The sequence below is a fragment of the Strongylocentrotus purpuratus genome, unplaced genomic scaffold (assembly GCF_000002235.5).
Source record: "Strongylocentrotus purpuratus isolate Spur 01 unplaced genomic scaffold, Spur_5.0 spur5_scaffold_21, whole genome shotgun sequence".
In the NCBI taxonomy this organism is placed as follows: domain Eukaryota; kingdom Metazoa; phylum Echinodermata; class Echinoidea; order Camarodonta; family Strongylocentrotidae; genus Strongylocentrotus; species Strongylocentrotus purpuratus.
In genome coordinates this window covers 36,679,818-36,797,527 of record NW_022145607.1, presented here as the reverse complement: position 1 = coordinate 36,797,527, position 117,710 = coordinate 36,679,818, and the positions used below count along the sequence as shown (strand labels likewise).

Sequence of the window (117,710 nt, the reverse complement as noted above, 5' to 3'; positions counted from 1 at the left end):
TTATAAAGACCTCCATTGATAAATACCGTATAGGTGGCATGCGCAATGTTTATGAAATTTAATTCCTGTGAACTTTCCTTTTTTTTGAATGGAATTGTATATGTGATTTAATTTAGGTTTTTATTATTGTTATGTTCTTTTGGGTTAAAAATACAAACTATGTTTACTACTTTACTGCTTTTTTTTTCGAGGGGGGGGGGGGGGCTTTTTTTTGTGGGGGGGGGGGCAACTGCCCCCTGCCCACCCCCCCCCCCCCACTTCCGGCGCCTATGATGGTCATTGTGAAAGAAACGCTATGAAATCGATCAGAAAAGGTTGATCATGTATTGGTGTGTACTGCAAGGTTCTGGAATCATCAAAATGATAAGAAATTCGGCCCAGTCTCGGTTAAGTTACAAGCACCGTACACAGAAAGATGTATATGGGACTACGTGACACATGAACGACACGTGCGCGATATCTATCAGGTCCAAATAGATATAATATCTTACCAAATATATCAATTAGTAGGCGGTTTCTCGGCAAAATTTGTATCATTAGTCAAAACATATTCTTTCACATTATTGGTAATAAGAGCTTCCATTTCATTTTTGAGAGGGGGGGGGGGGCGTTTCCAAAACTAAACTTTACCTTTAAGAAATTATAAAGATCAGTTGTATTCCACTCTACCTGATCGTAAATACTTCAGCCTTCCCATTTTGATAAACGTTCCGCGGGACATGTGTATAATACATTGCATAAAACACTGATCTTTATGATGTCTTTAACGTGACATATAGCTTCTTCTGCCCTTGCAAACGAGAAAGAAAACAAGATCATTAAAAGGGACTAAGCGACAAATAATGATTCAAATTGATGCAAATATTTTTCGTTTTAATTCGCACTGCTATTCACCAGAATCTTCTTTGTTAAAACAACTTTTACAAATCTCAGCCATGCTTACTGAGTTGAGACGTTCCATTCAATTAAAGTACTCATTAAAGAATACACTTCTCTTAATCTGAAAGTGATCTTACAGCAACAGCACAGTGGCAGAATTGCATGGCTGAGATTTGTAAAAGTCGTTTTTACAAAGAAGATTCTAGTAAAAAGCATTGCTTATTCCAAAAAAAAAATCTTTGCATCAATTTGAATCACAATGATTATTTTGTCGCAAAATCTGTTCATTAAATAACCTTGTTTTCTTTTTCGTTTGCAGGGGTAGAAGAAGCTATGTCACGTTAGGATAAACACCAGTTATGGTCATCAGGCGCGCCGGAAGCAGTTCGGAACGGGGGGGGGGGGGGGGCAGAACGAAAAAAAATCTGCATCACCACCAGTCTTGCACATTACATGCAGGTCCCGAGGAACGTTTTTCAAAGTGGAGTATTAACGATCAGGTAGAACGTAAATTGGCGTGGGGTCCAGGGCATGAGCCCCCGGAAGCTCTGGGGTTTTAAGTATTTAATAACGGTTAGATGAGCATCCAGTGGCCCTCTTTAAGGTCATTGACGTGTTTCGGAGGGAGGAGGGGGGGGGAAGCCCCCAGAAGCTCAGAGATTTTAATACCTAACTACGGTCAGATGAGCATCCAGGGGCCGCCTTAGGGCCCCTGGTTGGGTCCTAATCATCCAGGGGGCGGGAGGCCCCCGGAAGCTCAGGGGTTTTTTTAGGTATTTAATAGCGGTCAGATGAGCATCCAGGGGGCAGAGCCCTCGGAAGCTCAGGGGTTTTGGGTATTTAATTACGGTCAGATGAGCATCCAGGGGGCAGAGCCCCTCGGAAGCTCAGGGGTTTTACGTATTTAATTACGGTCAGATGAGCATCCAGGGGGCAGAGCCCCCGGAAGCTCAGGGGTTTTAGGTATTTAATTACGGTCAGATGAGCATCCAGGGGACCGCCTTAGGGCCCTTGGTTGGGCTTGGGGGCGGAGCCCCCATAAGCTCTGTGGTTTTAGGCATTTAATTACGGTCAGATGAGCATTTTTATACCTTATTTGTGACATTGGCAGGTCACTTATTTTTTTCTCTCCGTCTTTCTTTCTTTTTCTCTTTAACATACTTTTTCAAAAAGTGAGGGGGGGGGGGGCACGAGCCAAGCCACCTTGCAGACCATGACATAAAGGCTTCTAAATAAGCGTATTTTCCGCCCGACTGTAATTTGGGAATTTCTTATTTTCCAACAAACGCATGAAAAGGTATGACTTCCAAAAAAATGGAGACAAAATACCGGAAAATCATGTCATAACAGCAACATTTGTAAATCACTGGTATCGAATAAAAAATACACCCCCATCAGTACGCCAGCCAGCGTTCAGGGGCTCATGTCTTCTCACCCCTATAACAAAAAAAAAAAAAACAAAAAAAAAAACAGACACGCCTTCCCATTCTCGCAGAATGTCCACAAAAAAGCGTATATTTATTATAAAGACCTCCATTTCCTCCAATTCCGTGTGAACTTTTCTTTTCTTTGAATGGAATTGTATATGTGATTTAATGCAGGTTTTTATTATTGTTATGTTCTTTTGGGTTAAAAATACAAACTATGTTTACTACTTTACTGCTTTTTTTTCGAGGGGGGGGGGGGGGGGGGCGGGGGGCAAAATTGCGTTTTGCCCCCCCCCCCCCACTTTTTCGGGTTTTTTTTTTGGGGGGGGGGGGGGGGGGGGGGGGGGGCAACTGCCCCCCTGCCCCCCCCCCCCCCCCCCCCACACTTCCGGCGCCTATGATGGTCATTGTGAAAGAAACGCTATGAAATCGATCAGAAAAGGTTGATCATGTATTGGTGTGTACTGCAAGGTTCTAGAATCATCAAAATGATAAGAAATTCGGCCCAGTCTCGGTAATAAGCACCGTACACAGAAAGATGTATTTGGGACTACGTGACACATGAACGACACATGCGCGATATCTATCAGGTCCAAATAGATATAATATCTTACCAAATATATCAATTAGTAGGCGGTTTCTCGGCAAAATTTGTATCATTAGTCAAAACATATTCTTTCACATTATTGGTAATAAGAGCTTCCATTTCATTTTTTGAGAGGGGGGGGGGGCGTTTTCAAAACTAAACTTTACCTTTAAGAAATTATAAAGATCAGTTGTATTATGCGTAAATACATATGAATACAGAGCAAAATGTTGATTATCAGAATGTCATTTTGGAATACCTCTATAAGAATACCCTATCTTACTTTGCTGATACTACATTGTCTTTAGCTCGTATCAGTATTAGTATGAGCCAATATAAAGTTATTATTCTTTATTCAGTTCAGTATAATGCTTTTCCTCAAAAATAGTTTCGCTATTTATAGGGTTGAGAAGCTAAAAAATGGTTTCAAATGTACATTTCACAAACCCTGAACCATTGCATAATGATGGTGGCTCTCTCTCTCTCTCTATTTATTTTAATCATGCATTATCAACTATAGAAAGCAGCAACAGAAAACTTAGGGTTATCTGTGATAGGTGGCAGTGAGAGTTAAAAAGAAAGTCATGTAAAAATGACGCTTCACCTCCCCCCCAACAAAAAAATAAAATAAAAATAGTGGTCCTCCTCTCCAACCCCCCCCCCCCCCGCTTATTCACCGTTCGCCGCTAATTATTTTCTCAAGGTTTGGGCCCCCCTCTTAATTGCCGCCGGCTGGATCCGCCCCTGCTACACCACCATTACGTACTTTAGTAGATTTACGCCCACCCGTGCCTTTTATTGTCTTAGTCACGGTATCCTGTTCTTTGATTCTACATGTGACTCGGAATATGGATAATAACATATTTCTGCACGCGGAATCTGTATTGAGTTTCATTTCCGCGGCAATTGTGTTCTGAGTACTGCGTGTTTCGACAAAGTGCCAATACCAGATTCGCCAATACATGGGCACCAACTCTCCTGTTTCTGATTGTGCGACATACCGGCGACATAAAAGTATTTCTTAATGACACGTTCAAGAGCAATGTTTTCAAGTGAGTTGTAATCTGTTACTTTGGCTGAATTTGAACAAGATACATGTGATTCCTTGGTATCTGGGATGCATTTAGTTAACACAGTCAACACTGCTGACGAGGGGAAAGACTGAAGGCCTCATGCGTTTCGTCGTGTGTTTTGGACATAGCACATAATTATACAAACGGTAAGTTTCCACTTGACATTTCTCACGAGAATATCAAACATAACGATAACTCTTTAAAAAAATCAGTACACCGCAAAAACTGGTTTAATTTTTTTTTTAAATTAAAATGTACTGATAAGATACTTTGTAAAATTCACTCAAAAAATCCTGTAAAGATAAGCACTGTTGGTACTGCAATTATCAGACGAGAAGTAGCGAAAAGTAATTATCATTTCAAAAGCATATTTCCCTTTGAAAGTGGCCCGTTAGTTTGCAGCTTGGCAGGAATCTTTTGTCTACGTATCTGCAAGGAAGATCCAGTTAAGCACATGCCTGACATAGTTTCGGCTTCGAAGATGGTACAAAGGAATGAGCTAGATATGACTCCATCTCTTAAAACTTCTTGATTATGCGCTGCAGCTAGCATGCAGCTAGCATACTGCTTACGATCGCTTAGCGAGCGCACTGCGCCACACATACGTCACAATACATTTTGACCAATGAGCGATGCGTAATTTATCTCTTTTTTTTCTGAGCGTTCCGAGTCGTCGTTTTTAAAGCTAGATTCCAGAATTATTGATGATTTCTAAGAAAAATCATTGCCATATTCGGAATCTCCGTCAATTTATCTTCTACATGTTATTTTCAACTTTAAGCCCGTTTTGATTAGAGGGCACCTTTAACTCGATTAGCCTTTGTGAAATCTACACGCGGTTAATTTTCATTGTTTTCCTCTTTTTTCAAGCTGATACTTATACGTGCCCATCAAACAGCTGTGGATGAAATTCCACATTCCTAAATATTGTCTTCAAGTCCCTGGAAGATGCATGATTAAAATATTGAAAGAACATCCCTTGTCTTTAATATTTATAAATGTAATGCTTCCTGGGAGAAATTTCAATTATTAAACATATTTGTGGCTTACACCCAGTAAATAAGTTCGATTGATCTTTTTCACCTTGAATAACTTAAAAAAGTCTGATACACTTTTAGCTTATATATATCATACTAATTTCATTTTATTTGTGAGCCTGGTTTGGTTGTAAAATCTATTCGAAGTTTTACACAACTAAACGGTTGTGTTTAAAGTAAGGTTCTAAATCTTGCTCTAAAGATGTGTAAGCCACAAATATGTTAAATCCTTTGTCTTGTTACACATGGTTGTAGTCTAACATAAATTCATATAAATTCAACTTTATCGCACTAACCACCTTTTGGTTTATAAAAGTGAGGACAAAAATACATCATTTTATTGTTATGTAGGTCCAGTAATCTCTAGTGAGAAAATATCTATGATCTCGATTTTCACCATTATATTTGAAGAAAAAATCTTTCCTCTGCAAAACAAAGATTAGCAAGTATATGGCGATATCAGACTTCCAACATTCATAACCCAATCAGGCGTTACGTAATATTGGCCTAATTTTGATTCATGTTTGCACTTTTAATGTTTTTCTGTGCTTCTGTACCAATGATCTTATTAAATGGGTAGGATTGCCCATTAAAACTCTTTTTTTTACCTTGAATAACTTAAACAGTTTGATACACATTTTGCCCAGAGTCCCAGGTTCACCCAGCCAATATATTATTATAATTTTATTTGTTTTTGGTGAGCCTGATTCGGTTGTGAAATCTATTCGAAGTTTTATAAAAGTTAACAGTTGTGTTTAAAATTAGGTTCAACATTTTGCTCCAAAAGATCCTTCTGTGCATAAGGGATCGAGTGATTTCTATGTGGATGAATAAGTAAACAAGTGAATAATTCAGGAGTATACAAACAGGGAAACCATGGAATTTGGGTTACTGCGCCCAGTGAGCGTTCATTGAGGAGGATACAAAAGCATATGCATTCGCGCTGGCTTTGTTTCAAGGTTCAATGAGCTCGATTTCAAAAATATTGACTTTGGTTTGCTAGTGTTTGCCCTAAAAAGAGACAATTTTCGAAAATGACATCGTTCCGCTAACAGAAGCGTAGAAGCAAAACTACTCAACCCGAATCAATGAGTTGATGTCATTTTTTCTCCTTTTAAGGGGGGGGGGGGGGGGGGGGGGGGGGGGGGGGGGAGGGGGGGGGGGTGATGTATACCATTTCTACGTGAAACATGATGTACTGCATGTCTGCATTACAGAATCTACGGTATATATTTTGTTCTTAATCCAAGCTCCCCAGGTTTCGGAATGAACAATAATCTTTACCCATTCGCGTGAACAATATTTTAGCACTTTTTAATGAAGGTATGTTTCCATTCTTTGTAAATAAGTAATTCCTTTTCAAATATAGACGTTTGTGATTCCACTTAACCAGTGGTATAGAATATCGTATTCGTGAATGGCAATGGGCATGTTAGAAGGGCGTACAAATCTCATCATTGATTTTTTTTCTCAAAAGTACTGTACAGTTATGATATCCGTGATAAGGCACAGGGACGTAAGGGATAATTTGTGTTAAGAACATTTCGTGGGTGAATAAATAACAATCTTTCTGATAAAATGAATCTCCAATCTCAAAACTTAACTATTTCAGAGATAGTATGACGTATCTCATCAATTTATTCACAAAAGCATTTGTATCTCGAAATACGTATCAATTTGTCAAACAATGTTCAGCAGTTATTTGGCAAATAGGGCGCATCTTGTTAAATCGTATACATACGCCATTTTTTTCCGAATTCGACAAATTTAGTATCACGCCCTTTTGCCTAACCTACAAATGCTTTTCTGAAGAAAATAAAATGTGTTGTTTCAAAAACTTTTGTTTGTTCATGGGTCATCGTGGTTGAAATTTAACCTAGATCTTTTATGGTGGTGAAAGTATATTGCAGGACATTTTTGAGCAGGAAAGGAATTTTGAACAAATAGTATGAATTATTTTTAACAAAATTAGAGAATACGTCTTTGGAACTATCCGATGTGCTCTCCGGCTGAACGGTGGTATTTTGACAAAAGGGCGTATCTGTAGTTACACCCAGAAGGAAACATATTTGATAATAATGTGAGAAATTAGCTGATTATTTTGTCTGAAGGATAATGTTGTCCATGTAACAATTATCGTTTACGATGAGTGTCAAAGCATATCCGGTTATTTAAAAATAAAATAAAACAACCATAGAAATATAAACATATGCTCTCAAACAGGATAAGGTTCCCTTAAAGAAACATTAAAATACAACACGCATGCATACAAAAGCACTGAAGAACAAAATGACAAACAATCGTGGAAGTAAGAAATGCGAAGAGATATTATATTATTATATCCCCCTGAAATATTTCATTACAGTATTAATAAATTCGAGGATACATTGCATTTAATTTTACAATGTTGAATAATAACTAACAGAATAATCAAAACATGACAATTTACCCAGTGTGGCTACGCTCCATGACTGATGTTGAAGTTTTTAAGAGAGCACTGAAAACTCACCCTTTTGATGAATGCTTCGAGTAATTATTATGTAAACGTACATTGAACATTGTAAAGCGCTTTGAGAGGGCCTTCGGTCCTGAAATACGCTATAAAAGAACAAACTATTATTATTATTATTATTCAATATTCGAATGTACCTTCGAATTATATAATTAGAATATAATTTCAAACCAATTTCGTGTCAGGTAACAACAAGGAAACTTTTTATTGGTAACACGAAGTTATTTAAATCAATAAAATATAGATTGTCAGTTCAATAAGAGCTTTACATTTTGCGTTTTAACTATACCGTGTAGTGCAACTGTAATTTATCAAAATTCATTCAAGGATGATACATGTATTCGTTCATACATGAACTATGAAATATTAAAAAGTAGGTTGACATTAATGGGGAATAATTGTTACATGGAGAATGGGACAATGCAGTATAAGAGTGACCAGGAAAATACAGCATGTCATGTCAGCCATGATAGCTAGTAGTTTTATATGGACCAGCAACATCAATGATTCTTTCTTTCCTATTCACATTTACAAAATTGAATGCACGTTGAAATAAAAATAAAAAATTGGTATACACAGGATACCTATAATGACTCACGAGGCATACCCACATTCACGCACAAACGCATTGTGATCTCAAAATTAATAAACACGCGCAAACAAACTTTGTCTACAAGTTGAAACGACGGCCAAATTTGATCGAAAAACAGTGTCAGAAAACCTACAAGGGTAGTTTTTAACCCACGCTCCACATATCTTTACCACTGATCATACTTATTTACTTGTTATTACGTAAAAAGTCAAAAGAACCAAATATCATTTACTTTGGAATTTCTTTCTAGATTTGGACAATGACTTTGTTTGGAAAGATGTATTTTATTTAAATTAAAGCAAATTCGTAATAATAAAGTTAAACAGTTTAATTTCAAGATGATTCATAGGTTTATTGCCTCAAAAGAAAACTTATATAAATGGCAAATGTTAATAATAATTTATGCAACTCTTGTGGACAAGTTGACTCAACTTTTCATTTTATGTTATATTGCAAGGATGTGACTTTGTTTTGGAAAATAATATGTAATTTGATATTTAATCTAAAAATATTCACTTCTGAATATTATTTTAAATTATGCGCAATATGCAATTTATAAATGTTACGTTAAGAAGATTGTTAATGGTTCTGTTTACTACCCACATACTTTGTTTTTTGAATTTAAGTCGTTGCTAAGATCATTTTTAAGATATGAATGTGTTAGCAAAGAAAATAATACTAAGCTGGAAGAATTGTTGAATGTACTTTAATCTTTAGCCTATGTTAGGTTACACCCAATCATTGAGTTATTAATGTACAAATGTATTATTATTATGGAAATAAAAACCTCGCTTGAGGATAAGAGAAAAAAAAAAATACTTATTTACTTTGAGTCCTAAATCTAACCTAAATTGCTCCGCGCAGGCGCGTACTTAGGATTTGAGGGGACACTTTTTTTTTTTTTTTGATCTCGATATTTGAAAATTTGACATTTTGCTTCGTTGGGGGGGGGGGGGGGGGGGGGGGGGGGGAGTAAGGTCAACTTTTTTAGGTCAGCCATGGGAATTTTTTTTTTTTTTTTTTAATAAATAAAAAAAAATAAAAATAAAAATAAAAAAATCCAAAGGGGGGGGGGGGGGGTTTAACCCCCCAAAAACTCCCCCCTGTGTACGCGCCTGCATGGCTCCGCGACAATTGCTCCGACGACATTTGCTCCGCCGACAGTTGCTCCGCCGACAATTGCTCCGCCGACACTTTGCTCCGCCGACATTTGCTCCGCCGACATTTGCTCCGTACCCAAAGTACCCCGTTGAAGACAAATGCTCCGCCGACGTAGCAGGAGTGCCCCGTAAAAGACAAATGCTCCCACAAAACAGAATATAGGAAGATTTAATTTTCATATTCTTGCATTGGCCTAAAACTTTGTGTCGGGACGGTGTCGGTAAATCCTGCCGGCGCGGCGTCGCGACACGTCGGGGAAAACGAGAAATTATATGTATGAAATATAGGCCTACATTGTCGTGAAATAATCATTGATTAATAAAAGGGGTGGTAGGCAGGCAGAAAAAGGGAATAAAATAATATTACCTTAAATTATATTGTGCCGAAGAAAAAAAAAATCACTATTTGTTGAAAGGAGGTCGACTCAAGGTTAAGAAAAGTTTATCTATTATCTAAAAGCTTCTGCACCTGCTCCCCCCCCCCCAAAAAAAAAAATCCATCATAATATGATTCTACATCAATGGGTATCATGTCACCTCATGCACCGCATCACCGGCGCGTCACGCTCCAAGTGAACAAACACATAATAAAATAAACAAATCGAATTTAAGAATCATGTCTGTGATGTCCAATGTATTACAAAAGTAAATACGTGTCGAACATTGACACCGTAAAGTAAAGCAAGACAACATCAATACATTAAAAACGTATTGAAACACATACAATTCAGGTCTATCAACCTCCACTATATTGACAGAACTGAACTATAACCTCCTCTTAACTCACCCATCACTATGACCCCGTTCTCACTCACTTCGTTGGGGCGCTCTGGAGCGCTCTAACTAAGAGGCTGTTCACACCGCAATGAGATAGCGCGGTCTATCGTAGCACCCCCTTTTTTCTAGCGCGCGCTAGCCCGCGCTATCTCTCGTGGACCACCCCCAAGAGGTGCTCCAGTGTTGGCTCGCCGTGGCTCGCTGTTGGGCGGACCGAAACGACGTTGTACCTTCCAAACCGCGGAGATAGCGCGGTCTGGCGCGCGCTATCTCTGCCGGTGTGGAAGGTACAACGTCTTTTCGGTCCGCCCAACAGCGAGCCACGGCGAGCGAAAACGGCGTGCCACTGGAGCACCTCTTGGGCGTGGTCCACGAGAGATAGCGCGGGCTAGCACGCGCTAGAAAAAAGGGGGTGCTACGATAGACCGCGCTATCTCATTGCGGTGTGAACAGCCTCTAAGACCCGCTCCTCAGGAGCGGTTCTTAGGTGAGTGAGAACGCTCAAAGTGGTCCAGGAAGCGACTTTTGGACCGCTCCAGAAGTCCACCTTCTGAGGTGGTCTTGAGGAGCGGGTCTTACCCAGGACCAAAATCCAGTTGAAACCAATTGGAGCAAAACCAATTGAAACCAGTTGCCAACTGGTTTCAATAGGGAAATTGGAACAACTGGTTCCAATTGAAACCAGTTGCCAACTGGTTCCAATTGAAACCAGTTGAAACCAATTGCCAACTGGTTCCAATTGAAACCAGTTGAAACCAATTGCCAACTGGATCCAGTTGCCTAATTGGTTTCAACTGGAACCAGTTGTTCCAATTTCCCTATTGAAACCAGTTGGCTTCAACTGGTTTCAACTGGTTTCAATTGGTTTCAATTGGATCCAATCGAAACTTACAGTAATTGGCATAAACTTAATTAGTTATAAGTTAATTAGCTCTTGCACTAATTATCGCTCATGTCAACACAGAAACATTGTTATATGTGTCTACATTAAGTACAATGTAAAGGGCATTATAATATGCAGACCATATAATATACTTAACAAGGAAGGCATTGCCATTATATATGTTTGTAATTGATGTATTTTGTACATGGTTAGTGTTTTACTCATCAACTTTTAATCTGTGTAATTACAAAAATATGTTACTAATGAACATGCTTATCATTGCTAATTAATCTTTATATTTATCTAAAACAAATGCATTACTTGCAAATGAAAATTAATTAATAAGTACATTGTAAATCAAAATAAATTACATAAAACATTGATCTGCACACAAGCATATAATATGCAAATTAACTGGTTTCAATTGGATCCAGTTGGGTAACTGGAAATATTTCCAATTGGAACCAATTGGGTAACTGGAAATGAATTCTAACTGGAACCAGTTGGGTAACTGGAAATTATTTCTAACTGGAAATGAATGCTAACTGGAACCAGTGGGAAACTGGAAATGAATTCTAACTGGAACCAGTTGGGTAACTGGAAATGACTTCTAACTGGAAATTAATGCTAACTGGAACCAGTTGGGTAACTGGAAATGATTTCTAACTGGAACCAGTTGGGTAACTGGAAATAAATTCTAACTGGAACCAGTTGGGTAACTGAAAATGACTTCTAACTGGAACCAGTTGGGTAACTGGAAATGACTTCTAACTGGAAATGAATGCTAACTGGAACCAGTTGGGTTACTGGAAATGAATTCTAACTGGAACCAGTTGGGTAATTGGAAATGAATTCTAACTGGAACCAGTTGGGTAACTGGAAATGAATGTTAACTGGAACCAGTTGGGTAACTGGAAATGAATTCTAATGGAACCAATTGAGTAACAGGAAAATCATCTTACTGTTTCCAGTTGAACTTCTAACTGGAACCAGTTGGGTAACTGGAAATGACTTCTAACTGGAACCAATTGAGTAACTGGAAAAATTACCTTACTGGTTCCAGTTGCACTTCTTATTGGTTTGAACTGGAAATGAGTACCCATAACAATATTTTCCAGTTCGGCAATTGGTTTCAACTGGAAATTTTCTATTCCAATTGAAACCAATTGAAACCAATTGAAACCAGTTGAAACCAATTGAAACCAGTTGGAGATTTCAACTGGTTTCAATTGGATTTTGGTCCTGGGTATTAAGAGCGCTCCAGAGCGCTCTAACGTGCAATGTGAACGGAAAGCGTACTTTGAACGGAAGTGAGCTAGTGACCTTCGGTGCGAAACATGTAGTACGGTACATACGGTTTGGATTCCGCGCGCGAAAAAATTGACCCGCCTACCTGAGCTGCCATAGCAACAAGACCACCTTGACTCGTGGAGCGGTTTGAGCCATAAAAACTGCTCGGAGTGTGAACGCTCGCAAACCGTTCCTCAAGACCCGTTCCTCTGGAGCGGTCTGGAGCGGTCTAACTAAGACCACTTTCAAAGTGAGTGAGAACGGGGTCTTAGTTATAAAATTATTTATTTGGTTAGTTTTTAAACGGCGTCTAGCTCGCTCATCGTCGAATAAGGTCAATGGCGTCTCACGCCACATATTCAACGTGTAAAACTCCTGTGAGCGCTCAGGCATGAGCGCCTCCTCATTAACATCACACTATGAATATGACAGACAAAGACAGCGGACAAAATATACAGTTCCTCGGGCAGACAAAGGAACATCCCTTCACTGCTATTTGGTAAAAAGGTGTAGAACAGGTGTCACATGCATATTCACCTTTTTACATAATAGCAGTGAATGGATGTTCCTTTGTCTACCTGAGGAACTGTATATTTTGTCCGCTTTCTTTGTCTGTCATATTCATAGTGTCAATTCCAACCCACTTTAGGCACCAAAAGGAAATTGTATTGTCCCTGGGTTAGAGGTGACATTATCGAACTAATGACAAGACGTGATTCATACTATAGACAAGCTATAAGAAGTGGTAGTAATTCTATGTGGAACAAATATAAATATAAAGTCAAAATATTATTACTAAAAACATACGATTGGCAAGGTTTGAGCATTTAAATAGATTATTGCAAAATAAATTTGGAAATACAAATGAACTTTGGAGCACCTTAAAGGTCATTATCAAAGGAAGGTCGAGAAATTAAATCAGTCTAGAAATTGATGGTGACACTGTTTCAAACTGTAAGCAAACTGCTTGAATGATTATTTCATTGAATTCATCACAAATTTGACAACTATATAATGATGTAAATGGTACAGAAGGCATTGGAGAAGTAAGAAGAAACTAGAAATGCAATCGTGTCACAACGATATGCGTGCAATGACGCCATGTTTCCAGGCGCGGATCCAGGATTTCTTAGGGGAGGGGGCCCAACTTTTTTTTTTTTTGCTCCCGAAAATTTGAAAATCGCGCTGGCCAAAAATTCGCTCAGTGGGGTGGGGGGGGGGGGGGGGGGGGGGGGGTAGTGAGAACATTTTTTTTTTGATCCTCAAAAAAATTCAATTTGCACCCCCCCCCCCTTGAGCGCCAGGGGGGGGGGGGGGGCCAACCCCCCAAAAAGGTAAAAATCACGTGATTTTACATGATTTTTTTTTCTCAAGGGGGGGGGGGGCCTGGCCCCCCCCCCCCCTGGATCCGCCACTGCATGTTTCTACGTGTCAAACGAAGGAGCTTCTCTCGGAAAATCCAGAGCAATGTGTAAGAAGTATGTAGCTTCTGTGATAGTGAAGATAAGCAGGGCGAAAGAAAGGTCACCAAAACGGGCCGAAACGGACAAAATGGGGCCTGGACGGTCACGCATGCGGGTTTCCGGAGGACGAACAAATTAGTGACCTTGAAGGAACGCTAGAGACTACGCCTGCTAGGCGTTGTGGCGTGCGCCTGTAATCCAGCCAATCTCAGCAATGCAATCCTGCCACTGTGCTGTAAGATCACTTTCAGATTCGGAGAAGTGTATTCTCTATAATGGAACGTCTCAACTCAGCAAGCAAGGCTGAGATTAGTAAAAATTGTTTTTACAAAGAAGATTCTGGTGAATAGCAGTGCTAGCTTATTCAAACAAAAATAATATTTGCACAATTTGAATCACAATCATTATCTGTCGCTTAATCCTTTTTAATGACCTTGTTTTCTTTCTCGTTTGCAAGGGGATAAGTAGCTATGTCACGTTCATGACAACATAAAGATAAGTGTTTTATGTGTACATATTATAAACACAGGCCCTGCGGAACGTTTATCAAAGTCGCCGCTAAAGTATTTACGATCAGGTAGAGGGTAGCGAGCGAAGCGTAAATCAGTGTGAGGGGGGGGGGGGGGGGGGGGGGTTCAGGGGGCAGAGCCATTGAGAAACAGCATGGCATTAGTCTTTCATGCTAATGTACGTGGCTCTGTGACAATGACAATGACAATGACAATGATTCTGGGGCATGGAAGAAATACAGTTGAATAGTACATATATAATGCTCAACAATGATATCCATATAGAAAATATTTTTTTAAAACACACACAGAAAATCTTTAAAAACAAGAAAATCTTTGGCAGCGAACAACAAACAAATGAAGGCAAGCTTAAGGGTAAAGGTCTACTTAAAAAAATAAAAAATAATAATACATGAAACCCTACATCTCAACTGACAGTACTAACACTACTATATACATGTATGTACACTATGCTACTAAAAACGGCAACAACCAATTAAACAACAACTCTAAGATATTAAAAAGGACAAAACAAATTATCCAAAATCAGACATAATGATCTGTGATAACTGTTTCATTCCATTGAAACTTGGTAGAACCAGGGAGTTCCACTGATCCTATAACTCCCTGATAAAACTATAATCATCGGTGTTTCAGTCATTGTTATGTGGATTAATGCCAACTTCTTATTGACTACGACTTGAAAGCGTAGTCAGCTAATCGTCTGTATAAACTCCATGTAATATTTATTTCTAAGAAAGTGTGAGGCCCCTCCAAAATAGAGCACCCTTACACATTTTGGTATCTACTGTATCTACTACACATTTTCAGTGCATTACTTTAACCCCTCAAGTGTGAATACATCACACCCCCAATTATAATGTATCAACCCAAAATCCCCCGAGCTCAGTGGTACACCAATACTTACAATACATGCTAACTGTTTCTGATCCTTTCCACACCGTTTCTTTCACAATGCAATCGCATTACCAGTACTAAAATTTATCTTTAAGCTACGGTCACAAAGGTTCGTACGAACGATTATTTCGTACGAATCACCTTGTTTTCCAAGGTCTTCCCGAATTTCCATTGTCTGAAAATCGTTCGTACGGCGTTCATAGCAGTTCGTAATGGCATTTGCGACCGAGGCTTTAGGTTGTCGTCCTCATCGTTGCTGATGCCCATACACATTGACTGACCTTTGTTCTCTCTCTTTTCATTTCAATTTACAGGTAAGAAAAGATACATTTTATCATTATGATGATTGTTACTGTTGTAAGCTTATATGCTATTGATATGATTGTAATATTCTGGAGAAGATTGGAATGTGGTATCTTCTCATATTGATGAGCTTGTTTTATGATAATTATGTCTTCATAAACTTGTTGACATCTGCATATATAGGAACATGTGTATAGTCATAGCCAGTGTTTTAATGTATATAAACCCCGGCCCCCCCACTCAGGTTTCAAAATGACCGCATGCGTGTTGCCAAAATGTCCTTTTCGTAACAAAAGAAAAAGGTCGAGCCGTATTGACTTTACACACCGGACTTTTGCTGAAAAGGGGGGGATGCTGAAAAAGGCTCGTATACAAAAGAAAAAGGTCGAGCCGTATTGACTTTACACACCGGACTTTTGCTGAAAAGGGGGGGTCGGTTGGAACACGCATATGCGTACCCTAAATAACACTGAGTGGGGGGGCCGGGATATAAACACACTCGTGTTGCAGTTTGGCTGGTTGTTATCTATTACGTAAGAGTCGTGAACTCTCCAGGCTTATTGCCATGACCGCTGGAACTTCTGTTTGCTTTAGGATTAACTAGGAGGCAGTAGTAGATGAAGGGTTAAGATATAGCATGCTTGAAGAAAGTGTTATCAGTAATAGGACACAGTGGTTAGTGACTGTGAGAGTGAAAGGGTTAAATTGGAAAGGACCAAGAGACCAGCTCAGAAATGGCAATGAGGTGCATACAGGGATTCTGTGGGATGTTAGTTATGGCTGAAATGTTAAATCTGCATAGAAGTTTCCATAGGATTGAGGGATCATCTCAACAGTTTAAACTCAAGACTGTAGGATCTCTTCTTAGTATTTTGGCTATGTTTCTATATTACAGTTTAGATTATAGGTTAATGAGGAACAAACAGTTATATATTGATTATGAGTAGAGTTTAGAATTATTGAAGACTTTTGCTGAAGATAGATGATTTAAAGGTACTATGTCCCTTTTGCAGCCAACCTCAAATGCTGTAGAACTTTGCAGGAATTATGAATATGTCATGTATGTCCTATCTGTGAAATTTAAACGTTAGCAGTGTCCTCATATTCAAATTATGCAAGTAAACCCGTTTACTTGCTAGACTTCACTGTCAGACACTATTGAGTGACTGACTGGCTTTTTTTCTTCTTTGGTAATAATATACATGAAAAGAGTTGTAAAGGGAGCATTTGTCTACATCAATAACCCACTTCTTGTGATGGCCAAGATTAAACTGATTGAATATTTGCGCAGCATAAAACATATGACCATTCGGTACAATTGTCTGAAAATCAAGACTATTAATGTTGGGCTCTATAGCCCTAAAGTCGATTTGACAACTAATAGTCGTTATTTTCCCACTTGAAGACATTTTCAAGCCCCATCTTTTTTAGGGAAGTTCTAAATTAGTGTTATCCTTCAAATGCAGTTGGAATTTAACTTTTTCATTTTTTGGCCTGCAAATGGGACATAGTACCTTTAAGCCTGTTAGTATATTGACGTTATTTTAGTAGTTAGTTACATATACATGTATTATATTATTGTAAACATACATGTATGTATGTATAGACCTATGTTGTATAAATGCATGTACTTGTAACGAAGTATATATATATATGTATACGTATATATATATATATATATATATATATGTATATATGCAGTCTAATATTTCAGCACTACACTCTTCACCTATATCTTGCCATTATGTTGTTTATGCATGTCATACACTCCATTGATACTATGTTGCAGTCCTCTTCTTTTCCTCTCTTTTTTTCTCTTTCTCCAAGCTCTCTATCCTCCTCTCCTCTTTGCCTATCCCTTTCTTCCTTTCTCCCATTTATAATGGATAATAATTGTATTTATGTATTCGGGCTACAAGCTATGCTCTTCGGGTTTCGCGCCTTCTTCCTTGTTACAAGTTCTTTAATTATACTTATGTTCCTACTTATAAATTGTATTGTTTGGAAGAAAATAAATGTTCGTTTGAATTGAATTGAATTGAATTTCTTTAGTTACAGAGTGTGTTAAAAGGACAAGTTAAAATGAGTTAGAATAGTCATAAGTCGACTATGAGAGGATGAAGTCCATCCATGATTATGTAAATAGTAATTGTAACTTGACGTATTGCCTTGAAACAAACTCTTAATAAATTATCATTCTTGCTGATGCCCATACACATTGACTGACCATTGTTCTCTCTCTTTTCATTTCAATTTACAGTTTTAACGCCCTCCCATCGAGGGGGCGGTAACAAAAGTGTACAACAAATATACTGTGCTGCATATTCTGTTTCGACGTCCATCGTGACTATATTCGAAACGGACGTCGTTAAGCTTTTAGTGGACGATGTTGGATTTAAAAGGTTTCTTTTCGCTGTGGCGGGTGGCGTTCGCATTTCACGTCTGCCTTGCATTCGGCCGTGGTATACTACTGTCCTTGCCGGTGATCATCGACGATATCACAGAAGACCTTCAAACGACCACGGCTGCAGTCGGGATGATATTTGCAACATTTCTAGTTTCTTATGGTATTTCAGGTACTCCTTTTAACATTTTATTTAGATAAATTACATCATTAGTTCATTTCATTTTATTACAGTTAAATACCCTTCCTTTTACCCAAGTAAATTATTAATCAAATAATAGATTGGGGGCGGTGAATCTTGACTACCACTAGCACTAGTTGGCTGTAGACCAAACCAGAGTCTGTATCCACAGACTTGTCAGAGTGAATCTAGGTATAGATTATTTATTTTAGTATTGTCAGTGCCTGGGTTTTTGGAAGCATTGGCAAAGTTTATCGTGTCTTTATTATTGCATGCAGTGGCGTACGCATGATTTTTTCAAGGGAGGGGGTTTAACATTTTGAAATCGGGCCAAAAAAATCGCTACGACTCAGTCAGCCGCTGAATAAGCAGGGGGGGGGGGGGGGGGTAAGAGGACATATACTTTTTTTGGTCTCGAAATTTGAAAATTTGACCGATCGACATTACGTTCTGTTGGGGGGGGGGGGGGGGGGTTCTCAAAAAACATACACATAAAAAAAACTGCATACGCGACTGATTGCATGATATCTATAATAGCAAGGATTATTTCTGATAATTCTTATATGGAAGATATCCCCAAACCAAAAACGAAACCAGAAGGAAGCCTAAAATGTATATGTCATTGTTGTTATCCTCTCTCGATAGGTCCTTTGGTATCATACGCTCTCAACGTTGTAGGTTGTCGTACGGTGATCATGATAGCTGGTGTTCTCATATCTTCAGGGATATTCCTCACGGCGTTCGCACGACATATTGCCTTCGTTTGGGTTGGATACAGTTTGCTTGGAGGTAAAAACTAATTTTGCTGAATTACACTTTTTTTTTCATCAACCGAAAAGGACAATGAGAGGAGAAAGAGAAAGAGAGAGAAATAGAGAGAGAGAGAGAGAGAGAGAGAGAGACTGAGAAGGGTGAGAGGGGAAAGATGGAGAAAGAGAGAGAGAGAGAGAGAGAGAAACGAAAACTTAGTGGACTGGTAAGCTTCTCTACGTTTTAGTTGTATCATGTAGACCCTATTTTATTAGGCCCGGGCTTATTTTTTCGTTATGATACTCGTTGCACACGAAGCGTCAATTCGATGCGTCAATGTTACTTACGCAAATAAAGGTTATCATGAGGAGATTAGCACATGCGCCAATACTTTCCAGGCAATGTTTGCATTGTTCACTTTTGCCTTTTCTCGCATGGTGGCCCGGTCAAATACCACGAAATATAATCACATTTTCACTCATTGAAGATAAGTATCTTAAGTTGTCATTTTTACCTGGCGCAATAATGACCCCACCAATAGCTGACGCAGTAGCTACGTCTATAAAATGACGTTTCGTGTATAATGGCCTGATTTCGAATGTATATGTACCAACGCAAATTAACTGATTAAGAAAATAAGCGCATGTTCCAATTCCACTCAAAGCTTGCATCGTTTATTTTGCATTCACTATTGTTTCATTTTTACACGATGCGTCAATAATCACACCAGTTGCTGACGGCCTGACACAGTCTTGTGCCAGTAGCACGAGCAACGTGTGTTACTCTCTTTGGAATCATAAAGAAGATTATGTGTTTATCAACTCTTTAATTTTATGTTTACACGATGTTTAGGGATCGGATCGAGTGCCATCTACACAGCATCTACAGCTACCATTCGACAGCACTACTCTGACCACCACTACGCCCTAGCTAATGGAGCTGCAACAACTGGCCTCTCGTTCTCGGTGTTGATCTTATCTCCAGTACTCCGAGCCCTTGCTTTTGCCTACGGATGGAGAGGGGCTTTGGTCATTGGCTCGGGCATAACGCTCAACAGTGTCGTCATTGGCGCACTCATGAAACCCGAGGTCGTCAGAAAGCGAAGGACCTTGGTCGGTGATGAGGGCGAAATAGGCAACGTCAATGACCACGACGGCGATAAAGGTGATGTTGACAACGGGACTAATGAGGTTCTGCTTCGACCATCTCCGTCTGACCATCAAACTACTGCTACCGTTCTGGAGTCTTCAGAATCACATGACCAAGAAAGTTCTGCAGGAGTTTGCAAAGACTGTAGTGGATCGCTGAAGAATCAAAGTTGTTATCCGAGAGCACCTATGGGCATTACAGTCCCATGTGATGATCAAGAGCAACATGGTGATTCGGATGAAGATATCGACGGGAATAAGAATGAGATTCAAAGTCTTGCGGATTTTGATACAGATGGCGACATCCATTCTGGAGTCTCTATCACGGATGACAAAGGAGGTCCTCAAACCACATTCCTCGGAATAGACCATGGTTCTAACTGTAGTCCATCTAGTGTGAATGATATGCGAAAGGGTGACAAATATCGTAGCCTTGAGAGTGCAAGAGTTGTTAAATCTACATTTAGAATATCCAATCTTTTCAAGTTTAGCGCCAAACCCCTGACGAGGACAACCAAAATTTGTCATGTGGCACTCCTTGTCGCTATATTTTTTCTGGCAGCAACTTACGTGACTGTTAACATTTTCCTCGCCTCGGCTGGGACTCATGTAGGACTCTCTTCCATGCAAGCAGCCACACTTCTCTCCGTCTTCGGGGGTTCTCAGGCTGTTGGTCGTTTTTCCAATGGGTTTCTTGTGACGAAGGGTTACGTGAAAGCCGTGCATCTCTACATAGGCGCGCAGATACTGATGGCATCAGCCTTTTTGGTCCTCGGACTTCTGATGAGGGTTTACGTGGTCGCCATCTTGGCATCATTAGCGTTCGGAGTGTCCGCTGGGGCTATCCTCTCACTCAACATCGTCATGCAGAGGGTGATCGATGACAGTGCGACGTCGATCTCGTTAGGATGGCTACTATTCGTCGATGTTTTCGGTGGTCTCTTCGGCAGCTTAGCATTAGGTAAATCCTTTCTCCGATTGACAGTACTTTCGAGTCTTATTCTCGTAGATTTTTTGATAAAGTTGTAGTGATCAACGTTGTTTACACATGTATTTTAACCCTCGCGTAGATCTTTATAGTTTTCTAAAGATGGATTTGGTAACACTATGATGAGAAGCAATAGCGTAGCATGGGTTTAGCCATTCAGTGGCTCTGGTGTCACGGTATAGTGACATTCGGTCTTAAGACTTGTACAAAAATCGTGAGAACCGTTGAGGCCATCGGTGATAGGGGAGGGTGTTCGAGTTGGTTATTGTCATCTTTTTACAGTGCTATCCCCATCTTATTTGCTTTCCCTCCACCCCTCCCCCCTCTCTCTCTCGCTCTCCCTCTCTTTCTCTCCCTCTTTCCTTCTCTCTTTCTCTTGCCATTCGCTTTAAGGAACATGTACCTCCGTCTCTACTCTTGCTACACCACTGAATAGAAGCTATTGAAATACAAAAAAAGTTGAGAATCTTCTAAATAAAACAAAACACAATTCTCGTGATTCTTACAGACTGCGCGTAATCCAAGTATTGTTGATTCGTCCTGTAATTCCTTTAAAAACTTTTGTTTCTCTGTAGGTTTCCTGAAAGACTTGACTGGTAGCTTTGTGCTTATGTTCGTTCTGGCTGCAGTTTTCACATCACTGTCTGTTGCCCTCAGCGTTATCATCCTTATACTCAAGAAGCGGGAAACGATGTCCTTGAAAAGGAACATAAAATCCAACGAAGCAATCTAGACTTCCTGGCTGATTCCGCCTTTAAAGAAAATGAACCTAACTATTTTGCAGCGTATTACGCCTATCAGATGACACAACCTATTAACAATGTTAGAACAATTAAAAGTGGAACTTAAGCTTAACCCCGGGCTAACACTACCCCCCCCCCCTTAGCCCCACCTATAGTCCGGGGCTAAGCAAAATTTTACCAGTGTGAAAACGGTGTACCAACTCTAGAAGTAAGACTAATGTAGCACAGACTCATGATGTACTATAAAATTATCAACAATTATTTAGTAAATCTCTGTAAAAGAATTACGCCAGCAAATAGAATATGCAGAAATTACCATTAAATAAGAAGATGTTTCTACCTTTTGCAAAAGGTTGACTACAAGAACTCATTTTATGTAACAATATGCTCCCTTGCGATGTAATAAATAACCCAACTCTCTCAGCTTACAAAACCTCACTAAAGATCTATCTTCATAATTTTATAAGGATTTATATACCTCTCTTTAGAAATCTAGCCATCTGATTTGTCGAAAGTGCAGTCGTGATTTTGGATATTCCCGCAAAGAGACGAACACATAGTCAATAGTTCATGAGTGATATCCGTTGCCCCGGGTATCAGGCCGCAATGTGCTCAGATCCCCATTGGTTTACGTGTTAACATTTACTTTGTGCGAGCGTGGACACCATACAGTGCTTTTTGTCTGCGATTCCCAAATGATTGAAACTTTCAGTCATTTTTCTATCAAAGATAACTGAACAGACAGTTTTTTTTTATAGATTTTCCGTGATGTTTAACCAATCTTTACTCAATAAAAGGATAAGGTAAGAATTCTTGGTAGATTTTTGTTTCGATTTGGCATATAATGACCGGGGTAATAATATATCTGTAAAGCGCTTAGGCACATCGTTGGATCGGTGTATTGAGCGCTATATAAAAAAACGGATTATTACTATTATTATTAGTAAAAGAGATATCGACTGCTTTTATATTCGAGGCCTGGCTGTTTTATATGCTCTCGGGAACTTGCACATCTTGCACCCAGATGCGCGCATGTTCCCATGAGCATATAAAACAGCCAGGCCTCTCAAAACAGTCGATATTTGTATTCATATAAGTTATTACATAATTCCTTTTCTTTATTAAATAATACTATTATTCTTTCTCTCATATTTTATGTACAGTTTATATAGTCAATTATCCATTTATCTACTACCTGGGCCCTGTTGTATAAAACTTACCATTGATAGTAACTTTGTCATCAATGGCAACTACCATGGTAACAGGGCTCAACAGCCAATCAAAATCAAGGTTTCCATGGTACTTACCATTGATGGCAAAGTTACTATCAATGGTAAGTTTTGTGCAACGGGGCCCTCATAATAATACCTTTATGGTTATGCAATGTAATACTCTGTTGTCAACATTTCAAAGTTTACATGCTACAAATTTGATTGTGTGTTTTTATTCTTATTTACCTCCTCAATTGTTTTACCGATATATTACTTTGTTTCCTATATTGTTTTAATGATCATGTATCTTGTTATATTTGTTTACTGACATCATTTTTACCGGGGATACATCCTTGTACGGGGGGGGGGGGGGGGGGGGGTCAAGCCTTTGGCTGCATCCCAGGACGTGACTGTTTGGTTATCACTGAATGTCTGAATAAATAGAATATAATACCATAGTGACAGTGCCCCCCTCAAGGGCTGGACTCAAGTTACATAATGCATGGCCTTACAGAGGATTTTTTTTATGTTGGGGACCAGGGTAAAATGCAATGAATTATTGATAATTTATTGCATTTTCCGTTGTTTTTTTCATTTGTGGGAACTGCTCTCTACCCTAGCCCCTAGTCTGTAAGCACAAACCCTGGTCAGTCGTAAAAGTGAGTCTGCACTATAAGACTACCATAGACCATGTACTGTAGCTGCTCCTGACATATATTGACACAACCAGTAGGTAGCTGGGCTAGACTTCTCTCAAGGCACAATGATTTTTTGATTAAGTGTCAAATTAGGGTCTGTGCCTGCAGACTACCTAGCCCCCGCTGCGTACAGTCATGGTTCAGTAGCAAAGCAATGGCCTCGTAACTGTGAGGCCCCAGGATCAAAACCGTGTCGATGTGCTATATTAGTGCCCTTTTGTGGGGCAGTAATCCTCATTTCTGTCATTTATGACTTAAGGGTGTAGGTCCCCTAGTTGATAAGCTTATTAGCATACACATGCTTTAGCAGTCACGCAAAACAAACACTGGCAAATTATTATTCAGTAATATCTGAGAATGTATACTATTATCTAGATCTATTAGGAATAAATCATTGTCAAAATAATTCCATAAATTTGGGTAAAAAAAAAATATTCCAACTTTATGAGCAACAGTGTATTATTATTATTATCAACATAAAAGTCGTATTTTGATATGCGCTCCAAACGCAAGCACTCGCACACACTTGTACATTATTATTATACATAAATGAGAACATAAATAACACGTTTTACAAAAGACAAACCTTGACCTAATATACACATTTAAAATTAACATCTCTCTCTCTCTCTCTCTCTCTCTCTCTCTCTCTCACTCTATAACATTCTCTTCTGCTGAACAGTATTGTGAACATGCATGGAGAGACTTGCATATTTCAAAAGACACGCTTGATTGGTACATGAAAGATACTTTGTGAACGAATGCACGGTCGAATGATTTAATTTAATATCAAATTGAAAGAGATTTCATATTTATTTCCTCCTATCGTTGCAATACGTTCCAGGGTCCCTTTCAACTGAGAAACTACCGGGACTCATTGGGACTTTTTTCTTCCTCACAATTAAGGCTGCTAGCCTTTCATGCTAGCGTACGTGGCTCTGTGTAAAGTGTTTCATTCCCTTGATAGAACCAGGGAGTTCCACTGATCCCAACTCCCTGATATAATCATCGTTGTTTCATTCATTGTTAGTGGATTCAGGGGCGGGTCCACGTAGCGATTATTCTGGCCCGGCCCCCCCCCCTAGCCCCCCAAAACGAAAAAAAATAGGATAATAACGTCAAGTTAACCTTTATAAAACAAAAAACAAAAGCGCCCCCCGCTTATTCGCCGGCCGGCTGAGCCGGCACTAAATGTTGTATTAAGATTTGGCTACCCCCCCCCCTTGACGCCGTCTGGATCCTCTGCAGGCGCGGATCTACGGGGGGGGGGGGGATGGGCTGACGGGTCAACAACAAAAAAATTCTCACGAATTAGGTGAAAAAAAAACAAAAATAGTGGTCTCACCCCCTCCCCCCCCCCCCGCATATTCACCGGCTGACTGAGTCGGCGCAAAATATTTCCTGAAAAATTGGACCCCCCCAAAAAAGTGCCTCCTAACTCCTACGTTTTGTACGATGGGGATGAGAGAGCGAGAGAGTTGAACATTGATTCAAATGCAAGGTCTTCATCAGGTAATACATATTAAAGATCATGATTTTTGACATTCTTTCATTTTTTGAAAGCAAAAAATGCGCGTTGCATCCACCCGTATCTTATTCCTTAGTATTTTTGCAAGAATGTTGTAAAGACTGCCATGCAGTGAATCTTAACTGTACTACTACTACTACTACTACTACTACTACGTCTACTACTAACTGACTGTAGACCAAATGGCAATAAACCAGAGTCTGCATCCACAGACTAGTCAGAGTGAATCTATAGGTATTGATTAATTATTTAAGTATTGTCAGTGCCTGGGTTTTTGGAAGCATTGACAAAGTTTTATCGTGTCTTTGTTATTACATGATATCTAAATATCTTATCAATTCCACCAGAAAACATAATATCCTGGTGATAATCTAAATGTTACGACATGCTCAAATTGGGTCTTTATGTTTCCTGGAGAATTGTGTTCATTGTTGATTTGCAATTCAGTCCAACGACATGGAGGAAGCAAATATTCGTTCCATGCAAGCACGGACTAATGATAATAATACATACTTATCAAAGGGAAATCAGTTTGTCGATCTACGAATTACAGCATTATGAAAGTAGAGCGGTTCCAACTGCATTGTACGACTTCAATGTGCTCGATCTGCTCAGAGCCGGGCTCAGGTTGACATGGTTCAACAGACATTGTTTTAACGGTGTTTGTTCGTTGAGTTTAGACATGATGAAGGCACAGGCAACAATATTTCATTATTCTAAAGCCATTTACTGGTTTGTTTCGGTTGTTATTGTAAGTTACGCCATATTGCATTCTGTCGTGCATTCAGGGGCGTCGCTAGACCTTTTTCAGTGAGGGGGGGGGGGGGAGGGGGGGGGGGAGGAGTGTAGAGGCCAACGATTACCGACAAAACTAGCCACCAATTACCGACAAAATTAAATGTCCAATATCTACAAATTCAACCCTATAAACCTGGGGCCGAAGGCTAAAATGTTTTGGGTAGTGACCAAGAGAATCACTGAAAAGTGCGTTCATCAGGGGGGGGGGGGGGGGTGTGATGGGCCTCCAGCGCGAGGCGCGGAAGCTTAGACGTTTCCTTAAATTATTAGGAAAAGAAGACGATTAATTGTACCGTTTTCGACTGTTAATCCTCGGCTGAATGAAGTTCCCCCCTCCCGTGCAAAGCGCGAAAGCTATGACGTTTCAATAAATTATTATCAAAAAGAAGACGATTTGCTGTACCGTTCTCGACTGTTTATCCTTGTATGAATTCATTTTTTCCTCCCTCCCTCGCAAAGCGCGGAAGCTTTGACGTTTCCTTAAATTATTAAAGACAGAAGACGATTCGTTGTACCGTTTTCGACTTTAAATAAGCTCTATTAATAATGTCTGAATTCAGTTATTCCCTCTCGCGCGAAGCGCGGAAGCTCTGACGTTTCCTTAAATTATTAGAGAAAGAAGATGATTCGTTGTACCGTTCTCGACTCGTCTAAATGAAGTTTTCCCTTTCCGCGCGAAGCGCGGAATTTTTGGCGTTTCATTACAATATAGAGATAGGAAGACGATTCATCGTACCGTTTTCGACTCTTATTAAAGGTAATACAAAGTTTTGGGAAATTAGAAAATTGGATGAATAGTGATTCTTTACAATTTTAATATATTTGCATGCCCCTGTGGATGTATTATAAGCACTAGAAAATTTAGCCCCTAAAACACTTCTGTGTTCGAGAATAATTGAATATAAAAATTTACCGGTGCTCCCGGTAAATTTTGATGAATTTTGATGAATTTCAAATAGCGCCTACGGCAGTAAAATGGTAGCTGCGACCATGAAATTCTTAGACTAGTTTGACTTTTTAGTCACGAAACATTGTTTTATAGTTTAATTAATATCTTGACCTTTAGAGGGAGCTAAACAACATAAATAGTTTAAAATTAAAAATTTCATAACTTTAGACTCCATTTTAACCGAGACAAAGATCACTGAATATTATAGGATCGCATATGCTTCCAATATATGCTCATTTAAACCAAATTCATGACCCTTTACCAAAAATTTGTAATACCTTTAAGCCCTATATTCATCTGAATTCAGTTTCCCCCCTCTCGCGCGAAGCGCGAAAGCTTTGACGTTTGCTCAAATTATTAGAAAAAGAACACGATTCTTTGTACCGTTTTCGACTTTAAATAAGCCCTATTAATTTTGTCTGAATTCAGTTTCCCCCTCTCGCGCGAAGCGCAGAAGCTTTGACGTTTCCTTAAATTATTAGAGAAAGAAGACGATTCGTTGTACCGTTCTCGACTCGTCTAAATGAAGTTTTCCTCTTACGCGCAAAGCGCGGAATTTTTGGCGTTTCATCACAATATAAAGAAAGGATGACGATTCGTCGTACCGTTTTTGACTCTTAAACCTTGTTTGAATTTAGTTTCCCCGAAAATTTGAAACGTCTGATTTCTTTAGCTGATATTATAGGAAAGTGAAACTTCGAGAAAATACAAGTATTGTAGTTGTAGTCACTCTCGAAGTCGTCACAACGGATAAGAAGTCACAGTTCGTAGGGAAAAAAACTTGTCGGCCGACCGACAATATACATCTCACCGACTTCAAACTTCTGCATTGATATAGTACACGAGGATCGAGCAAGAATACCGACACAGCTGACCCGACACAGCAACATATTTACCCGTGTCTTTCTTGCTCAATCGACGAGACGACTCCACCCAACAACCTCCTTCTCTCTTTTACTCCCACTCCTCCTCTATCAGACTCTTACCTCCCCTCTCTCTCCTCTCTCTCCTCTCTTTCACCCCCGTTTCTTTTGTTTCCCTTTCATTCTTTTTTCTTTTCTTTCCCTTTCATTCTTTTTTCTTTTCTTTCTTTTCTTTCTTTTCCTTTCTTCCCCCTCCTCCCTCTTTTTCATTTTTCTCTTTCTTTCTTCTCTTTTCTTTCCTTTCTTTTCCTTTCTTTCCTTTTTTTTTTTTTCCTTTTCTTTTCTTTTCTCTTTCCCTCTCTTTTTTTCCCTCTTTTTTTTCCCTCTCTTTTTTCCCTCTCTTTTTTTTTCCTCTCTTGTTTTCCCTCTCTTTTTTCCCTCTCTTTTTCCCCTCCCCCTTTTCTCTTTTTCCCGACGGCAGCGCAATTTTACCGACAATATCCTGACAAGTGTGGGGGGGGGGGGGGGTGTCGCACCCCCACACCCCCTCCCTTTGGCGACGCCCCTACGTGCATTGTTTTATTGTTCATGCTGTTGGACACGACCTCCAAACGCGATGCCAATGAAAGAGGCACTATCTGGAAGAAGGGGGTACTTACAAGGGGAAACCTTAAAGCGAAAATATGCAATTTTTAGACTACAATGTGATTACATTATCAGGGATGGTTTTACTATTTGTGTCTCCCTTTAAATGGTCCAAGGTACTCCTTAAAGCTAAAGTTGAGTTCTGGTCATGCGATTGCATTGTGAAAGAAACGGTGTGGAATCGATCAGAAAAGGTTGATCATCTAGCATAATGTAGGTATTGATGTGTACTGCAAGGTTGTGGAATAATCAAAATGATAAGAAATTTGGCCCAGTCTTGGTTAAGTTACAAGCATGTACTGTACACAGAAAGATGTACATGGGACTAGACGAACATGTGGCATAAAAATCTGTCCCGATTTTTACGCTATTACATGACATAAAGAGGAAAAATTAATCGTGATGAGCTGCAATCTCGCCGCGAAAGACTGAAAAGGTCCTTAGTAAGTTACATGACTATATCAATTATTCTAGGGGGGGGGGGGGGGAGGGGGGGGGGGGGGGTTAAATAAAAAGTTGCTCTTAGTCGCTTTGAATAAGGGGCAGGTGTAATAGAGAAAGAAAAAGAGGGTCTTTATCAAACGGGAAAAGGACGCTTATTAGGAAAAAGGAGTACGTGTCCAAGTAAAAAGGACATTATCAGAAGGAAAAAAAGAAGGTACTTATTGGAAATAAAAATGGGGGGACGGGGGGGGGGGGGGTTGTGTGCCAATTTTCAAATTTTCGTTGCCAAAAAAAAAAAAATGTGGTCACTACCCCCCATTTTTGCCCCCAAAAACGCCCCCCCCCTCCAAAAAAATAAAAATAAAACAGTAAAGGAGTAAACATGGTTTGTATTTTTAATCCAAAAGAACGTAACAATAATAAAAACCTGAATTAAATCACACATACAATTCCATTCAAAGAAAAAGGAAGTTCACAGGAATTAAATTTCATCAACATTGCGCATGCCACCTATAAGGTATTTTAAAAGGAGGTCTCTATAATAGCGATACGCGCATATCGTGGACATATTGTGCGAGAATGGGAAAGCGTGTCCGTTTTTTTTGTTTTAGGGGTAAGAAGACATGAGCCCCTGAACGCTGGCGTACTGATGGGGGGGGGGGGGGTAAGGTATTTCTTATTCGAAACGAGTGATTTACAAATGTTGATGTTGTGACGTGATTTTCCGGCATTTTTTCTCCATTTTTTTTGTAAGTCATACTTTTTTATGCGTTTGTTGGAAAATACAGTCAGGCGAAATACGCTTATTTAGAAGCCTTTATGTCATGGTCTGCAAAGTGGCTGGGCTCAAGCCCCTCCCCCCTCCTTTTAAAAAAATGTATGTTAAAGAGAAAAAAGAAAGAAAGACGGAGAAAAAATAAGTGACCTGCCAATGTCACAAATAAGGTATAAAAAATACTCATCTGACCGTAATTAAATGCTTAAAACCCCAGAGCTTACGGGGGCTCTGCCCCCTGGACCCCAACAAGGGCTCAAAGGCGGGCCCCTGGATGCTCATCTGACCGTAATTAAATACCTAAAACCCTGAGCTTCCGGAAGCTCTGCCCCCTGGAACCCCACCAAGGGCCCTAATGCGGGCCTCTAGATGCTCATCTGACCGTTATTAAATACCTCAAACCCCTGAGCTTCCGGGGCTGTGCCCCCTGGACCCCACCGAGGGCCCTAAGGCGGCCCCTGGATGCTTATCTGACCTTAATTTAATACCTAAAACCCCTGAGCTTCCGGGGGCTCTGCCCCCTGGACCCCACCGAGGGCCCTAAGGCGGGCCCCTGGATGCTCATCTGACCGTAATTAAATACCTAAAATCCCTGAGCTTCCGGGGGCTCTGCCCCCAGGACCCCACCAAGGGCCCTAAGGCGGGCCCCTGAATGCTCATCTGACCGTAATTTAATACCTAAAACCCCTGAGCTTCCGGAAGCTCTGCCCCCTGGAACCCCACCAAGGGCCCTGGATGCTCATCTGACCGTAATTAAATACCTAAAACCCCTGAGCTTCCGGGGGCTCTGCCCCTGGATGCTCATTCTGACCGTAATTAAATACCTAAAACCCCTGAGCTTCCGGGGGCTCTGCCCCCTAGACCACACCAAGGGCCCTAAGACGGCCCCTGGATGCTCATCTGACCGTAGTTCAATATTAAAACATCTGAGCTTCTGGGGGCTCTCCCCCCCCTTGGAACACGCAATTGCCTTACAGAGGGCCCCTGGATGCTCATCTAACCGTAAATAAATACCTAAAACACCTGCATGTAACGTGTAAGACTGGTGGTGATGCAGATTTTTCGTCTGCCCCTCCCCCCCCTTTCCGAACTTTTTTTCTCATTACGTCACTGCCCCTGGAAAGTGAGCCCCCTGGAATGTTTGCCCCCCCCCCATCCCAAACTGCTTCCGGCGCGCCTGACTATGATGTAACATGATGTTGTGACTAGGCTGTGCGAACGTGAATTTTAACGAAGAAGACAGTGACACGATTGATTAGCAGCATATGCATGTGCGGATATTTCGGTTACATGTAGTAGAAAATGGACATTCAGAAGGTTTGTTATGGGATTCATGATATCGAAGAAGAAAAAAAAGTGGTAATTAAAGAAAACAACATTTAATTAGAAGTTGAAAGGCACATCGAGGGAAAATAACCGAATAGCCAGTTGTCCCAGAAGACTAGAAAGAGAGAAAAAGAGAGAAAAAATGAGGAGAGCAAGAGAACAAAATCTAAAGGGAGAAAGAAAGGAAAAAGAGGAGGTGGTGGGGTGAGAGGCTGGCGCTCGTAGCGGTATATGGACGGATTGAAATACCAATACCCTCCCTCGCCCCGTCCAGTCTCACGCATAACGGTCAGACACTTTATTCTTGAAGATCATTACTCCATATCTCCAACTCTGATTTGTACTACACTGTATTCAAAAGGTATATACTAATTGTTATCCAAATATTTCCCATTTCACTGATTTCTGGATTTTCTTTAAATCTGTCGTACAGCATCTGGATGTCACCATGCCTGTGTCCCTCGGTGAGTGGCGTGTCAGGATTGGCACGTTTATACGTCGGCGGAAGAAAGAATATGACTACAACTACTTTTGGAGGAAACTTTTCAATTTGATCAAAACAGCCAAGAATGTTCAGTCTCCCGAAGAAAACAACTCGGAATGTAACACTTCGCCTCGCACTCCTCAGACTCGGTCACAATGTGACGGCCCTAAGTGTGATGCTGTCAATGACAGTGGATCCTCAGAAAATGTAAAGAGCCCCAGACCTAACGAGGTCTCCCCCTCCGAGTCTTCGTGGGCTGAAAACAGTGGTTCTCCAACGGCAAATGAGACCAACCCTGTCCGTGATACCGCTGACGTCCAGAACCCAGATCCCCGACCATGCACGGAAGACACCGTGGAGGATGGACACGTAGCCATTAATATCATGTCGCCTGAATACCCCCTTAAATCCGCTCAAATAAGTAAAACAGACCAACCTGAAGTTGGTAAATCAGAGTCGTACTCACATGTACCTGCAGCCGTTCCTGGTGAGCCAGAACGTATCAAACTACACAAGGAGGAGACATCATTCTCTGCGCGGTCAGAGGACCAATCGTTGGGCTTATCACCTATACCCAGGCAAGAAACAACGAGAAACACCAAGCGACCAACACAGTCTATCAAGGTATGATTGATATTTTGATGTATTTCTTAGAACCACCCCTTACACATAACGCAGCAAATAAACGGACAAAACAGACAAACAGACAGATAACAGTGCGTCTTAATAAAAAAATTAAATTGGTTATTTTGAACAAGCTTTGAGTTGTATAAGTATACTTCCTTGCTATTCATAAATTATAAAGTAATATGTTTCAAATAATACACCGATCCCATTATTCTATACAGGCATACGGGGGAACAATGTTTTGAAAATAGCAACAAATATTAATTTTTGCCGGATTTTTGTAAACCGTGGGAACGTTAATATCGCATGCGAACATTACTTAACTTAAATGTAATTGTGAAAAGATGATTATCCTACGTTTCCATTGCGGGGTAATGTGCAAGAAATAGCCAAGGCAGAGCCGTAGAACCTTACACATTTCCCCCAAAATAATAGATAGCCCTGAAAGCAAATCTTGAGCTCCACTCTCCACCCAGGTGTTAAATGGGCCCAAGTAATACAGACATTTTGATTAAAGTTGATCAACAAACATTTTATGACCATAAATTGCCAGTTTTGTTGTCAATACGTTTTCCTTACCAGTTCTCTGATTTAGCTTCAATGCAGTTTGCTCAGCATTTTGAACATCTGTAATTATTATTGAGTTATGGTACGGGAATCGTATTGTAAGAGAAAATTGCTATGATTTATTCTGGATTTGTTATCCTGCTGTAGATTGGTTGTTTGAACCATGTGGAAAAAACCCGCACACACACTTAAAATACTAGACATTATATTTGATAAAAACCACGACTCCCATTACAGTGACCTGTGTTAAGCTCTTGGTGTCGGGCCTACTTACCCGGATTTCCTCATCTTTCTATGCTCATTACTCAGCCCCTATAACATTTTCTACCGAAATTGTTTGGCACATGTCAAATATTTTGGATCTTGAACATTCAGTGTAAATTTCGTTGGATTCCGTGAAATAGTTTATTTTCTACATTTTCCAGACCTCAAGTTAGTCTTTAAGCAATGAAAAGTTCCCCTTTTGTGATTGAAAACGGTGTCCGTCCTGAGACATATGACATATTGTGATCCATTTAGGTACTAAATATACCCTTCTTACCCTCACCATCGTCATTATGTCCACCATCCTTTATTTTGTAATGATTACATAACTATTGCCCTCATTATCAATAGAAGCATGTTAAATCAATCCTCGTATTAGATTTCGAAGTTATTAAAAATTCTTTTAGGTCATAGTCGGTCATGTTGGCGTAGGATCCTACAACGTTTACACGGTTTTTAGCAAATTTTGCCTTTCTTGGATTTTGAATTTCAATTTTTAAAACGCTCTTGCTCAGTGAAGCGTGTATTTGTAACATGGGCCCTTGAACAGGGACATGAAATTAGAGGAAAAAACATGAGCTATTTGAAATGAGAACAGGTTCTAGAGAATGATCTGATCATTTAAATTTCTGTGGAAATTATAGCTTTGAAATTCATTACATTGCAATCAATAGTAAAAATGCCTATTACCTTTATTCATTCATTCATGATTTTACTTGTTTTTTGACAAATAATTTCTGATCATCGTTTTCAAAAGGGTCTTATGTCTATACTTGTCCTCCAGAAAGAAGTGGAATATCATGGATCACCCACCTATTCGGTCCTCGGATCAGGGACAACCAGCGGTGAAGCAGATGCAATCAAAGGGAATGACTGTCCAGACATGACGACAACACTCCTATTGAGATCCGGCGACGTAGAACGGAACCCTGGTCCGAACGATAAGTAAGCAGCATTACAGAGCAACATATACGAATTAAAATCCATATTCAACTAAACCCGACTCTGGATCTAACATTACGTTTACTGAAAGATAATTCGATAATTTCCTCTATTAATCCCGGTTCTAAACAAAGCTTAAGCCCAGCGTCGGGTTTAAATGTACGTGGAATAACAGCCATTGACTTTGCTGGTAAATATTAGTCAGTGGAATTGATGAATAAAATCAAAATGTGTTGATGTTTTGTGCATATTTCTCAATATGTTTGACAAATACACATACTTTATCATATTTTCCAGTGTTATATGAAGTTAATAATTCTTCTTTGCCTATAATTATTAAGCCCTGGAAGTCTGACCGAGCTCGAACTCTATCTCCTTGCTGATAGTATGGATCCTTCAGATTTCAGGAAGGTCGGACTAACTTTAGGATTCACTGAGGCTCAACTAAGTCGGTTTGAGAAAGACAAGCTGGGCAACTCCATGCAAGCTACCTATCAGATGCTTTACGAATGGCGGAAGACAGTACAAGAAAGCAAGGCGAGAGAGATACTAGTCGCCAAGTTAGAAAGCATTAAGCTGGTCCAACTTGCTGATAGTGTACGGAAAGGTACAATATTTCACACATCATACCTACCCATCCCCATCAAACACACATACGGCCTAAAATATATTTGCAGTATCCAACAAAATTGAGCACACCCCAACAACAATAACGTTGATTATTCAACTCTAGCTTGACAAAGTTCTAATTTAAAAAGGCGAGCCATTTTTTCTTTAAAAAAGTAGATTAGTATAACGTGTTAAATTTATATAAAAATTAAGTATTCCATTTAAACAGAGCAACAAATGAAGAAGTAGCCTTTAATCACGGCAGCTATGGTGCTCTGGCAAGTCGATCCCGAAATGCGCGGATTAGACTGATTGCACGGAGGTCGACACATGCGTGCATATTTTCCAAAATATGGAAGGTTTTATTTATTTCGGAATCACGATCTCTCGCTTCCATTACCTGATGCAAGCCGAGGATGGCGTTATCCATGAATCTGTATGTATCGATGGTTCGCCGGGCGTAGAAATTCGGGGATCCGGACATCTTCGGCCGGTGCAGTTACATTTAAAGTAGCCCTTCAACCAAAATAAAAGTATATATCAATGGAAAGCTTTTGACCTCGGGAATTAAAATGATATATATTTCAATTTTTTAAACACTTAATTATAAAGTCGTAACAACAAGTTTGTTTTTTTCATCATTCATTTCCTCTCCCAAAAGTCAATCCTTTACTCAATGTGAGAGACCCTATCAAGGAAATAAATGTTTTTTCCGCCCCTGACCCGCACGAAAATATAATTAAGATTTAGGAAGCGATGTGCATTGATATTGTTGTTGCTGCTGCTGTTACCATTGTTGTTGTTTGATACTAAAATACAGGTCATATTTTGCTATTAATTTTAGAGAATTTTTTTTCTCACTACCTCATCACAGGTCAAGTTGGTGATCACATACCGTCCATGACAGAGGAGGAAATCCAACGGGTTGCTGAAGAGGTCAAACAATACTTGGCAATTAATCTATGTCAGATTCAGGCCGATCCACTGAACAGCGAACTTGTACTTGAATTTAAACGTATCTTCACCAATCTAACGTTGATGGAAGAAGACAAAGGTACAAAACTCAAGACACCGCTCCTATACGACAACCTCCTCAGGACCAAAGTCAATGGAATCTATCCCAAACGATTGTTGGTTGAAGGTGAAGGTGGTGTAGGGAAGACCACTCTTTGCGCCAAGATCGCTTGGGATTGGATCCACGGAAAAGGCTACCAAGATTTCAAACTTGTTCTTGTCATCCTCTTTCGCAAGGCAGAGGACAAGACTGTTGGAGAGATCATCAAGTCGTATCTTTCTGACAACAATCCGGTCACAGCAAAGCAGCTAGACAAGTACATCCTCTCAAATCCAGATGACGTCTTTCTTGTCCTGGACGGCCTGGATGAGTTTGCTGTTGATCTCAACAGCAATCAGCAAATAGCCTTGATCACTCTTAATAAGCTGTTCAAGTCAGGGAAAGTACTAATCACATCGCGACAATGGAGATCAGATGAGATTAGGAAAAATGCCGATCTAAGAAAGGTGTTTGCTTTCATTGCTGTAGAAGGTTTTTCTGATGAAAACCTTTCATGTTACATCACCAAGTTCTTTCATCCAGACACAGCTTCCTCTGAAGATCTGAACCGATTCATATCAAACAACGATGTGATCAGAGAGAACATGGCCCCCTACCCCATCTACACAGCCATGCTGTGCATCATGTGGAAAGAATTTGATGGCGATCGCCGAGAGGCAATGTCGAAGCTGCAAACATTTTCTCAGCTCTTTAATGAGATGATTGACTTTTTGGTTGATCATTACCTATCGAAGCACATTCCATCAGGTATTGTTGAAGGCAAATTGAGTGAGAATCGTTCAAATATTCGTCATCACCTGCTTCAGATTGGTCACATCGCCTTCCAGGGACTTCTTGAGAGACGGTTAGTATTCACAGAAGATGAATTTCAGAGTTATCCAGAGTCCATCGATGTAGGTTGTAAAGTTGATGTACTCACCGCAGAGCAGAAAATTCTTCCGAGGCGAGACAGAAGAAATAATCCGAATTCAGTAGTTAGATCGGTGCGGTTTCCCCATAAGCTCTTCCAGGAATATCTATCTGGAATGTATCTCGCATCTCTTTACAACTCAAACCGTAATGAGTATGACAGGTTGATAGCGAATATCATAACGAAAACGGGGGAATACCGGTACCTACTGTACTTCACCTCGGCCCAGCAGAAGGAGGTCGGCTTGGATATCGTATCTCATCTCATAACAGAGCGTAGACATCGCTGTCTTGATGATGACTTCATCGTAGATGTAGCATACGAGAGCCAATACCAAGCAGTGGCCAAATCTGTGGCAGATCATCTCTGCGGCAAAGAACTGGAGATCACCAATAAGATGCAGGCACACACAGTATCAGGACATACTTTCATCATGAATCTTCGTGAAGTGGTAAGGAAAGTAACGTAGAATTGTAGCAACGTATACATTTTATCTGTGTATGATCTATTGGAGTGATAAGTTTCTATTTGATTTAAGTTTCGATCTCTCAGACTTAGAATGACGTCGTTTAATTTGAACACTTAACTGTTTACATATGCCGCGTATACGAACGATGCTTTCAACTCCGTCATGCGCTAATAAGCCCACGCATTCTGCATAAACTTCTTTTCAACCAAATGTTGAAAAGAAGCTTGATATCAATGGTCTTTAATTATGGAGCATGTTTAAAACCACTTCTCAATGGATCTAGCATGGATACAACTTTAATTACAATTTTTAATCTAAAAACTGCAATGTAGTACATGAATATTTTTTACAAGTTGTGATTTATTGTTATTGCAGTAAAAACCCGTCTTGCGTGTATTTGCAATGATGAAAAAAAGTTTATATTAAAGACTGTTGATATCACAAATCCCAATAAAATTTGGACGTACATACTGTTCAAACAAGTATGATAAAACGCTAACTTGAATTATTATGAGATAACGTACATATTTGGTGGATCAGAATAATTCTTTTGAAATGATTATTTGATGTTCATATTTACAAATAGATTATGTAAACAGAATAAGAAACAAACGGAAAATGAAGAAAAAAAACAACAAAACGGTATCAATTAAGGTAATTAATCAGGATAATCCGGTATTATTTTCTTGCGTTTATGCTTCTAGCTTTACAATGTTATTTGTGTACATGTACCTTGTAGGATAAACTGATTATCAAGAAGCCGTGTGGACGGACGGCTTCAGAGGACCTGGCTGAATTCATGTGCTCCTCACGATCACTGCGATATGTTGAGATCGATAGTGCTATGCATGATGTTTTCTACTCGGTGCTTGCGAACAAAGCAGTCGATTCCAAGGTGAGTGTAAATCTGTGTACTATCATCATTCTTTTAAAATAAATGAATGCCAAATTCAGTCAGATTAATAGCTTTCCTGGTTTTCAGTAGGCTGAATTGAATTAGGAGAAATACTGGAACACCCAGATTTGTGTTGAGACAAATAAATTTAAATTTCAAACGTCTTGAATTTATTTTTTTGTACAAAAAAAAGAAGAGAAATATTTCATTAAACTCTTTATATAATACTTATGTTTGCTGTTATGCTTCGTGATTTAGGCTAGTGGGCTTAAATCATGTGGGTTTCCAAATAAATAATTTTCTTTATCTTTGACCGCTCAAATCGTAATTACCCTATGCTTCCCGAGTTGCATAGAAATCCAACTTTAATGAATGGAAAAGGAGGAATAAAACAAGATATCAATGTTCAGAATGATTTTTGTTTCTCCCCGATCGGCAAATAAAAGAGAGAGCCAGATTACCGAATCTTTATTAGACCAACCCGTGTTAATTCAAGGTCAGCAACAAATATTGATAATATTTATACGAACGTCTTTTGTAGCTCCATTATTTCCGGTATTTTTGTAACAGACATAACAGACCACTTTCCTATTTTCTATATTTCACACTTTTTAGACAGGGTAAATAACAGTAAATCAAAGTCATTCTCATTTAGAAAAGTCACTATTGAAAATTGTAATAGGCTGAGTGTTGATCTTGCAAATGCTGATTGGTCTGAAGTATACCAGGAGAATGATACTGAAAGGGCCTATGATGTATTTTATGAAAAGTTTATTGGCTATTATAATGAACATTTTCCTGTACAAACTAAACATATTAAAAAACGCAAACGAAATAGAAAACCGTGGGTATCTCTTGATATGTTAAAACTTATTAAAACGAAAAATAAATTGTATAAGAATTACTTGAAAAGATCGATTCAAGCAAACTATGATAAATACAAAAAGCTCCGTAATATGGTCACAACTCGTTTACGCAGAGCAAAAAGGGATTATTATTTAAAAAAGTTTGACTCTGTAAAAAATAACTCTAAAAAAACATGGACACTTATTAATGAAATTTTAGGAAAGCAAAAGAGTGCTGTGGAAGAAGGAAAATCTTTTTGCCACAATGGTTCTTACATTAGTAATCCGGATGACATTGCGGAAAACTTTAATGAATATTTTGTGAACATTGGATCAAATATTGCTAATTGTATTGCGGAGGATGAAAATGCAATTGATACATTTAATGTTTATATGGGCCAACCATCGCCACATATATTATTTTTTAAACCAGTTACAAAAGAAGAAATAATAGATATTGTAAAGTCAAATCTTAAATCTGGTAAAAGTTGTGGTTTTGATGAAATTGATTCAATAGTTGTGAAACATATACTACCTTTTATTGTTGAACCACTACTTTATATTTGTAATTCATCATTACGCACAGGTTGTGTTCCTTCTAAGATGAAGATATCTAAGGTTGTGCCAATTTTTAAAAAGGATGACCCGAGTCTTTTTACAAATTATCGACCAATTTCAATTTTACCTTGTTTTTCTAAAATTTTGGAAAAGTTAGTTTTTAATAGATTATATGACTATTTATTGCAGCATAACTTTTTATATGATAGTCAGTATGGCTTCCGACAAAATTACTCAACAGACATGGCAGTTATTGAAATTCATGATAGAATAGTTAAAGAACTTAATGAAGGTAAAAGTGTTATTGGCGTATTCATGGACCTATCCAAGGCCTTTGACTCCCTTTCACACGATATTTTATTACAAAAAATGCAGCATTATGGCATTAAAGGTCTTTCCTTAAAATGGTTTCAATCTTATTTATTACATCGACAACAATTTACAGTTTATAACTCACATAATTCGTCTTTCGGTAATATAAACACAGGTGTCCCTCAAGGGTCAATTCTTGGACCATTACTATTTTTAATTTATATTAATGATATTGTGAATTCTTGCCATGAATGTGACTGTATTTTGTATGCGGATGACACCTCACTCCTTGCCTCTCATAATGATATTGAAGCTTTAGTTGAATCTTTGAATACAAGTCTTGCCCACATATCAGCATGGTTTAAATGTAATAAGCTCTCTTTAAATACTAGTAAAACCCAATGTGTTCTGTTTAAAAAGGGTGGTGTGCAATTTAATGTCGATGATATATTGTTGAAAATAGATGCAGTTCCTTTGAAATTCTATGATTCTGTTAAGTTTTTAGGTGTAGTATTAAATAGTAGTTTGTCTTGGAAGGATCACATTGATTTAGTACGCTTGAAGATTTCACGATCCATAGGGATTTTAAGTCGATTGAAGTATGAATTGCCTAGTAACATATTATTTCTTCTTTATAATGCTTATGTTTTGTCACACTTGTCGTATTGTAACTCAATATGGGGTAACACATATTCGAGCCATTTACATAAACTAATAATGTTACAAAAGAAAGCCATACGAGTATGTACGAAGTCCGAGTATACTGCTTCTACTTCCACATTATTTAAATTATTATATACTCTCAAATTACAAGATATAAATAAGATCCAAATTGCTTCGTTTATGCAACGTTTTCACTCTCAAACACTCTCCCCATATTTAATGAATATGTTTGTAAAAAATAGAAATATCCATAATTATAATACAAGATCTTGCAATCATTTTCACCGTTGGACGTATTTAAATAATAAATCAAAATACTCATTACGTCACACAGGCCCAATCCTTTGGAATAGTCTAAATTTAAGTAACTTTAATATTCAATTTAATAACTCATTTAAAAGGCAATATAAAAAATATTTGATTGGAAATTATTGATTTTTTTGTTGTTGTTGTTTTTGTTGATTTTTTATTTTGTGTTTTGGTATATGATGATACAGTATTGTTGGTACTTGTTATTTTTTTGCAATATATATTCATACATTATTTAAATTGTAGGGTCGTACACTCTTACAAGCCTACCCTTGGCTTTTTACGTACGCCTCCTTTTCCATTCATTTTTACAATATTATTATGAAACTTATGTATTTATTTTTTGTACCATTTTTACTAAATGTTGTATATAATGCTATTGTGTTTTATATTTGATGTTGTTGTATTTTTATGAATTGGAATAAAGATTGAAATGAAATCAAACAGATCCACTGCTCTCTGATAATCCTGGATCATCCGACAATACATTACAATGTCGTTGTGAAGTATCACATTAATGATGGTTAATGTATGAATACACGAAAAGGTTTTCAGGCTCTCCCCGTAAATTTCACCTGTTTATCTTCAACGGCAACTGCTTCACTCATCTATAATAATAATATAATAATAATATTTAATTTTCATATAGCGCTTAATACAAATGTCTCTAAGCGCTTTACAAATATACTATTACCCCGGTCATTGGATTCAGTGCTTGCCCGCACACATTGTGTGCACAATCTCCACTCCCTGGGGAACATTCCAGCCAGGCGTTACTTGACGCTCAAACAATGACGGTCGCATCTATACCCACTTCTCAAACAGTCAACCGTTCATTTGATCTAGATCGAGATGTCTCATTTGAGGTTCTAGGACAATAATCCCCTGAACAATCACCCCCGGCCAATTACCAAAGGAAAAATTACCCCCAATGACAATGACCACCCCGGAAAACTACCATTTAGGACAACCACCCCATGGACAAGTACCTCCCTAGGACAATAACCACCCCGAGGACAATTACCCCCTGAAAATTACTCCCTTAGACAATAACCTTCCTTGAAAATCACCCCAAGAACGAATACACCCCAGAAAAAAGAAGGGGGGGGGGGTATTCGTCTTCGGGGCTAATTTTCAGGGGTGGACGGTAATTGTTCATGGGGGTTAATTGTCTTTGGGGGTAATTTTCAGGGGGTAATTGTTCTCGGGAGGCAATTGTCCTCGTGGGGGAAGGGGGAGGGGAGGTGTCCTTGGGGGTTATTTTTCGGGGTGTAAATTTCCTGGGGTTATTGTCCTTGCAGGGTAGTTTTCCGGAGGGTAATTGTCCTGATACGGAGAATTGGGTTTACATGAGTAAAGCAGTTGCTTCATGATCTAAAGGCCTAACGGTCATTACCGTTGAAGATAAACAGATGATATTTACGGAAGAGCCTGAAGACCCTGTTGTGTTATCGTACATTAAACACCATTCAACGTAATTCTGCACAACGACATTGTAATCATCATAGCAGGGGTGATCCAGGGTTGTCAGAGGTTGTCAGCGGGGGATCCTTTTCACGGGGATTAAGATTCGGTAATCACACTGACTCTCTCATATTTGCCGACGGGGAGAAGAGAAATAAGCGAACATTGATATATCGCTTGCTTCTATTCTATTCACTAAAGTTAGAGTTCTATTGAACTAGAGACAAATTGGGTCAAACGATTAGAGCGATCGTTCGTTCGTGTCTCCTTAGATCAGGATTAAATCTTGATCTTCGGAGTAGTTCCTACAAAGATGAAGATGACTTCAACTTAACATCTTCGTCGATGTCATATGCAAAAGTATAGATTGATCATATATTTTAGGACTTTAAGCAAATCATTTCGCGTTTTGTTATACTGGATTTATCAAAAATAACGTATATTTTTTTTAAAAAGAATGATGATGGGAACTGTAATAATGATGAGACTCTTGACATCAGGTATTCGGACCCCCTGACTCAGTCTGTCGTGCAAATGCGGGAGAGTTAACGAGATTAACGAATCATTTTTCGGGGAAAAGCCCTCCTTTCTTACAATCGTTGAGGCGCCACTATACCATGTCGTCGATTATATTATCAGGGTGTTCAGGTTCTTTCCCGAATAAAAGAACACGCTCTCCGTCAAGAGTAGTGTCATTCAGGAAGGGTTTGCGACCGTTCTGCCTTCTTTTTTAATTCTATTTTGGTCTGAAACACTTTAAATCACGAACCGACTGGATCATTCGTGAATAAAACTTCTGCTCCCACAATCAACAGGTCAGAATGATCTAGAAAAATTTCATTGTATCTCCCATCCGTTTATAATAACTGAATTCCAATTACTCTCATCATTAATTCCATGATGTCACATCGTACTTCTCACATACACGTATTCTACTACCCCCATTCCCATCTTCTTAGTCAAGTCAATATATCGATTCTTCACTTTAAATAAAACAATATATTTCCCCTTATATTTTTACGTGTTTTTCTTGAAGAGTAGCATGTTTAAGTACTAGTTTGCTACCGTCGTGCCTACCTGTTTTATTTTCTTTTGTTCTGTGAAACTTTAGATCTTGAGCAAACTCTTTCATTCATCTTTCCCCACTGCTTCTAGAAGCCAATATGTCAATAGGATCCAGAAGATATTCATGATGGCTCACTTTTATCCGTAATGTCGCATAATAATTTCTTAACGTATTCTACTTTCCGTGTGCTAGGCGTGTCACAGTCATTAGGGACTTTTAGATTTACACGTCGACAGCGTTGACTGCAACGTGCGACGTCATTTTAAGGCACTGCACATGCGTCACTTCGTCTCAGTCGGCGATCGCGAATGCGTCAACCTTGATTTTCCTAAATCTAGTACGGTACTAGTATGCTGCGTGCGCATAAAATATACAGTTCCTCAGGTAGACAAAGGAACATCCCTTCCCTGCTATTATATAAAAATATGTAAAACAGGTGTCAAATTCATATTCACCTGTTCTACTATGTTTACATAATAGCAGTGAAGGGGTGTTCTTTTGTCTACCATGCACAGCAATTGTTTAGGGTAGAATGAGGAACTGTATATGTTGTCCTCTTTCTTTGTCTTTAATGTTCATAGTGTTACTTCCTGCATGCATGTATATCGTCGAATGCAATCTAAAAGATTTCTAATTGTAGTCAACATGGGCAGTTGAGTACGTTGACACGCATGATCAGTCGGCGTTCGTCGTGTTCTCGTCCACTCAATCTAAAAGTCCCTAGTATTGGATCAGTCAAAACATATTGTTCCCCCGATTATTACGTAACAAAATTGTATAAATACCAATATATCAGTATCAAACAAAATACAAGAACTGTTTACATCAGTGCTAATTGCAGGTGTCACAATTGTACTTCATGATAAAATGCATTTGGATGGGTTATCATTTGCTTTTGTGGCAATGAAAAGGACTGTTGAATATTGAATATAGTTTTAGTTCCTTTGTAGTAATCATTCTTTCCTCACAATGTTAGTAACATTGTAATAATACTATCATAACAGATTGAGACTCTTTACATCAATTCGGCGGATCTCAGTGAACGCCCCTATGCATCATATGATCTCGCTCAGTTTATCTGTAAGATGCCTCATTTAAAGAACCTGTCACTCGGCGGTCAGTTTCACGATGACTTCTACTCAACATCATCGTCGATGGCAATATCTGCAAAGGTATTAATTTGATCACATATTTCAGGACTCTAAACAAATGCAAACATGACTTGTTATACTTGAAGTGTACACATTTCCATATAGTCAAAGGAAAGAGGACGATTTTATTATTCCAATAGGTACACCGTTAAGAGGAAGCAGGTAGGAAAAGTTAAACGTTTCAGGAAAGTGGATGCGAAAAGTGAACTCTCTATCACAATACAAAAACAGACTGCAGATTATCATATTGATAGCGAATAATATATATCATATTTGTCATTCCATATGACGATTAGGAGTGCTAAGGAATGGCTCATGAAAAGACGGCTATTTCAATTGTACATGCTGATGAGATTAAATATTTTAATTTCAAAACCTACACAAAAGAAATTCGAATCTCTTCGTCCCTATTTGAATTATTGCTGTATCTCTTGGACAACTGCGAAGTCTTCCATGCACATTTGTTTTCACAGTTCTATATTATGTAAAATAAGATTTCAAAGCTGCACTATTTCAATCAAATGTCAGCGTAACGTAAATACAATAGGATGATATCTGTTTCATGGTAGAATGTTTAAACTATTTAAAAGTAGTTAAATATCAGCCATTGTATATCCACAACAATGTTATTATTTTAAAAGATGACATGACATCTAGTAACTGGATTCCCCCAACCCCCTCATTTATTCCGGCCTGCAAATGCAGGTGGGTCAGTTAGATTACCGAATCATTCGACCTGGGGAAAACAACCCCCACTTTCCCTTTTTGACATTCGTGGTTCCACCACAATATATCGTCAATCATATAATCAGGATGTTCAGATTTTCTCCCCTAATAAATGACAGGTTATCTGACGAGTAATGTGATTGAGAACTGGTTTGCGACCGTTCTGCTTTCTTGTTTAATTATTTTTTGTGACAACGATATTAATGTAATATAAAAAGACTGTTAAATCTTTAATATAGTTTTTGTTAGTTTGTAGTAATCATTCTTTCATCGCAATGTTACTATCATAACAGATTGAGACTCTTCACGTCAATTCTGCGGATCTCAGTGGACGCCCCTATGCATCACATGATCTTGCTCAGTTCATATGTAAGATGCCTCTTTTGAAGAACCTGTCACTCGACGGTCAGTTTCACGATGACTTCTACTCAACATCATCGTCGATGGCATCATCAGCCAAGGTATTGATTTGATCATATATTTTAGGACTCTAAACAAATGCGTACTTGATTTGTGTTACTTGAAGTTTACTCCTTGCTATATTGTTAAACGAAAGTGGATGATTTTATTATCCAAATTGGTACACCGTTAAGAGGAAGCAGGTAGTAAAAGTTAAACGTTTCAGGAAAGTGGATGCGAAAAGTGAACTTTCTTTCACAATACAAAAACAGACTGAAGATTATCAGATTGATAGAGAATAATATAAACCATATTTTTCATTATGACAATTCGGAGTGCTAATGAAGGGCTGACGGTGAGACGGTTATTTATATTGTTAATGCTGATGAGACTAAATATATTAATCTGAAAACCTACACAAAACCAAAATCGAACCTTGAATATAGTTTGAGTGGATTGGTGGTAATTGTTCATTCCACATAATCTTACTATCATAACAGATTGAGATTCTTAAAAACGCCTCTGGTGGTCTCAGTAAACGCCCCTCTGCATCACGTGATCTCGCTCAGTTCATCTGTAAGATGCCTGATTTGAATAACCTGAAACTCCGCGGTCAGTATCACGATGACTTCTACTCAACATCATCGTCGATGGCATCATCCGCAAAGGTATTGCCTTTACTGTCCGAATTAGCACACCATTCATAATAAGATAGGAAATGATTAACTCTCATCGTTCATTCCATGATGTCACATCATACATCTCAACTAACATGTATTCTACAACCCACCTTTCTTGTTAGTCAAGTCAATATATTTATTCCTCGCTCAAAACCTGAGAAACAATATGTTCCCCCTTACATGTTTACTTAACGTACATCTTTACGTAATATACATCTTACAACGTATAAACAGTCCCAAAAGAACAAAGTTACTATCAAAATATGGTATGGTATCTGAAACAACGTAGGTGATGAATTGTATATCATTACAAAATAATTATGAGGTGTTCAGATTTTGGAGTATTATATATTCTATTTGTATCATTGTTATAATTAAAGACGATTCAAACCTATGCTATTCTCATTCCATCATGCCCCCTTTTTAAACAATACGCAAAGAACTTTAATGCATAACAAATCTAAATCATATAGCTAAGCTCTGCGAATCTAAAATTCTGAGATTTCCGGGACGTATTATCATGATTGTATTGTACCTTTTACAAATTGCAAGTAATACATCTATTTGTAATACTATTATAATACCCAACCAGACAATCCAAACATTTCTACATAACCATAACTAGTACTCTTTCTGAGGTACGGTCCACAATACAGGGACTCACTTAGCAACGAAATGATAAAATCCCAAAGTCTAAACAGTTACAAAAGCAAGTTGAATGCAAGTTGAAACTAAATTGCAATTAAACGAAAATGACCCTCCCCCTCTTTCTCTGCCTCTGTCACACATCGAAACGCTCATTTTACTCTCCTTGTTTAAATCAATGTTAGGTTTTCATTAAAAATGCGTGCTTAAGAAATGCCTGATAATACATAAGACATTTGAAAAAAATAAACATAACAAAATAGAATGAAGAATGTCCAATATACATCAGCAGGTGATTAGTAAAAAAGACTGATAATTTTTCCTTGGGAAAATGGGTGAATTTTTTGTTGTTGTTGTATATATCATGGTAATATATTATGTGAAAACGTTCAAATGAAGTTTAAATGAGGCAAGAGATTGTTCCATGCACAAGATTGTAATAATTCAAAATTAACAATTACATACATTTTCTGCTGGAAAAAGGTTTTGGTACGTTTCTACAATAAAAATGTTTAAGCTGACCATTTTCTAATTATTCTACTCCTGTATATACTTGTTCACTTACCTTCATAGCTATGTAATTTCCATGTGCATACTTTATGCAAATTAACATAATATGTTAATTTGCATATTATGCATGTTTCAATATCATAATATTTATAAGAATATCTTTACTTCTTATAATAGAAGATATTTCTCCAATATTGTACAGTTTTCAAGATTCAAGACATGTCTAATTACAAAAAGTAGAAAGTCTCCTGAAAAATACGTTGAATTGGCAATTCTGTAACATAAATTAACGCTATACTTATATTTTTTTAAATGCATATAAGGACAAATATACAATCTTGCTCCTAACGGAAAAAGGGAGAGATATGCAATTGTCGCTTTGATCAGACATTACACTGCCGAAATGAAGGGAGAGGGTTCCACTTTTAGTATACACATTTCTATAGTCAAACCAAATTTGGATAAATTAATGTATTAACTAGTACGCCGTGAAGAAGAAGCAATTATGAAAAGTTAAACGTTTTAGGAAGTGAAAGCTAAGACAAAAACGAGCTCTCTGTCATAAAAATGATCAAGAAAAAACAGATTAAAGATTGTAACACTTATAACAGAAGTATATATTTTAAATTATATATTCAATGGGGCAATACGGTGGGCTATAGAAGTGCTGATGAGACAAATAATAAATATATCAATTAAAAACCTACAAAATATAAAATCAAATCTCTTCGTTCCCGTTTGTGTCATTTTGAATCCCATAGAAACTGCCAAATTTTCTTTGTCTATTTGTTCACCCATTTGAGTTAAGTTCTTATGAAAGAAGACTTTAAAGTGATATATCAACAAAATATAAGAAAAACGTGTTGTTTTTGTAAGTGAATGAGGATGGCGACTGTATCATCGTGTAATATATGATATCATTTAGAATAGTAATTTCAGGAATTGTTTATCCAACACAATTATAACAGATTAAGACTCTGGATATCAACTCTCATCCCGATGAACGTTCCTCTGCATCACATGATCTCGCTCAATTTATCTGTAAGATGCCATATCTGAAGAACCTGACACTCGACGGTCAGTATCACGATGACTTCTACTCAACATCATCGTCGATGGCATCATCAGCAAAGGTATTAATTTGATCAGATATTTTAAGACTCTAACCAAAATATGCCTACATAATTTGTTATACTTGAAGTATACTCCTTTCTATAAAGTCAAAGGCAAGTGGATGATTTTACACACCCAATCAGTACACCGTTAAGTGGAAGCGTATTGCTTTTGTAATACATTGGAAACTTGATGTTAACAGTACTGTTTCAATCAAACGAATGACGATTACAACTGTACTATCATTATTGTTTTTAAAATATTGAATAGCCAAACACCCGAATATCTCGATCGTTTGATAGTAATAAGGCCAATAATATATACCACCAGGTATGCAATGAATAATAAATTAGTTGCTCCCCAGTATTTACCGAATATCGATAACGCAGTTTTACATATCAAGGTCCATATCTATTCAGCAAACTCCCTTTAAATATTCAATCAATTATTGCCTGTATTTAAAATATGTTGCCGATCTTTATCCCACGCTCTTTAGAAGTCCAAACATGTAGAATTTTGAAAAGTTTTAGCTGCCTTATTTTACTCTCTTTTGTTTCGTTATACTTTATATCTTGAGTCAAGTCCTACAGTCAACGGGTCAATATAATCTTGACAAATTTCTCACTTTTTATCCGTCATTCCCCTGGTCCCGAATGGATCAGTCAAAAAGTTTTAATCACTTCTGTTGTAACCTATTATTAATGAATAAACATCATTATACCGGTCTCAAAAAGAATCTAGGAACTATTGAAATTAATGCTTATTTCAGGTGTCAATATTTGTTCCTCATCACACAATAAATGTGATCGTGTAATAGTTGTTTTGTATTGTGGTAAAGATTTTAGCATTAACTTAAAAAGATTGTTGAATATTTAAAATTTGTTTAATGGTTTTGTTTGTATTATTCATTAAACGAAATCTTACTATCATAACAGATTGAGACTCTGGACATCAAGGCTTATCTCAATGAACGTCCCTCTGCATCACGTTATCTCGCACAGTTCATCTGTAAGATGCCTCGTTTGAATAACCTGACACTACGCGGTCAGTATCACGATGACTACTACTCAAAATCGTCATCGATGGCATCATCTGCAAAGGTATTGATTTGATCACGTATTTTAGGACTCTTAGCAAATCATTACTTGTTGTATTATACTACAGGTGTAGTCTTGCTCTATATCCTCTTTATTTTCTCTATTCGTACACCGTTAACAGGAAGCAGGTAGGAAAAGTCGAACGTCTCAGGAATTGAATGCGAAAAGGAATCTTTTTGTCTTCAGGTAAAACCAGACTGCAAATTATAAGATTGATAGTGTTTAGAATAAAGGTGCACTTCATACTAACACAAAAGGAACTTGTCAAACTAAAAATTGGGCACTTGTACTATGAAAAAAGGTGCATTTTAGGGAAATTAGAAAAAATGGTTGGGGGGGGGGGTGACTGTATCCACTGCTCCGACAGTCAACATGATCTAGAAGAGATTCACGGTAGTTCACTTTTATCCGTAATGCCGCACAATACTTCCTCAACGTATTCTACTATTCTCCATTTGCGGCTAGTCATGTCAGAGTCATAATTTGATCAGTCAAAACATGTTGTTCTCCTTTGTCGTTACGAAGCAATAATGTATAAACATCAATATATCAGTCTAAAGCAGGGCTCCCACTTAGCCGAGTTGTATTAGCGAGTTATGGCGAATTGTGGTGAGTTGCCTCAAAGAGGCACTCGCAATAACTCGCGAAAAATTCGGTATGGCTTAGCCTAACTCTTTACAACATTCCAAGACTCTCCTCGAAGTCGCGAGCAGTTCCAAAATTTTGAACATGTTCAAAATTTTCCCCCGATTCGTTGTAATTCGAGTTGAACTCGCCTACACTCGTAATATTCTCGCATTACTCGTAACAAGCTCGCGCTGCACTCTTCATAACTCTAGCTACAAGCCACCTGAAATATTTGAACATGTTCAAAATTTTCGCTGATTCGTTGTAGCTCAAGGTGAACTTGCTTAACACTCGTAATATACTCGTAGCAACTCGCCACCTTATGAAGAGTGCAGCGCGAGCTTGTTACAGGTAATGCGTGTATATTACGAGTGTAGGCGAGTTCACCTCGAATTGCAACGAATCGGGGAAATTTTTTGAACATGTTCAAAATTTTGAAACTGCTCGCGACTTCGAGGAGAGTCGTGGGATGTTGTAAGGAGTTACGCTAAGCCATACCGAATTATTCGCGAGTTATTGCGAGTGCCTCTTTGAGGCAACTCACCACATCTCGCCATAACTCGCTAATACAACTCGGCTAAGTGGGAGCCCTGCTTTATAAGATTACAGGAACTACTTAAATCAGTGCTAATTCCACGTGTCAAGACTTGTTCATCATCATAAATGCATGTCATGTGGATTTATATACGTATAGTTGAGATGTTTTTTTTTTCCAATGTAGCAACGATAATCTTGAATATCGTTTCATTGAGTTTGTAGTAATAATTCTGTTATCACAATGTTACTATCATGATAGATTGAGACTCTTGACATTAAGTCTGGGGATCTCGATGGACGCCCCTCTCCATCACGTGATATCGCTCGGTTTATCTGTAAGATGCCTCATCTGAAGAACCTGACACTCGACGGTCAGTTTCACGATGACTTCTACTCAACATCATCGTCGATGGCATCATCATCAAAGGTATTAATTTGATCATATATTTTAGGACTCTAAACAAATGCTTACATGATTAAAAAAAAAAACTTGAAGTGTACTCCTTTCTGTTTATTTTAGGAATCTTAACAAATCGTACATGATTTGCATTACTTTAAGTATACTCATAATACATTAATCCTCCGCGTCAACAGGATTTCTCTGATTGTTAATCGTGAATCGCCTTTTTTGACAGCTCTTGTCAAAAAGATCAGTACTTCGAATGACAATTAAGAATAGCAAACCCCGCACCAATTCTCCCGTCCACACCACTTATAATGCACTTCTATAAGTGAATTATTGTTTTGAAGATACGATGACATGGTCTACGATCGGTGGATCTCGTTATTCCTAAGTCATGATTGGATCAGTAAAAAAAACATATAGTTCCCCTCTGTCATTACGTAGCAGTAATGTATACACACGATTATATCAGTCTCAAAAGAATACAGGGACAACTGCAATTATTGCTCATTTCGGTTGTCAAGACTTGTACATCATTACACGATAAATATGATTGTGTTAAGCGTGTTCCATTGTGTCAGCGATATTGATGTCATTTAAAACATATTGCTGAATCTTAAATATAGTTTTAATAGATTGTTGGTACATGTAATTCCACATTCAACATAATTTTACTATCATAACAGATTGAGACTCTTCGTGTCGTCTCTGATCATCTTAGTAAACGTCTCTCTGCATCACGTGATCTCGCTCAGTTCATCTGTAAGATGCCTAATTTGAAGAACCTGAAGATCCGCGGTCAGTATCACGATGACTTCTACTCAACATCATCGTCGATGGCATCATCAGCCAAGGTATTCATTTGATCATATATTTTAGGACTCTTAATAGCATATCACTAAATATTTGTAATATATACTTGAAGCGTAATCCTTTCTATACTGTATGGTAAAACGCAAGTGCACGATTTTACTCTCACCATAAAGAGGAAGCAGTTATGAAAAGTACATTATTACACAATAACTATGATTGTGTTATGACTTGTACATTTGGGAATAAAATTAATATATTTTTAAATATATTGCTGACTCAGGCGCGTACGCAGGGGGGGGGGGGGGGAACGTTTGCTTGGATTGTCTCATAAAAGAAGTTGACCATAAACTAACTCCAATACAGTGTTACGTGCAGGGGTCACGGGCAACTGGCTTTATCGGGTAGGTAGTGCCCGTGCATCCGGAACTTCCTGGTCAAAAAGTCAAGTTAGACGCCGAAGGTTTTTTTTAGGTTTCCTTTATTCCGACAACAATAATCAACCAATACAAACGAGAAGAAAGCTAACGATAAGTATAGCCACTCACACCAAAGCCACCTGACCTCAAAACCACCTGACCTCAAAGCCACCTGACCACAATGGAACGAGTAAGGGCCTGCAAGAGCGGCCGAAGTGCAATTGAAACTTGCTATTTTGCTCTTCTCCAACGCAAAAAGAGACGAAATAGTGCTGGATTACTTTGTTTTTTTCCCGACAAAACTACAGAGAAAGTTTATATTATTTTATTATATTTTACTTTTTTAAAGTTTACCCAAGTGACCCCCGGGCACTCCAATGCTGGAATGAAACACATTTTTTAGACAATTTCATTTGGTCAGGCAAAAATGCTTATTTGCTCTATGCACGCGAGTCAGATTGAGCGGATGATACGTTTCCATACGGGAGCTCAATATTTCCCAATACGTCAAGGTTATCATTTATTTATGATAAATTAATAATCATTATTTCCTGATATTCGTTTGTAACATCGTTCTCCTCAGAATTTTTTTTTTTTTTGCTTTTTATGTTAAGCAATGTCATTTGGAAATAGTAAATAAATGAATCTGAATTAAAAAAATCAGATCAACATGTCTAAAACAAAAAGTTGAATCTTCAAGAAATAAGTAGTAAAATGTCAGTCATTTGTTTATCCAATTTAATGTTGTTAATTCACCAGATTGAGACTCTTGACATCTGGTCTGAGAGTCTCAGACAACGCCGCTTTGCATCACAAGATCTCGCTCAGTTCATCTGTAAGATGCCCCATCTGAAGAACCTGACACTCCGCGGTCAGTACCACGATGACTTCTACTCAACATCATCATCGATAGCATCAACTGCAAAGGTATTGATTTTGTTATGACTCTGAGCAAATCACTATACTGGAATCGTCCTCATGTGAATAGTCCAACTAAATTTGACGATTGTACTACAAAAAATGAGTACACCATTAAGAGGAAACATGAGAAAAAGTAGACATTGATTGAAATAGATCTTGCATGTCAAATGAAAGCTCATGATCTAAAGAAAGTGAAACGTGTCATATCTTTCTTTTTAAATACACATTTGACTACAATCAGACATTAAAAATTCAGGCTTGGCACCCCCACCCCCACCCCCACCCCCACCCCCACCCCCAATAAATGAAACTGAAATCATACAAACTGGGCGCTTCGATGAAGCCTTGCCACTTTCAGATTCACACAACGCCGTATCAACATACGCTAGACGATTGATTGCAGCCATATTACACTCGCACCTGACAGACAACATCACACATTAGTTGCCGTTTGATTGTGGATTTAATATGTTACCTATAATAATAATACTACTCATTTTTTATATAGTGCTTAGCTTATTACAATCACTAAATGCTTGCAAACTTGGAGATTATTACCCCGGCTTTAGCTGTGCTGCCATTACGGCGGTCTAGCATTTCAAAGAATTAATTCCTGCCAGGTACCCATTTACATCAACTGGGTTGAGTGTGTCAATCAATGTCTTGCCAAAGGACATTAGTGCCGCGGCGGGTCTCGAGCTGCATTATCATCGGCATAATATTGTAACTTTGACAACTGTGGTTTCAAATATGTACTTGTGCATGTTATGGAAAAAGTAAAGGTAGGCACTTATCAAAAGGGAAAAGGAGAGTTATTAGAAAAGAAAAGGTGCTGTGTCAACGTAAAAAGGGCAATTGTCAGAGCCTTCAGAGGTGAAAATGGCACTTGTTGCACCTGAAAAGTGAAGAGGAGTCTTTCGAAGAAGGTAAAAGTACACTTACTAAAATGGAAAAGGGGCACGAGTCAAAGTAAAAAAGGGCAAAAATATCAGAAGTTAAAAGGGGAATTTCTCGCACCTGAAAAGACGTATCCATCAGAGATGAAAAGAAAGAAAAAGGACAGTTATTAGAAAAGTAAAGGGGCACTTGTCCTGTGTAAAAGGGGGTACCTGAAAAGTGGGTGCCAAAGCCCCTCCCCCCACCGGGAGTGCCGCCTCTGGCATAATAAGCAAAATGAGAGAAAAAAAACCCAAAATAGGACAAATAATAATGTTAATAATAATAATAATAATAATAACTGATGATAAGTTCAATCATTATTCTTCCATGAAATTTGTGCAAAACATCGTTTTTATTAGAAATATATTTTGTTTTGTTATTTATGTTAAGCAATATTATTTGCAAATAGTAAATACATGAATCTGCTTCTGAATGGTAAGCATATCAACGTATTTATAAAAAAAGAACTGATGAATCTTCAATACAGAAGTAGTCAACTGAAATTAATTGTTCATCGGATGAAATGTCATTTCTATAACAGATTGAGACTCTTGTGATCTGGTCTGATAGACTCAGACATCGCCGCTCTGCATCACGTGATCTCGCTCAGTTCATCTGTAAGATGCCTCGTTTGAAGAACATGTCACTCGGCGGTCAGTATCACGATGACTTCTACTCAACATTATCATCGATGCCATCGTCTGCAAAGGTATTGATATTAGATTTATTGTACGAGCAAATCAAGTCATGTTTTGTTATATCGGAGATATAATACATAAAGGCCTATTTCTAAGCTGAAACAAAACGGATGGTTGTATCGTCAAAATATAGTTACCGTCACGAGGAATCAGGTTTGAATATTTAAACATTAAGGAAAGGAAATTAAAAAATTAATATACTTCAATAAAAACAACTAAACATTGATAGTAAAAACACTTTCTTTTTCATTCTTTGGATGCAGTACGGAAGGCTATTGAAGTCCAAATAGAGTGATTGCTACTTAATCAAGAAAAAATGAGTATTAATATTTAAATTTTTAAATTAACCTGTTTTTTGTTTCTGTATCCGTGAAGAATCCCCAAATATATCATGTTTATTTATTTTTCTCACTTTTTGTTGTCATATTATAATATAGGCTAACTATATTTGCGGTTAGAATTTTTCCAACAGTTTGCAAAATTTTAGCAATGGACGGCATTTAAAATGAACACGCACTGATCTCAGCCATCATTTCTTTCAATTAGGCATATACAACAAATTAAGGTACACAGACGGCTTCAGATGGGAAACGGTGTTCGTCTTTTTAAAAAATTGGGACTCCGAAGTAAACGTCAATGCAAAGTGCCTAAATGTTATATTTTAGGGACCCACCAAAAGTTTTATGTATTTCAGACCAAATGTTTCGGCTGGAAATGTTTGTTTGGTGTAGAAAACCCACTTTGAACAATACAGTGAAATGCGGTATAGGATAAGACCTGCAGAAGACCTCATGGGCCCTGGAGTCGCTCCAAAAGGGCCCAAAGTACCAGTAACTCAAGACAGTCCAGAGGAAATTTTGGTGTACTTGATGCACAGCTAGCATTCAGACGTATAAAACAAATAATTTCTTGTTTTATCACAAATTATGACGTATACTAAAGTATTCAATGATAATGCAGGTGGACACTGTATATCTCACTTTGTTCACATATGATTGCAAGACTTAGAATTAGGAAAGAACTGTTCCCTAAACTATTAAAAAAGTACTGGAAATGAATTATGTGGGCCTCGTGACTCACGATCCCTAACAACAGAGTTAGAGAAATATCTTTATTGAAGTTCATGACATCTGCGATTTGTAATCAATCTGCTTATCTAGGGAATGGCATTAAGAGGAGAAACTGAAATTAGCAGATGCGACCCATTTCAACAATTCCATTATAACAGATGTATTAAACTGATAAACCAAATACTACACTTTCGTTCAATATATATGGAAACAGTCTATTTAAAACATATTTCCTTAATAGGGCCGTACACATAATTTCTTTAAAAAAAACATCACCTAGTTCAATGATTGAATTACTTTCTATGACAGGTTGATGTCCCTTGTAAAGATGATGTGGATCTTAGGCCACAGTCATCATCATCATCATCATCAAGCAGACTGGGTCGTTTCATCAGCAAGATACCTGGTGTAAAGCGTTGGAAGAAATCTAGATCGAAGTCGCATCGACATAATGCAGAATCTTCAGGAGCATGTGCACAACAGGTACAGTGAATTATAGTAGTAGATGTAAACAATGGCGGAAATATCACACGCTGAACTCCTTTTATCACGTGTAAAAACTGTGCAAAACAATTCTGCAACAATTGTCTTTACTAGGTCAGCATTGTCAGATTTTCTTGTTTGTTTGTGCTATACATAATATCTGACCAGGGGATCGAGCAATGTCTGTATGGGAAAGGGTACTCCTTTTTAGTACTTTTCCCAGAAACGTTAACAAAAATATCTCCCTTACGCCATCCGGCCATCGTACGCCAGCTTACTCTCTAAAAAAAATCGAGTGATCACGGACGTCACTCCTCTGGAGAGTGAAAATGTTGTGAAAATAGAGTGAACATTCACTCTTTTCTTCTTAGAGAGCACTCTAAAATCAATCGATTTTCACTCCTAAACAAGTGATCACGGACGTCACTCCTCTGGAGAGTGAAAATGTAGTGAAAATAGAGTGAAAATTCACTCTCTTTTTTTTTTAAAGAGAGCTTAAGCATGACCTACGCAGGGACTACGCCGAATGTACATTAGTTCCATGAATACGCAGCCTAATTTCGGCGTAGTTTGTACGCCACACAACGAAAGTGTAGGCAGATCCGGTGTGAAAAGGTCTTAAGAGGCAAATTAAGCTGCCTTGTACGTCACATTTTAAAGTGTGCGAACATTACAAGAGGTATTTTGCATAATCCGGACATGATATATGTGGGATATACAATAAGGTATTAAAATTGCCCCGCCCGGGGTGGTTTTGAGGTCCCTCCTTGGAACCGGGAGAGGGGGGGGGGGGGGTAGATGCACCCCATTAGTTTGACTGAGTTACCACATGTAATCTGGACAATTTGGTCAAAGAAGTCTTTCGTATCCAATCGGTGTATTTTTTTTAATTATTGTTTATTTTCCATACTAAATACTTAAAAACGAGCGTAATCCATTTTAAAAATTGCGTCTACCGGCAATCATACCTCATTCTCTATCAGTCTGTACTGAAGGACGACCAGAGTGGTAACACGAGCCCCACCCTGACTGAGCTGACAGTGGGTGGCGACACACTAGAAGGATGGCAGGATTGTGGTTCGATGTTTGACAACGTAAGGAGGGTCACAATACAAGTACGGAGCACGATTAACTATGACGTTTTCCAGATGATCCTTATACCAGGAGCAACAGAACTCACCATTCAAACATATGAGTATGTACGCCGACCTGCTGATTTCCACGAGGATCCCACTTCCCTACCCAGTGCCCTCCTGAATATATCCCCTCAGCTTGTTAAGGTGACATTCAGCGATCTGGACATTGGCAACAATAAGATGGGACAAATCTTACTAGCTTTCAGATCACCTCACAACCTCAAAGATCTGAAGACCATAAGGTTAGAAATTATGCCTTTTTAATTAAAAGAGCCCTTTGACATTTTGTTATTTTTAATTTCCCCTTTTTTGATTTTCTTTCTCTATCACGGCCTTTTTCCCCTCTATATAATACATTTCTCTAAGTCATTATATTTGAGTATTTTGCTAACACGAAAAATGGAAAAATTTGTTTTCTTTTAATTGAATTGAATGGAGTATGTTCCTCTTTTCCTTTTACTCTATCTCCCAGTGTTTGAGTGGATTTGATTAGATTTTAACTTACAGATAGCAATATCGAATTATCTTCGTTTCTTTGATTATTTCTTGAGTCTCTCTCTCCATCTCTCAGAACTGTGCATAACTGGAATTAGAAATTGTAATATGTACCATGAAAAGCATATAAAATGTTAATATCATGCTTAATGTAGAACATCTACATAGCTACAACTAATTATCATGCTGGTAGGCTAACGTGTTCCAGGAAGATTAAAGGGCAACTCTAAAATAACTTACTTCCAATAGAAGCAGAAAAATCAGACAAACCAATCAAAAGAATTTGAGCACAATCGGATAACTAATGAGAAAGTTATATATTTGTAATGACATAAACAAAATTGAAAATCACAATACAACTCACTCGTGAGTCTGTGACGTCTAATTATTTTCTTTTTCCTTCGTGGTAGTTTTCCGGGGGGGGGGGGGTATTTTCCGAAGGGTAAGTGTCAAGGGGGGAATTGTCCAGATACGTAAAAAGTTAATGATGGGCCAATCAAGGGGTATAAATTATTTGTGTATTTTAATTTACATCATTATTACCAGATATATTCTCGAACATTGTTAATTCCGGTAACCTGCCCCGATCCCTTATCACTTACTATCAATAAAACTGTATTCCGTCTATCTTGTTACTGGTAGGTTCATAAGATGCGGGACAGATGAGAGCATGGATGATTTCACCAGTGCTTGCAATACAGATCCAGTCGTGGAGGTGGAGCATGGAAAACCACGTGGGTAAGTCCTTAAAACTTTAACTTCAAGACTTGCATCACCCTCAAAGTTAGTATATCCCTTTCGCAGCTAACATTAAACTATGTAGAACTATGCAGGAATTGTGAATATTTCACGTGTGTCCTATCTGTGAAATTTAAATTTTAGCAGTATCCTAAGATTCAAACTATGCACGGAAACACGTTTACTTGCTAGACTTTACATACATATGTGTTTATTTGCTTATTTCCATTTTCATCGAAAATGAAAGGAACTGACACTCAAGATCTCACATAAATCAATCTGTGCAAAATGCAACGAACAGTTGACGAAAGAAATGTATGTTAAATGATATTCCTTTTGGAAATTTCTAATGATGAATATTTTAGGGTGCTCAGTGGAAAATATAGGCTGTGTTACTGGATTATCAAAGTGATAAACTGAAGATTTTTATTCAGTTTTCTAACAACATAGTAGGCCTATTACATCATTCGCATTTCGTTGTATTATGACTTTTTCTATGTAATAATTAAGGGAACGGTAAAGATGGTTTTGTTTAACGTATAGCCGTTTAATATTCAAGCTCTTTTCTTTGTCCTCTGTTTACTGCTCTATGTGATCATTTTGATGCAGCGCTGTATTTTTGTTGATGTATTAATTTATATTCTCTCTCTGTCTGTCTGTCTGTCTCTCTCTCTTCTATCACATCAGTGAATCTTTGTTAACTAATATGGTAGATGACACCTCACTCGATCTGATCACTCAGACGGATTAGACGATCATTGCTCGCGAAGACGAAATACCGGCTGAAGTGACAACTACATGAAAATACCATTATAGAGGTATCAGATAATTACTCAACGATTAATTTGAACTCATGACCTTTTTGTACTTTTTTTTTTCTTCACCACATACACTTGCTCCGTTTACCGCATATTGCTTACTTTAGTGCTTCTTTCACATGATTTCAGTGCTATTTAATGCTATTTAATTCAGATTTCTTTCTAATTTATGTTTCCATACGTTGCAATAAGCTATATTTCTCGTAATTATACTGATTTATTTTACATATTCAATATATCATGTTATGCTATGTTATATATTACATTATGTGTTATTAATTTTGTTTGTAAACTTTTGTAATTCGGCTAAACGCCGCGATGAAGGTTTTATTAGAAATAAACCATTTTGAATTGAATTGAATTGAATGGTTGACTTTTGACAAATCTTCAGAGTTTGGGGGTTTGTAAGGCAGATGTTGAATTGCTGCGAGTTTTATTTAATATATCATTGTAAAAATTTGAATTTGATTTAGAATCCATCAAAATGTTCAATGTCATAGACGGACGAAATACCAACACCAACAGGATTAGAACAGAGAGTCATTCATGCTTTAATTTAACTAACGATCACACAACTTAAGAAAGTATCAATTCTACTTTACTTTTGTCAACTGCCGTTTTACTTTTAAGCTATAAATATAATCTAGCGTCTTCAGATTTATTTCACATTACTATTTTTGGAATGGATAATATCATTCTCGTTCAAAATTGTTTGCATGGTATAGATAATTAAATTGAAGCTCGGTGTACATGATGTGTAATTTACCTACACATGATTGCGTCAGCGACTGGTGTAGGTATTGACGCACCATGCGAGGGTGACATGCTACCAAATAGTGAGTGCAAATTGAATGGTGCAAACCTCTCTTTGAATTAAGGGTGTTGTAGTCCTAACTGAATCAACTCACTCGGTTACCGCAGGTATTAATGCAGTGCCAACACCCCTCGCGTGCAATAAGCATTGTTCAAATGATGTCTATGCAATTCAAATCAATCGTTTTTTATGATTTATTTATTACGTGCTATGACAAAACAGCGTGGTCATTTCAGAGCCAAAAGGCATGTTTTGAATGAAAGCTTTTAATGTATATACAGAGATATAATCAACTAAAACACCAAAAATATGAAGAAATGGCAGTAATTTGCTGACTTAAAATCCGAGCTTAAAGAACGTACGGGAAGGAAATTGAATAATGACAAATAAAAAGAATGTGTACAAATAACAAACAACTGAACAAATGAAAAGAAAATCGAAAAACATAGTGTTCCCCTTCTGAAATTCCCTATACCGGTAGTTCTTTACTTTGATACATGTATTAATGAACCGGGATACAACTTAATATTTAGATTGTAAACTCAGAAACGGTTTTATAACTGAGATGTGCAAACTGAAGATAATTTCAGCACCAATTTTAATTTGATTTCATACGCAACTTTTCTTACATGTATCCACAAATAGAAAATAAAGGAAACGTAACTAATCATGTATCCTTCACGGCCCTTGTAAAAAGGACAAACGAAGACTACATTTCTTTCACAAATATAACACTGTTTTCTTGTTTTATCTTACGTTATGTATGAACTCTTGCATGTGTTACGTCAAAGGTTTGTTTGTATTTCGTTAATTTTAACTTTGGAAAGGTAAACTCTCTTGATATATATATGTGAGTTGTCAATTATGTATGTGTATAATTTGCAAATAAAGTAGCCAAATGATCGGTGCTAATACAAAGGAGTGTGTTTGTATATTTATGTCATTTATCCAAGCAGATTATTTTCTACATGCTCAAGTTTTTTAAAACTTTGTACGATATTTTTTTAGAGTATGAATCTGACATGTGTAAAAAGAAAAGCAATTGTTTATTCAGACATATACATTTCTATTTCAATAAGCAGGGAAAACTATTGATTTTATTATTCATTATACTTGCAGATTAGTCCTAAAATTGTATTGAATTCTTTATCACTTCATGGTACTGGCAGAGGTTCGTTTATTAAAGGTAAAGACCAGTTATGGTCATGCGATTGCATTGTGAAAGAAACGTTGTGGAATCGATCAGAAAAGGTTGATCATCTAGCATCTAGCATCTGCAAGGTTCTGGAATCATCAAAATGATAAGAAATTTGGCCCATTCTTCATAAAGTTACAAGCACTATACACAGAAAGATGTATATGGGACTACCCTATATCTCTCACAGACCATGAGAGAAACAAATTTACCAAATATATGAATTAGTAGGCGGTTTCCAGGCAATTTTTTTATCATCATGTATTAGTCAAAACATATTCTTTCACATGATTGGTAATGAGAGCTTTCATTTCATTTTTTGAAATTGGGGCGTTTCCAATACTAGTCTTTACCTTTAACAAAAATCCAAAGTCGTCTTGATTCTCTGGTATAATCAGGTCATTAACATTACTTCACAGTGCTATAATAAGGACATTCATATTATTTGAAAGCGAAACGTGATATTATTAAGATTGATCACGCGCGTACTGAAATTAATTTAACGATTATATACAACAATAAATTACTTCCAGATGCAGTCAAACATTGAGCAGGAACTTGAAGAGCGGGGGGGGGGGGTATAGTGCCCCTACATCTTAAAGATAAATATAAGTTCTAGTCAGGCGATTACAGCGTGAAAGAAACGTTGTAAAAGCGATGGGAAAAGGTTGGCCATGTAGCACATATGTATTGGTGTATACTGTGAGGTTTTTGGAATAATCAAAATGATCACAAAATTAGCTCAGTCTCCCTTTCATCTACCTTATCTTTAGTTACACATTTAAATAAGTTATAATTTTCTTTGTTTTTAATAATCTGCATTATCTTATCTCCCATCTTATCTCTCATTCATCGTCGTTGCCATTTTCATTCGGCTTCAAAGTATAGATCCTTAAAATTTGATAAGTTTCAGTAGTCAGACTGGATATGATGACATGAATAATACTAGTTGTATATGCATTTTATTGTATTGTTTTGGTATATTATCTATAAAACATTATTGATTCATATCAATATTATCTGTCTACACCTACGAATGTTATATCATATAACACATTGTGCATGACATACACGAAATTTCATATCTCAAAAATACAAAGAAGGTAATAAAGCTAATGTAAACACCAATAGTAGTCACACATGATTAAATGACCATAAATGAAAGATATAGTATATGACGAAACATTCTGAAAGTCATATTTATAAAAGCAAATACATAGAATAAGGTTATGTATATATATTTATCTATGAACATACATTTTTTCCAGAAAATAAACAATGCGTAAAGAATAAAAGGTATATTAATAAGTATAAGTATAAGTATAATAGTTTATTGTCCTTTTCAGGAAATTTGTTTAGCACTGGTTACAGAGTATTGCGATACAGATATATAAATGAAATATTACATGACAGAGATAAACATACACATATGATAAACATACAATAGATGAGGTAATATATATGTAAGCCACGGTATATATGGTGGTTAAAGAGGTAATATCAGATTCCATTTTACAAAATATGAAGCTGAATTATTTAATATCAATGATTATTTCATAGTAAATATTAAAATGATAACAAATACATAAATCATTTTTATTGTCATTTGTATCATCATTATTATTATTATTATTATTATTATTATTATTATTATTATCGATTACCATTTTGAGTAGTATAATTATTACGGGCATCGTTTTTATTGTTAAGTTTATTGATGACACATAGATTGTAGTTACTGGCTCAAACGGTAATTGATAGTTGGATGCAACATTCATGGCATATATTTGAAATTTATATTATATTACATTTATATTAATACATTGACATGGTAAGTTCATAGTAATCAAACACGTTTTGCTTTGGAATTGAAAAGATGAATAGAGTCGGGGATAAAGGATCTTCGGAAACGTGCACGTTGAGTTCGTGGTGTGCACAGGCGTATTCCAGATCTGTTATAATTGAAATGCTCATTCAGTGGGTGCGAGGGGTCATGCATTATTTGTTTTACTTTAGAGAGGGCATTTTTCTGATACAGATCTTCTATGGATGTTAGATCGGCTCCTGTGATACGTTTTGCTGCCTTTCTGGGACGTTCGAGTAGTTTCTTGGCAACAATTTTAGCGTTTGCATAATAGCAAATTAGGTTGAAGGTTAGTGAAAGTATCAAATATATTTCAGTAGTCAGACTGGATATGATGACAAGAATAATTCTAGTTGTATATGCATTTTATTGTATTGTTTTGGTATATTATCTATAAAACATTATTGATTCATATCAATATTATCTGTCTACACATACGAATGTTATATCATATAACACATTGTGCATGACATACACGAAATTTCATATCTCAAAAATACAAAGAAAGTAATAAAGCTAATGTAAACACCAATAGTAGTCACACATGATTAAATGACCATAAATGAAAGATATAGTATATGACGAAACATTCTGAAAGTCATATTTATAAAAGCAAATACATAGAATAAGGTTATGTATATATATTTATCTATGAACATACATTTTTTCCAGAAAATAAACAATGCGTAAAGAATAAAAGGTATATTAATAGTGAAAGTATCAAATATATTTCCTTCGAAACACACGCTCCCACTGCCTCTCTTTCGGTCATTTTGTTTTCTTCTTTTACCTTTCCACTTTCTTCTAACAATATCTCTTTGTCTCTGTATCCTTCCGTCTTTCACCGTCCATTTCCCGCCTTTTTACTGCCATTTCGCCGTTTCTCGCTGAGACATCTTTTTATTCCTAATCTGGTCAATTTTAATTGATGAAGGCTTGCTCCAACATGACGCGGTAAACCGCATAATTTTATATCTAGACAATTAATTGTCTGCCCTTTCATATGACACCTCAATCAGGAAAAATAAGCCGGGAATAAAAAAGTTCTGTTTGTTTTAAAGTAATGCTTGCATTTCCATAATTTGATTAAACGAATTCGACTGCCTGCCGTAGCAACACACATAGTTGACAAAAGACCTAACTCCGTTTCGTTGAGGATCAGCCATGCACAAAGAAGACGAAAGACGAAAGACGAAAGACTCTTTTATTATTCCTGGCTCATTTTTCCTGATTGAGGTGTCATATGAAAGGGCAAAAAATGAACTTTTTCGAAATTTGATTTTCTCTTTGAAATTCAGATACCGCCCGCCAAACGACTTTTCGGTATCCTCTCTTCAAATTGTTGTTAATCACTCATGCGTGAAATATGCATCACATGAGTTGCATCAAATAAAAGAGAAGGATCTAAGCTTTCCAAATATGTGTCATTTATTAATTATAATTGTGATTAAGTTATGATAAAACATCGATAGTTCTCAGTTTCGTTTTTTCTGGGACGCACTGTACTTTACGTCAGTATAGAAAAAGAAAAAGCCGCCGCGGTTTTGCCGCGTGATATTAGAATAAGGCGTAAAGAGATAAGAGGGTCTTTTATTTCTCTTCCTCCATATGGAATACGGGATTGTCGTGAGTGACTCCATTTGTGATGTCCTTCCTGTCTCTAAACTCATCCGATACGTCTTTATCTTCCTGAGCTTCGTAAACTTCATCCTGGGATTTTCGTTCCTCGGAGTTCTCATCAATATCATCTTTCCTACAAGATTAAGAGAAGAGAAAGAGTTAGAGATTTAAGGTATTTAGATAAATAGTCACAACGATGTATTTCTATCGGGTGTCTTGAATAACTTTAGTTTTAAGTTAAATCTTTGTGAGAAGATCAGGGTAGAGAAGAACAAGGATAGGAAATGCGAAAAGGATGAGCCTCAATATGTATATATAGCTTTCCTTTAAAAAAAAATGTTCATGTAAGTGGTGTAAATAAAACAGTATTCGCATCATACTTAATATTAACAACAACACCAAAACACCGTAAAAGGTTATGACCCCGACAGACAATACACGATCACACGGAACGGGACAACACATCAAACAAACACAAGCACAGAATTAGCATGGACACTGAATAGCCTTCTCTTACAGTCAATCTATAGTTTAACATTGGTTGTGTAACTTTTTATTTACCTAAGTATTATGTTTGAACAAAAATAACCTTGATGACTGTTGGAATGGCTCCTCAAGAGCATTATAGAAATATGGGCCACTGTAAAAAAAAAAATTGCAAACAATAATCTATCGAATTCGATTTTAGAGGAGTAAAAGCCCGACATCATCATGATAGAGATGGTCCGCATAGACTTACAAGCCAAATCGTTCTCCTTCTTCCAGCGTCTCTGGGAGTTTCTTGCCTCGTGTCTCGGGCAAGGCTAGGGCAACCAGAGAAGCCATGACGGATAAAGACCCGTAGATAACAAGAGGAAGGGGGTCCCAATACTTGCTGAGGAGGAGAACAAGAGGAGCTAATATGCCTGCTATTCTGCTGAACATAGAACAGTTGCCGATAGCGACGCCTCTACATAGGGGAGAGAAGAAAATAATAATAACAAATATTATTATTAGAAACTGGGCATTGTGTAATGAATAAAATGGGACGATCTAGGCAAATAACACAGGGATGCTATCTGTGTGCTATATAAACAGTTTATTACTATTTGTTATCACTTAATCTCTAATCTATTTGACAAGGATATCATAATCCACAAGTTAAGGACCACACGTTTAAAGCACAAAAACACGGTTTGGGTTTTTATACTACCATGACTACAAGGCTACAAGAATATAATTATTTTGCAGTGTCAATATTAACACACTCAACATTCAAGTACAACAAATAAGTTAGTAATAAACGGAACAAAATTCCTGGGGGGTGTTTCACAAAGATCCTAAGTTGTTGTAGCTCAACACGGTAAAAGGAGAAAGAACGAACCTAAGAAACCTTGGATTACAAAAGCTATAATGAATTCCATAACAAAGAAACATACAATGTATTCACAGGTTCTTGCCACCAACCACAATCCTGTCTATTTAACAACATACAAGAAGTACAGGAATATGTTAACTACAATAATCAGAAACTCAAAGAGAAATTACTATAGTAGGATATTCCTTGAAAATAAGGGTGATACTAGCAAAACATGGAAGACTGTAAACGAGATTTTAAGTGGTGGAAACAATTCGTTTAAGCCAACAGTGGTGGATAAATTGTGTGTGAATGATACTGGTACTAATGAAACCCTGTGTAATGAACAAGATATTGCAAATGCATTTAATGACTTCTTTGTTAATGTTGGTCCAAATTTGGCGAATGCCATACCAAACACAAATCGTAATACAGAGAAAGTTTTAGACGATGGTGTAGACAAATCTTTCTTCTGGAAACCAGTTACTGAGAGTCTGAGACTGAGGTTAACAACCATTTAATAGCCTTGAATGTAAAGAAAGCTAGTGGGTATGATAATATGCCAATCAAGCTGATAAAAGATGCTGTGCACTATGTAACTTCTCCCCTTACATTTATTTTCAATCTGTCTTTCACCTCTGGTAAATTCCCAGATGCCTTTAAAATAGCAAAAGTGACACGTGTTTATAAGAAAGGACCTAAAGATGAAGCAGGAAATTATAGACCTATTTCAGTATTACCTGTTCTTGGGAAGGTTTTTGAAAAAATTGTAAATAATAGGCTTCTTGACTTTCTTGAAAAAAATCATGTATTATATGAGCACCAGTATGGCTTCCGTAAAAAATACAGTACAAAATTGTCAATGATAAATTTAGTTAACACTTTGAGGAATTCAATGGATGAGGGAAGAATCACACTTGGGATATTTGTAGACTTTAAGAAAGCATTTGATACAATTAATCATGATATTTTATACAGCAAACTTTCACACTATGGAATACGAGGAATAGCATTACAGTGGTTTAAGGACTATTTTTATAGAAGATTTCAATTTGTACAGTACGGAAATGTAACATCTCCCATGCTGCCTTTAACATGTGGTGTACCGCAAGGCTCTGTCCTAGGCCCAACGCTTTTCCTACTTTATATTAATGATATGCCATTTGCTACACGTTACTTTAACTTTCGACTCTTTGCGGATGACTCAAACTTATTCCATACATTTCCTGAAGGGCAAAAAGAAATTGATATGACTGAAGTGAACACAAATCTTCAAATTGTTTCAGACTGGTGTAATGCTAATAAACTGACAATTAATTTACAAAAGACGAGTTATATGCTAATAAGAAACCAGAGACGGCAGATTAATGTTCAAGGGCAACTGGCTATATCAGAAGCTGAAATAATAGAAGTTGATTCTTCGCTCTTTGTTGGGATAAAGATTGATAAACACTTGACTTGGAAACCCCACATACAAATGGTTAATAAATGCATCAGACAAAAAGTAGGAATCCTCTTCCGCTTACGGCATTTTGTGCCTAGAAATATCCTAGTGTTGTTGTATAAAACCTTTATTCAACCTCATATATCATACGGAATTGAAGTGTGGGGGAGCACTTACAAGTCTCACTTAAATTGCATACTGTATACACAGAAGATGGCCATACGGACAATCACATTTAGCCATTTTATGAGTCGTTCAGCACCATTGTTTTACGAATTGAAAATCTTAGATATTAACAAGTTCTATGAGTTGTCTCTATGTACATTTATGTATGACCTAGTACATAATAATTTACCTCACTGTTTGACGGATTATTGTGATAAAATTGAGCATAGATACAATACAAGAAAAAGAGAAAAGGGCCATCTACGTATACCACTGTATAAAACAACACAAGGCAAATTTTCAGTAACTTGTGTAGGAACCCGATTATGGAATGAACTTCCCGATGAAATCAAAAACAAAGGGTCTAGAAACACTTTTCGTAAACATCTCAACGATTACTTGATGAATAAGTGATTGAATTATGCAAGTACACATGTATATATTGTAAATAATCTCCATATTACATTTTTGTTGTTTTTTTTTTGTCAAAAAAATGCAATTTTTTGTATAAATAATCTGTAGATACATGTATCTATGACTTTTTAACCTGGTATATCCTCTTCATAATTATATTTGGAGTGTAGAAATTGTGCTACGGTATTACTCAACATGTATACTTCTACTGTCAAGTTTTATTTTTTGATAATGATATATTTATTTTTGCCAAGTGTGTGCTAAGAACAGGGGCCAGACTCGACTAGCACATGTGCTATTATTTGGCTCCTTTTCATCACCTTCTATATTCTATGAGAAAAGACATATGTCTAGCATATCAATACTTTGTTAGGTTTTTCTTTAATATGATCTATAATATTCATTTATGAACATGTACCATTCACGATGTATTCAAATGTTTAATCACTGATGTTATTGATGATGAATAAATAAAATAAAATAAATCTCTAAGTTGGACTTAAAATTTATGGGAAGCCATTAGCATCCTTGAAAACATTTTTTTTTTTTTTTTTTTAGAAGGCATAAAATGTTGATTCAAATCATTCATATTTTCTATTATAATGGGAGATTTCATGTTCTTGATGTGGAATTGATGAAAAATCTAAAATACTCCAATTTTTTGCTTTTTAATATATTTCATTTTAAGGCTCCAATGGCTGTCCATACTTTTTAAGTCCAACTTAGTGTTAAGTTCTACTTAGGATCTTTGTGAAACACTCCCCAGGACTCTGATTTTTCGGTAATGTGATAATGATATTGATGATGATCAGTAGTTGTAAAGATAATCATGATAACAGTACTAATTACAATGATAACGCCTGCTTTTATAATAATGAGCTATACCAGGTTCAACAAACTTAAGCGCTTACTCATATTCATGTTATCCAGGTCACTGGATTCAAATAACTATTCATCACATAACAGTACACATTTTCCACTCCCTGGGGTGGATTTCTGTATATACCTGATGTTCGTTGGGTAAATCTCCATAGTGTAGAGATAGATAATGGTGAATGAGCCAGATATTCCAAACTTTCCGATCATAGCCACGGTCGTTAGGCCAACGCCAGGGGCTATTATGAAATCAAGTGAAATTCAGACAGATATTTACCATTTTCAAATATCCAGAATAATCACAGGTTAGAAAATATCTTGTTCAAATACAAGTTCAAGTTACAGGTCAAGCTAGGTCAAGTTAGGTCAAGTTAATTTATTAATTATTTCCTAATAATGATGCATAACAAAAAACATGGGAAACAATTATGTTTTACGAAGATCTCAGTAAATAATAATTTAACATTAGTAACTTAACAATATGTTATTCACATAACATGTAGTTTTTTAAGCTTCTACCAACCTTAAATTTGTTATGCAAGCTTTCATCCACTTTTGAGGACTTTCTCAAGCTAAGTGATCAGTCTGAGTCACACGTTATTCACATGTTAAGAACTTTAAATTAATTTATTTGTTTAGGAAAATAGTAGGGCATGTTTAATTTTATGCTTGTATATTACATGCCCCAAAATTTAGTTAAATTTAAAGTAGCCAATGATTGGGTCACACATGTTTTTAAAATCAAAAGTATCACAGTCAATCGTATGAAGTTTTTTAATTTTTTTTTTTATAGAGAACTGCATAGTATCACAATAATTTCATTACTAGATTGTGAAACAAAATCTTCTTACGTATGAAGGCAGTTGAGAGACAAGCCAGCCCTCCCAGCATCATACAGAAGAAAAGACTAAGCCTTCGACCAAAAACTTCGACTATGACAATATCGACAAGGTATGCTGGGATCTCGATGCCACCAGAAATAGCAAATGCAACATAGTCATTGGTGCCGAGATTTGAGCTATTCAGAGACAAGCCGTGGTAAACCATCGAATTCACCATCCTAAAAAAGAGAAGAAAGAGATGGAGGGGAAGGAGGAGGGAAGGGTAGAAGAGATGGGAAGAGGAGGGAAAGGAGGAAGGGAAGGGGAATGGGGTGGAGTAAAAGGGGAGGAGAAGGGGAAGGGGAGGGGGGAGGGGGAGGAGAATGGAAGGGAAATGGAAGGGGAACGGTGAGGGGTAGGGGAAATGAAGAAGAAGGGAAGGGGAAAGAGATGTTAGAGGGAAGGAGGATGTTAGGGGGAGGGGACGGGGTAGGGAAAGGGGACGGGGAAGGGAAAAGGAAGGGTTAGGGGGAAGTTGGAGGAAAGGGGCAGCAGAGAGGAAGGGGAGGGGAATGTGTAAGCGAAGGAGAAGGGGGAAGCGGAGGGGGAAGGAAAGGGGGAAAGCGAGGGGGGGAGAAGGGGAAGAGTGGTTAGGGTGAAAGGTGGGATTAAAAGAGACATCAAGAATATAGTAACGTGGCAAGAACAAGAATCTGGATCTGTTAGGTTAAAGAAACTACTTTGGATAATTCTAAATCCGATGTCAATACATTCTGTTCAATTTGACCAGGAAAGTAAAATAACAACCGTAAAACATTATGGCAAGCCATTATTGTCCAAAACAACTTCCCTTATCAATGCACATAAATTTATCATCGTACCTGCACTTATGGGTGAATTAACTGTATCAAAAAGAAAGTGGAACCTCTGTGTTTGGTCAACATTGGTTAAAGTAAAGGTTCGTGAATAAAACAGACATCGAATCAACAATAAAATGAATTTCACGATGGTTATTGATGATTAATTGAGAGTTACCATATAAAAACCATGTTAATTGTCCTCATTCTCATTCTCGGTGTACGAACCAAATCAACTACCGTAGGTCTACGGGCCTTGCGGATCTCATCCTGTCATGGAAGAGAAATAAGTGTCATGTAATAATAGCTTTTCAAGACAAAATGCAATGTATCAAAAAAATATCGTATCCAGATAAATGAAATGAACTGAACTGATAACAATGTATAAGTGGATATAGAGAGAGAGAAAGAGAGAGAGAGAGGGGAGGGTGTATGTGAGTTTATGTTTGGGTGTTTGTGCGTGCTTGTATGTGTGTGTGTGTGTGTGTGTGTGTGCGTGCGTGTGTGTGTGTGCGTGCGTGCGTGTGTGTGTGTGTGTGTAGGGGGTGGTGAAGGGGGTGTTTGAGAAGGGAAGGAGGTAGATTTCGAAATAGAAATAGGTGGGTGAGCAAGAGAAGGAAGCTAATTAATATTTGATTCGATAAACGAAATTTCGACAAGATTTTAAGTGTTATTTATCATTTATTCTATTTCACACACGTTCCCACTCAACACACACTTGCGCACCCACACATAACAAGCTGTATAATTATGTTACCTGCTCTGTCGTGTATTCTTTGGTGAAAAGAGGGCTTGGGAGCTCGGCCCTGTTGACTTCGGCCACCTTGTTGATAATTTTTTCGGCCTTGTCGTATTTCCCGACAGAGATAAGCCATCTTGCAGACTCAGGCAGCCATCTTGAATTCATTGAAGGAAACAGTCAATCGATCAGATTGATTGATTGAAATTCATATTAATTTCACTATGACAAAATACGTTACAATATATTCGCCAATACAGATAAATACATTGCAAAGAAGGCAGTAAGTTCCGTAAAATCAGAACTTGTCGAAGCGCCACTACTACTACTACTACTACTACTACTACTACTACTGCTGCTGCTGCTGCTGCTGCTGCTGCTGCTGCTGCTGCTGCTACTGCTACTACTTATATCCCACTACTACTACAACTACTGCAACTATTACCACTGATATTATTACTACCACTACTACCGATACTAGGCTACCACTATCCTTATACTAATTCCACTGCTACTAAAACCACTCCTTCTACTATTTTTACTACAACTACAACGACTACTAGTACGACTATTAGTAAGGCTGCCTCCTCTTCTTCTACTTGTTCTCTCTGTGATGATGATGACATATTACTGCAAGAAATGTATCATGTATGTTTTGTACAGAGTAAAAAAAAAAACATTGCATAAAGAAGCACTGCCAATGATGTATTTCATTGTAAATATTGACAAAATGTACCAAAATGTAAAGTAACACACAAAATTCCCTACATGAAAGCGATAAACATGGGCAGAAGAGGTGCAGTCACGACCAGTTGCAATGTACGCCATGATCGAATGTAGTATGCCGGCAGAGCAAGGAACATGTATCCAACAGCGTAGCTGATCCCAGCTAACATAACTAAATTTCGTTTAGATGGCCCAATAAACTCGGTACCTTATAAACCAGAAATCAAGATGTGAGAAAAGAATATGGTGAGTAAACATAATGCTAACATAAAACACGGCCACACAAACACCCACCGCAACATATATATATATATATATATACATGTGTGTAAATTTTGTAAGTGTGTATATAAATTAAGCATGTGGACTATTGATTTGTCCCGTTTTATGTTTCTTGAGAATGTGACGAATTAAAGCTTTGTAATGAAAGTATTCAACAAAGGCCCTTGTTCAACCCGTCCAAAAACATCAAATTTACGAGGGGTATAAATAATTTTCTTTCAACCGCCTATTAATAAATGATATATTTGGTAAATTATCATATCGATCCGGCCTGGATAGATATCGCGAATGCACACAACATTGAACACTTGAGCATATATTGATATATTCCTGCTTTTTTGCGAATTTAGGTTGAATTATTGCCATCTAAACCTCTGTGGGCGATATTTTAAAAACAATATTGAATGGATATTTTGCACCCAAAACTCCTGAACCGCAATTTTCCCACTACCGATCTTTATCTTTACGGATCTCTCTTACCTATGACATACAGGATAAGGTTGAAAGCAATGTTACCGAACCCCATAAAGAAACGCATGGTAGCAAAGAACCACCAATTGGGCGAAAAGGCAAGAGCAGTTCCAGAAACAAGTGAGATGACGTTCGCAATGAGAAGACACCACCACCGTCCAATGCTGTAGTAATAAAAATCATTATGATGATGGTAAATGCTGTTATCAAATGGTCAACAGTTAAACATTTATTTAGCCCGAATCTATGGAATTATGGAGATTCATATACAATATAGAGAGCCATTTTGAAGAACAGAACGTTCACATTTTACATATTATTTTCCGTACAATTCCGCTCTGCATAGTACACTCTATTACTTGAGTTGCACTATTGTTTTATGTGTATGAATACAAATCTATAATTATGATGTACAAAACATTTGTTCAGTTGCCAGGATCTTTTTGTAATTGAAGGTATACCAAGTTTCACAAGGTTCAACACTTCTCTGGTTCCCAATCCCTCCTACTGACACCAACAGGCGACTGCTGCAAGCCTCTGATGATAACCATCAAAGCTTCTATTTCGTAGCTGCGGTAAAGTTTTGTTTATAACGTAAAACACATATTAGTTCGAAAATAGCTTTGAATGAACATGACTCACCTTGAGAAATTAAATATCGAACTAAACCATACATTTCTATTTTTGCTTTCATTCGCGATTTGCGAAGAGAAAATTATGAAGAAACTCCTGAAGAAAGTGACAGTGTCAACCTACATATCTGAAAGGATGCCGAAGAAAATAGAACCCGCTAAGAATCCTCCATAGAAGATAGACTGAGATACCTGGGTGAGGCCATCCTTGCCACATACAAGGTCAAACTGTATGGAAGAGAGAGATAGAGAGAGAGAGAGAGAGAGAAAGAAAGAGAGAGAGAGAGAGAGGGAGAGAGAAAGAAAGAGAGAGAGAGAGAGAGAGACGAACGGGCAGACAGAAAGGGGGGGAACATTGGTTATAGGTAAACATTTGACTCTTTTAATTGATAAAGATCCAAACTAATGATCCTTTTAGGTCTCTGTCGCCAACCGGAATATCTAAGCACCAAATTTTACCATGGAAAAAGTTGAATACATGACGCCTCTCCCTTTTATTTGCTTGATGCTGGATAATTTATTTGCCAACTGTCAGTCTATGCCAATTGTGTTGTTCGTGACCATTAATGTATATTGGAGATGACTGACTCTTTATTTGTACTTATTGTACTTATTTTGGCTTGGAACAAATACAATAAAAACTGCATAACACGTTTTTTTATGATCTTGTTATACTTTATATATGTATATTGTAAAGCGTATTGAATGGTCAGCAGACATGAAATGCGTTATGAAAGAACAAATTATTATTAGTATTTGAGAGGAGATTACCTTAGATAAGGACAGTATCCTCGGATCACAAATAGGCCACAAACTCACAATATGTCCATAGATAAAAATGTTACGGAACCGTACTTTGAAGGTTTAGCTTTGGTCAGAAGGGATTAGTAATAAAACCAAATATTGTCAGAACGAAATACGGTAAAAAGGTAATAAGCTTTGATGAAAAGTTGGTATTTGATAACCTAATCCAATCGGGCAAATTGAAAAAAAAGGGATATTTTTAGATCTGTGAGAAGAATTTCAAGAAAAGTATGTATAAAGAAGTTGTAAACGTTAATCCATATAAATAAAATCGTAACCAATGCTTGTCTTCATTTGTTTGCTTTCACTTCTTCATTTATTCTGTTTGAACGGTTATAAATAATATAGTCGGTGGATAGTTAGTATCAAACTTTTTTTGGACTGGGATCCCGACTATGAATGCTTACGTTACCTTTAATGCTGTTATTTCAATGGTTCCAGGATTATTAACTATGTTAATCAAGTAATTACTTAGAAAGAGTGTGTGGCCTTTAATACACAAAGTCAGTTCTTACATCTGTCACTGTCGTCGTCTTATATTGGCTGTCATCATAGACCCATCCACTATCACATGACATCGTTCCGCTGCTGTAATTGGCTGGATCAATCCCAGGCCAGAATCCCACTCCTGACACGTTATATTTTTCACATTGTGCGTACTCCAGCTCACCATCTGACGTGTAATTTGATGGGATGCTACCTTCCTTCTGGGCCAGTTCACAAGCTTCTTCTGAAAGTCCATACTGCTCACATCCAGGAGTCCATTCGGGGCTCTTAAGTGACATGGAAATATAAATTCCGCTTTTAATAACATGTTTTGAATAACGAAAACAAATAACAATCCCTATAAAATGAAACAAAATAAATCTGTGAAGTTCTCGTTATTTGTCTGCGCTATGACATCATTCAGGAATATTTATATAATGAGCAATAACAAATAAACTATACAGGGTGTCACTGCCCCCACAAAAAAAATCAACAAGATTTTATTGGCAACATCTTGAAAAGTACTTAACCATCCTCAATGGAATCTAAGAGATAGTGCTGTACTAGTGTATTCTGAACTCGGTGTGAATTTCATAATGATTCATCCTACTATCGCAAAGTTAGGCGTGTTTTTGTAAGACGTACCATTTCCCCAAAGTTATAGAGAAAACGCGTAGCGTAACATCGATGCAGAATAAGCGTAATACACCTGTCGCTTCTGCATTTAATGGTGAACATTTAAACTGAAGTCATACTATCTCTTAATTTCTTGGTGGATCTAACACTGAACAACTTTATAGTGATATTTCATCCATATTTTTTAGTGAATATGTATATAGAATATATCTTAAGTACAAGAAACAAAAGTTTAACAACAAGCACCAAACATTGACTTTAGGATATGTATTCTCAGTAGATCTATGAATATCGCATAACATGTCTTTTAAGTTTCTCCCCATTATATATATTATTTGGATTTGATAAAGCCATTTTGTCTCTACAAAATATACTATATAAAATATGAAATTACATTTATCCTAATTGTTTACATTTATGTTGTTACGTGAATTGAAGTTGGATTAAGAGTCTGACACAAAATGTCCAGGCACCAGATGTATTCTTAACGCGCTATCCTTCTAACAATTGAAATTTTCTTCGTTTTGTAGAATATAAAATGATCATTAATTTTTTTTTTTTAGCACAGATATCTTTAACATTTACGCAAATTTTAGGTAATAATTATTCAACATTACCTACGAAGTTTCCTTGAGAATGAATGAGTGCTTCGTAATCTCGTTGCATTCATTTTCAGGCACTCCGTATATAGCACTTGTTTATTGAACATGCAATTCATGGGAAGGAAAGTTAAACTAATAGCTCAACAAGTGTCAAACATTACCTTTAGGTTGCAATATTTCTGGATTTATTGAAATTGCGATTAATCACCATCTATTGCTATAATCATCTATTGCTTGAGTGTTTTAATTCTCTTATATACTGTTATATTCTTACCGCACACCAGTGGTCAACAGATGCATTGAGGAAAACTACTACCAGGGAGGCCCATGAAACTGTAAACTTTAAGATGACCACAATGATATAAAGACGCCGCTGATATCGTCCAAATTCACCAACCGTCTTCAGAATGTCGTCAAACTTCATTTTGCTTTTCGTGTTCAGAAACTGCGAGCTAACAGGAGAATGCTTGATATTGGTAAGCTATCTTTACCTTTAGTGGTTTAGTGGTGGTGGTTATTTTACCTGACTGCTAAGGAAGCATACCCCATTGTAACATTGTTAGTAAGCAGCCAGAGGACCGAAGGCTTTAGTTCTGTGCTTTACCATTTATTTGCTTATTGTTACGTCTATTTGATATTTGACAGTCGTATACTAAACTTTGTTTAAGGTAAACTTTATCATTAAGTATAAATACAAAATAATCTACATTGATAGCTTTCATTGTTCTGTGCTTAACCATTTATTTGCTTATGTTTATGTCTATATGCCGTTTAACAGTCGTATTGCAGCGTGGAGGTCGTCATGATATCAAACTTTGTTTAAGGTATGCTTTGTCGTCGAGTCATCCAGAATTGGCAAAGATTACTTGGGATGCTATCTTTCTTTAATCACAGTTAACTGTAAATTTATTTGGAAGTTAACAACGTGTGTTCTTGTTTGCATGTATTACATCTTTAAAGGTAAAGACCAGTATTGGAAACGCCCCAATTTCAAAAAATGAAATGGAAGCTCTCATTACCAATCATGTGAAAGAATATGTTTTGACTAATACAATGATGATAAAAAATTTGCCGGGAAACTGCCTACTAATTCATATATTTGGTAAATTTGTTTCTCTCATGGTCTGTGAGAGATATAGGGTAGTCCCATATACATCTTTCTGTGTATAGTGCTTGTAACTTTAAGAGGAATGGTCCAAATTTCTTATCATTTTGATGATTCCAGAACCTTGCAGATGCTAGATGCTAGATGATCAACCTTTTCTGATCGATTCCACAACGTTTCTTTCACAATGCAATCGCATGACCATAACTGGTCTTTACCTTTAAGATTAGTTAACCTCTGAGTTCCATGTTAAGTTCGAGACATATACCTTATGCACGTATCTTATGGAGGTGAACTTGTGGAATGGTCAACTAAGCAGAGAGATCATGAGACATGAATTTCGTAGACAGTATGATATAATTTAAAATCATCGTAAATAATTCCTCATTGTATAATTTGTTGTTATAACGTTTTCACTTCATTTATATTGCATGTATGACTTGTATGAATTTGCCCAATAAATAATGATAATAAATTAACACATGTACATGAACTGACCCACATTCAGTGAATCAGCCCAAATTTGGTAAAAGGAGATTTTGACGGCACTTTTTCAAAATCCTGGTGCTCAAATTTATGACATGGTATCATTAGACAGAAAACAAGTTCCTCGTTATCATGATAATGATATCAAGGTTACATTGATAATGAATTTGTGATAGCAAGATACCAAAGTTGGGTAATTTGTTGTTACATCTGTATATAGGTACTGAGATAAGAAAGGGAGAGAGAGAGAGAGAGAGAGAACGTGATGAGAAGAGTTTGGCCAAACCGGTTCGACTTGGGCGAAACATGGCGGGAAAAGGCTATGGAAGGCAAGCACAAAACGAAAGAACATACGCCACGTTGTAACCAACTGAACTAAGATGGCAAAACTCTGTGTATAGTTGGCTCTGATTAGGACTAATAAACGGCAAACTAAACTTTCCCGTGAGTAGGATGATATAAAACGTGATAACAATTACCTCTAACTGCTTCTTCTCAAAACTATATATTTTTATACCACATAAGTTAAACGTTTAATTATATTTTGGAATGGTCGAGTTTCCTCCAGAAAGAGAGACAGGGAGGGAAAAGGAGAAACAGAGAGACAGAGAGAAAGAGGCAGAGAGAACATAACCATACCATTACAAACATCATTAAGGAAAAAATACTGAAGTGGAGGTAGAAATGATTTGATTACAAAAGCGGCAACATCTTTCAGGATTTGATCATATCTCACGTTTTGTCGTTTATTTGTATATTATATGCATATACATATATCATTCACAGGCCTAGATAATAACTGATAAGAGAGTAGCCGCATCAATATTAATACTGCACTTCCCTGCGGGACCAGCTATCATCATGATTACCCCAGAAATTGTAATTTCGCCATATACACAAGGATGGAGAGTTACAAGTGTGGATAAATCGTTTGTCAAAGGACATTAGTGCCTGGCTGGGATCCGAACCCTCATCCCTTGGATTGAGAGTCAAGTTAATGAACTACTATACCACGACACCTGCCAAGCTCATTTGATATGTAACCTGTCCTTATGGAAAAGGGTAACTTTTTAGAAAGGAAAACGGGCACATGTGAAAAAAGGTCCGCTTATCTGAGTTAAAAACGTCCAGTAATGAAAAGGGAAGGGACACTTTTTACAAAGTAAAAGGGGCACCTCTCAGATTTGAAAAAGGCGATTATCAGAGGTAAAGGGGGCACTTATAATTATCATGTGAAACGGAGCATTTATTATAGGTTAAAAAGGGCAAAGGGAAATGGATACGTGTTACAAAAGATAATACGAACATTTCGAAAGAAGAAAGGCACGTGTAAAAAGACTTGGTTCTTATCAGAAATGAAAAGGGGAAGGGCATTAAACAAAAATGATAGGGGCACTTTCAAAGTAAAAGGGGCACTTTAACTATGTAAAATGGGGAGCGTCTTTCAAATTTAAAGGGGAACTTTTTCTTTTGAAAAAAGGGGTACTTGACAAAGTGGGGGTACTGTGCCCCCCCTGCCCCCCCCCCCCGAAGCGCCGCCTCTAAACTAAAGAGTTTAGAGGAAGTGATGGAGTCGCTGGTACGGTAGGGTCCGAAGCAAGGGCCTGAAACTGGGCTCTTCTTCAAGAAGGTCATAGAAGATTGCAATATCCATTTGGTCACCCATCTTGGAAGAAAAAAATGGCTAAAGAACTCCCGCTCTTTTTGAGTCGTATCAAGGTCGGAATTACTTGTAAGAAGATCTTGACAACTCAATCTTAAACCACTAAATCATAATCGGGATCACTCGAGCATTACTCGGCACTACTCGTGGTTTGCTCGTTGTTACTCGTGCCGTGCTTCGTTTAATTCGACTAGACTCGCTGCAAAAATTTGCCATTTCCCCCCGAGTTTCCGGAGTCGGAGCTCGCGGCAACTCGCAGCAACTCGCAGCAACTCGTACTTCCATCTCGTCTATGTGTGGACGTAGCATTTCCAAAAATTTCCAAAATGTTATGAAGAAAACGCGTTGCGTAGCATCGATGCAGAATAAGCGTATACATCTGTCGCTTCAGCATTTAAAGACGAGCATTTTGTTTAAATACGTTTATCCTAATGTGCAAGATTTATTTTGTAACAGGAATTGAAGTTGGATTGAGAGTCTGATACAAAATTTGAAGGCACCAAATTACTTATTGTGCAACAGTGCTTTTTAACGCGCTATCCTTGTAACAATTGAAATATGCTTCGTTTTTAAAACAACTTAAAATGATCATAAATTTGTTTTTTTTAGCAGAGATCTTTGTTAAAAATTACGCAAATTTAAGTTAATACTAATTCAACATTACCTACTTATTTTTATTGAAAATGAATGAGTACTTTGTAAGATTTTGCAAAGAAAAATATCGTTGCATTCTATTTTTAGACATCCCGTTTATAGCATTTGTTTATAGGCCATGAACATCATGAGAAGGAAAATAAAACTGACAGCTCAACGTTACTGTCAAACATACCTTTAGGTTGCAATATTTCTAGATTTATTACAATTATGATTAATCAACATCTATTGCTATAATCATATATTGCTTGAGTGCTCGAATTATGTTCTGTTCTTACCGCACACCAGTGGTCGACAGATGCATTGAGGAACACTACTACCAGTGAGGCCCAGGAAACTGAGAACTTTAAGATGATCACAATGATATAGAGACGCCGCTGATATCGTCCAAATTCACCAACCGTCTTCAGAATGTCGTCGAACTTCATTTTGTCTTTTGTTTTTAGAAGGTACGAGCTTGGTTAGCTATTTTCACCTCCAACTGCTCACGATCCTCAGTTATGGCTTTAATAGTTCTGTGCTTAACCATTCATTTGCTTATTTTAATGTCAATTTGCTGTTTGATCGTCGTATCGCATCATCAGGTAGTTATGATATCAAACTCTGCTTACTTTGTTAGCACTCTAACTTCTTGTAATCCCCATATTAATTTCCTTTATAGTCTGAAAACTTCTTTCATAGCTAAGTTAATCATTTATTATGTATATATATAGCTTAAGTTACATCACAATATTGCTTATGTTACATCACAATATAGCTATGTAACATCACAATATATCAAATTCATATCAAAGAATTTCTAAAGTTACATCACAGGATAACTAAAGTTACATCACAATAAAGTACAAGTTCCATCACAAGATTGTTATGTCTATTTGCTATTTGACAGTCGTATACCAAACTTTGTTTAAGGTCTGCTTTATCATTAAGTATACATTAAAAATGATCTAGATTGATAGCTTTCATTGTTCTGTGCTTAACCATTTATTTGCTCATGTTCATGTCTATTTCCTGTTTTACAGCCGTATTGCAGCGTCAGATCGTCATGGTATCAAACTTTGTTTAAGGTATGATTTGTCATTCAGTTTACTTTGGATGCTTTATTTTTTCATCAAAGTTAACTGTAAATGTCTTTGGAAATTAACAATGTGTGTACTCTTTTACATTTATTACATATTTAAGGTTAGGTAACCTCTGGGTTTTATGTTAAGTTCGAGACATATACCTTATGAACGTACCTTATGGATGTGAACTTGTGGAATGGATAAGTGAGCAGAGAGATCATGAAACATGAAGTTCGTAGGCAGCTTTAAAATAATTTTTAAAAATCCCTTTGGATTTAAACAAGGTCCTGTGAAATCGTAAATACATTGATCACTCTTAACAAAGAACCCCTGAAACACACAGCATAGTTGACTTTGAAAAGGATTTGAAAACCAAATTAACACATGTATATGACCTGACCCACATTCAGTGAATCAGCCCAAATTTGGTAAAAGGAGATTTTGACGGCACTTTTCTAGAAAAATCCTGGTGCTCATTCATCCAGGGCAGAAATTTGTTGAACATGTAATCATTAGACAGAAAATAAGTTACTCTTTATCATGATAAAGATATCAAGGTTACATTGATAATGAATTTGTGATAATAAGCTACACAAGTTCGGCATAGTTTTGTTAAAGTGTTGTGAGATGAGGAAAAAAGAGAAAGACAGAGAGACGGAGACGGAGACCGAACAGGATCAGGAGAGTTTGGCCAGACCGGATCGCATTTGGCGAAATATTTCAATTACTGCTTTGTTAGGCAAGGACATAATGAAATACTAAACGCCATGATGTAACCAACAGAAGCCTAGTTGGCCAAACTTTGCGTATAGTTTGCTCTGATTAAGACTAATGGACAGCAGACTCTATGACCTGCCCTTGAGTACGATATCATAAAACGTGATAACAATTATCTCGTGTTGCTTCTTACTACCACAAAAGATAGACGTTTAATGATACTTTGGAATGATCGAGCTTCACATACATACATCTGTGAATGTTGATGTACATCTCCCATCTTGCCCCCCCCCCCCTTCTCCCTTGTTCCCCCTTTACCAATATTTTTCCTCCATATTATATTATTATGTATCCATTGAGGGTAGTTTTTTTTTTCTCTCTCTGTCTCTTTCCCCTTTTACCAATATCTTTCCTCCATATTTGTATTATAATGTATCCATCGAGGGTAGTCATGCTATCAAGCTTTGCTTACTTTGTCAACCCTCTTGTTTGATGTTCTCGATTAGTTACAGCCAGCCTTACGTGTATTCTTTTGTCATGTGTAAAATGTGCAATGTTTTGTTTGTTATATATTAGTAAAAGTGCAAAAGAAAAAGAAAATCAAACAGAAATAAACAAAATCAAATCAAATCAAATCCTCCAGAGATAGAGAGACACAGAGAGACAGGTAGACAGACAGAGGGACAGATAGAGACAGGTAGAGACAGAATGAGAAAAAGAAAGAGAGGGACAGGGAGGTCGAGAGAGAGAGAGAAAGAGAGAGACAGGGAAAAACAGGGAGGCAGACAGAGAGAGACAGAGAGATAGAAAGGGACATAAATAGAGAGACAGAGAGAGAGAGAGAGATATAGAAACAGACAGGGAGGGAGAGAGAGACAGAGAGATAGAAAGGGACATAAATAGAGAGACAGAGAGAGAGAGAGAGATAGAAACAGACAGGGAGGGAGAGAGAGAGAGAGACATAGTTAGACAGAGCTGGACAGAGAGAACATGTAAAAATGATTTGATTACAAAAGTGGCAACATTCCTCGTGATTTAATCATGTCTCAAGGGTTAGTATACCTCGAGAATATTTGCACAGACAGTCTACAGTACGATTTATCAATGCTTTTATGACTTCTCATTTAGATTAATGCAACGGATTGTACTTAGCTTACCGAACTCTACCATTTCTTCATGCACTACAACGTATTCAGAATATGGCAGCCCATCTCATTACCAAAACCAGAAAATACGAACACATAACTCATATTAGAGATGAAAAGGGGAAGGGGCATTAAAAAAAATAACAGGGGCACTTTTCAAAGTAAAAACGGGAATTTAACTATGTAATATGGCCATTTTGTCTTTACAAAATATGTTATACTGTATGAAGACATCAATTTTTAAAATAAATTTATCATAATTTGATACATCGATGTTGTAACAAGATTGAAGTTGTATTGAGAGTCTGATACAAAATCTGAAGGCACCAAAATACTTATTGTGCACCAGAGCTATTTCACGCGCTATCCTTGTAACGATTAAAATACGCTTCGTTTTTACAACAACATAAAATGATCATGAATTTGTTTGTTTAGCAGAGATCTTTGTAAAAAATTACGCAAATTTTAGGTGAAACTGATTCAACACTACCTACGAAGTTTTCTTGAGAATGAATGAGTACTTTGTGAGATGTTGCAAAGAAAAAATCTCGTTGCATTCGTTTTTTGACATCCCGTTTACAGCAATTGTTTATTGGCCATGAACATCATGAGAAGAAAAATAAAACTGACAGCTCAACAACTGTCAAACATACCTTTAGGTTGCAATATTTATAGATTTATTACAATTGTGATTAATCAACATCTATTGCTATAATCATGTATTGCTTGAGTGTTTTAATTCTGTTATATTCTTACCGCACACCAGTGGTCGACAGATGCATTGAGGAAAACTACTACCAGTGAGGCCCAGGAAACTGTGAACTTTAAGATGATCACAATGATATAGAGACGCCGCTGATACCGTCCAAATTCCCCAACCGTCTTCAGAATGTCGTCGAACTTCATTTTGTCTTTTGTTTTTAGAAAGTACGAGCTTGGTTAGCTATTTTCACCTTCAACTGTTCACGATCCTCATTTATGGCTTTAATAGTTCTGTGCTTTACCATTTATTTGCTTATTTTAATGTCTATTTGCTGTTTGACCGTCGTATCACATCATCAGGTAGTTATGATATCAAAATCTGCTTACTTTGTCAACACTCCAGTCTCATGTAATCCACATATTAAGTGCCTTTATTGTCTGAAAACTTCTTTCATAGCTAAGTTAATTATTTGTTATGTATATATGTTATTAACATGTATGTATTGAAAGCCAAAGTTACATCACAGGATAGCTTAAGTTATATCACAATATTTCTAAAGTTACATCACAGCATAACTAAAGTTACATCACAATAAAGTTCAAGTTGCATCACAAGATTGTTATGTTTATTTGCTACTTGACAGTCGTATACCAAACTTTGTTTAAGGTCTGCTTTACTCATTAAGTATACATTCAAAATGATCTAGATTGATATCTTTCATAGTTATGTGCTTAACCATTTATTTGGTTATGTTCATGTCTCAGTATTTGCTGTTAGACAGTCGTATTGCAGCGTCAGGTCGTCATGATATCAAACTTTGTTTAAGGTATTAATACTGCACTGCCTGCGGGGCCAGCTATTATCATTATTACACCAGGAACTGTTATTTAGCCATTTACACCAGGACGGAGTGTGAACATAAATCTTTTGTCAAAGGACATTAGTGCCTGGCTGGGATCCGAACCCCCAACCCTTAGATTGAGAGTCAAGTCAACGAGCCACTATACCATGACACCTTCCAAACTCATTTGATATGTAACCTGTCCACTACCGTACATTAAACTGGTTGTTAGAGATTCTTTGACCCCAAACCATCCGTAACATCTAGAGGAAGTTATATAGACTACCATGTAAGTTTTGAAATTTAGTCATTGTTTTATTGTCCATATATGGAGATTTGTCTTCTTGTTTACATACACTACAATATATATTATCGAAAAAAGAACTAATAGATCAAAAACATTTTCTGTTGAAAATCAGAGAATAAATTATCAAATTTATGAGTATATCATTATTTTGTTATATTCTTTTAATTATCATTATCTTTCTCATTATCATTAGTTATGTTATCATTATTAGTATAATTATTGTTATTATTATTATTTTTATTGTCATTATTACTGTTATTTCTATCATCATCATCATCATTTACATCATCATCTCTATCAGTATAATAGTTATCATCGTTATCATTATTATCAATATTCATTTTTTTCCTCTCCATTATTGAAGCTTTTACCTATTTTGATGATTTTCTTGACCACTTGAATACAGAAATTCGAAACTAGGGAAATTACATTCTCGTTGGGAATAGTAACTAAGAACGGGTCTTTTATAGAAGATTGCTGGCCATCAGGACCCGTGTTGTATTCACGAGTTATTGGGTATCATAAGACTCTTTAACTTGTCTAATGCATACACCCTCCCCCTGCAGAAAAAATACAACCACATTCAATAAATTATAATATTGGATTTACCATGATTTATAGCCTTTTTGGAATACTGGTCACCATCTCAAATGCCAATGTTGAAAATACGCGAACCAACCAACACATACACACACACACCCACGCCATCACCATTACTACCACCACCGCAAACAACAACAAAATCAGCCAAACAAACTAGCAAACAAGCCAGAAAACCAACTACCTAACAAATAAACAAGCAAACAAACATTACAATTCTTTAAAAAAAATTGGACAATCAAGTTTAATTTTAGTTGCTCATAATGCATTCAGCAATCGTCTTTCGAGCGTTTCCTAGTAAACTCAAAAGTTGACATTAACTGATTTATATATCTATATATATATATATATACTTGATAATTTTGCTTTACATTCATCATACTTCATACTGAATCATATATAACTCAACTGTGAACTAGATTTTCGTCATCAAAATATGACACTTAGTTAATGTCTGGATTTTCGCCTTCTATACATATGAACTTTGGTTTAATGAACTCCGTTAAGTCAAAATATTTTAAAACTTTTACCCAAAACCAATGGAAACCAAACTCAGAGATGGATGACATTTAACAAGACAATACTGTATACATGTAGTTAGATATTTATTTCCATCTATTTATTTTATTCATATGCATGCAAACATATTGATGTTTGAATAATAAGGGGCTAAGCTAACAAAGTGAAGATAAGAAATAAATCCCATAATTTCTTTGTTATTTGGAGGGGTCTAAAGAGCAGAGATATTTTATGGATAGACCCCGTGTGAGAGAATTGGTTACCAATTTCACACCGGTAGCTGTCTTCTCAAATGAGAGAAAGAAACAAAACAAATAAATAAAGCTGGAGGAAGGACAAGAAATGATACTGAATGACAAGACAACAGAAAATAAATAAAGAAATAAGTGGTATTGTAATTCTTAGGGGTCTGGATTGGAGTGTCGTAAATGAAGGCCAGTGAGTAAACAATGGAAATCAAAAGGGCGTCACATATCATGTCATAAGATCTTCTAAACTTTTCAAAGCGTAAGTTTAATGACTATTTGTTGCCAAATATTTTAGTTATGTAAAAAAAAAATCTATGTTTCTACAGCAAAAAATGTTGGAACATAGTTATTTTCTGTGCTAATTTAGATTCATTATTGTATTTTGAAATACTATTATATATATGATGTATATTGATGGGATCGTGTTAACAAGTCGCACCAAATTTTCTATGATCGCATCATATTTATATTAATCTTTTCTTTGTATATTTGCTTAAACCATTGTTAATGTTTTTTAATTATATTTTGTCATGCCTTTCTACATGTCTTTTTTAATTAATTGGGATGCGAGCATATATATCCAACTAAATTCTATTCCAAATTACTTGCTATTTGCTGGGGATTTTATTTGTGAGAGCTCTTTTACAGTAATGGGTTGCTGGTGAGATTATCGGTCTTATGTCGATGACCTTATGGTGCTCATCATACCCGTTCATGATGTGACGTCACTTTTCGATCTCGGAATCGTCATGCTCGCTCTTCTCTGAAAGGGTGAGAGATCAATACATAGCGAGAGGAGTGAGATAATAATAATAATAATAGTAATAATAATAATAATAATAATAATAATAATAATAGTAATAATAATAATAATAATAATAATAATAATAATAATAATAATAATAATAATAATAATAATGATAATAATAATAACAATAATAATATGTCTTGTTTACACTGGGTAGCCTCATCAGTATTCATACTGTTCTCCCTGAGAGCCCTGCAATCATATTATTACCCCGGTCATCGGATTCAGGCTTACCCGCACACAATGTATGGACATTCTCCACTCACTGGGGAGCATTCCAGCAAGGCGTCATTTTTACAAGCGCACATTTTCTAATCTAAGTACATTAGCTTTCGCATCCTCCCGGGTACCCATTTAACACCTGGGTGGAGAGGGGCAAATGTAGATCAATGTCTTGCCAAAGGACATTAGTGCCGTAGAGATGGGGAGATAGGAAGCTGAGATAGTTACAGACGTATACATACAAATGATAATATCTCCCTTAAATTCTGTTATAATCATTCCTACACCTTGGATAATGTCACTCTACTAGTTACTATCAATAACAAGCATTATGAGCAATAACACCTTCAATTGGAAAAAAAGTTTTGTTACTTTTATCATTTTATTCAGGCTACTATTCTACATAATTTTAAAATTATCGATAATAACTGCATGTTGCAACAGTCTCATATTGAACTGATTCAAATTCTTTTTCATTTAAATGCTAGAGATTAAGTTGACACGACTTACATGTTAAATTTTTCTCCTTCTTCCAGTGTCTCGGGGAGTTTCTTGCCTCGTGTCTCGGGCAGAGCCAGGGCAGACAATGCAGCGATGACGGCCATAGACCCGTAGATGACCAGAGGAAGAGGAGCCCAGTACTTGCTGAGTAGGAGGATGAGAGGTGCTACTATACTCGCTATCCTGGCAAACATAGAACAGTTACCAATGGCCACGCCCCTTTATAGGGATGACAACGAAAAAGTACAAGAAGAAAAATAGTATTACATGGTATCAATATATACATTATATATGGCGGTGATGATTTTTTTTTGTTTTCATGATGACAAAACGATCATCATTCTTGTAAGATTTAAAAAAAAAAGCACAATCATACCTATCTGAAAAAAGGTTCGGCCATAAGTAATGACAAATCATTTCAAATCATTGACAAACTGAACCACTATATGCATATAGTAAGATAACGAGGTAGGACAGCAGGAGAGTATTTAGAAATATACATTTTCATTTCTCTCTTTCTGCGTTACTTTTTTGCTTTTTCTGGAATTATCCACACAAATACAAGTTCTGCTTTTTAGTGGATTTGTTTGTTTCTTTCATAATTCGGCTTAATTTATGACATGCTATATGTATTTCTTATCCTTAAATGCTCTGTAACTTATTATTTCCGACATTTAATACAGAACGAATTAAAATAAGCTTGATATTCATCTTATGTCGGCGTTTGTTTCATGTTGCGATTGAGTTAACGAAATGAAAATATTTGAATTCAATGGAATCGAATTTATGTATGCAGTTAAAGATAACGTTACCGTACCCATGATAAAGATTGCCTTTATCTATCTACCTTATATTCGTTGGGTAAAGTTCCACTGTGTAGAGGTACATGATAGTGAACGATCCAGTGATGCCAAACTTGCCTATCATAGCAACAGTTGTTAGGACAACGCCAGGTGCTACGAAATTCAGAGTAATACAATGACATTGTTTATGATAAGTCAAACGTATGTTAAATGTAATAAACGATCAAACATATAACACCATCATTAATCATCACTTTATTCTTCAGAAGGCTCGTTCAGATATGACGCGGTTAACCGCACTGGAAATTATATATATTTTCTTAACGAGTAAATAAATGTCAAGAGTGCCCCAAAGAGTTCCACGCGCACTTATTTAAATATATGTTACAAAGTACAGAAAGGTGAAATGTGAAGCTCATTACACTTTTCGTCATTTAAAAATAATTAATGAATACAAAAACGCCACGGTTTAATGCCTCATCTGTGTACAAGGCCTGAACTGGTTAACTGTTTATGTTAATGAAAACATAAAATAAACAATCTACATATCACACTATCTTTAATTATCACTTTGTTCTTCCAAAGGCTCGTTCATATATTTCGGGTTTAAAATAATAAGTGCAGGGCGTTTTTCTAATCGTGTAAACGAAATGGCAAGAGAGCGCAATAAAGGTCGGCCTACACGCACTCATTTAACTATCTGTTACAAAGTAGAGAAAAGTGAAATGTGAAGCTTATAACAGTTTTAATATAACAAATAATTAATGAAAACAAAAACCCGCCGCGATTGATTTCCTGATATGTTATTAAGGCTTTAACTGGCTAACTATTTATGGTAAGGAAAAAAAGAAAGGTAGCAACCATATACAAATTAATAAATCAAAACAGTTTATTTTTCTTCGTATTTTAAAGGAAAACTTACATTGAAGCATGGAGGGGACATTTGTTTTTATAGATAAAATGAATGTAGGTCAAACACTTTTTTTTTTTAAAATTCTTTTTATAATTTTATTAAACTATTTTTTATTTTATTAAACTCTTACTTATAAACGCGGTCGAGACACAAGCTACCCCACCGAGCAGCATACAGAAGATAAGACTAGGCTTTCGACCAAAATACTCGATTATAAAGACATCCATAATAAAAGCTGGGATCTCGACACCGGCTGAAATTGCGAAGGCAAGATAGTCGTTGGTGCCAAGATTGGAGCTGTTTAGCGATAAGCCGTTGTACACCATGGAGTTCACCATCCTATACAATTAACACACAAACAATACTATCAATCGATCTAACAAACAAGTACACATATAAAAAAAACACATTTTAAAATAATGTGTAAATATGAGATCAGGAAAAATAAAAATATCAAAGAAAGAGAGAGGGAGAGAGAAAGAAAATATCCATAATTTATATATTAAATAGAGATTCTGCAAATGTGAGAAAAAGAGGGTATGTGAGTATGAGAGAGCAAGAGAGAGAGAGAGAGAGAGGGTGAGAATTGAGAGAAAATTTGCCAAAGATATATAAAGAGAGATTCGAAGGAGGATGTGAGAATGGGGTAAACACAAGGAGAAAATGGAGGGGATATTGTTTATCTGTCTCAATAACAAAAACTTGTAATATTTTGTTCAAGTGATTATAATTGTAGGGATAAGTATGAAAGCGTAAATATTCGTGCTTGACCGGCATGTAAAAAGACGAAATGACAACCCTACAATTCATAGATTAGATAGCTTTTATCTTCGAAAGTACACACAACGTGATAACGTGGTTACGTGAATAATATTTACGAGCCATCATCGGACCAAATATCTCTTTGATCGGACTTGATTGACAAAAGGTGGCCTCATAAAATCAGCCATTGTATCGACGGGATAGCCATGGCGCTTTATTTGAATACATGGTAACTCGGCTGCCCTGATAAACTCTTCATTTCTACATGGCCGGTCAAGCGGGGGAAATATTAAGAACTATCATACTCTGACGTCACTAATATTACAAAAGATGTGTGGGTTGTTCTTCTTACAATTCAATCAGGTGAAATGCTCTTTGTTATCCCTGAAATAGGAAAGGAATTGATTAAGTGTCAATGGAAGCTTTTAATACATTTTATAAATTGATCTTGATATTGATTAATCAAAATATGACGTAGAATTGACCTGATGGTTACCATAAAAAAGGCTGATATTTACCATATGGAGATAACGCTGTAGTTTGCAAATACAGACAAGAATGATAGTTACCTTATACAGATAAGGCTGATAGTTACCCTATAGAGATAAGGCTAGTAACCATATACGGACAAGGCTGGTAGTTACCATATACAGACAAGGCTGATAGTTACCATATAAAGATAAGGCTGATATTTTAATACCATATGGAGATAAGGCTGATAGTTATATACAGACAAGGCTGATAGTTACCATATACAGATAAGGCTAGTTTAATACCATATCCAGACAAGGCTGATAATACCATATACAGATAAGGTTGACAGTTACCATATACAGATAAGGCTGATATTTACCATATACAGATAAGGGTAGTTAAATACCATATACATACAAGACTGATAGTTATTATATACAGACAAGGCTGATAGTTACCATATAAAAATAAGACTGATATTTACCATATGGAGATAAGGCTGCAGTTACCATATACAGACAAGGCTGATAGTTACCATATAAAAATAAGGCTGATATTTACCATATGGAGATAAGGCTGCAGTTACCATATACATATAAGGCAGATAGTTATAGACAAGGGCGGATAATTACCATATACAGATGAGGCTAATGGTTCGCAATCGCATCCTTGGTGTCCGAAACAAATCGAGAGCCGTCGGTCTATGTGCCTTCAGAATGCGATCCTTGGTGGATGAGAGAGATAAATAAAGAGGAGAGATGGTATTATACGATAACATAAGTTCAGTACACAAATAAAAACGAAAAGTTATTCTTTGCCAAGGGTATTTATATGAGTGGAGTGAAAACTTTGTAGATTTGTTAATACTCGAACTTTACCTATATTTTCCACTTGTGAAATCGACGTTAAAAATTATACATTACTTCACAGAAATGAATTTCCAAAAAGCGGATTGATTATCAAAAAGTTTTGACTAATCGCAAAACGACATTTCAAACTATATAGAAAAAAAAATCCCAGTCGAAAACGGTTAGTTGATTTAAAGTTAGTTTGACTAAAAGACCTTTTTTTTGGGGGGGGGGGGGAATCACAACATTTGTAACGACTTTCTTGATTTAAAAAAACGTTTTACCTGTTCTTCTTTAAATTCTGTTGTGAAGAGAGGGCTTGGTAATTTGGCATTGTTGACCTCAGCGACCTTCCTGATGACCTTTTCAGCTTTGTCGTATTTCCCAACAGAAATAAGCCATCTAGCGGACTCAGGCAGCCATCTTGGATAAGATGAAATGGATTATTAATTCAATTTATATTTAACTTTGTACACATTTGCCTAGAAACAAGAAACATTCAAATGTACCGAATAATTATATTACAATTTCAAAATGCAAGTCGAAAAACCTTATACCCCCTTCACTTATACAGATTTTTATTACGAGTCCTTATATGGGTCATACAAATTTACGGATTTTTCAAGGATTTTGCCACTTTTACGACCGATTTAAGAGTTGTAACTAATTATTATCAGCTATTTACGGTTTATTACGGATTATTTCGGGTTAATACGATGTATTCACGGCGCAATTCCACGATTTGTTACAAGTTGTCACGAATAACTACGAGCGACTTACACCATTTTACGTCGTTGCCCATTTATACCGTTGCCAATAAAAAATAAAAAAATTCTCCTCTCCTCTCTTCATCAAATGATTGTGACAATGTGGTTTATTCTTCATAGATAACATTTGAATCTTCGCAGAAAGTTATTTAAGTAATTGCTTAATCTTTCCGATTCTTTTTGTGTGTTGAAATATTCGATCACATCCTATTACCATCAGATGACCAATCTCCACAGTCTGACTCCGATTCGGATATCGATAATGATCAAGACTCTGTCTCTGAATATTCCGACTATGCGTAGAACCTCTGATTTGTCACATCTATCCGTCCTTAAAGGTATGTTGCAACAAATTTAAGACATTTACCATACCTAGTAAGAGAGCGCAGGGTTGTGTATGTAACTGATGGGCAGATAAAAACAATCAAGCTTATTTGACATTGTGGCCACCAGTTAAATTACATGTAAACTGCATTGTGACACTTAAAAAAAATGAACATGGCTTTGTTGTCACTCCTATCGTATTTTAACCCTAGAATGAAACTGCTCTTTCTCATTCAGTGTGAGAGTGCATTACAGCACAATTTAGGTCAATTAAACATTTTTGACCCCAAATGACCCCATTTTGGCCTTATAATGACTCCTTACATCAATTGAATAAATTAAATTTAAAAAAAAAAAAAAAAATTCATTCACTATTATTCATCAATTTACACATAATTTGACACAAATAACTTCTAAGTCTGTTAGTGTATTTTGATCCCAAAGGAGCTCATTTGACCCCTAATGACCTTATTTTGACCCCTTATATCTTTTGAATACGGTCTTCTTAAGTAGAAATTGTCTCATTCAAATTTCTAAATCAAAATACATATAAATAGACACAAAAAGCATGAAAATTGATCGATCCTAACACTTTTAGTGTATTTTGCCCTCAAATGAAAGTTCGTTGACCTTTTGACTTTTCCGGCCATAACTTCTTAACGGGAGGTCAGGGGTATATGATCATATACACTTTTTTGTTCAGTATGACGAGACAAACAATTTGACATGTCTTTTAACATAATCAGGGCATTTAAAAAAATTGACCCCCTGTTGACCCCATTTTGACCTTATTTTGACCCCTACAAGAGTTGCCGGGGGTTAGGAGGGGACTACCCAAGCTAATTTTAATCATTGACCTCCAAACAACTCAAAAACACTTAAAAACCTTTGTCCCCGAAAAATATCAGCGGGGTCTACACACTTTGACTCTACTATGGCAATCAGGAGCAGGAGCTCTACAGGGGTGTGTCCTGTTTCCATTGTTAATTCTTTTTATAAAATTGATTGTACTCGTAACAAAATGTTGTTGTATAATTAGGTATATGCTGATGACACAGCCATCACAGGGTTCATCGATGATAGTGACAGTGCAAATGAATATTTTGTTCATTTGTTGATCTGTGTGAATTGTCATAATCTCTCTCTCTCTTATTGTTCTAAAAAACCAAAGGGATGAAAGTAAACTTTGTGTAGATCATGAACCTTTGTATATTCATAAACAGGAAATTTAGAAAAGGAACATCGTACATCAATATCTAGGGACGTGGTTGATGATAAGCTGCGATGAATTTCCGAATTGATGTTAGATTTCACCGAAACTTCAGGTAAGAGATTGATTTACAATACTACGTGTCAAATACCCATCCGGATGTGAATGTAAACATGTATTTTAATATAAAACGGCATCGCTCTCTCTCTGGCAAGATAGACCCATTTACTGATATATTTTAATGACTTGTATCCATGTTTCTTCCATTCACCTCTGATAACCAACTATTTCAGCACCTGCTATCAATGATAGCATCGCTATCGATGGGCTCAACTTGGAACACAATATGTGTTGATATGTCTGGCAAATCTCACAAGCTTTTAAGTTCTTAAGAGAAACTCTTGTTCAGATGTATAAATACAATTTGTAAAACAGTCTATGCACATAGTTTTGTGAGTGACATGAAACACAGCAAAACAAACAAAAACATGAAAAGCTAAAGCGGGCCCAAATGAATGTCACTCTTTATCCTCCCATCACTGTAATATGTCAATATTTAAACAAAAATATAAAAATTGCCAAAGTATGATGATCGTAACCACTACCAAAACAGAAAACAAAAATACCAGAAAAGGTATCTTACCTGAATAGGATGAAGATGGCGAGGAGAGGTGCAGTCATGACCAGTTGTAATGTTCGCCATGAACGAATGAAATAAGCACACAAAGCAAGTACCATGTATCCTACAGCATAACCGATCGTCGCTAGCATCACCAAGTACCGTTTTGAAGGACCGATAAACTCCGTACCTATCATTCATATGAATGCAGACATGTTTTTTTTAAATATATATAAGAAAAAGGAGTGTTTCCCCTGTGACATGTTTGTAAATCGACAAAATTAATAAGTAGAATAAATTTCGTAAAACAAACTCATACGTGACAGATACGACACAATTAAAATACATTAAAATCAATTTTAAAGAAGCATCTGGCCAAGTGGTGCAATTACCCTTTATATCAAATGGAAAAACAAAAAGAGGAAAAGACAGGGGGAAGCAAAAGGGGGAAGAAAATGGACAGGGGCTAAGGGAACGTGAAAAGAAGAAGCTACGACCTTTTCTACACCTCCTCCTCTGTTTTCTGGAACAAGTATGGCGCAATATAAATACGATCATAAGTGATCATGAAAAGCTTCACTCACCTACACCAAGCACAACAATTATAAAGTAACGTTGCTGAAAACCATCGCTCACCAATAACAAACAGGATAATGTTGAAAGCAATGTTACTGAAGCCCATGAAGAATCGCATGGTGGCAAAGAACCACCAATTGGGTGAAAAGGCAATAGCTACTCCAGAGATGACAGCAACAGCGTTGGAGAGGATGAGTGTCCACCAGCGTCCAATTCTGTCAATAATATCAAGAAAGCATACAATAATATATATATATTGTAATTCTGTCCTCTTCGGGATGTTTTTTTTTGGTGTGTTTTACTATAAAACTCGCTTATTGATAACTTTCTTAAAGGTGAAATTCAAAGAAGATCACAAATATGTCAACTAATGTATCACTAGAACCTGGTAAGCTTACAGATGGCCATCGTACAAGTTTTAGGTCAACTACATATCGGGTGATTTATAAAAATTAACTAAAAATACAACCACCTCCATAGCAGCTGGGATATACGAGAGATTCGCCGGAAAAATAACGATGTTTTAATGACGTCACTATAAGGACCAACACTGCCCAAGCAGATGACATCCCATAGAAAATGAACATAATTGCAAAGCTATTATTTCTCAAATTATAATGAGTTTAGTGTATATAAATTTAATGGCATGTCAAACCATTCAAAAGGGGATATGACCCGATTCTGATAACTAAAATCTTTTGCTTGTAAATACACAGGATAGGGGTTAATTAACAATCAAACAAACCAGACTTTCAAATTTAAAAACCCACGGAATGATATTAAGGACGGCATTTGTTCCCTCTTGAAACGCCGAACATACCCCGGTGTGTGCAGCTGAATATACTATGGCGTCTTATTTTGTTTACAAGCGACAGATTCCTTTATTTTTGTATCGCTGCATTTGTCATTAAAATAAAACCATGCGCGGGGTTTAGAGTGAGGCAATAGATCATACATTTAGCCTGACGGTAGTGAAGTATTTAAAGAGACTGAACTCAAGAGAAGATGAAAACACAGGCACTGAAAATGTGTGAGATGTCATGGGACGCCGTCTGCTTGTGCAAGTCATGTCCATACTGTATTCTTACAAATCTCAGCAGCGTTCGGAAAACTCTTCAGGTGCTATGCCGGGGCTGTATTTAAGCGTTTTGTAATTTATAATAATCATTACTTCGAATGTTTCCAAGCATTGAATTTTGATAACCTTGTCGAATCAAAGTTTCAACTTTGCAATAATGAACATAATTAGTTATTAAATTCAATGAATATCTACTTTAAAGAATAGAGAAGTGACAACAATTGCAAAATGGCAAATTAGCTTTATTCAAATACAAATGCAGATCAATATTTTGCCAAAGGACATTAGTGCCGCTGCTGGACTCGAACCGCAGATCTTGTGATCGACAGTCTGACAACGCAGTAACCATTCGACCACGACACCTCTACATAGTAACGGTAGTATTGGATCCAGCACATAAAATGTGTAAAGAATATTTCAAACAACTCTTTTATTTATTATGTTGGCCTCCTTCACTTCTCTAGAACAACGATTTGTTTAGATCTAGGACATATATTTGAAACTTTTCCACATCTGTCTGCTATTCTGTTGTTTAAGACCAAGCGACTGAAGCAGAAATTATTTTGCATTGGCATCTCCCTTTTTTCGAGTTAACTTGACCTTTGATTTGTCAGTTTCGTGGGCTGGCAGTCTACTGTATCTTGGCCAGTGAGGTCACAGAGGTCATCAGTGGCCACGAGACTGGTTGCACCAATGACGAGTACGATTAGCCACAACAACAGATCATTCGCCAAAATCTGTACCCGTTATCTGAAACTCACTTCCTTCTCATCTCAGGAAGTTAGATCCCACAGACAATATCAAAAGATAGCTAAAAACGTATTTCTGTTTTATCTAAAATCTGAATTTCACTACCTGTAGATTAGTTGTTGAGCTACTTTTAAAAATATAACTTTTATATTCATTTTTAACGCTCCCTGCTCAAAGGTTTCGGATACGTGCGCATTGAGAAAGTATATATGTAAATATATATATATATATATATATATTTAATATTATATCTACTGGACTTAGATCCTAAGGTAAATATAGGGTTACTACATGGGCAACTTACATGTCTGACAAGATACCGGATATAATAGAACCAGCTAAGTATCCTCCATAGAAGATGGATTGAGATACTTGGGTGAGATCATCATTGCCACATACAAGGTCAAACTGTATGGAAGAGATAGTGTCAAAAAGAGAGAGACAGGGAGTAAACAAAAGAGAGAGAGAGAGATAGATAGACAGAGAAAGAGGAGTAAAGAGCTATAATAGTACCATTTGCTTTTTAGAACCATCTGCATATCATAAAATAATGACTTCTTTTCATGGGTGTCGATCCGTAACTGATACCTATTCATCAGACGAGGCTAGATTCTTTTGTGTCGAAATGAGAAACCATTCTGGTCAATTGTAATGAGTTAGTACGTGTAATGGATGGCGGGCTTTTAAATGGTAAACAGCTGCACCGCACCATTGTACTGTTTGACCTATATAATTATAATCATTTATAATTCTTACTTTAATGAAAAAGTTGCTTTAATGAATGAATTATGAATAGTCCAGAGTAGACCTCTCTTCTTTTGTTCACTCGTATAAACAACTTGATCACAATAGATCGATCGAGTCCCTCTTAATATTTTGAACAGGTTACGGCGATCTGCGAGGGAAATGCAGGTCGTCATGGGTTCGGGTCAATTAACAACTGTACTATTTTGATGCCTGTAAACAAAATACACAATACAATGCCAAAGATTCGGACCTAAAGCTACGGTCACAAAGGTTCGTATGAACGATGCGTTCGTACGAATCTCCCTGTTTTTCCAAACTTCCGAACTTCCGTTGTCTGAAAATCGTTCGCACGGCGTTCGCAGCAGTTCGTAATGGTATTTGTGACCGAGGCTTAAGCCAAAAGGATCGGAATGGAAAAAACTTACATCAGTAACGGTAGATGTCTTGTATTGGCTGTCATCATATACCCATCCACTATCACATGGCGTCGTTCCGCTGCTGTAATTGGCTGGATCAATCCCAGGCCAAAATCCCACTCCTGACACGTTATATTTCTCACATTGTGCGTACTCCAGCTCACCATCTGACGTGTAGTTTGATGGGATGCTACCTTCCTTCTGGGCTAGTGCACAAGCTTCCTCTGAAAGTCCATACTGCTCACATCCAGGATTCCATTCGGGGCTCTTCAGGAACACAGAAATATAAATTAAATGTTTGCATGTTAACAGTTATTACCTCGATCCCAATACATTTCACCCACACAGGAAAATCGAAAGGTTTTACATTTTGATGAAGAATTAACCCTTAATATAAAAGGAATCCTAGATAACTACCCCCTAGTATAGTTGTCCGGGGGTAGTTGTCCTAGAGGATGGTTGTCGTAGGGGGTAGTTGTCTGGGGGTAGTTGTCCGGGGATAGTTGTCCTGGGGGTAGTCGTATGGGGGTAGTTGTCCAGGGGTAGTTGTCCCGGGGATAGTCGTCCTAGAGGGTGGTTGCCCTAGGCATAGGGGGTAGTTGTTCCTAGGGGGGTAGTTGAGTGGGGTTGGTTATCTGGGGTGGATGTCCAAGGGGTAAGTGTCCTAGAACCTATATATTTATTATTCCTTGAACTAAGAATGCTGCTCTTTCCGTAGAAGATATTACGTTAAGTAATAAAGAAAAACCTGACAAAATTATGACCGCTGAACATATTCTTACCTTACACCAATGGTCGACGGGTGCATTGATGAAGACAGATATCATCGGGGACCATGATATGGTGAACTTTAGAATAACGACGATGATATACAGACGCCGCTGATACCGTCCAAACTCACCAACATCATTCAAAATATCGTCGAATTTCATTTCTTCTCAGCTATTAGGATCTTCCTATCTAGATGATGTACTCCCTGATAGTTATTATTTGTACGAACGAACGAGGTGCACCAACGCTCGAATAAGATTAGTAAATGACTGATCGAAAGTAATTCACATGAGTACCTATTATCGTAAGCCCACAAGGGTACAAAATGATTATATAAATGAGGGCGCTGTTTAGCCAGTGTAATCGAAGCCATTGATTAGCTGAGCTTCAAATTTGGCTTAATATAGCAAATACTGTGGTTTTTGTTATGAAAGCAAACAATAAGTTGGCCAAAGTCTGTGGACAGACGGCTCTGCTTGTAACCAGATCAGGTCAGTGTTTCATAAAGCCTTTTATCAATAACATCTGGCACAGAACTATAATTATATCATTCTACTATTGACATGTTAAATCTGTAATTGTACCAATTTACGCTTGATTAACTTATGGTGTTGACTTGCTCAAAGTACAGTACCTGTGCTGAGGTAAATGTGAGGTGACATAACTTTTTTTAATGAATTACCTAAGAATATGCAGTAGCGTAGCCAGGTTGTCAGTATTTGGGGAGGGGCGTGCATAGACCTGTAAAAGAGGGGTGCAAGCGATGCTGCAGCATTTCCTGTTCCTATCCAGTACAAGTTGATTGGATTTTAAATAATTTTAGCTTTTTGTTAGGCTGCATTTACATTGGATAGGCACTTAATAAGGCAATATAATACATTTACTAGTATGTTTGATTATGATCATAATGTTTGATGTGCATAGTTGTCGGAACAAGAAACCAGAGGTACACCACACATATGCATACACACTTTTTTTTCATAAGTACGTCTATGCCTCAGGAAATTGATGATATTGTCTGGATCTAGGCATACTTTGCTTTCCTCAAGGTCAGCTAATGTCGATAAGGATGCGTCGTTTATGACCTTGTTTATCTTTGGGTTTGACAGTTAGACAATACCGAAAAGTTCGTTAAACTGAGATTGATTTCACCTACTGGTGACCTACTGTTGTAGTTACATATTTAATTGAAGCAAATAAATCCCGTTCCCCGCTGTTTTCGGAAAGTTTCGTCAGACATCTATGGTAAATGACTCTATTTTGATGCCATAATTGTGCTTATAATAAAAAAAAAAGTTACCTTGACAGTTCATTAAAAACAGTTATTTGACAACTTTAATGTATTTTCTCAGTAGTAGTTCAAGAGCTGTGTTAGAGAATATTGTAAAAATATCAATAATCATGACGATCAGTGCTATTTGGTCCAGACTTGTGGTCAAAACCAAAGGCAAAAGTGACTGCATTATTTTGTGTAAAGCGTCCGGAAACCCGTCCGGAAACACATCCCCTTACGCCATATGTAGCTTGCAAGGGAAAAGCCACAACGGCAATCTATGGAGAGACTGATTATTACAACATTATCAGTAATTGGGTCTCATTACCCATGGAAGCCAAATCAGTATTATTATTTTAATGCGTGATTTTTTTCAACTCTATACATTCCGATCAATACGACGTGTACTTTAAGACATAACATTTTTGTTTGACTTCTTATTCTTAAAGGGAAAGTCCACCCCCAAAATAAGTTTGTTTCGATAGAGGCAGAATAATAAGAAAATCAGGTGAGTGAAAGTTTGAGCAAATTCTGAATGAAAATAAGAAAGTTATGAATTATTGAAGTTGTGATCAATCAAATACAAATTAGCAACTCTGTGACTTATTATACGAGCTCTCCTTCATTTGCTTTGTGCATAATATTCCATAAAATCATGTTTTCTTCGTTATTGATGATGGAATGTATATTTGTTCCTTGCAGGGGGAGTATAGAAACATATTTGCAATTATTATATTTAGGGTGCATGTACGGTTGAAATTTTTCTTGAGGGAAAATGAAAATTTTAGATTTTTTTAGTACTGAGCAAATGGAAGTTGAGCTCGCATGATACGTCATAGAGTTGCCAATTTGTGTTTGATTGATCACAACTTCAAAAATCCTAACTTCCTTATTTTTAATCGGAATTTGCTCAAACATTCACTGACTTGTTTCTCTCATTTTTCTACTCCTATTAAAACTAACTTAATTTCAGGGTGGACTTTCCCTTTAAAGGCTATAATCTTTCGCCATCACATTTTATAAATGAAATATTAAATATTTGTAATGACCTCAAAGACATCTGAGTTTTGCCTTCAAAGGGCCCATGACATCGAAATACATCAAGTGTATTCCTGTTGGTGTGGAGTCCTACATACATCTCATATTTTTATATGTAAACTTTTGAATTTGTTTCATAGATTTTTAAATATTTTTTGAATTATTTGTTTTTTTAATTTAAACTTGCTAAGCTCAACCCCCAAAACCTCCAGATCTCATTCCCCTTGTGACATCATCTGTCAGTCATCAATGAGCTAACTTGAGAAAGTGGTATGTATCTTTGCCGAAGTCGACCGCCTGTTACAATACATAATACAATAGCAACATACAAGTTGCTATGTCAGACATGCTGTAGCATCATCAGGAAGACAAAGGCAATCATGATGTATTGTACATAATTTTGTATGGAAGCATGAAATTCTATTATGAACGTGTGCTAAGTTAGGGGAAATTACATATCATTGTTTACTCTAGAATATTAGTTTAGTCTGACATGTCTGACATAGCAAATTATATGTTGCTATTGCTTGTGGTATTTTAACAGGTGGTCAACTTTGGCAAAGTTACATGCCACTTTCTCAAGTTAGCTCATTGATGACTGACAGATGATGTGGAATACGATCTGGTGGTTTTTTGGGTTGAGCTTAGCAAGTTTTAAAAAAACAAATAATTCAAAAAATATTTAAAAATCTATGAAACCAATTCAGAAGTTTACATATCAAAATATGACACGTATGCAGGACTGCACACCAACAAGAATACACTTGTATTTCGATGGCATGGGCCCTTCAATATAAAAAACCAAGAAACAAACAACAAACAAATAAACAAACAACTGAACTGTGACGATATTGACAAAATAGAACTTTATAGAGCTCTAACCTGAGCTCTAACTGAAAATATAATCGTGTGAATTTTGGTTGTCATCATAACCCAATTCAATTACGTTAATACATGTCATGTACAGTTAATAAATTACGTAAAAAAAAATGATGAAATCATTTACTTAAACAAAAGTCTAACCCCATCCCTGTAACTACCCAACTCCGAACAAAACCCACTACCATCCACATCTCACTCATCCTCACACGCACACAGGCACAATCACATACGTATGTATGTGATAATATAGCACTTATAAATAATATAATATAGCACTTATAAACTATATTAAAATCTTGAGAAAGGCAAAACGTCCTTGTATCGGACAACAGTAAGAGACATTTCCCCCCAGCTAAGTGCTTTATGTGGGCTGTTTTGATTTATTATTTACGTCAAAGGTTATTAAAAGAGATTCAATTCATCAAATTTCTAAGCACTGCTGAAACCACAACATAATTCACTTTCGATGGGAGCTGAAGACAATATCTCAATAAAAAATATTTCATTTTCTCGTTCATGCAGTGAGAAAGGTGTATAGAGTATACACACTGTTTATCATATATACATGTTGACATAGGTGTTGTGTCTTTACATTACTGTGCTTTTTTTGTTTGCATTTAATGAAGTTGATATTTTGATCTCTCGATCATCTGCAATATTTGAACTGCGGGTTTGCCTTCTGATTTAGCCTTGTAAACTGTGTGTTTGTTTTCAGTTTTGTCAAAAACCAATCATCTGTTTGGTTGTCGACTGGGATAATCCAAAACCAACATATTTCCATTCGATCATCAATCTTTGTGATAAAATATTGATGATAAAAGCACCATGTGGAAACCTGATTCAATGAAGATCCCTATCTTGCTAATAGCTGTGTATTTACATGGATTGACGACAGAGAGTTCTGGAGAGATGAACGTTATCTTAACACCAACAAACGCTGTCGTTTCTGATAGAGAAAACGTTACCCTTCAGTGCATTCTCAGTGATGTTGATACTCGTTCCTATACGATAAAGTGGAGTCATACTCCGCAGGACAGCTCTGGTCCTCTTCAAAGCAACACAACTTTAATCGAGTACACTCTATCTAGAACACTCAAATCTTCACTGACTCTATCAAGCCCAGGCCCGGATTTCATCACGGTGTTGTATTTTTGTGAAGTGCACTATACAGGTCGAGGAGGGAATCTGGTATCCTTTGCTCAGTCTGTAATATCTCGGAGCAAGGTTGAAAGGAAATCGGAATGTTTTAAGTCTGATGGTCAAGGGAAGGTTATCCATTTGTTCTATCAAGGTCCTTCAGTTGATATCTCGTGTAAAGTGTCACGAGAACCCAACGTTCCAGAGATAAGATGGAATACTCTACAGGGAGATAGAGACGACAAGATACAGCTCAAGTTTAGACGTGATGATGATGGTTAGTATGATATAGTCTGTTCAAAGCCAGGAGGGCGTTTACTCTGTGTTAAAGTAAATTACTTAAGGTCTTTCTAGCTCCAATCATTAAGCCCATGGTTCTCACATTTGTATTTATAAATCAAATTTCGTATGATACATGAAACAGTTTTTATTTATTTATTTATTTATTCATCAGTTCATCCACTGAAAGCCAGTGGACCTGCTTTTCAAAAAGCCCTTTATAAATCAATTACAGTATAAAGACATAAATATCATAATAAAAACATCGAAAATGCACATATATGCACAATATCAAAATAAACATATATCTTTTGAAAATTACACTACTTGAATCATACAATCTTTATTATCAATAAATAAAATAGGTAGTTTTTGCATCCATAGAAGTTGCGTAGTCTAGTGGCTAAAAATATTAATGAAGAAGAGAAGGTCGTGGGTTCGATTCCCATCATTTACACCTGTAATTCTGTGTGCCCTATTTACTCATCCTAATTCATTTTATCGACTTTACTGTAGGTATTCATTTTTCCTCATTATCACAGGCACCTATCGATCTATTGCATCATCTCTGGCATGGAACCAACTGTCGGATGGAGTCATCTTGTTCTGTAAAGCAACGACTTACGGGGATTCAATCGTGGCAGAACCATGCGTCATTGGCCTTATTAAAAACGTCCAACAACCTCAAATAATTCCGAGAAACACCAGCCTCAGTTTTGGGCTTGTGAATGAGGCCAAGTTTTGGTGCGGTACGATAGGTCTCAATCATCAATCTTGCTCTTATATCTGGGCGTGTCAACCAATTGTTTCTGGTTGCCATGGTAATGATGATACTATCATCATTATTGTTGATGAATCGTCAGTTCCAGAGAAAGTGATCGATGTAAACTGCCAGGTAGAGTGCACCCCGGGCGTCTCCAAAGAAGCTCATGCAATCTTGACAATCCATTCTCCATTATCTGTATCAGGTACTCGACAGACGGTTATACCTTCCACTGAACATGCAGACACTAAAGTTTCACTCCAATTACATTCGAATTCAAAGGATGATTATATTCTTAAATGCACTGCAAACTTTACCGGGAATGATGAACCTACTTTCACGTGGTATATTGATGGTAAGCGAGAAATCTCAAACAGCGGTGAGGTTATGCCAATGCAATCCATCTACCGTGTTGATCACTCCTTCAATATGGTGGTTTGCGATGTCCTTTTGAATGACAACATCACTCGGGTTTTGGGCACTTTCACTGAATTATTTGATACAACACCTGATAACGACATTGTTTCAAGGACCAACTACACAACCAATGATTCTGTTTTGAAGTCCTCTCCTAAGTTAGCCCCTACTAAACCAGTATTGTCCGATCTTTCTGAAAGTTCTTTGCTGTTGATAGTACTCATCAGTATCTGTGGTTTAATGGCCCTCGTTGTCTTTGCTTGGATTACTGTGAGTACTCTAAAACGAAACTTATATCGGAACCCAATTGAAGCTTCCAAAGTCAAAACATTCAGGGCAAAACGTCGATGCCCTTTGGATGATACTGGTGTTAATTTGACACCAAACACAGAGGAAAAGATATTTGACTTTGTTGATTCATTGGGTGATTACGCCTATCCAAGTTTCCAGATAAAGAATTTAAACAATGTCAAGAATGACCGAGAAGAATATTTTGCTTTTCAAGATGCATCTGGATTTAGCGATGAGATAGAATTGAACGAAAGTAATTATGAAGAATTTCCTGATGACAATCCCTGCTCACAAGAGCAACAGAGTCATTCGTTCGTCAATCAATCCATGAAAACCTGGACCCCTCTGTCATCAATGTCGTCTTCCTCACCGTGTTCCTCGTCGTATCTCCCTCCAACTCCACCACTTATTCACGAATACCATACCACATGTGATATGGCTACCACCTCGCACTCTGATTTCATAACCAATCATCGATTCATTCAGCCTGATTCTCTATCGTCTCCACACAGCTCTCATCAATTATTTCATGAATACCTGGCTTAAATACTGCGACATCAATCAAAGAAACTTATCTTAGAATTCTATTAAACTCATTTCCTCATTTGGCGAAAATTATTCAAGAGTTCAGTGGATAAGTAAAACTCTAATGTCAACAAAGATATTAAACGTTTCTCTCACACAGAAAGATGTAGACTAAAATTCGGCAAAACAAGCCTATTTCATGAAGATGCAAAGAGGGCAACTTGCTTCCTTTGCTACGCTACGCGGCAGGTCACCCTAAAAAGAAGAATGTTTGCTCCTTATTATTCTTTCACTTTTAGTTTTACCTATTTTTGATACGCAGGTAAAGCAAAGTCTCGAATATTTAGATGATAAACCACCCCATTAGACTCACTTTCATAATAACATAAAATAATGTGCCTGATCACGCACGTCAGTTTTATCATTTTAATATTCCTGATAGTCAGAAGAACATGGCAATGAAACGTGACACACAAAACTAACCTGTAATGTTGTAAGCATGTGTGATGTGCTACTGTCAGTTGTAATGCTTCTACTATTATACTACTTAGCCTCATTTCGTAAGGTCATAAATCTTTGAGAAAATGTTCACCTGTAATATAAAGGGTTAAGAGCAGGCACGTTTTTTAAATTTGTTTTAATCCTAATTTTGGAGAACACGTTTGGCCCACCTCGACAAAAGGATACGACCGAATTGTGTACAGTTGGAAAAAGATTTTGGTAAGCACGAAATATAAACTTACGACAATGAATTAAAAAGGAAGCCAGATACGCGGGTGTGTGTGTATGTGAGTAAGTGTGAGTGCGCTTTAGTAAATGTATGTACGCTAGAGTGCTAGACATTAGAGTGCTAGACATTTATAATTATTTTTAAATTGTGTGAATGTCAAACAGTTTCGGAAATTTACTATCGAACACATTGATATAGTTGAATTCAGGGATATTGAATGGCGAGATATATGTTAAGGATTATTGGGTAACTCGAGCTAGATTAAGTGAGTGAATACTATCATAATTTTGTTGAAAAATAGAATGTTTAAATCAAGGGCAAAAGGTCATTAACCTACTAGTGTTAGGATATAGAAAAATTATTACGGATTATATAGAAGAGGAAAAGAACTTAGCAATCATGGTAGGTAGGTTGTCGTTGCATTTAGAAAACTGGTGTAGAATTAGCTGTGAATTAGGTTTTTGAGCTTTTTTATTTATAATAATAATAATAATAATAATAATAAATGTTTATTTATTCAAGAAATATGCAATACAGCCCAGGGGCTAAAATGTACAATATTTTACAAAAGTATTTACCTGATAAATAATACACTATATAAAATCATTATAATACAAATTAACAGTATGCTAGTGTGAATTATTCATATGTAAAATACCAAGGAGCACATGTAAGTCTACCAGTCTACGCAAAAGTAAGGCAAGGGGATTGGAGATATATATATATATATATATATAGAGAGAGAGAGAGAGAGAGAGAGAGAGCAGATGGATCGGCAGAGAGAGAGAGGGGTTGAGGTAGAGAGGGAAGGAGAGGTAGAGAGGAAAAGAGAGAGAAAATGGAGTAGCTGGTCATCAACATAAAACAATACTATAATATAATACAAACATTGGCAAATGTAACAAGGTAAATTAGAAATAAGTTTGCCACAGTACATCCGCAATACAACCGACTGAAAATGCGATATTTGATGTATATGATCGGTTGCTTCCTGGTTTACAAAGTGATGAGCATGACATTTACAATTTTTGAGGTGAAATAATATATATCACGCACTACAATACGTAAAAGCAATTAACATATCATATATATTCCCCTTTGCGAAAATATATCTCACGCTTACACTGTAAGTAGATATAACTGTTAATATATGAATGTTAGCAGGTAATCTTGCTGTGTATTTGAGGTTTGTATGTTTGTGTATGACGGGGGGGGGGGGGGGTATGGGGTGTACTTGCGTGTGAATGTTATGTTGGTGTGTACACGTGTGTTTGTGTGGCTGTGTGTGTGTATTGGTGACTGAGTTGCAGATGGTAGTGTTTTTTTGTTTTTTTTAGTTTGGTGTATAGTAAGGGAGGTGGCTATAATTTGATTTTAATTATACATTATTTCTATTTTTACGTAACATTTGAACTAAACATCTATTAAATTATTGAATTGTGTTAATTTGATGACACAAGCTGTATTTTTAAGAACCATTTTGATTGTTTTGGTACTGAATGAAATTAAAAGAATGTGTTAGTGTGTGGGCGTTTGTGTGTGTATTGTGAGTATGACTGAATACCACAAGGCCAAAAGTCACACGATTATAATTTCAGCGAGAGCTCAATAAAGTTCTATTGCGTCAATATCGTCCAAGTTTATTTTTTATTTTTCATTGTTCTTTGTTTTCTTGTTTTTTTTTTAATGTCATTACAAATTAGGGAGGCACCAAACATTTAATATTTCATTTGTAAAATGTGTTGATGCAAGATTAAAGCTTTTAAGTTTAAGAAGACAAAAGAAAATTGATATATAACTGATGATTTTCTTGTCAACTCTTGAAGTTCCTAATTCTCTAAGACACAGTCGAGCATTACAATAACAATAATAGTTTTGCTACCCTGGGTAATGAGACCCAATAACTGATAATGTTGTAGTAGTCTCTGCATGGATTACCATTGTAGCTTTTCCGTTGCCAGTACATACTGCAGGGGTTTTGTTTCCAGTCACTTAAAAAAAACATAAAGCAGTCACTTTTGCCTTTGGATGTAACGAAATCTGTGCATCAACTAGCAGCGAACGTCATGGTTTTGGTATTTTACAATATTTGCTAACTTACTTTTTTTAAACCACTTATGAGATAGTACTTGTAAGTTTTTTCAAGTAATTGTTTTGAATAAAATGTCCAGTAACCTTATCTTCTCTTCTGTAAGCAAAACCTACAACATAAAAAACAGCGTCATCTACGACGAATGTCTGAAGAAACTTTCCGCGAACAGCGAGGAGCGGGATTAAATTTTCTTCAATTGAATATGTAAATTCTTTTCAACAGTACGTCATCAATAACATGAACCTTTTTAGTGATATAAGTATATTTTCTCTTAATCCGAGGGTTGAGGGTTCGGATCCCAGCCAGGCACTAATGTCCTTTGACAAACGATTTATCCACACTTGACACTCTCCATCCTGGTGTATGTGGCGAAAAAACAATTTATGGGGGTAATAATGATGATAGCTGGTTCCGGAGGTAATGCAGTATTAATATTCATGCGGCTACTCTTGGTAAATAGGACTCAATTAATATCAAGTATTATTTTCTAGGCAAGTAAATAATATATGTATATATTATATGCATATTATATACAAATAAAAGACGAAACGTGAGATATGATCAAATCCTGAAATCAAATAATTTCTACCACCAGCTCACTATTTTTTCCTTAATGACGTTTTAAATAATAGGGTTATGTTCTCTCTGTCTGGCTCTCTCTCTCTCTCTCTCTTTCTCTCTCCCTCTGTGTCTCTATTTCTGGAGGAAACTCGACCATTCCAAAATATGATTAAGCGTTTATCATCTGTGGAATAAACAGAGTTTTGATAAGAAGCAGGAAGAGAAAATTGTTATCACGTTTTATGTCAACCTACTCAAGGGAAGGTCGTACAGTCTGCCGTTTATTGGTCCTAATCAGAGCCAACTATACACAGAGTTTGGCCAACTTAGTTTCAGTTGGTTACATCATGGCGTTTATTCTTTCGTGTTGTGCTTGCCAGCCATAGCTCTATTTGCCATATTCCGCCCAATTCGAACCAGTTTGGCCAAACTCTTCTCACCGCGTTCTCTCTCTCTCTCTCTCTCTCTCCCCCTCTTCATCATCTCAGTGCATACATACAAAAGTTTACGAAACTTTTGTATCTTGCCATCACAAATTCCTTATCAATCTAACCTTGATATATAACGAGTAACTTATTTTCTGTCTATTGATACAATCTGCCCTGGATGACTGAGCACCAGGGTTTTCAAAAAGTGCCGTCAAAATCTCCTTTTACCAAATGTATGTTTGTTTGTTTGATTGATTTTATTTCTGCGTTCAAAAATATACAAATTCAAAGTCAAAGTAAAAAATTTCGAACAATAACAAATACAATGAATACAATGTTTACAAAAGTAATTAAATGAAAAATCATGTTCAATTATATCATTCGATAAACATGTACGAAGCATACAATAACATAAGAAATATGAAATATTTTCAATAAATTAGAGAGGTAATTTGGAACGCAGGAGACCACCATCGTGAGCGGTTAGGCTGGAGATGGATGGCGGCCTCGTAAAAAGAATTGGCGACATAACTCTCTTCGAAAAACTGAGTGACCAAGAGGGTGCGGTGCAAGTGCAGGTGCAGTGAGCAGTTGCATGATAAAGAATAAATAAGTCACGGTTTTGTTATACTAATTTAGAGAGGGGGAGCATATGATTGTATTATTTGTCGTTTAAGTGTAGCTTTTAAGGAGTAGATGGTTGAACAAGACTTTATGTTGTCGGGTAAATCATTCCAAATGTCCGGGCCAGAATGTCTAACAGAAATGTGGGCTTATTCACTGAATGTGGGTCAGGTCATATACATGTGTTAATTTATTATTATTATTAACTTGGCAATTTTTCAGTCAAGTCATACATGCAAATATAAAAGAAGTGAAAACTGTATTACAAAAAAATAAAAGCGCACAATGAAAAAAAGCGCACAATGAAAAAAACTTTTTTTCATAATGATTTTAAATTATATCAAACTGTCTACGAAACTCATAACTCATGATCTCTCTGCTTAGTTGTCCATTCCACAAGTTCACATCCATAAGATACGTGCATAAGGTGTATGTCTCGAACTTAACATGGAACTCAGAGGTTAACTAATCTTAAAGATGTAATAAATGCAAACAAGAACACATGTTGTTAACTTCCAAATAAATTTCCAGTTAACTGTGATTAAAGAAAGATAGCATCCCAAGTAAACTTTGTCAATTTTGAATGACTCAATGACAAAGCATACCTTAAACAAAGTTTGATATCATGACGACCTCCACGCTGCAATACGACTGTTAAACGGCAAATAGACATAAACATAAGCAAAGGAATGGTTAAGCACAGAACAATGAAAGCTAGCAATGTAGATTATTTTGTATTTATACTTAATGATAAAGTTTACCTTAAACAGAGTTTGGTATACGACTGTCAAATATCAAATAGACATAAACATAAGCAAATAAATGATAAAGCACAGAACTAAGCAATCAATGTAGATCATGAGCAATTGAAGAGCGTTCATTAAAGGGGAGGACGTAAAGCCTTCGGTCCTCTGGCTGCTTACTAACAATGAGGTATGCTTTCTTAGCAGTCAGGTAAAATAACCACTACCTCTAAACCACTAAAGGTAAAGATAGCTTACCAATATCAAGCATACTCCTGTTAGCTCGCAGTTTCTCCAAAAAAAAAAGCAAAATGAAGTTTGACGACATTCTGAAGACGGTTGGTGAATTTGGACGATATCAGCGGCGTCTCTATATCATTGTGGTCATCTTAAATTTTACAGTTTCTTGGGCCGCCCTGGTAGCGGTTTTTCTTAATGCATCTGTCGACCACTGGTGTGAGGTAAGAATATAACAGGATAAAAGCGAGACGATAAAATTCATGTGTTATCAAATTCAAATAAATATTTCTGTAGCTTCAATGTCACCTTCAATTCTTGTAACCAAATCATTGTTAAGAATTAAGATAAATGTCTTTAAGTATTTTTTTATGGAGACATACTGACCAAATCAAATCTAATCGATATATATTGTGGAGAAACCTAAAGAACATGTTAAGCAATGTTCAATTAGTTCTCCTGAGAATGCATATCCTAAAGTCAATGTTTGGAAAGAGCTAATTGAATAGCTGAATAAGAAATACAGTTGTTGCTCTTTTCTATACTCGGTTGTTTCCTACTGCAAACTGATCACGTCATGATGATCTAAACATAAATTGAAGATTATAAGGAAATTATTTGCTTCGAAAGCAGAAGCGATAGGTGAAAGCTTAATGTGCATTGATGCTACGCATTAGACTTTTTTTTTAAATAACAATTGAGAAAATAGTACGTCTTACAAAAATATTCATAACTTTGCAGTTGTAGAATGAATCCTTGCGAGATTCACACTGAGTTCAGAAGTCACTAATACAGCATTATCTGTCAGATTCCATTGAGGATGGTTGATAACTTTTGAAGATGTTGCCAATCAAAATTTAGTTGATTTTTTGTGGGGGCCGACACCCTGAATATGTTATATGATATTGCTCATTGTATAAATATTGCTGAATGATGTCCATGACCCAGACATACAAGAATACCTTCATACATTTGTTTTGTTTCATTATATAGGAATTGTGTATTTGTTTCCTTATTCAATACACGTTATTAGAAACAGAATCCATATTTCAATGTTGCTTAAGACCCCCGAATGGAATACTGGATGTGAGGTGTATGGACTCTCAGAGGAAGCTTGTGAACTGGCCCAGAAGGAAGGTAGCATCCCATCAAACTACACGTCAGATGGTGAACTGGAGTATGCACAATGTGAGAAATATAACGTGACAGGAGTGGGATTCTGGCCTGGGATTGATCCAGCCAATTACAGCAGCGGAACGATGTCATGTGATAGTGGATGGGTCTATGATGATAGCCAATATCAAACGACGACAGTGACAGATGTAAGATCTTAGAGTGTGTGGGTGTATGTGGGTGAGGTGTGGATGCGCGTGGGTGTCCGGGAGTATGCGTTCGTGTGTATAGGTGTGCGTATGTGTGCCTAGCACTGAATTGGTGTTTAATATGGCACACACTTTTCCTAAGTAATCACACATGATTAATAATCCTGGAACAATTGAAATAACAGCATTAATGGTTACAAATGAAGCAGACATATTCAGGATCTCAGTCAAAAAGGAAATATTGATACACAATATTTCTGCCGATAATATCATCTCAAAAGGTTCAAACAGAATAAATGACGAATGAACGCAATAGATTGAGGATTACGTGAACAAGAAACCGACAAGCATTGGTTACGGATTTGTTTAGGACGATTCCTTTATAGATCTTTATCAATAAAAAGAGTCAAATATTACCAAATTTATCTATAACAAATCACTTGTGTTTTCCCCTTTCCGAATGCCTGTCTGTCTCTATTTATATATCTATCTTGTTTCTCTCTCTTTATCTATCTCTCTCTCTCTCTCTCTTTATCTATCTGTCTCTCTCTCTCTCTCTCTCTTCATTTATCTCTCTTCCATACAGTTTGACCTTGTATGTGGCAAGGATGGCCTGACCCAGGTATCTCAATCCATCTTCTATGGAGGATTCTTAGCGGGTTCTATTTTCTTCGGCATCCTGTCAGATATGTAGGTTGCGACTGTCATATTCTTTTGGAGTTTCTGAATAATTTTCTCTTCGCTAATCGCGATTGGAAGAAGAGCAAATGGAAATATATGGTTTATTTCGATATTACAATTCTACAAGTATAATCATGTTCATTCTAATCTACTTTCGAATTATTTTGTGCTTTACGTTATAAACAAAATGTTACCGCAGCTACGAATTAAAAGATATGATGGTTATCTTTAAAGGGCTTGCAGCCATCGTTTTTTTTGTTGGTGTCAGTGGGAGGGATTGCAAACCAGAGAAGTGTTGAACCTCGTGAAACTTGGCATACCTTCGATCGTAAAAAGATCTCAGCAGCTGGACAAAATTTGTATGCATCATTATTATAGATTTATATCCATAACAACATAACAATAACGCAACTCTTATAGTAGAGTGTATAGTGCAAAGCGGAATTACATGGAAAACGGTAAAATATGAACATTTTATTCTTTGAAATGGCTGGTTATAATGTTTATGAATCTCCATATTTCCATAGATTCTGACTCAATAGAATTATAAATTGTACACTGTTGAAAATTGATTACAGTAATTACCATCATTATCATGATTTGTATTACTATAGCATTGGACGTTGGTGGTGTCTTCTCATTGCGAACGTCATCTCACTTGTTTCTGGAGTTGCTATTGCCTTTTCGCCCAATTGGTGGTTCTATGCTACCATGCGTTTCTTTATGGGGTTCGGTAACATTGCTTTCAACATTATCCTGTTTGTCATAGGTGAGAGAGGTCCTTAATTCTTTATTTTAACCTATACCCGAGTCGCACTTACAGACCAACTCCACATTACCGACACCAGACCAACGACAGACCGACACCAGACCAACGACAGACCGACACCAGACCAACGACAGACCGACACCAAACCAACGATAGACCGACACCAGACCAACGATAGACCGACAACAGACCAACGACAGACCGACACTAAACCAACGACAGACCGACACCAGACCAACGACAGACCGACACCAGACCGACGACAGACCGACACCAGACCAACGATAGCCCGACAACAGACCAACGACAGACCGACACCAGACCAACGATAGACCGACACCAGACCAACGACAGACCGACACCAGACCAACGATAGACCGACACCAGACCAACGATAGACCGACACCAGACCAACGATAGACCGACACCAGACCATGCAACGACAGACCGACACCAAATCAACGACAGACCGACACCAGACCAACGACAGACCGACATCAGACCGACGACAGACCGACACCAGACCAACGACAGACCGACACCAGACCAACGACAGACCGACGACAGACCGACACCAGACCAACGACAGACCGACACTAAACCAACGATAGACCGACACCAGACCAACAATAGACCGACAACAGACCAACGACAGACCGACACCAAACCAACGACAGACCGACACCAGACCAACGACAGACCGACACCAGACCGACGACAGACCGACACCAGACCAACGATAGCCCGACAACAGACCGACGACAGACCGACACCAGACCAACGATAGCCCGACAACAGACCAACGACAGACCGACACCAGACCAACAAAAACAGCCAGACAACAGACTGAACACAAAATTACATTGCCATTAATAGGTCGGTTTTGGATCGGTGTGCAGTCGGTTCGGTCGTGTGACTAAAACAGATAAATTATTCATTCCTGCTTTCCAATCAACTCATTCATTTGACTTTTATTAACATTACAAACAGTCAAATGTGATACACGACTGTACTCCAAAGCCTAATGATATCATTGTTTCAAGTTCAACCCATCCAATGTATAGCAGAGCGTTTCAATACGAAACACATCTTTGGTATGAGAAGAATATTGGCAAGAAAAAAACCTCATACGAAGACATTTTCATATATACAGTGCGTTCCAGAAAAAACGAAACCGAGAATTATCGATGTTTTATCATAATTTAATCACATTTATAATTAATAAATGACACATATTTGGAAAGCTTAGATCCTCTTCTTTCATTTGATGCAACTCATTATGATGCATATTTCACGCATGAGTGATTAAAATCTATTTGAAGAGAGGAAACCGAAAAATCGTTTGGCGGGTGGTATTTGAATTTCAAAGAGAAAATCACATTTCTAGAAAGTTGAGTTTCTGCCCTTTCATATGACACCTCAATCAGGAAAAATGAGCAAGGAATGACAAAGTTCTGTGTGTATGTTGGTCACATGATATTCAATAGATGTTCTATTGCACGCGCGTGCATTTTTGGTTATATTCGCCGTGCATTTTTGGTTATATGCAGACTGCGTACCTCTCTGCAGTGCGCGTATCCCTGCGTGTATCTGACGCGAAGGCAATCTGAATGTAATCTAGAAGGCTTGACTACAACTTTAATTCATCTTTAACATAAGGAGCAAAACATTTTGTTGAAAGATTCGTTGAAAGATAAACGTTAATTCTATTCAACTCGGCTGACGTCTCGTTGAATAGAATGTTAATCTTTTAACTCATGACAATATTTGCACTATTGAACTCATAACCATTCATTATTTGTATAATATACACTTACCGTACAACGTTTACACACGCACAAACACACACACATTTATATCTTAGGGTGGGTGTTTGTGAGGGTGTGTTTTATGTTTGCATTATGTATACTAACCATATACTTTTCTCACATCATGATTTTTGGTCTATAAGGTACCGAGTTTATTGGACCATCTAAACGAAATCTAAGTATTTTAGCTTCGATCAGCTACGCTGGTGGATACATGTTCCTTGCTCTGCCGGCATACTACATTCGCTCATGGCGTACATTGCAACTGGTCGTGACTGCACCTCTTCTGCCCTTGTTTATCGCTTTCATGTAAGACAATTTGTTGTTAAGTTCTTTTTGAGTAGATACTGGTAATTTTCGAAAATATTGACAATGTAAGATATCGTTGGGAGTGCTTGTTTAACTCTGGACAAAATATACATGTTACATTTTTTGCAATAATATGTTATAAATATTATCGTTAAAACTATTACCATCATCATCATCATCAGAAGTAGCAGCCTTAATACTAATTGTACTACTACTAGTTATAGTAGTAGTAACAGTAGCAGCAGTAGTAGTATTAGTATTATTATAGTAGTGGTTGTTTAAGTTGTACATGTAAGTAGAAGTAGTAGTAGTACAGTAAGAGTAGTACTTGTAGTAGTAGTGGTAGTTGTTGTAATAGTAGCGGTATTATTAGTGGTAGTAGCAGAAGTTGTAGTAGTAGTGGGATAAAACTAGTAGCAGTAGCAGCAGTAATAATAGTGGTGGTAGTAGTAGCAGTAGTAGTAGTAGCAGTAGTAGTATTAGTAGTATTAGTAGTAGTCGTAGTAGTATTATTAGTAGTAGTAGTAATAGTAGTAGTTGTAGTAGTAGTAGTGTAGTGGTGGTGTCATTATAGTTCGCGCTCGTTTTTTCGTCAGTTGCAGCGCATTCCGATCCCACATCGAATGTTGAGATCGCGATATTTCCGGAATTCTTTGACGACAAATTTTCGACTTGAAACAATTTGGTGTCTCATTATTTATTTTCCATTCGGTAATAAAGGAATTGAATAGATTTGTGTAAAACATAAAAAGATTATTAATCGAATATCATGTTCCTAATATTTTTGGTTAATCTCCGTGGACACTGATCACCCATCATAATAGAAGTGGTGAAAGTAGTAGCATCTGTTCATGTTCTGATTTTAAGGAACCCACTGCCTCCCTTGCAATGTTAAGGTATTTATGTGTATTTTCGAATACATTGTAACGTATTTTGTCAAAATGAAATTGATATGAGTTTCAATCAATCAATCTTATCAATTGACTGTTTCATTAATGAATTCAAGATGGCTGCCTGAGTCCGCAAGATGGCTAATCTCCATGGGGAAATACGACAAGGCAGAACAAATTATCAACAAGGTGGCCGAAGTCAACAAGGCCGAGCTCCCAAGCCCTCTTTTCACCAAAGAATACATGAAAGAACAGGTAACATATACAGCTTGGTATGTGTGTGTGCGCGCGTATGCGTGTGAGTGTATGTGTTTGTGAAAATAGATGAAATAATACACAACACTCAAAAATATTATCGAAATTTCGGAGAGTAGATAGGTTTATCGAATATAATCATTATCTATAGTGTTCTTTCATCAGCTCATTATTTGTTCTTTAACAAAGTATAGATAACGTCTCTCAAGGACATGTTAATTATTGGTTTATATCATTAGCTTTTAAGCTACAATAAAATAAATGTTTATTTGCTTAAAAAAACATGACTGCTTGTTAGTAATCAACCAGGAGACCGACGGCTTTAAATCATTTCCGAGGGACTTGGTAATGAGGATTAATGCCTTTAATACCAATAGGCTTTTAAGTATCCAGCCACTCTTCTGAAATAAAAGATGACTACCGTTACATGACCAATGATGTAGATCGCTTCATATTTCTACCAGTTCAAGATATAGCTCTTTTTCAAGAGGATTATTATTGGGTTAAATGGCTTATATTATTAATGATAATAAATCAGAAGATAATCAAGATATAACCTTTACAAGGCCGGGTGCAAGTAAACGGGGAACAGGGAGATCACAAATTGGGATGATGTCAGACTTGATGAGAGATGTATCATATGACATAAAGAAAAATAAGGCTAAATATATAAAGGGATGGGGAAAGATTACGGAAGCTCTGGTTTGTGGACCTGCTTTTGGTCGAACACCCGAGTTAGATAGAGATGAATTGAATTGTAAAGCGTGAACTTAATAAAGTGCATGTTGGGTCCATAGTAACTGCCTGAAACAAAATGCACTGTGTCAATTCAGTAAATTATTGATTTGGACTACGTAAGAACCTCGTTGTGCCCATATTATCAAGAATATCTTAATT

General features: G+C 36.9%; 6 protein-coding genes across 9 annotated transcripts in view; 4 read left to right on the top strand and 2 right to left on the bottom strand.

Moving 5' to 3' along the window:
- Positions 1 to 15,136: 15,136 nt before the first annotated feature.
- On the top strand, positions 15,137 to 21,986 carry LOC752956 (monocarboxylate transporter 13). 3 transcript variants are annotated; one of them, XM_030994699.1, is made up of 5 exons: positions 15,137 to 15,420; positions 17,670 to 17,985; positions 18,640 to 18,783; positions 19,597 to 20,853; positions 21,456 to 21,986. In XM_030994699.1, the coding sequence occupies exons 2-5, from the start codon at positions 17,796 to 17,798 to the stop codon at positions 21,611 to 21,613; spliced, it is 1,749 nt and encodes a 582-aa protein (XP_030850559.1). In that variant the 5' UTR covers positions 15,137 to 15,420; positions 17,670 to 17,795; the 3' UTR covers positions 21,614 to 21,986. The 3 variants fall into 3 exon arrangements, with proteins under 3 accessions (XP_030850559.1, XP_011660559.2, XP_001180710.3); XM_011662257.2 differs by lacking the exon at positions 15,137 to 15,420 and having other exon boundaries at positions 17,596 to 17,976; XM_001180710.4 differs by lacking the exon at positions 15,137 to 15,420 and having other exon boundaries at positions 17,596 to 17,985.
- Positions 21,987 to 31,308: 9,322 nt separating this feature from the next.
- Positions 31,309 to 52,981, top strand: LOC105436589. The gene is made up of 13 exons (XM_030994374.1): positions 31,309 to 31,968; positions 33,587 to 33,747; positions 34,086 to 34,351; positions 35,228 to 36,789; positions 37,547 to 37,702; positions 43,924 to 44,091; positions 45,090 to 45,257; positions 45,696 to 45,863; positions 47,999 to 48,163; positions 49,079 to 49,243; positions 50,664 to 50,831; positions 51,494 to 51,661; positions 52,796 to 52,981. Exons 1-13 carry the CDS (start codon positions 31,309 to 31,311, stop codon positions 52,979 to 52,981), a joined length of 4,161 nt encoding a protein of 1,386 aa, XP_030850234.1.
- A 743-nt stretch (positions 52,982 to 53,724) lies between these two features.
- LOC115927963 lies at positions 53,725 to 59,388 on the top strand. The gene is made up of 6 exons (XM_030994373.1): positions 53,725 to 53,739; positions 54,438 to 54,605; positions 55,974 to 56,147; positions 57,131 to 57,525; positions 58,421 to 58,516; positions 59,204 to 59,388. The coding sequence occupies exons 1-6, from the start codon at positions 53,725 to 53,727 to the stop codon at positions 59,265 to 59,267; spliced, it is 912 nt and encodes a 303-aa protein (XP_030850233.1). The 3' UTR covers positions 59,268 to 59,388.
- A 5,314-nt stretch (positions 59,389 to 64,702) lies between these two features.
- Positions 64,703 to 80,645, bottom strand: LOC583736 (organic cation transporter protein). Of its 2 annotated transcripts, none has more exons than XM_030994697.1 (11): positions 80,305 to 80,645; positions 74,910 to 75,167; positions 73,715 to 73,818; positions 72,968 to 73,122; positions 72,248 to 72,413; positions 71,498 to 71,636; positions 70,919 to 71,010; positions 69,914 to 70,122; positions 69,193 to 69,301; positions 65,567 to 65,776; positions 64,703 to 64,960 (listed from the first exon to the last, which is right to left on the bottom strand). In XM_030994697.1, exons 1-11 carry the CDS (start codon positions 80,452 to 80,454, stop codon positions 64,798 to 64,800), a joined length of 1,755 nt encoding a protein of 584 aa, XP_030850557.1. In that variant the 5' UTR covers positions 80,455 to 80,645; the 3' UTR covers positions 64,703 to 64,797. The 2 variants fall into 2 exon arrangements, with proteins under 2 accessions (XP_030850557.1, XP_030850556.1); XM_030994696.1 differs by lacking the exon at positions 80,305 to 80,645 and adding an exon at positions 76,393 to 76,706.
- A 4,974-nt stretch (positions 80,646 to 85,619) lies between these two features.
- LOC588868 (organic cation transporter protein) lies at positions 85,620 to 99,032 on the bottom strand. The gene is made up of 11 exons (XM_011678052.2): positions 98,771 to 99,032; positions 97,998 to 98,255; positions 97,130 to 97,233; positions 95,058 to 95,212; positions 94,446 to 94,611; positions 91,786 to 91,924; positions 91,286 to 91,377; positions 89,548 to 89,756; positions 88,549 to 88,657; positions 87,711 to 87,920; positions 85,620 to 86,933 (listed from the first exon to the last, which is right to left on the bottom strand). Exons 1-11 carry the CDS (start codon positions 98,918 to 98,920, stop codon positions 86,918 to 86,920), a joined length of 1,608 nt encoding a protein of 535 aa, XP_011676354.2. The 5' UTR covers positions 98,921 to 99,032; the 3' UTR covers positions 85,620 to 86,917.
- An 11,821-nt stretch (positions 99,033 to 110,853) lies between these two features.
- Positions 110,854 to 117,710, top strand: part of LOC588888 (organic cation transporter protein-like) — an 11,497-nt gene continuing 4,640 nt past the window's right edge. The window contains exons 1-6 of the mRNA XM_030994372.1: positions 110,854 to 111,003; positions 111,844 to 112,101; positions 112,688 to 112,791; positions 113,397 to 113,551; positions 115,503 to 115,668; positions 116,675 to 116,813. Coding sequence (XP_030850232.1) covers positions 110,854 to 111,003; positions 111,844 to 112,101; positions 112,688 to 112,791; positions 113,397 to 113,551; positions 115,503 to 115,668; positions 116,675 to 116,813 — 972 coding nt within the window. The remainder of the gene's footprint in view (positions 111,004 to 111,843; positions 112,102 to 112,687; positions 112,792 to 113,396; positions 113,552 to 115,502; positions 115,669 to 116,674; positions 116,814 to 117,710) is intronic.

Excerpts from the sequence above, each read along its gene's own strand:
- LOC752956 (XM_030994699.1), top strand. The coding sequence starts at position 17,796 with ATGTTGGATTTAAAAGGTTTCTTTTCGCTGTGGCGGGTGGCGTTCGCA. Across the intron at positions 17,986-18,639 it reads AGTTTCTTATGGTATTTCAG|GTCCTTTGGTATCATACGCT; the intron begins GTACTCCTTTTA and ends CTCTCTCGATAG. Across the intron at positions 20,854-21,455 it reads CTTCGGCAGCTTAGCATTAG|GTTTCCTGAAAGACTTGACT; the intron begins GTAAATCCTTTC and ends GTTTCTCTGTAG.
- LOC105436589 (XM_030994374.1), top strand. The coding sequence starts at position 31,309 with ATGCCTGTGTCCCTCGGTGAGTGGCGTGTCAGGATTGGCACGTTTATA. Across the intron at positions 36,790-37,546 it reads TCATGAATCTTCGTGAAGTG|GATAAACTGATTATCAAGAA; the intron begins GTAAGGAAAGTA and ends TGTACCTTGTAG. Across the intron at positions 51,662-52,795 it reads CGATGGCATCATCAGCCAAG|ATTGAGACTCTTGACATCTG; the intron begins GTATTCATTTGA and ends TTAATTCACCAG.
- LOC115927963 (XM_030994373.1), top strand. Across the intron at positions 56,148-57,130 it reads CAGGAGCATGTGCACAACAG|TCTGTACTGAAGGACGACCA; the intron begins GTACAGTGAATT and ends ATTCTCTATCAG. Across the intron at positions 58,517-59,203 it reads GAGCATGGAAAACCACGTGG|TGAATCTTTGTTAACTAATA; the intron begins GTAAGTCCTTAA and ends CTATCACATCAG.
- LOC583736 (XM_030994697.1), bottom strand. The coding sequence starts at position 80,454 with ATGAAGTTCGACGACATTCTGAAGACGGTTGGTGAATTTGGACGATAT. Across the intron at positions 75,168-80,304 it reads CTGTCGACCACTGGTGTGCG|AGCCCCGAATGGACTCCTGG; the intron begins GTAAGAACAGAA and ends ATGTCACTTAAG. Across the intron at positions 72,414-72,967 it reads CCTTATCCTGTATGTCATAG|GTACCGAGTTTATTGGGCCA; the intron begins GTAAGAGAGATC and ends CTGGTTTATAAG.
- LOC588868 (XM_011678052.2), bottom strand. The coding sequence starts at position 98,920 with ATGAAATTCGACGATATTTTGAATGATGTTGGTGAGTTTGGACGGTAT. Across the intron at positions 94,612-95,057 it reads CATTATCCTGTTTGTTATTG|GTACGGAGTTTATCGGTCCT; the intron begins GTGAGCGATGGT and ends TATGAATGATAG. Across the intron at positions 91,925-94,445 it reads GCCATCTTCATCCTATTCAG|ATGGCTGCCTGAGTCCGCTA; the intron begins GTAAGATACCTT and ends ATCTTATCCAAG.